The sequence below is a fragment of the Gallinula chloropus genome, assembly GCF_964237585.1.
Source record: "Gallinula chloropus genome assembly, chromosome: 27".
Taxonomy (NCBI): Eukaryota; Metazoa; Chordata; class Aves; order Gruiformes; family Rallidae; genus Gallinula; species Gallinula chloropus.
The window spans coordinates 692,702-830,503 of NC_140112.1; the positions used below are offsets into that span (position 1 = coordinate 692,702).

The following is a 137,802-nucleotide window of genomic DNA, read 5'->3' on the forward strand; positions in this document are numbered from 1 at the left end:
TGTAAAGTCAGAGTAAAGTGCTCTGTTTAGTTAAAATTACCTGCTAATAGTTTTCTTTTGCTTTCATTTTGCCTCCTGCAGTGCTTTCAAGGTGCATCTGCATGGGAAAATTCTTCCTTTAACTCAATTTCGTCCTTTAATTAATGGAATTAACTAATTCTTTGAGAGAGGGTGCTTTTTTCAATGAAGCTAGCTGATAAAAATAGAAGAGCTGAAAAGGGATGCTGCTGGTACCAGACAGGTCTGTACTGGATGCTGAGAGTGCTGATTTCTCATGAGATTCAACCCTTCTAGCTCATAAGGAGGTGAGTCCCATACAAAGCTCTCAGATTGTATCAGAAAGCACTACCCAGCCAAGTTAGAGAGCATAAGTTTGAAAGACTTTATCACATTTTACTGTAGGGCGAGGTCATATTTAACACCCATACAGTGCTAAAAAGTTCATGATTCATCATGATTTCCTTCATGCAGAGTTGTAGGATTTTTTTTTCCCAGCCATTAAAAGAGAATTTAAGCATAGGATGAAATGACTCTTCCCAAAAGGCAGGGGAAAAATTTAGCAAGCTGGCAGAAAGAGCTTCCCTCTGTGCCTTCCCCCAAATATTACCCTTTTCCTATTCAGAAATTTTCAACAAAATAGCTTTGGCTTTCCACAGTTCTGAATATTCATATTAATAAGCTGGGAGAAGATGAGAGAAAAATACTCCAGAGCTGGAAATGTAACCATCAATAAAGAGGAAAAAGTCTGAAAACACAGAAGACAGCAATGCTCATACACAGTCCTGGTACTCTGCATGACTCCCAGGAATCCTGCTTCTCCCTGCTATTCCCAGCATAGGCTGTATGGATATGTAGACATATATCACAGAATCACTGGGTTGGAAAAGACCTTTGAGATTGAGTCCAAGCACACCTGTCCTCTACTAACCCACACCCCTGAGCACCTCATCCACCTGCCTTTTAAATACATCCAGGGTAGGAGACTCCAGCTCTCCCTGGGCAGCCTGTGCCAGTGCATGATGACCCTTTAGGTGAAGAACTTTATCCTAGTGTCTAATCTGACCCTGGCCTGGGGCAGCTTGAGGCCATTTCCCTTTGTCACCTGTCCCTTGGGTGAAGAGACCAAACCCACCTCTCTACACCCTCCGGTCAGGTCACTGTAGTCATAGCTTACCACAGGAAAAGTCCCAAGGAATTTCCAGGAACACCACCCCACACTACAAAAACCCACTCTGGGAACAGATTGTCTCCATGTGGAACATCAGCCAGAGCAGCAGCCCAAGGCAGGCACAGCTCTCCCCAGGCTTTACTGGCAACATCACAGAGCTGCTCACATCCAACAGGGAAACCCAGACTGCACGGCTGACATCCCAAAGGCACCTTTGCGTGGCCAGGGTGACATAAACCAGCCTCGCTTCACATGGACACCCAGAGTCAGATCTTTGGTACCATGTACCTAGCCCAGGGCCACCTCCCCAATAACACCTCCACTGCTCACAGGAACCTGTTGTGATGCTGCCATGGGCACAACCACCTGTACCAGCTGTCAGCTCCAATCACCCTGTACCAGGAGACCAGTGCCCGTACCTCTGCATCCCGACACGGGCCAGGACAGGGCTCTCCAAACACACGGCCCCGCTGCGCTGACCTTGACGTTTCTCCCCAGCTGAGCCGCCCACAGTGAGCGGCCTGATCTCCATGGCAAGGGCAGGGAGAGCACAACGACCTCTCCAAGGCAATGGCTTGTGTGCACTGAGCTCAGCAAGGCCGGGGTGGGGAAGGACTTGGGGAAAGCAGCTGTTTGAGAGTCTGTGGAGAGGCACTTGTCAGACACATCTCGCCCTAGATGGGTGCAGGACACCCTCTTGGCTTCCCTCAAGTGACACCACCTCAGATGATGTGGGCAACAGGCAGCTCAGACCACAGAGGCCCCTGGATGCTGATGGACAGTTTCCCCTGCAGCAAGGGAGCCCAGTCCCTGTGTCCCACCAATGCCCCTTGCCCAAAAGCCCAAGCCCAGCTCCATCCGACCTCGCTGACTGCCCCAGCCAAGGAGACAAACCCCTTGTGACCCCCTTGGTGTGGCAGTGCCTACACCTCTGGGCACACACAATGACAGCACAAGGTGAACACTACGGCCACCTATCGCTGCCTGGCTGCCAGTGTTGACACCGGGTCTGCTGCTCTAGACATCATTTCTAGGAATAAAAGCCATCTAATCTTGTTCTTCACCTTCCCTGGCAGCACCTCACCTGGGCACAGCCTGATACCAGCGGTGTCCCCAGCTGGAGCGTTCAGGCCATTGTCCTGGTATCATTTCTGGGTGATACTGATCTTTACCCAGTTTCCCAGTGTTTGTCCCTCTCTGTTGATTCAAGCCTGGCAGGGCAGAGAGGAGAGTATAAAAGGGGGAGACGATCATCAGCAGATCAGCCCTGGTCAGAGATGGCCAAGCTCACTTTGCTCACCGGTATGTCCTGCGGCTCCTTTGCTGTTATACTGGGTACAGGAGATTTGGGGAGTTAGAAATCCTGCATGCTCTTTTGGTTCACAGATACAGCATTTTGCTTTCAGGATGCAGAGCTTTATTTTGGTACTGCTGGAGTGGATACATTAGGAATCCTCAATATCAATAGGCTTTTTAGAAAAAAAACCCTAAAAATCAAACTATTGCAGATACTCATTCCAGCCCTGCACAAACACTTTGTATTTCTAAATGAAACACTAAAAGCTTTGCACTATTATCTTTACAGGTCTGGCCCTCCTGCTGAATGCCCAGATAGGTATGTGCTTTCTACCCCAAAAGCAGCTCTGCCAAACCCTTTCTTTCACTGCCTGAAGTTACCAGCATCTCTCCAGCACAGCTCAGCTCTACCCATCTCCTCTGTTTCCCTGCAGGCACTGCCTATGTGCTGTCATGTTACTTCACCAACTGGGCCCAGTACAGGCCTGGCCTGGGGAAGTTCATGCCAGACAACATTGACCCTTGCCTGTGTGACCATCTGATCTATGCCTTTGCTGGGATGTCCAACAATGAGATCACCACTTACGAATGGAACGACGAGACCCTTTACAAGTCCTTCAACGGCCTGAAGAACCAGTACGTACCCAGAGCACAGGGCACCACTTGTTCTCCTGCTCAGGTCCTGCCTGAGCAGATGGTGATGGGGAGGGAAAGGGAGGGCAGGACATGTCAGGCTACCAGCACCGGTCCTCTGAGGATGGGGACAGTGTCAAGGCACACTCCAGGCTTGGTCTTTGGGTTTCATGCTGAGATAGCCCACATATGCAGATACACCAGGCACTTGCAGTAGAACTTTTTCCTGTTCCTCCCTTTACAGGAACAGAAACCTGAAGACCCTCCTGGCGATTGGAGGATGGAATTTCGGCACTGCCAAGTAAGTTCAAACCATCTGCTTACCATAACAGCAGTCTAAAAAGGGAAGGAGGGGCAGAAAGAGGCCCCAAACAAACCCCATCTCTGTCCTACCCTGCTTCCCTAGGTTCTCCACGATGGTTTCCACTCCTGAGAACCGCCAGACCTTCATCAAATCTGTCATCAAATTCCTGCGCCAGCATCAATTTGATGGGCTGGATTTTGACTGGGAATACCCTGGGTCCAGGGGCAGCCCAGCCCAGGACAAGGCTCTCTTTACTGTCCTGGTTAAGGTAGGCTGAAACTAAGGGGTTTGGTCGAGGCCTCTGCTCTTTGTGGCCCTGGCCAGAGCCCTGGGCATCTGCAGAGCCTGAGCCCAGAGAGCCCTCAGTGAGAGCTGCTTCTTGGCCTCCCTCAGGAAATGCTGGCGGCCTTTGAGCAGGAAGCCAAACAGGTCAACAAGCCCCGTCTCATGGTCACCGCGGCTGTCGCTGCAGGACTGTCCAACATCCAGGCTGGCTACGAGATTCCTGAGCTTGGCAAGTGAGTAGCAACCTTCAGGGATCCTTTCTGTGACCCAAGTGGCTTCCTTTATCTGGCAGATAATTCTTCCATTCTCTGGCAGAACCCAATGTCTCTGCAGGAGGGGTCCCTCCTCTCTTGCGTCAGGCAAGAACCCTCTCAGGGGGTGCTGCTTTGGTGTGCAGGGGACACTGTGGGAAGGGAACAGCAGCCTGACAACTGGCTGCTCCAAGTCATCAGGGAGCATCTCTCCCTTCCCAGAATAGCAGCACAATTCTTACTCTGCCCTGATCTCTGCCTCCTCCACTGGAAGAGAGAATTAGATCCAGCACTGGCAAGGCCAGCTCCAAAGATGTCTTGAGGCATCAGATTTGCAGAGAGTGGGGACGTGGCTGGGGTTGTGGTGGGGTGAATGGCCAGCACTAAAGGAACAGTCACATCTGGGGGCCTGGCCAGGCCGGGAGATCGGTGCTAGTGAAGTTCTCCACAGGTACTTGGACTACATCCACGTGATGACTTATGACTTCTACAGTTCTGGGGATGGACGCACTGGGGAGAACAGCCCTCTGTACAATGGTGGTAACAGCTATCTCAGTGTTGTAAGTGCATTTTGGGAGACTTTCTAGGAGAAACCTTCTCCCTGCCTACAGAACCTGGCACAGAATTTAACTACAATTTTTGTTATTTTTTACATAGGAATATGCTATGAACTATTGGAAAGACAACGGTGCCCCAGCTCAGAAGCTCCTTGTTGGTTTCCCAACCTATGGACATAACTTCAACCTCCAAAACCCATCTAACACTGCTATTGGGGCACCAACATCAGGACCTGGACCAGCTGGGCCTTACACACAGCAGGCTGGGTTCTTGGCTTACTATGAGGTACGTGTGTTCCCTCACACCTAGGCCACCAAGAACACAAAGACCCTTCCAACTTCCCAGCAAAGCCTTGTTAACCCATGGCCCCATGGAATATGTCAACTGCCCTTTTATGAAGGACACTTCCTAACCTCTCCCTCTCCTCCCTTTTTGCCTAGATCTGCACGTTCCTGGACTCTGGAGCCACCCAGGCTTGGGATGCCCCCCAGGACGTGCCCTACGCTTACAAAGGCAACGAATGGGTTGGCTATGACAACATCAAGAGCTTCAACCTCAAGGTACAGTGGCATGTGTGGCTCTGCTCATACTGCATCAGGAGGCCTTCTGCAGGAGCAGGTCCCCAGAGTAATGGGATTTCTCCCCTGGCACTGTACAGCTCGACTGGCTGAAGAAGAACAATTTTGGAGGTGCTATGGTTTGGACCATCGATCTGGATGACTTCACTGGCACTTTCTGCAAGCAGGGAAAATATCCCCTGATCTCCACCCTGAAGAAGGGCCTTGGCCTGCAAAGCAGCAGTGAGTAACATGAGCAACATGATGTTTGTTTCTATTACCTCAGCCCTAAAAAGCTGTTGTGCTCCTATCGCCATTGGATCAGGAAAGGTGGTTTGGGAGGACAGTCCATTGTAAATAGATAATCTCTCCCCAAATGAAAACATCTCTGTGCTTTCATTTCAGGCTGCAAGACTTATTAACATTCCAGTTCTCAAGTCCCTGTAGCTCTCATGTATGGAATTGCATTGTGAACACAAGCTGGAATAACAATTTAGGTGCCTGTGGTGGATGTGGTTTGTCTACTGGCAAAAACATCCATACTCAACTCTCAAGAGCAGTATTCTCCAAAGCTTGAACATCAAAACCTGTTCAGAATTGTATTAACAATCCTGTCTATACTAGCAGCTGCTCCTGCTGTAACTGGCCATGAAGGTCCCAATCCTATTATAGCAAAGAGATCCCTCTGATTTCATTGCACAGAATAATGATGATTAAATAAAGAGTTCTGAAAAAAACAACAGTCCTTGCATGTCATTCTTGATATACTGATGCTCTGAGATTGTCACATGGTATCTGGACTTACGCTCAGGGAAGAGACTGAACTCACAAGCTCTGTTAGAAACAGACATAATGGGCATTTCCCCCCCTTTCTTGCTGTGCCAGCAGGGCAGTCGTGGAGAGGAAAAGAGCAGGAGGGAGGTCAGGGCAGATCTGGCTGGGCCTGAGGGAGCACACAGGGAAGGGGCACAGTGCCACAACCAGGAGACTGGCTCCCCACAGAGCAAGGCCTGTGCATTGGGCCAGGAAAAAGCATTCACCTCCTGGGACAGTGACCTTCCAAAGGGTCAAAAGCCCTTCAAAGCCCCCCCAGCCCTGCTGCTCTGGCCGTGAGGCATCAACTGCTCCCTGCTGCAGGAGTGGTTCAGCTGAGCACAGACCAGCACTCGTGCAGTCTCCTGGTTAGTCTAAAGCCCCCCAAGTCCCCTCCATGCTCTGAGCAGCAAGGGATGCTCGTGTCCCCTTGCAGCAGCATAAGGCCAAATCTCAATCTTGTTCTTCCTCCTCTCCCACCTGAGGTTTGTTTGAAAAGCATCTGTGCAGAGAAGATACATGAGTGGGAGTGATCTCTGCTGCTCTTCAGGCTCTTCTGCCCCTCCCCTGATGCAAACGGTGTCTTAGAAATGTCAGGAAGAGGCTTCTGCTTATAAAGGAGAGGGAAGCAGCTGCTGGTACTCCCTGGAAAAGAAACCACTGTGCAAAAAGGGCTCTGTGACAGCAGCAAGAGCAGCCCGGTCTTTCTTTCCCAGACCCACAGGCAAGAAAAGCAAGTCTCAAAGCAGTGGAGACGATGCTTCGTAGGAATGTGTAGACTCTTCCCACCACGAATATGTGCTGGATGCAGTTTGCTGGTACACAGCACTCCAGCTCCACAGATCACTTTAGCCCCACCTTGAGGAGAACTGAAGTGGTGCAGAGGTCCCATGGGGACATGGCAAGGGCGAGTGTCAGCCTCCACGGCATTTCAGCACCCCTGGATTTCAGCACAGGTCCTGCCAACGTGAAGAATGGCAGAAAAGTCACTCAAGAGTCTTCCATTATCAGCTCCTCAAGGTATTTGCCCTCACTTTCATTGGGCATGGAGGGTTGTTTCAGAAGCAGGCTCAGTTTGAGAAGCAGAGAGACACAGGCAAGCCCAGACCGATCTCAGGGAGGAGGAGATCTGGCAGCACCACTCACAGACGTGTACGTAGACCTATCAGGGGTACAGCAGTGCTCATACTGGCTCCCATGGTAATGATATTACTCCAAGCAATCCTGCTTCTCCCTGCTATTCCTACAGAGGCTTTACACACACAGACACATCTGGAGTAGATTCCCCCAGGCCAAGTCCCAGGGAATTGCTCACAGGAACCTGTTGTGACGCTGCCATGGGCACAACCGCCTGTACCAGCTGTCAGCTCCAACCACCCTGTACCAGGAGCCCAGTGCCCGTACCTCTGCATCCCGACACGGGCCAGGACAGGGCTCTCCAAACACACGGCCCCGCTGCGCTGACCTTGACGTTTCTCCCCAGCTGAGCCGCCCACAGTGAGCGGCCTGATCTCCATGGCAAGGGCAGGGAGAGCACAACGACCTCTCCAAGGCAATGGCTTGTGTGCACTGAGCTCAGCAAGGCTGGGGTGGGGAAGGGCTTTGGGGAAAGCAGCTGTTTGAGAGAGTCTGTGGAGAGGCACTTGTCAGACACATCTCGCCCCAGATGGGTGCAAGAGCCATGCCAGAACCTCACAAATCTCTGTCAGTGGGACAGAGGAAATGTAACCTCTTGATGCTCCGTCCCTGGGCTCCGTCTCATAGAGATTGACCTCAAAGAAATAATGCTTCTGCCTGAAGACAATTATCTTTCAAGTGGAAGACATACCTGGTCTGAAACCTCCCCATGGAGCCCACAATCAGCCCCTCTGACCTTGGGGCTGAGGGATTCCTGCCAACATAAAGAATGTCAGAAAAGTCACCCAAGAGTCTTCAACCACCTTCACATTATCAGCTCCTCAAGCTATTCTCCTTCACCTTCATTGGGCATGAAGGATCGTTTCAGACGCAGGCTCAGTTTGAGAAGCAGAGAGAGCTGGAAAGCCAGTAGGCTTTTAGGTGCTCATAGCTGTAGCACACAGGCAAGCCCAGACCGATCTCAGGGAGGAGGGTAGTCCTACATCTCAATGCACTTAGCTGAGGAGCAGGTAAATCCTGCAGGTAATCCCAATCATTAATGACCATAGGAACTCTGGCAACATAGCCCATACATATATATGTAGATGTGGATATACTGGGGTGGATTCCCACAGGAAAAGTCCCAAGGAATTTCCAGGAACACCACCCCACACTACAAAAACCCACTCTGGGAACAGATTGTCTCCATGTGGAACATCAACCAGAGCAGCAGCCCAAAGCAGGCACAGCTCTCCCCAGGCTTTACTGGCAACATCACAGAGCTGCTCACATCCAACAGGGAAACCCAGACTGCACGGCTGACATCCCAAAGGCACCTTTGCGTGGCCAGGGTGACATAAACCAGCCTCGCTTCACATGGACACCCAGAGTCAGATCTTTGGTAGCCATGTACCTAGCCCAGGGCCACCTCCCCAATAACACCTGCACTGCTCACAGGAACCTGTTGTGACGCTGCCATGGGCACAACCGCCTGTACCAGCTGTCAGCTCCAATCACCCTGTACCAGGAGCCCAGTGCCCGTACCTCTGCATCCCGACACGGGCCAGGACAGGGCTCTCCAAACACACGGCCCCGCTGCGCTGACCTTGACGTTTCTCCCCAGCTGAGCCGCCCACAGTGAGCGGCCTGATCTCCATGGCAAGGGCAGGGAGAGCACAACGACCTCTCCAAGGCACTGGCTTGTGTGCACTGAGCTCAGCAAGGCCGGGGTGGGGAAGGGCTTTGGGGAAAGCAGCCGTTTGAGAGAGTCTGTGGAGAGGCACTTGTCAGACACATCTCGCCCCAGATGGGTGCAAGACACCCTCTTGGCTTCCCTCAAGTGACACCACCTCAGATGATGTGGGCAAGAGACAGCTCAGACCACAGAGGCCCCTGGATGCTGATGGACAGTTTCCCTACAGCAAGGGAGCCCAGTCCCTGTGTCCCACCAAAGCCCCTTGCCCAAAAGCCCAAGCCCAGCTCCATCCGACCTCGCTGACTGCCCCAGCCAAGGAGACAAACCCCTTGTGACCCCCTTGGTGTGGCAGTGCCTACACCTCTGGGCACACACAATGACAGCACAAGGTGAACACTACGGCCACCTACTGGCCTGGCTGCCAGTGTTGACACTGGGTCTGCTGCTCTAGACAACATTTCTAGGAATAAAAGCCATCTAATCTTGTTCTTCACCTTCCCTGGCAGCACCTCACCTGGGCACAGCCTGATACCAGCGTTCAGGCCATTGTCCTGGTATCATTTCTGGGTGATACTGATCTTTACCCAGTTTCCCAATGTTTGTCCCTCTCTGTTGATTCAAGCCTGGCAGGGCAGAGAGGAGAGTATAAAAGCTGGAGACCATCAGCAGCAGATCAGCCCTGGTCAGAGATGGCCAAGCTCACTTTGCTCACCGGTATGTCCTGCTCCTAAACTTGTTTCTCTGCCTTTCTACCAGCTCTCTGTGGCTCCTTCGCTGTTGTGCTGGGTGGCTGTACAGGGGATTTGGGGGAGTCAGAAATGCTGCATGTCCTTCTGCCAGAGGAAAGTGTCTGTACTTCTGTTACTTTCAGGATGACTCTATGTTGGACTAGTTTTGGAGTTGATTTCTTTCCTTTTGCTATGGAAATTTAATTGCTTTACTAAATAGAAAATATATCTTGGACCAAGACAATGACACTCTGAGGAGGAAAGCTGGTCATTCTGCTAGAAAGCCATTGCCTCTCTCCATCGTTTTCCAAAGGCTTCTGCTGTTTGAGCCATGTTAGCAGGCATCAAGATAGCTTGTGGCATAACTCTGCTGAAAGAAGCAGTAGAACATCAAGTAAATAATGACCAAGAGCTCCTCTGGGTGTCTCTTTTGATCAGAACTAGTTGTGATCTGGGTGACAGGTAATGGGGTGATCAGAAAGGTCCTCGAGAAGAGGAGCAAAACCAAAGCCACTGATTGAAGACATTTCATTGTCTGCATGTCAGAACATAACCCGGAGCTCCTGGGAGTCTGGGCATTACCATTTTTATAAGGTCTAAAACTAACCCCACTTTTCTCTGTTCACAGGTCTGGCCCTCCTGCTGAACGCCCAGATAGGTATGTGCTTTCACCCCAAAACCAGCTCTGCCAAACCCTTCTCTAGTTATGGCACAACTCCAACAGACATACTAGCTAATTCTTTCTCTTGCCATGGAGGAGCAAGGGGAGACAAGCAGGGACACAGCACTGGTGTCTCTGAAGACAGAAGCTTCACAAAGCTCCTCAAGCCAAACTGCAAACACGTTGCTTGCTTTCACAGAAGCTTCCTCTGAGCAGCCCCTTCCTGCTCAGCTTGAATGAAACATGAGCACAGGCACCAGCTTGGTCTTTGCAGAGGCTTTCACAGAGGTCAAACTGGTGGCACAGCAAACACCCAAAGAGCCCTGAACCCCCCAGGTGCTTCACCACAGGTCCCTTCTGCCTCTGTTCCTCCTCACTTGGCAGCAGAGGAGAGAGATGATGTTTGGGCAAGAGACCCAACCCCCCGAACCACCCTGAGTCAGGAGTTTAAGGGTGCCAGAGGCTCCTGGACAGACTGATGTTCTGACAGGCAATAGGAAGGGAAGAAATCTGCTGCTCTCCTTGGAGAGCCAGTTCTCAGAGGGATAAGCAGCCCTACTCCCCTTGGTCTGCACTCCTTACCCTGCCAGAAGACCTTTCTCCTCAGCTCCAGTTATGACACTGCCTGAAGTTACCAGCATCTCTCCAGCACAGCCCAGCTCTACCCACCTCCTCTCTTTCCCTGCAGGCACTGCCTATGTGCTGTCATGTTACTTCACCAACTGGGCCCAGTACAGGCCTGGCCTGGGGAAGTTCATGCCAGACAACATTGACCCTTGCCTGTGTGACCATCTGATCTATGCCTTTGCTGGGATGTCCAACAATGAGATCACCACTTACGAATGGAACGACGAGACCCTTTACAAGTCCTTCAACGGCCTGAAGAACCAGTACGTACCCAGAGCACAGGGCACCACTTCTTCTCCTGCTCAGGTCCTGCCTGAGCAGATGGTGATGGGGAGGGAAAGGGAGGGCAGGACATGACAGGCTGCCAGCACCGGTCTTCTGAGGATGGGGACAGTGACGTGGTGCAATCCAGGCTTGGTCTTTGGGTTTCATGCTGAGATCAGAGCCCACAGAGGCAGCTACAACAGACACTCGGAAGACAAGCAAGAGCACTGTGCTTTATGTTGGACTGCTAAGGAATGTTAGAAATCAGTAAGACAAAAACATTCCTTGAAGTGAAACCTGTTCTGTTCCTCCCTCTGCAGGAATGGAAAACTGAAGACCCTCCTGGCCATTGGAGGATGGAATTTCGGCACTGCCAAGTAAGTTCAAACCATCTGCTTACCATAACAGCAGTCTAAAAAGGGAAGGAGGGGCAGAAAGAGGCCCCAAACAAACCCCATCTCCGTCCTGCCCTGATTCACTAGGTTCACCACGATGGTTTCCACTCCTGAGAACCGCCAGACCTTCATCAAGTCTGTCATCAAATTCCTGCGCCAGTACCAGTTTGATGGGCTGGACCTTGACTGGGAATACCCTGGGTCCAGGGGCAGCCCAGCCCAGGACAAGGCTCTCTTTACTGTCCTGGTTAAGGTAGGCTGAAACTAAGGGGTTTGGTCGAGGCCTCTGCTCTTCGTGGCCCTGGCCAGAGCCCTGGGCACCTGCAGAGCCTGAGCCCAGAGAGCCCTCAGTGAGAGCTGTTTCTTGGCCTCCCTCAGGAAATGCTGGTGGCCTTTGAGCAGGAAGCCAAACAGGTCAACAAGCCCCGTCTCATGGTCACCGCGGCTGTCGCTGCAGGACTGTCCAACATCCAGGCTGGCTACGAGATTCCTGAGCTTGGCAAGTGAGTAGCAACCTTCAAGGATCCTTTCTGTGACACAAGTGGCTTCCTTTATCTGGCAGATAATTCTTCCATTCTCTGTCAGAACCCAACCTCTCTGCAGGAGGGGTCCCTCCTCTCTTGTGTCAGGCAAGAACCCTCTCAGGGGGTGCTGCTTTGGTGGGCAGGGGACACTGTGGGAAGGGAACAGCAGCCTGACAACTGGCTGCTCCAAGTCATCGGGGAGCATCTCTCCCTTCCCAGGCCGGGAGATAGGTGCTAGTGAAGTTCTCCACAGGTACTTGGACTACTTCCACGTGATGACTTATGACTTCCATGGCTCCTGGGATGGGCGCACTGGGGAGAACAGCCCTCTGTACGAAGGCCCAGCTGACACTGGTGACCTCGTCTACTTCAACGTCGTAAGTCTTTCTTCCAAAGCTGTGTCACTGCTGACAATCTCCAGTGGTGAGAAGTTGAAGACTTTCTCCTGCCTGGAGGAGACCCTGGCACAGACTTTAAGGGCGGTGTGTTTTTTACATAGGAATATGCTATGAACTATTGGAAGGACAATGGTGCCCCAGCTGAGAAGCTCCTTGTAGGATTCCCAACCTACGGACATAACTTCATCCTCCAAAACCCATCTAACACTGCTGTTGGTGCACCAGCAACAGGACCTGGACCAGCTGGGCCTTACACAAGGCAGGCTGGATTCTTGGCTTACTATGAGGTATGTAACTTCCCAGCAAGGCCTTGTTAACCCATGGCCCCATGGAATATGCCAACTGCCCTTTTATGAAGGACACTTCCTAAACTCTCCCTCTCCTCCCTTTTTGCCTAGATCTGCACGTTCCTGGACTCTGGAGCCACCCAGGCTTGGGATGCCCCCCAGGACGTGCCCTACGCTTACAAAGGCAACGAATGGGTTGGCTATGACAACATCAAGAGCTTCAACCTCAAGGTACAGTGGCATGTGTGGCTCTGCTCATACTGCAACAGGAGGCCTTCTGCAGGAGCAGGTCCCCAGAGTAATGGGATTTCTCCCCTGGCACTGTACAGCTCGACTGGCTGAAGAAGAACAATTTTGGAGGTGCTATGGTTTGGGCCCTTGATATGGATGACTTCACTGGCACTTTCTGCAAGGAAGGCAAATATCCCCTGATCTCCACCCTGAAGAAGGGCCTTGGCCTGGAGAACGGTGGTGAGTAGCTTGAGTAGTGTGTGCTTCTTGGAGGTGAGCTCCTAGCTCCCTGCTGACACGGGGCTTCAGAGTCCTGTGAACCTTCATCCCTGGAGCTTTGGTGGATAAAGGCCTTCTGTGGAGAGCCCAGGTAGGGGTTTCTCTGGAAAGATCCCTTCACTCTAGATCCCTGGGGATAAAACAGGGGGATTGTAACTTGGTCCTGGGTCCAGATGTTTCAGAGGCCTGGCGGGAGCCGGGCCAGACTCTGGGGGAACACACTGACCCCCCCCCTAAAGCAGGAGGGCTGAGAGTCTCTCAAGACAACACTAAGCCCTTTCCTGCTTCTCTTTCAGACTGTGTGCCTCCAGCTGAGCCCAACCCTCCAGTCACTGAAGCTCCCAGCCAAGGAGGTGGAAGTGGCAGCGGGGGCTCCGGGGGCAATCCCGGTGGCTCTGGTGGGAGCGGTTTCTGTGCTGGCAAAGCCAACGGCATCTATGCAGATCCAGCCAACAAGAGCAACTTCTACAACTGCGTCAACGGTGAAACCTTCGTGCAGAGCTGCCAGGCCGGGCTCGTCTTCGATACCAGCTGCTCCTGCTGCAACTGGCCATGAAGACACCAAGGCCACTGCAGCAGACAGACTCCTCTGGTCTAACTGCTCAGAATAGGAACGGGTCAATAAAGCCTCCAAAAGCAGCAGCCCTCACTGGTTCAACTCGTTTTGCTCTTCATACTCTCACACTCCCTGATTTGCTTGTGACGCTCACATTCGTGGGCAGGGAAGGGCCTGAATGCACAAGCTGGGCTCAGTTTCGGCCTGGCGTTTCCCTGGGGTGTCTCACTGCCCCATCTCAAACAGCCAGGTGCAGGGAGACAGACAGAGAGCAGCCAGGGGTGCAGATCAGGCTGTGCCACAAGAGACATCACAGAGCAGGGTCCTGGCAGCACAACCAGTAGGCTGCTTCCCCAGGGTCCTCTCACTTCTTGACTTAGAGGGTGCAAACAGCAGCTCCTTGGAGTGGGAGCCAGGAAGGAGCCCTCCACAGTGGTTCTGGCCAGGGCCAGAGTTACCCTCCCCAAGCAGCCAGCCCAGGTGAGCTGAGTCAGCCCAGGCTGTTTTCCACACCACCTGACAGCACTCCCCCATAAAAGGGGCTGGTTGGGGAGGGGTGTTCCTGGGTGCCTCCAGAGCAGGCTGAGTGTGGCTGGGGTGTTAGGTCAGTCCTTGTGTTGTGTGGTACTCTGCTATCGGTGAGTCAATAAGGCACTGTTACTACTGGGTGTAAGTGAAGTTTACCACAGGCTGTTGTTCTCCTTTCATGGTGATTTTTGTCAGTAAATTGTCCTTACCCCAACCCACAGTGGCTCTGCCTGTATCTCCTTTGGGAGTGAGCGAGCAAAGTCTCAGCTACCAGTTGGGGCTGAACTGCCAGTGGGGGCAATGGGTGAGAAGCTGTATTTGGTCAAGTTTAGTGCATTCCTTCTCCTAGAGCTGAAAGGAGAATGGAGGAGTCCTGGCTCCAGCACCTGCATGTTGTGATTTTGCCCCAGCTGGGACACCACCCAAAGTACCTAAATTTCCCTCCCCTCTGGGAACTTTTCTTCCCCTTTCTCCAGATCCCCAGATTGAGTTCATCAGACTTTTCATTGATTCATATCTTGCATGCCCAGCTTTGTTCACCTAAGACTCTCAAAGACTAACCAAGTTTGGGTTTATAACCAATTAATCACTATGTATTCCTTGAGTTACATCAAGTATTTCTTTTCAGGTATGGCTGGAGAGGCCTTTGTGAACTTCTCAACTTGAATCCTTTCCCAGGGGGCTTCAGCTCTTCCCCAGCTGCTCCAGTGTGAGTCACTGAGTCATCAATCACAGAATGTCTCTCAGTCCCTCAGGCCCAGAGTGCTCCAGCCTGGTCCCCCATAGGGTCACAAGCCCCCCCCTGCAATCCTGCTGCAGTGTGGGTCTCTCCCTCACTCATCTCTGTGTCTCTGTCTCTCTCCATGGGCTGCAAGTGCTGGCAGGGCCTTGCTCCAACACGGGTCACAGCATCTCCTGCCTGTCTCCCCCTGCTCCAGCGTGGGGCCTCTCCACGGGCTGCAGGTGGGGTCTGGGCCTTGTCCATGGGCTGTGGGGGGACACCCGCTCCACCATGGGTTTCTCCAGGGGCTCAGGGGCATCTTTCTCTCCCACACCTGGGGCGCCTCCTGCCCCCTTCCCTGCCCTTGGTGCCTGCACAGCTCCTCACATCTTCTCACTCCCTTCTCTGGGGGCACAAAGCGGCTGCTGGTGGGTTTTTGTCTTCTCACTGTGACTCCCAGAGGCGCTGTGACCATCGGCCCTGCCTGTACCAGGCTGTGAAGCCCCAGCCCGCTCACCCTGTGGGGTGACAAAGGGCAGATGTTCCTTCTCCATCTCACCGCTAGATGGGACCCGCATCCTTTTGCTATAGCTGGGACAGGTTCTCCCGCACGGGAAGCAGCAGCGACAGGGCTCCTGGCTTTCCCAGAATCCCAGAGTGATAGGGGTTGGCAGGGACCTCTGGAGATCACCCAGTCCAGCCCCCTGCCAGAGCAGAATCACCTACAGCAGGTTGCAGGGGACAGCACAGTATCTGAATGTCTCCAGAGATGGAGACTCCCCAGCCTCCCTGGACAGCCTCTTCCAGGGCTCTGCCACCCTCACAGGAAAGAAGTTCCTCCTCATGTTCAGCTGGAACTTTTATATTCAGTTAATTTAATTGGTCTTTAACTAGATCTTCCTCAAACAAGGGAACATCTTCCAGTCTTCTCCAGACTTTTTCTGTTGCCTGCAAAGTCTGGGGTTCCTGAGAGCTGGCCTAACCTGTAAAGACCACAAGAGCAACCCTTCCTGGTGCCTCAGTTTCCCCTGCTGTGAAGAGTTGCTGAGAACCTGCCTCTGTCCCTGTGTGCCTTCCAGCTCAGGAGTCACCATAACTGTTCATTAAGTTGGGCTTTCCCAAGTCCAGCTGGACTTGCCAGGATACAATCCAGCCTAGGCTTGTTGGGTTCCTGCATACCAGGCATCCTCCATACCCTGCAAGCAGGTCTGAGGAGATGAGGCTGAGCAAGCAGTTGTCTGAGTGACTGGTGCCAGCCAAGCATTCCTTCTGCTCTTCCAGAGGAGGAGGCCAGGGCAGGTTTTGGATTCACCATCATTCCCTGGAGCTCTGAGGTTGGAGTGAAAGTCCCTGTCAGATTGACCAGCCCCAGGATCACAGGGTTCAGGACTCAGCTGCACAGTTTGTATGAAATGAAGGTGAAATCTTGCAGAGAGAGGGGACTGATTGGTTTCTGGGGTAACCTTCTTTGGGAACCAGCCAGAGTTGGGTTCTCCATCTCACCTTGAATAATGTGATTCAGCAAATGGGGTTGCATGCATTGCTTCAGGCAGCCTGGATTCCAGCTGGATTCCTGTGTCCAGACCTGGGGCCCCATTACAAGAAAGATGTGGGGCTGGTGGAGAGGGGTCAGAGGAGCCACAGAGATGCTCAGAGGGCTGGAGCAGCTCCCCTATGGAGAGAGGCTGAGGGAGCTGGGCTGGGTCAGCCTGGAGAAGAGAAGGCTGTGGGGGGACCTCATTGCAGCCTCCCAGTCCCTGAAGGGAGCAGAGGAACAGGAGGGGAATGGGCTTGTTAAAGGGCAGAGACTGGCAGGACAAGGGGGATGGAGTGAAGCTGGAGGAGGGAAGGGTGAGATGAGAGATTAGGGGGAAGCTCTTTGCAGAGAGAGTGGTGAGGGGCTGGAAGGGGCTGCCCAGAGAGGGGGTGGGTGCCCCATCCCTGGGGGTGTTCAAGGCCAGGTTGGCTGGGGCCCTGGGCAACCTTGTGTAGCTCCAGGCCTGGAGGTTGGTGTCCCTGCCTGTGGCAGGGGGGTTGGAGCTGTGTGATCCATGCCATTCTATAATTCCCAGTTCAGACAAGGGAGACCAGGGAAGCTGGGGAAAGAACTGACCTGGGACAAAGGTGCTTTTGTTCCAGAGACACTGTGCCCAGTGCTGGCAGCCCCTTCCCACCCCCAGCCTGGGCCAGCGGCATGCGAAGCACTCGCTGCCTCCCAATGCCCCGGGTAAAGACACAACAGCTGCAGGGGCCCATTTGCTGCCTCAGGAGCTGTGACAGCACCCAGGAGCCAGGCTGGGATCTAAATTTAAACTCATGCTTTGTGTGTTTGCACACGCAAGTGCAGGCTCCAGCCCCCAGTCCCCACCACCTCCCCTGCTGCACTGAGGAGACAGACTCCACAAGAAGGAAGATCCAGAGGAGCACCAGCTGGCTGGGATCTGGGGAAGGGAGGGGGTGGGGGGGGGACTCGGTTAAGGGTGCAGGAGGGGGCTAGAGGAGAAACATCATGGAGCCTGCTTCCCCCCAGGATGATGTGAAGAAGAGGCAACAGAAGGAGAAATCCAAGAAACCAGTGCCACCAGCAGCCCCCCGGCCAGCCAGGGCTTTGTTCTGCTTAACCCTGCAAAACCCCCTGAGGAAAGCCTGCATCAGCATCGTGGAGTGGAAGTATCCTTCTGGCTGCATATGGGCTTGGGAGCACTTGTGTGTCTGTGGGAAGGGGTGCTGGGGAGCAGGACCCTGTGGGCTACAGGCAGGAGAGCTGTCAGCCCGCTTCAAACCTGTGCTGACTGTCTCATCAGGTCTGTAACAGGCAATGAGGTGCTTGGGGTGGGGGGGGCTCTGGTGGGGGTGTGTTAGCAAAGGGAATGGCTGTACAAACGGGGGGCATGAATGGGCTGGTGGGGGAAGCATGGGCAAGGCAGGCTTTTGGTAGGGTGCTATGGGGACAGGCACAGCCTGGGTGACAAGAGGCTTGTTGGTTGAACATGTTCTGTGATGGGGAGAAACAGGGCACAGCCCGCTGTGAGAGAAGGGTGTTTGGCATGTGAGGAGGGGGTACGGTGCCCCCATTCTGAAGTGAGTATGGGGTCAAGAAGAGGAGGAGGGGGAGGGCCAGATTGGGGCAGTAGGAGTGGAGAGTGGAGCTGGGGACAGCAGGTTGCACTGGGAGGAGATTTGGGGGTGTGTGGTGACACCATGGCGAGCTGCTTGGGGTGGCTGTTTGTGTGTGTCACAGCTGGCCTGACCCCACAGCTGCTCCCTGCCTGATGGTGGGGGTTGCTCAGCATCCCCTAAATCCCTGCCAACACTCTTGTACTCTCTGCCCCCCTTTCCCACCCCTCCCTGGCACTGTTGTCACAGGTGAGTGCTGCTGGTCAGAGGGACAGTCTCTCTCTCTGCCTCTGGTGTAATTTAGGGATGGGTTTAAGGAGGGGTTTAGGGAGGGGCTGCTCTTTGATTTGCTGTCTTTTCACTGGGCCATTAGAGCTGAGAAATCCCCAAATGTCATGTTTCTACCACCCACCCAGCAACTATTCTAGATACCACCTTGTTCACTTGTATTTTGGAGGATGGGAGACAAAACATTTCCCTTTGGCTTCAGCAAAACCTTTGGGCTCAAGAAAAAAAAACCTCTGGAATCTGGGGATGTTTCCAACAAATCCAGTTCTTCCACACACCAACAGTTCTCATTTCAGTTGCTGAACCTCTCTGCACGTTCCTAGCCTTGTTAAGATCATCCCAACCCTGGACAGGCTTTGCTGCTCTCAGAGGTGGCTGGGTCATACTAGGCTGGCTGTGTTTTGGTGGTGACACCAAACCCATGCCTTCCCACTGCCAGAGGTGACAGCTTGTTGAAAGCCCAGGGTGCCTGTTTGCAGAGAGTCAGGGGATGCTCACACCTCTGGTGGTACTGTGCTGGTCATGGATTTTGATCCCCTTCACTGAAAAGGGGCTCTCTGTCCTACAAGGGGAAGGAACAGAGCTAAAATTGGGGAATTCTCCTCTTTCTGCTTCTCTGGCATGAGGACTGGGTTGCTCTACAAGTACATGGAAGGGAACTGAGTCTGTGTTCTAAATAAGCACTGAGCATGGGAGAAACTTAACACACAGGGGAAGAGCTAGAAATAGGACTTACATCTTCCCCCATGCTCAAACACATTTGTTTGAGCCAATGGCCCTCCTGGGCCAGAGAGAGAGAGGGCGTAGCACAGTGGGTAGGGGGTCTTTCCCACATTGGTGCCCTGGAAGGGGAATGAGGAGGGGGGAAGTGGATGTCCCACCAGAAAGGTTGCAGGTGTGGATGGTTCTGACTTGTCCAGGACAAATGATCCAGGGCATCAGATTTCCCCCAATGCCTCTTTCAGGCCTGACTGTATTTATACCCATGGGCACCTGGCTGCTCTCATTCAGGGATCAGGGTTCTCAAGGCATGACAGGGTCGTTCCAGTTCCTGGGGGTTGTTGTGGGGCAAGGTGCCAAGGGGAGATTAGCTGTGACCGTTTTCTGTGGGCGTACCTGGCATCTCTGCTCAGTATAGCAGCACACTTCTGTTCTTTGGGCCCCATCTCTGCTGTCAGAGCACAAAGCAGAGCCCCAGGAGTGGGACAGAGTCTTTTCCAGGCAGTTGGGGAGTGGGGAGTATCACTACACCCAGCCTTGGTGGGTGAGAGTCAGGCTGGCTTGAGGCAGAGGGGGTTTCATGCTGAAATTTGCTCATATCTCAAAGTCCATGGTTGATAGCACAAGGAAATCTGGGTGCTCTGCAAGCTGCTGGGTACTGTGTGCCTGACTGTTGGCTCAGCAAGCTGCTGGGTGTTGGGATGTGTCTGACTTTGTGGTGTTGCTTCATTCTAAGTTATTTGGCAGCCAGGAGGACTTCAAGGCAGAAGATGATTAGGGGGTTGGAGCAGCTCCCCTATGGAGAGAGGCTGAGGGAGCTGGGCTGGTTCAGCCTGGAGAAGAGAAGGCTGTGGGGGGACCTCATTGCAGCCTTCCAGTCCCTGAAGGGAGCAGAGGAACAGGAGGGGAATCAGCTTGTTAAAGGGCAGAGACTGGCAGGACAAGGGGGATGGAGTGAAGCTGGAGGAGGGAAGGGGGAGATGAGAGATTAGGGGGAAGTTCTTTGCAGAGAGAGTGGTGAGGGGCTGGAACAGGCTGCCCAGAGAGGGGGTGGGTGCCCCATCCCTGGGGGTGTTCAAGGCCAGGTTGGCTGGGGCCCTGGGCAACCTTGTGTAGCTCCAGGCCTGGAGGTTGGTGTCCCTGCCTGTGGCAGGGGGTTGGAGCTCTGTGACCCTTGGGGTCCCTTCCAACCCAGACCATTCTATGAGTGAGGAGTGTGGGGGCCCTGGAGCACTGCAGAGCTGCAATCCACTAAGGGCCTGATTTCAGCTGCAGGGCAGAGGTTGGGACCCTTGGATGCTGGAGACTTTTAGGGAGAAACAAGTGAGATTGCAGAACAAGGAAGAGAAGAGGATGTTGAGGCTCTGGCTCAGTGACAAAAGGCACTGTGCCCAGTGACACTATATTCCTCCTTCTCAGTTCAATCTGTCTCACTGCATTTCTACCTAATAACAGTGCCAGACTCACTGACTCTCCAGCAACCAGCTGGTTCCAGCTCCAGTTACATGATAGGTCACCCTTCAAGGAGGACTGCCCACCTCCCCCTGTCAGAGCAGGCAGGGAAGCCTCTAACCCCTGAGCTCTGCCCCATCACCTGAAGTGGAGAACAGCAGCTTTTCCAGATTACTTTAATTTTTAAAGCATCATCGAGCTGGTGGGTAGATGGAAAAGGCAAAATAACCAGTGATGAGCATAGGGCACAACTGGCAGCACTCAGCAGAGGCCAGTATGTCCCTACTGGTGTCCCTTCCCCTGTGATGCTGGTGTCCCTTCCCCTGTGATGCTGGGTTGGATAATGGTATGGCCACCACAGCCCAAGGCAGATGTCAGCTGAGTATCTGGAAAGCTGAGCTATTTAGGTGATAAACCATGGTGGGGAGTGTCAGTATGGCTGCAGGGCCTCCCAGCTGGGGTACTGAGTTTTGGGGACTGTGCTCTGTAGTGGCAGCAGTCTCCAGGGCTGAGCTGTAGGTGTTCCCACAGAGCATGTTCCTGGGTGCTGTTCTCCTTTAGAAGTTCTACCCAAAGTGAGATGGGGATGCTGGGAAATCCTGTCTTGTGCTGGAACCTCCATACCCACTGGATGACATTTACCAGTTGGCCATGATGGCAGGTTGGTGGTTACAGTTGGGGGTGGGAATGAGGGGTTTCAGGACAGTTTGTGGGGGTAGATGCTGGCTGTGATCTCAAGTGTGCCTGTTGAGTTGTAGGACAATGGACTGGAGAAGAGGCTGGAGGGGGGGTTGTGTGTTTATCTCATTATTTCTTGGCTTACACTGTGGGTGGGTCTGGCCCCATGGAAAGCTGGACCAACATTTTAATTAATTCCATCTGCTTCTAATTTCAGTGGGTTCCAGGCAGGGCCAGGGCTCAGGGTCAGCTGAGATGTACTTGTCAAGAAACATTATTGGTGAGGAAAACCTAAGATTAGCACTGTGATAGAAGATGTTTCTCAGAGGTTTCTGCCTTATCCAGCTGTCCTCTGGCAGCATGAGGCCATTAGGTGAGTAGAAGAGACCCCTTTGCCTGTGGTTAGGCACAAGCCCTTCAGAGCTGCAGCAGAGCTTGTGTGTGACCAGCACAGGCATAGCAAAGGATGATGTCTGTCTTCTGGCCAGATGTCTGCTGCAGTCCCAGGGTACCACAGGGTGGCAGGTATGGACCAGGCTGGGAGGAACAGAGAGAGGGCTCCCTGGGATGAAAGTCTGGTGATTGACAAGGTCCTGGAGCCAGAGTTTGAGCTCTTTTGGGGCTTCAGGAACACAACTGAAGCTTAACCATGAGGTTCCAGTGGCCCAGAGGAGTAGTCACAGCAGCAGGATCTGGGGAATTACCAACTGCCTGTCCTAGGGCATTCAGGGGAAGTGGGAGGTCACCCCATTTGTTTGGAGATGTCATAGGGCCCAAACAGCACAGTTCCTCCTTCTAGGGACTGGGATATGGCTCAGGCTGACCATTCCACTTGCTCCCAGCCCTTGGCATGCCTGGAGACAGTAAGAGGAGCACTGCTTGTGCTGTAGGATGTAGGATACCTGAGGATGTTAGCAGCTGGATGTTCTCCTCAAGGAGACCTTGGCTGAGCTGTCTTGGCTCTAGAAAGCTTCTAGTCAGGGAGACATGTCCCACCTGACATCTGCTGCTCAGCAGCGTCTCTGCCATGGATGCTGAGTACAGAAGGAGCCAGGGCCAGCACACTCTGTAGGGTGATGCTTTGGTAAAGTGCCTATATTGTGCAAGAGGGTCCTGGAAGTCAGGAAGTTCACTAAAGGATGATGAGAGAGAAAATACCAGCTCCAATCCCCTCGTTATTCCTCCACTAGGGCCTGTTAATTTGTGCCCCTTTCCCATATGTCCTGTGGCAAATCTGCCCCCTCCATCAGGGGCTGTTCAGCCTGGAGAGAAGAGACTGAGAGGGGATCTGATGAATGGGTATGAAAAGCTGAAGGGTGGGACACAGGAGGACATGGGCAGCCCCTTTTCAGTGTCTGTGGGGACAGGACAAGGGGTGATGGCCTCAAGCTGGAGCACAGGGAGTTCCACAGCAACATGGGGAAGAACTTTTCCCCAGTGAGGGTGAGGGAGCCCTGGGACAGGCTGCCCAGGGGGTGTGGAGTCTCCATCTCTGGAGAGATTCCAGCCCCGTCTGGACACCGCCCTGTGTGACTTGTCCCAGGGACCCTGCTTTGGCAGGGGGGTTGGACCCCCTGGACTCTGGGGGTCCCTTCCAACCTCTACAGCTCTGTGACTCTGTGATCAGCCAAGTGCTGAGTATCACCCAGCCCCCTGCCTCCTTCCCATGGACTCAAGAAATGAACAGCAGGTGAGGATGTACAAAGGGTGAAGTCTGACTGCTGCCCCTGGTTTTCAGCCAGAGTTTGTTTCCCCACACAAGGACAGGGCAGTGTCAGGGCTGTATTTCATTCCTGTCTCCACTCCTTAACGCTTCCTCTCAGACCCTTTGAGATCATCATCCTCCTGACCATCTTTGCCAACTGTGTTGCTCTGGCGATCTACATGCCGATGCCAGAGGATGACACCAACGTTGCCAACTCCAGCCTGGTAAGGAACAGCCCTTCCTGCTGTCACACTGGACATCCAGGTGCTTGTCTTGGCTTTGTGGAGCTGGTTGCTCAGTGCAGAGTGGGTGCAAGATGGTAATACCTCTAGTAGAAGCTGCCCTGTGGAGTGCAGTCAGGCATCATCGGTCCAGCAAGAGATGCTGCAGAGTCAGAAGGAGGAAGAGTGGTGGCAAAACCACAGCAAAAAAATGGGTTTTCAGAAGGGCTGAACCTCCTTGAGATCACAGGCAACAAATCAGTCCTTGGAGTACACAGGAAGGAAGAACTGATGCCAAAAATAGAACTAATTCCCCCCATTTTTTATCATGACACTTCCAAAAGGAAACAGCCTGTTCCAGAAAGGCTCAAATGTTTCATTTCAACATCTTTGGAAGAAAAGTGTCTGACCTTTCATTTCAAAACTATATTTTAGGTTTTAGTCCATTTTAATTAAAGAGGGAAGAGAATCCTGTCTCTGTTCAGCAGAGAGGTTGCTCCTTTCCCATCAGTTATTCTTTAGGGTGTTTTTTTTTTCCACAGTCACTCCATTTTGCCTGGAATAAGATGTTTTGATGTGACAAATCAATAGCTCCAGCTATTTTTAGTTCACTACCCCTTTCCCTGTTTCAAATCCCCATTGTGGTTCAATCCACATCGATTTCCACTGAGACTCTCAGTTTGGTGGCTAAATCAAAGCATCTAAATACATAATCATCTCAATTATTCTTCAACAGAATGTTGTTCTGCTAATTTCAGGGCTCTGAAATTGTGTGTGCAGGTATTGAACCTGGAATATTGTATCCAGTTCTGGGCTGCCTGGGACAAAAGGGACAGGGATCTCCTGGAAAGAGTCCAGTGAAGGGCTATGAAGATGATTAAAGGAGTGGAGCATCTATCCTGTGGGGATGGGCTGAAAGAACTGGGGCTGTTCAACCTTGAGGAAAGAAGGTTAAGAGGGGATCTGATCAATGGTTATCAATATCTGAAGGGTGGGACACAGGGGACATGGGCAGCCCCTTCTCAGTGTCTGTGAGGACAGGATGAGGGGTGATGGCTGCAAGCTGGAGCACAGGGTGTTCTGCACTAATATGCAGAACTTCTTCCTGGTGAGGGAGCCCTGGGACAGGCTGCCCAGGGGGTGTGGAGTCTCCATCTCTGGAGAGATTTCAGCCCCATCTGGACACTGACCTGTGTGCCCTGTCCTAGGGAGCTGCTCTGGCAGGGGGTTGGACTCAGTGGGCTCTGGGGGTCCCTCCAACCCCTACAGCTCTGTGATTGCTGGTAACTTGTGATGTAGAAAAGCACCTCTTGTTGTATGCCTGTTCCTTAGGGACTCTGCAGGGAACAAGACAGAAGCAACAAAACCCAAAGTAGGATTTCACTTGTGTAACCTCTAGTTCCTTGAACTGCTTTTGTCTCTTTCCCTCTCAACAGGCTCTTAGTGGCACTGAAGGTAATTTGTTGCTCATTTCCCTGAAGAAAGAAGAAAAGGGGGGTCATTATTGGGTGTTATTATGCCTTTTAAAAAGAAAACCAAAATAGGCCCTCATGGGAGGGGGGTTAAAAATACCCACAGAGAGTGAATTCCTGGGGTATTCATTTTTCCTCCCAGTGTGCTGCCTGATCAGCTGCTTTAACACCAGCAGGTTTGGGGCAGAGCTAAGCTTGAGATGCTGGTTTTGGTTTCTCCCTTGGCCCAGGGGGGGTGTAACAGGGTTTGAAAGGTGCAGTTACCTCATCCAGGGGGTGAAACAAAACTGGGGCAGGGTGAGCACTGAAAGCAGGAAGTGGGAATAGGGAGGATGGGGACTTCCCACTGGGAGAAGGGTTGGGATTTTGGGAGACCAGGACACCTGCAAGGGCAGAGGTGCTGAAAGCCCATCAGTATGGAGCAGTGTGGTGCAATGGGGGACAAGAGCCTGGCAGCAAAATGCCTCATGGTGCTCAAAGCAGGGACTGGAGTTGTCCAAAGCCCAACAGCCTCACAGTGCTCGAAGCAGGGATGTTGCCCAAGGCCCAACAGCCTTTCCTCTTAATGGGAGACAGGAGGTGTGGACTGAGTAATGACATATAAAAATGAAATTTTATCTGTTTATATTTATTTTAGATTAGATTACTGATGCTATATCCCTATATCCTAATGGTGGGGGTGTGTTTTAGCCTGTTTCCATGCCAACAGCCCTCTGTATCAGGATCCTGACAGACTGAGGCTTCTGTTCTTCATCCCTGCTCTGCATGTCCCTTTGTCATCAAGTTCTGGTGGCTTTGAAGGATCAGTCCCAGCTGAGCACTGAGCCAGACCCCATCACCTCGGGTATCCTGCTGTGCTCTGCATGGGCCCTGCAGGCAGCACAACAAAGGCTTGTTGGGGGCATTTCATCCTGCAGCAGAGAGATGCAATGCACTTAATCTCTCCCTGTCACTGATTTAATTGGCTGTATTCATTTCACAATCCTCTCCAGAGAGGATTGAGTTTATCTAAAGACCCTGAAATTGTTGTGGAGGCAAAATGTGTGAGGGGAAACTGAGTCAGGGCAGTGAGGACATTTGTGGAGGCAGGATCAAGGCTCATTCTGACCAGAGCTCACTCCCAATGGATGTGCAAGAGCCTTTCCAGCCCAAATGTCCTTCAGAGACCTTCTGTTTAGGTAGAAGGGATGTTTAATTGTTTAATATAAAGGCACATGCTTCCAAAAATCCACCCTTTTGGGCTGCATTGAGCTGTATCTCAGCTACAGGGGCCAGGAGCTCCTGTGTTTTAAAGCCTGAACACAGCATCAGACACAACTCAGAGGAATATCTGATGCTGTTGCAGGTGTCCCATCTGCTGGTCTGGAGAGGTATGACTTGCTTTGGGTCCTGTCACACCAGAACTGTTTCATGTGGCCTGGAGCATCTCCAATAGCACTGAAACCAGCCACACTTGGGCAGCTGAGACATGTCTAGCAGACCTTGAGCAGAGATTGCTGCTCTTGGGTGTCTGACCCTTGAGACTGAGTCACTCACTGCAGGGAAATCTGTTGGCATGTGGCCTGGGGGGTCACCCTTGATCTCATTAACTGTTGTGTCTTCTTCCTCTCACATCTGAGGGCTTGGCTTATCTGCACTCAGATAGAGCTGCTCTGTTTTGCAAGTATGGTTGCTGCAAGCCCCTGGAGAACATTCTTAGGGGTGTTTTATGTTTAAAAAGCCCTTATGAAAGACTTCAGCAGCACAACTACCTGCCCAGCATGTCCTGGTGCAGGCAATCCACACAAGCATCCTGGTCAACCCATTGGGAGCTGAGGTTGCTGAGGAGGCTGGAGCTGTGTCCTGTCACATTGCATGGCATGGGTCACACTGTTATTCCTGCTCTGTGGCTCACTAAACAGCCACAGGTCAGGTTACTCTGTGGCCCCAAACATGGTTGAACCATGTGTGTGCAGCAGCCTGATGTGTTATAAAGACCTCATCTTTTTATAATGCCTTTTTGAAGGCTGGACTCCTCAAACACCCAATCCCAGCTCTGCCAGGCAGCCCTGCCACCCTTCCTAAACAGCTTTCCACTCAGCTCTGAATTGGGGAGGTGCTGGAGGGGGGATGGAGGATGTGTGGCAGTGGCACAGAATGTGTCCTGAGCTGCTAGAAACTGGTCAGGGCTTCAGTGAAGTCAGCAGAGCTGTGCCTGTGCACAGTGTGTGTCTGCCTGACACAGAGCATCTGCTGTGTCTTCTTCCTGGCACAGGCACAAGGTGGTCGTGGGGGTTGGAGGTGAGGTCTCCATGCTGGCTTGGAACAATTCTGCCCTCAGATCCAACAAGGAACTGGCACTTGTGTGTGTGACAGTCAGACAGGATCACCTGGGACATTGTCATTGAGCAAGCAATGCTTCTGCCTCAGCCTTGGCCCTGGTTTCTTAAATAGGTGGTGTTTTCCATTTGGCAAGGCAGAGGGACCCTGGGAGGAAGGTGTGCTCTCAACACTGCAGCCTTCTCCACTGGAGACCTGCTCCCAGCTTCATCTGAGAGAGAATTTTCTGCCTTTCTAGGTGCAATTCCCTGCAAAGCCTAAGCAGGGATGCTCCTTGCCCTTCATGTGGTGCAGCTGGAGGAGAGAAGCTGTGGAAAACAAGAAATATAAATACCTCTGTCCATCTGCCTGCTGCAGAGGGATCTTAATCCCAGTCTGGGAAGGGCCATCAGCAGCAAGGGCAATGATCATGGTGACAGGCAGAACCAGGTGGGCATAGGGAGCCTTTGGCCAGTCTCAGAGGAAAGAGGAGCTATTCTGGGCCCTGCAGCTGCAGGGTTGTGCTGAGCCAGGTCCTGCTGAGAGCGAACAGAATGCCTCTGCCCAGCAGAGCCCCCAGGCCAGTTTCTAGCAGCTCACTCTGCCAGGAAAACGTCTGGCATTGGGCAGGAAGTCTGGAGCCCAAGGCCAAACTTCCCTGGGAGCCCAGGATACAAAGGAAGCCATGGTGTGGCTGGCTGGTCCCACGCTGATTGTGTGGGGTCTCCAGGACAGACTCAGCAAGCCCTCAGCTAGAAAGGATGAGGAGGAGGCATCGGTGCTGCCTGTGGGAGAACAAGGGGGTGAAGCAGCAGGGAGGAGAATCAGAGATGCCCTGGGTTGGGCATCTTTGGTTGCTGGGTTGGGAAGTGGTGGCTTTGCTGGCATAGTGTGTAAGAACAGGTACCCATAGCCCTGGGACATGGTCCTGGCAGTGTGTCATTAAAGGGATGCAGGGGTTCATGCTGTAGGACAGAGTGTGGCATGTGGTGGCTCAGCATGTCACCGTGCTGCCTGGTGTGAGTGGGTGATGACAGATGGGTGGGCAGCAGGGGCTGACCCACAGACAACAGAGGGGGCAGCTGTGCACGGTGGTGATGCCAAGGGAGGTGCCAGTCTGCTCTAACGGAGCATCCTCTCCTGCTTGTCTTCCCCATCCCCAGGAGAAGATGGAATATGCCTTCCTGATCTTCTTTGCCATCGAGGCGATGCTGAAGATCATTGCCTACGGGTTTCTGTTCCACACGGACGCCTACCTCCGCAACGGCTGGAACGTGCTGGACTTCTCCATCGTGTCCCTGGGGTAATGCAGGCAGGGAGAGCTGCTGGGGCTCAGCTCGTGCCAGGCCTGGGCTAGCCCATCAGCTACATTGCTTGTTCTAGTGACTGCAGAGGGTTTGGGGACAACTCATAGACTCGGTTCGTGGCCTGTTCCCGTGCACCACTTTGTCATGACATTCCCTAAGTCCTGTTTGCCACCTTAACACCTCTTGGGTCTCCTTGCCTGAGAAAATGGGAGTGGTGTGGGGTCCGTCAGGGTTTGTCCACTGGGAACCAGGGGGTGGGAGGGCCCCTAACTGCTCGGCAAGTGAAGGTGGTACCCAGTGGAGGGGTGCCCAACCATAAGTGCACCCAAGGGTTTAATTTATCCCAGAGCTCTTCCCTGGGCCATGTTCCCTGAGCATGGCTGGCAGAGCTTGGCCATCACGTTCCTGCCTTCAGAGCTCAGAACCTTTAGCACTGATTTCTTGGTCTCCATCCTCACACTCTTCTCTTTCTCCCTGCTCTCTTTTCTGCTTCTCCCCTTCCTTCTGTGCCCTGGTTTCCTTCTCCCCTTCCTTCTGTGCCCCGGTTTCCTTCTCCCCTTCCTTCTGTGCTCTGGTTTCCTTCTCCCCTTCCTTCTGTGCCCTGGTCCTTTCAGGCTTATCACCATGACCCTGGAGCAGGTCAATGCGAAGCAAGGAGGGACTTCAGGGGGGAAAGGCGGCTTTGATGTGAAGGCCCTGCGAGCATTTCGTGTGCTGAGACCCCTGCGCCTGGTGTCTGGAGTGCCAAGTGGGTGCCGGGTGCCCTGCCAGCATGAAGGGCTGGTGGGGGGGATTAAACCCTTGACCAGGGTGGGGGGCCGTGGGGAAGGTTTCTTCTTGCTGCTGGACCAAGCCCAGCCACAAGGTGGGTGTGGAGGAGCCCTGTGGGTTCTTGCTCATCCATGAAGCCTGCAGTTGTCAACCCTGGGATCTGCAGGTCAGCACACACAGAGCTTCCTCCATGGCTCAGTGTCAGCACATTTGGGTGGCCAGTGTGAAAGGGGCCAGGACATCACTCTAGTTACTCAGGGCAGGGATCTCTTCCTATAACTTAGGTGAATATAAACAGAATGAGAGCAACAGGATGAATAGAGAGGCATGAAGCAGCCTCTAGACTTGCTTGCTGCCTGGCTTTGCTAGGATCTTCTGCATGCTTGTATGGTGGGTAGAGAAGGGATTTCTTGCTTCAGAGATTTCAGAGCCAACACCCCTTGGTACAGGGCGTTTCAGAGGCTGCTCATCAGGTGGGCTGGCAGGAATGCAAGGTGCACCCAAACCTGTTTAGGAAGTTGACCTCTTCTCCCTTCTTGGTGCAGGCCTTCAGGTCGTCCTGAACTCCATCATCAAGGCCATGGTGCCCTTGCTTCACATCGCCCTGCTGGTCCTCTTCATGATCATCATCTACGCCATCGTCGGGCAAGAGCTCTTCAAGGGCAAGATGCACAAGACCTGCTACTACCTTGGGACAGGTGGGGCAATAGGCAGAACTCTCTCTGTGGCTGCTGTGGGCACCACAGAGGTTCTGTGGGCAGCAGAAAATCTGGTCTTGCCAGTGTCAGTCCTGGGAGGGTGGCAGGACTGAAGGATGTACAGCACACAGCTCGGTGTGAGGATGGGATGAAAGAGGCCCCTTTTGGAAAGATTTTGCAGGAGGCTGGGAGGTGCTGGGACTTGCTCTTCTTGGTCTGATGTGCTGCTCACACCATGGATTTCCCCTTTCAGATGTGATTGCCACAGTAGCATCAGAGAAGCCAGCCCCATGCACCAGCTCTGGCCACGGGCGACACTGCACCATCAACGGCACCGAGTGCCGAAGCGGCTGGCCAGGCCCCAACAATGGCATCACTCACTTTGATAACTTTGGGTTTGCCATGCTGACTGTCTATCAGTGCATCACCATGGAGGGATGGACCGAAGTCCTCTACTGGGTAGGTTCCAGTGAGCTGACTGCTGGTGCTCCCTCAGAGTGGGGAATCCTCTCCGGGACACAGGACCCCGTGGCAGGTCTAGGGCTCTCTGCCAGTGAAAGACATCCTGCCCCCACCAAACTTCATAGTGTGATGCACATCCCATAGTGTGCACCAGGCATGTCTTCTGCATCCCTGCAAGCACTGCCCAAGCTGTCCTTTCTCTCCAGATAGACAGGAGGGTGCTCCAGTTCCCTCCTTTGTGAAGGTGTGCAGACCAAGCACAGCAGTGCCTGGGTGGTGGGTGCTCCTCTATCAACCCCCCCCCCCCCCATGTTTTGCAACCCTTGGGAGACTCTTTTTGATGCTAAGGCTTAGAGCTGGTGTTTAAATATGCACCCAAAATGCCTGGGTCTGGCTTAAAAACCAGGTGTAGAGTCACAAGGAGCCAGAGCTGAGAGTCGTGTTTATCGCTTTAGAGGGGGCAGAGCTCCCAGAGGCTGCTGAACAGGCCTTGAGGGGAGACAGACAGCAGGCTGTGTTCAGAATGCCTCTCTCCTTGCCAGGTAAATGATGCCATTGGGAATGAGTGGCCCTGGATTTACTTTGTCAGCCTTATCTTGCTTGGCTCCTTCTTTGTTCTCAACCTGGTGCTGGGGGTGCTCAGTGGGTAAGTGTCACCCTGTCCTTTCTCCTTTCTTTTCACCAGCAGGTCAGTGAGCATGACCAGAGCATGGACATTGGCTGGCTCTAACTAGACAAGAAGAAAGCCTGGAAAAGTTTCAGTTCCTTTTCTTCTCCCTTGTTTTGCATCCTTAGACACCCTGACCCTTGAGTTACTACTTCCATGCCTCTCTGAGGTTTTAGCTCAACATCCAACAGGGAATCTTTTCCCCTGTAGCACAAGCAGCTGTCAGTGAACACAGCCCTGGAGCACAGTGTGAGGTGTTTGTAGTGTGGTCTCCCAGCACTCCCAGCAAGAAGCTGAGCAGGGAGCTCAAAGCAGCAGGTCCTTACCCCACTGCTGTGGGTTGAGACACTCATTCTCACCGGTACCCAGAGTGCTGCCATCCTTTGGAAGCACACACCATTTCCTTATGGCTGTGCTAAAGAAAACACCTTTGATATGAATCAAAGGGGTCCAGAGGAATTATTGTTAGTGTATTTAGAGCTTCAACAGTCTCATCTGAATATACAACAATGAATTATCATTGGTCTGGGTACAGCTATCACAGTACCACTATGCTGGTTACCACAGTGGGACAGTAATGCTGCTATGCACTAAGTATCTCTGGTGTGATGCTCAACCTACTATGTGTTGCTGTGGTGAGGTGCCAGTATCCCAGTTTTGTTGTTGGGAAGTGTGTGTTGCTCTGGGGAGTGTGTGTGTGTGGGGCTTTTGTCCTCAGTTCTGTGCAGGGTCAGGGTCTTCCTTCTATGTTTCCATCCTGTGTGTGCAAGTGGATCGCATGATGAGTGTGGTGTAAGTACCACAGGGTTAGTTATACCCTAATTGCTTGGATTTGTTAGTTCTCTTCTGTGGCAAGAGCCACACAGCTGCACAGGGTTTCAAAAAAACTGGGTATTAATATATCTAAACCAAACTCAACACCACAAGACAGACCACAGGCACATGACCCTTCCATGAAGTTGGCCATAAGGGCAGGACAAGGGGGACAATAGTGATCCTGATCCTAGACCAGGCTGCAGACACAGCAGAAGTTCCTGAACTATTTTTGCAGTTATAGCTAAAATAGGCTTGAGAGCAGGAAAATCCAGGCATGGCCTGAGAAGTCCTGAGGTTTAGTATGTCTAATTATTGTTGTAATGTCTGAGACCTGTTGCACATGGCAACACCAGGCTGGCTGGGCAGTAGATCTGCAGTCCCAATACCAGGAGACACAAGAAACTAATGAAAAAAGAATGAGAAGAGTAGGACTTCCTGCATTGTCAGACCTGTTCTTTTCTATGTTACCATGAATAGAGTGTCCTGTTTAATTGCCATGTAATGAGCTCATTTTCCCCCCATGGAGAGCTTGGGGCAGCTTTCTGCCACCCAGGTAAGTCCCCACTTGCCCAAATCCTTAGCAGGGCTGGAGGACTCACACAGCCTGCAGTGTCTAGCATCATTTGCCCTGTGCAACCACAGCCAGCTTCCAAGGAGCAGCCAGTGGGGATGGAGAAACCACGATCCCAAATGATCCTGCACCAGGGAACAGGGCCAGGAAAGTCACTAGAGACAGCACCAGGCAGTAGGGTCTTTTAGGCTTTCCTCTTTCTGCAAGGACTGGCCTGGCAGAGGGTGGTGGTACCTGACCTCCACACTGTCCTCCCTCCTGACTCTCCCTCTGCTGCTTGCCTTGTCCCAGTGAATTCACCAAAGAGCGTGAGAAGGCCAAGTCACGGGGCACGTTTCAGAAGCTGAGGGAGAAGCAGCAGCTGGAGGAGGATCTGAAGGGCTACATGGACTGGATCACCCACGCTGAGGTCATGGACAGTGACCGGGCCAGGGGAGAAGGTACCATTTCTGCTTGGTCAAAGACCCCAGGGGTGAGGGTTGGGTTCTTAACACTGACCTTTGGAGAAGCCACAGAGGCTCGTTTTGCTTGGAAACCTATGAAACAAAATGCTTTGACTTCTGCAGTACAGGTTGGGGTTTATTTTTTTCTTCCCTGAATAATTTTATTATTACAACAAGCATCATCCCTAATGCTAAATCTCCACTTGAACCACTGTCTTTAATATTTGCAGGCTACTAGCAAGACCCAGGTCTCCTTTGGCATAATGCACTCAAAACAGCCCTGAGAAGCCATGGGGAGCACGTGCACTTTGTGTGCAGGGGCAGAGTGAGGTGTTACTCTGTCCCTAACAGACACATTAATTTCTTCCTCATTTGAAGGCATCAGAAGACAGGCATCCAGCCAAAGGCTCAGCAAGGCTTGGGGAGCTCTGCCTCTGAGCTGCTGTGTCTGCCTAATGAAAGGACTTTTTGATGCCTCAAGCTGAGCAATATATGTGTGTAGAGAGCCTTGGGAAACAGTGGGCAAGACAAAACACCTCCTCCACACCAGGTGTGGCTGTAAGAGCCTGTGGCTCTTACAAACCTCCTCTCAGTCAGTGTCTGCCCAGATCACCACTGACCCCAGTTTTCCCCATGCTGGGGGTGCATCACACTGAGGGACCTGACATGCACGCTGCTGTCTTCAGGCTGCCTCTCAGTGTTGCTCCTGCTCTTGCTGTAGATCTTCTTCATGCCTTTTACTTAGTTTGCATGTGAGACTCAAATCCTTCTGCCCAAACTCTTGCTGCTGTCTCCTTGGAACACCATTCCTCGATTTCACTTCTGATAGGGAAGTTCTTCCTGATGTGCTACCAGAAGAGGTTCCCTCCCATATTTTCTTCCCAAGGGCTCCAAGGAAAGCCTAGGATGTCATTCCCTCCTTAGGTATGATGCCATCGGATGAAGGAGGATCAGAGACAGAGAGCTTGTATGAAATTGAGGGCATGAACAAGTGGATTCTCTACTTGTAAGTATGCACATGTTGAACCATCTGCTGCTCTGCATGTGGCCTTACACAGTCTCTCACTTGTTGTCCTGGCTGGGCCAGGCTTTCTTGTCAGCCAACGTTTTCTGGGCAGTCCCAGGGGCTGTGTGCTCAGAAGGAGATGCAAACATTGCAGATAGCAAACCAGGAATTATGCTCTGGTACTGGCAAAAAAAGCCACTTACCAACCTCTTCAATTTGGAACCAGGCTCTGAGCATCCATGTAGCATGTCTTGTGAGTTAGGAGCTGGGCCTGTACCAGACTACTAGAGGTGACTGTAGGCCAAAAAGGAGCCTGGATGTGTTTGTGTGAATGAACTGCAATGACTGAGTGGATAGATCAAGTGCCAGGGACAGGCTTTATGTTCCTCAGTTCTTTTCAGGGAAGGCCCTGGAGAAAGGAGCAGGGGTGGCTTTGTTCTGAAGGCTACAGGCACAGCCCTGGGCTGGGGGGGGGGACCTGCTGGCCATCCCTGCTGACCCTTGGGCTGTCTTTGCAGCCGTCAGTGGAGGCGTTGGAACCGAATGTTTCGTAGGAAGTGCAGGGATGTGGTGAAGTCCAAGTTCTTCTACTGGCTGGTCATCCTGCTGGTGGCACTGAACACCCTCTCCATTGCCTCTGAGCACCACTTCCAGCCGGAATGGCTGACACGGGTGCAAGGTGAGCAAAGAGCCTGAGGGAGAGGGTGGGCCTGGGACACCCTGCTGAACTCACCCATCACCAACACACAGAGACACACCAGCTACCTGTACACACACACACACACACACACACACACATACAGAGCCCAGTACACACGCACGCAGGGCACTGACACACACACAGCACAGCCTCACACATACAAGCACACAGTTGCACATCACCTTCCTCCTCATGCTCCCTGAAAAGCAGCATTTGCTCAGTTTTTAGAGGGCTCAGTGGACAGAGAAGGGAGGTGAGCACTGCCCTCCTTCCCTTCCTGCTGCCCTATGCTGAGATGAAGTGGTCCATGTTGTTGTTGGCCTGGCACAGGCTGCCCAGGGAGGGGGTTGAGTCACCTTCCCTGGATGTGTTTAAATAAAGGGTAGATGAGGTACTGAGGGATCTGGTTTAGCTTAGGGAGGAATGGTTGGACTTCAAGGTCTTTTCCAACCTTGTGATTCTGTGTTCTAATGGACTGGATGTCCCACTCCAGACAATGCCAACCGGGTGCTGCTAGCACTCTTTGTGGCTGAGATGCTGCTGAAGATGTACGCGCTGGGCCTGCGCCAGTACTTCATGTCCCTCTTCAACCGCTTCGACTGCTTCGTGGTATGTGCAGGGATCTTGGAGACCATCCTGGTGGAGGTCGGCACCTTGTCACCCCTGGGCATCTCTGTGCTGCGTTGCATCCGACTCCTCCGCATCTTCAAGATCACCAGGTTGGGGAGGGAGTGGTGTGGGTGCTGGCTGCCCACAGCCCCCAGCCATCACTGGCTTTGTCCCTGGGGAGGGCTGCAGCCTGAGCTCCTGGATGGAGGAACAAGGCCAAGCTGGGGATTTCTGTCTCCAGGACGTGGTCTGGAAGTGGCGAGGAGGACAGAGCAGGGCTTGTTGGAAGCCCCCTGGGGCTCGCTCACTCTGGGTTCTGGGGTCTTGTAAATAGGGGTGCTGTGAGCCAGGATTCCTGGCATCTCTTTCTGTGTTCATCCCCATGCAGCCTGCTGGTGCTCTGTGTGAGCAGAAAGGTGTCTTGCCTCTCACACCACCCCTGGAGCTTTATTTCCACCTCCTGGGGCCTGTCTGGAGTAGTCCCAGCTCCTGAGTGCTGCTGATTCAAAGGACCCCTTGCTAGCTTGCCAGCACATCCCCCTGGGTCAAGCAACCTGTTCCCTACACCTACCCACCTAGTCCTCCTGGAAGGAGTTTTCCCAACTCCTTCACCTCCTGCACACCCCTGTCTCTCCTCTCCCCAGGTATTGGACATCCCTGAGCAACCTGGTGGCCTCCCTTCTCAACTCAGTCCGCTCCATTGCCTCCCTCCTACTCCTCCTCTTCCTCTTTATCATTGTCTTTGCACTGCTGGGCATGCAGCTCTTTGGGGGCAAGTTTGACTTCGAGGACATGGCAGTGCGGCGCAGCACGTTTGACAACTTCCCCCAGGCCCTCATCAGTGTCTTCCAGGTACAAGGCTGTGGGAAAGGCACTGGGGGGCTTGGGGACCAGGGGCTGGGAATCTCATCTGGGCTTTGAGTCTCCTGCCAAGAGCTGGGGCACAGAGCAGGGTGGGTTTGTGGGAGGTGATGTGGCTTTGAAGGAAGATCAGGGAAATGAGATTTGGTTGTGAGCAGTAGGGTGGGTTCAGGGTTGGAGTGGGGAGGTGGAGCTGTGAGGGTTCGTGGCTGGAGCCAGGAGGGCAAGATTGAGCTGTGGGGTTCTGCTGTGGTGGCTCTTGAGTCTCTATTTCCACTCTGCTCACAGATCCTGACTGGAGAGGACTGGAATTCAATCATGTATGATGGGATCATGGCCTATGGAGGCCCATCCTTTCCAGGCATGCTGGTCTGCATCTACTTCATCATCCTCTTTGTCTGTGGGAACTGTATCCTCTGCCTGTGAAGCCCAACCCAGAGCCTCTGTACCCAGCCCTGTAGCATCAGCTATGTAGGACTGTGAAGGTGAAGGGGGTGGGGACTCCTTCAGCTTTTCAGTGCATGCCTTTGGGTTTTCAGTTCTGAACAGGAGAAGAACAAATCATGGGCTGCAGAGTTTGCACTGATGGTGGCTGGGGGCTGGAGGAAAGCACACCCCAGGGCAGGTCTGGAGGACTGGCAGGCTTGGATTCAGCTGTCCCTCAATGCAGTAAGACTGAGCTGGACTGACTGAACCAAGGCAGAAAAAGGCCAGAGCTCAGTACTCACAAGGATGGGTGCAGAGTTAGGAATCACCAAGCAGGGCTATCTGAAGGACTCCTCTCCATGAAGGGTTCTCAGGGCGCTCTGGAAACCATAGCTACCTCTAACCACTTCCTCCAAACGGGAACCAAGTTGTTATGCTTAGCACTGTCCCTCCAGATATCCTCCTCAATGTCTTCCTGGCCATTGCAGTTGATAACCTGGCTGAGGCTGAGAGCCTGACCTTAGCCCAGAAGGCCAAAGCAGAGGAACGCAAGCGGCGGAAGATGTCCAGGTGAGAGCTGCAGTCCCAGGCAGTGGGAGCTCTCAAAGCACCTGATCTGAGGGGACAGAACAGCATCACCCAGGCCCCTGCCCAGAGTTCATTTCCTGCTCTCCCCTCCTTTCCACTCAGAGCTTACCCAGAGAAGTCTGAAGATGAGAAACAGATTCTGGCAAAGAAGCTTGAGCAGAAAGCAAAGGGAGAAGGGATTCCTACGACAGCCAAGGTTGGTGCTGGTGGGGCTGGGCCTTGGGCAGCTCCAGGTGAGGGATGTAGCTCCTCCTCCCACCAACCAGGACTGAGGGAGGCTTGGAGCCAGACTGGTTTTCAACTTTTCCAAGCCAAACTTCCTCTGACCTTACACCCTGTGGTGATGGGGCCTCTCTGAGCCCAGGCAGGACATGTGGCTGGTGAACCAGGTCCACTGCTGGGGATCCTTTTCTTCCAATTCACTCCTTGTCCACAGCCAGTCATTGAGATGGGCTGGTGCACACGTGTGTGAAGGGCAGCAGAGCAGCTCAGCACCATTCAAGACCTTTATGTCACACCAGCAGCCCCTGTATACAAAACCCTCTATTCAGCTGTGCCTCCTCCAAGCATCTGGCCAGCAGCTACTTCCCTACCCACTTTCCAGGGATGCCCTGTGGCATAGGTGCATGGCCCCAGTCCCTTTCTCTGCACACATATTCCTGTCCCAGTCTCTTGGTATTGCTCTTTGAATAGACCATCCCTAAGGTGTTTTCCCTCACCTTGCTCCATCCAGGACCTGAACTCCACATACTTGGTGGGGTACAGGGCAAATGTAGAGACACTGGCTTCCAAGGTGATGGGGTCTGGCCAACATGTAACGTTTGGCAGCAATACTGGGACACACAGCTGCATGTCCTCCTCTCTGTCTCTCCCTTGTTTCAGTTAAAAGTGGATGAATTTGAGTCCAATGTCAATGAGATCAAAGACCCCTACCCTTCTGCAGACTTCCCAGGTAAGACTTGTCCTGGGCAGGGCAGCAGGAAAGCTGGGGCAGCACTGCAGAGGGATGGTGCCATAATCCTAGCTGGAGTGAAGGACGTGGTGACCCCCTGACAGCCTTGGGATACTGAGGTCCTTCTGGCACAGTTTCCCAATCAGAATCTGAGGACTGTCCCTAATGTCGTGTCCCCTCTCCCTCTCTGTGTGATTCTTTCCTTTCCCCTGCAGGTGACGATGAGGAAGATGAGCCTGAAATCCCCCTGAGTCCTCGGCCACGTCCCCTCGCAGAGCTACAGCTGAAAGAGAAGGCTGTGCCCATGCCTGAAGCCAGCTCCTTCTTCATCTTCAGCCCAACTAACAAGTAAGCACTGACCCTTCTCCCTGCCTTGTGGAGCTAGGTCTGGCCTGGGGGTACTTCTGGCACCAATTCTTCCCACTGAGGTCCTATTTGTGCACAACACCCAGCTCTGAAGGGAGCCAGCTCATTGGGAAAAGGCTTCTCTGAGGAAGGACTAGCACAGACATCCCCTCACACCTGGGGCTATCCTATCCTTGAGATAATAATACTCTTCCAGGCTTCCACTGCCTTAACAGAGTCCCTGTGGTCCCTGGCAGCACCTTGTGCCATTTCTGTCCCTGGCAGGTTTCGAATGCTGTGCCACAGAATTGTCAATGCCACCTGGTTCACCAACTTCATCCTGCTCTTCATCCTGCTCAGCAGCATCTCACTGGCAGCTGAGGATCCCATCCGGGCTGAGTCCTTCCGTAATCAGGTGCCTGTGTGGCTGGAGAGGGTTGGAATAGTTGGGGGAGACCTCATGGAGAAACCCAGCTTCCCAGGAAGCAGAGACCTCCTTGCCAGGTGTCATGCCTGAGCAGGCAGCTATGGGTTCATCCCTACCTCTGGAAGGGCAGTAGACCCTGGGAGGAGAGGCTGGTTGTGTTTTCCACTTAGGGCACGACTGGGACAAATTTCTACTGTTCTTTGCCCCAGTTTACTTCTGGATGAAGAGTTCCACTTGGCAGGGTGTGCAAGATTACCTTGGTTCAAGGCTGTGCTGGCTTATTTGGGATAGGGACATCCTGTGAGGTGGCAAACTGGACCACTGGTGTGTATAGCACCCTAAAATGCTTCTGGGATAGCCACGTGTCTAACCACATGAGGCACACATGGGTCTGCATCTGTGTGTTGTCTGGCAGGGACTAGAGGGTCTCACATGGGACAGCTTGCTACACCATCCAGTGCTTTTGGGTATCAGATACTTTCAGGTCAATCAGGTCACACCTCCCTCAGTTGGAAACTGAGAGCTTGGGCTCAGGGTTCAGGCTGAATTGTGCACTGGGGAAGATCAGCAAAGCTGAGGGAAGTTCAGGACTCTTCTTGGCACTGGGGGTGCAGGTTCTGACCCAAATCTCATCCAGTTTTGGTGCTTCTGCCCCCAGATCCTTGGATACTTTGACATTGGTTTCACCTCTGTCTTCACAGTTGAAATTGTCTTGAAGGTGAGTCCCTCTGTCCTGTGGTCCTTGCCATGCTCATGACACAGCCCATGAGTTTAGCCTGGTTTGGTGTTAGGAACTCATGCATTTTGGGCACAAGCTCAAGGTCCCAGTGAGGAGAAGCCTGGCTGATCCTCACACCCCCAAAATCTGTGCAGTCTAGGTAGTGCATGACCTATCCCTGAGGCCATGTGTCCCTTCCAGTGAGATCAAACAGCCAACTCAGCTGTGCCCCAAGGACACCATGGCACCAAGGCCACGCCACCAACAGTTTAGTTCTGACATCCCCTTAAAAAACCTTGGGAAAAGAGAAAGCAGTGGAAATCTGTGGAGTAAAACAGTGACTCAAGCAACTCCTGCACGTTGCTCCCACTCCCAAGTCTCTTTAGTTTTCTCCCCTTTGATTTGCTGAATGACTGGGAAGTTATTTGACTCCAGCCAGAAGGGTGCAGAGGATTTCAAGCTGAAGTCATCTTCCTACCTGGCTGCAGAGGTGGAGCTCTGAGCTGGATAGAGTGCTCAGGCCATGGAGCTGTGAAAAGCACCTTGTTCCTTGTCCACACCATGGCTATGGAGGGACCATGCCCCTGAGCCCTGCCTGGCCTCTCTCCTAACTCCTTCTGCTCTCCAGATGACAGCCTATGGTGCCTTCCTGCACAAAGGCTCCTTCTGCAGGAACTCTTTCAATATCCTTGACTTGCTGGTGGTTGCTGTCTCCCTCATCTCCATGGGAATCGAGTAAGCACCTCTGTGGGGTGGGCACTGGTCTGTTTAGCCTCACAGGGCACCTGGGGGGGCTGCTGCTCTCTGTGCTGGATGGCAAAGGAGCAACCAGTCCAAGGGATGGGCATGTGTTAGTGTCCATCAAGTCATACTCAGGGCATGGACAACTGGGAGGCAGGGGGACAAACTCCTTGAGTGTCAAAGGTGAAGATGTGGGTAGGAAATCCATTTGGAGCTGGTTCCTTCAGCTGCCAGTGTCCCTTGGGTGGACAGCTTAGTGACATCTGCATGTGTCTGCCATGCCTTGCACTCCCCCACTCCCATCCCCAGCTGCTTGGGGAGCCTGTGCCAGGCCAACCTGGGCAGGGAAATTGCTTCATCTCAGCTCTGCCTTCCTCCTCAGGTCCAGTGCCATCTCAGTGGTGAAGATCCTCAGGGTGCTGAGGGTGCTGAGGCCGCTGCGAGCCATTAACAGGGCAAAGGGGCTGAAGGTAAGATGGAGGTTGGGGGTCTTTGGGCTATGGGGTCTTTGGGCTATGGGGTCTTCTTAAGAGGCTCTGTAGCAGGCATCATGTCCTGTGGGGTTTGTGGGGCCAGAACCCAATTCCCACTCCTTGTCTCTGGACGGGGTCTAACCCATCCAGCTGCTCTTGGCAGGCTCCCACTCTTCCTGGGGCCCATCCCTGCATTAAGAGGGTGTGGGATGTACAGCAGGGTCTTTCCCCAGCCATGCTCACATGTCCATTGTCCTCCACCTCCACAGCATGTGGTCCAGTGTGTGTTTGTGGCCATCAAGACGATTGGTAACATTGTGGTCGTCACCACATTGCTGCAGTTCATGTTTGCCTGCATTGGGGTCCAGCTCTTCAAGGTGAGACCTGTCTCAGGTGGACAGGAGAGACATTCTGCTCAGGCACATCCTGGATAGGTTCTTTTAGACACATAGCCCTTGGGGGGGGGGGTGGTGTCTCCCAGTGTTGAGGGCAGCACAAGCTGTGCGCTGTGGGAAGACCTGCCTGCAGTGTGAGGAGGGCAGGAAATATCCAGGATATCAAGGATACAGTCAAGTCCAATCCTCAACCCACTCAGTGCCTTAGTTTCCCCACTCTAAGGTGGCAGGTGCTTCTTTCAGTGCACTTTGGATATCAAGTGTTGCCTTTTCCTCAGCATCACTCTTGCTCTCTGAGCTTTGTCTGCTCCAAAGCTGATCTGGCTCTGGTTGAGCTTGGTTTTGTTCTCGTAACTGAGCTTAAATTCCCAGCCTCCCCTGCACACTGAGCAGGCCTGTCAGCATACCTTCACTTTTTGTTAATTCTATGGTTACTTCTTCCCTGTTTCCCCAGCAGTTGGCACCCAGGCAGGATGAGCTAGGTAGGCCTCAGCTCAAGAGCCTGGAAGATTTGTTCCCATCACTACGTAGTATTTACTGGTCTCAGTATTTACTGGTCTCAGTATTTACTGGTTCTCCTGAAACACCCTGTGAGCTGGGTTTGGTTGGCATTGAGAGTGGGGAAACCAGGGGTGGTGTGAGGCAGGGGCCAGAGCCAGCAGGGATGCAGCATGGGGACTGACTGTGGGCTGTGAAGAAGTCACAGCATCCCAGGGGCTTCTGGAGCCACAGCAAAGTCATGGCCTCTTGTGATCTCTGTGACGTGCAGGGCAAGTTCTACAGATGCACAGATCCATCCAAGATAACAGAGAAGGAGTGCAGGTAAGAGCTCTCTGCAGCTCAGCTCCAGCCCTGGCCAGGAACTGGATGTGGGTGGGATGTGGTGGGGGCCACACGTGTTTCTGCATGGGGATGCTGCATCCCAAAAGAGGGTCTGGGGTCATGTGCTGTTTTCCCTCACCCTGGGGTAAATCAGTCCCAAGCACAGGGCTGTCTTCCCCTCCCAGGGACCAAAGAGCCCTGGGCCAGCACTGCAGCAGGGAGAGGGGGTGGTGCTGGAGGAGGCCCTACCTGGTGAGTGCTGTGTTCCTCCTGCTGCAGGGGTGAGTTCATCAACTACGTGGACGGGGACCCCACGCAGATCGAGCTGCAGAAGCGTCTCTGGGTGCACAGCAGCTTCCACTTTGACAACGTCTTCTCAGCCATGATGTCACTCTTCACTGTCTCCACCTTTGAGGGCTGGCCAGAGTGAGTCTGGGGGCTGCTGAGGGCTGGCTCTGTGCTGGGGGCAGGTCACTGCTGCAGGTTAAAGAGGAGCTGCCCATGCTGAGGAGCTGGGATAGCCATCCTGGCAATGGCTTTGGAACTGACATGCTCAGCCCAGCAGCCCTGTCCCAATGCTGTTGGATTTGGGATGTTCCCAGAGCTCTCCCTAACCTTCAAGAGCTGAGGTGATGGTCTTTCCCACCTAATTAGGATTTCTGTTGCCTCACTTTCCCTCCTGTAGGTTGCTATACATGGCCATTGACACCAATGCTGAGGATGCAGGTCCCATCTACAACTACCGGGTGGAGATTGCCATGTTCTTCATCATCTACATCATCCTCATTGCCTTCTTCATGATGAACATCTTTGTGGGCTTTGTCATTGTGACCTTTCAGGAGCAGGGGGAGAGCGAGTACAAGAACTGTGAGCTGGACAAGAACCAGGTAATAGAGCTGCTGGGAGAAGGCAAGGTGGACCAGCCCTGGGGCTGGCACTGCTGGGGCTGGCTGGTTTGGATCAGCCTGTAGTGATGGCACAACCAGGGAGTGGGTCTCCTGGTGCAGGTGGGCTATGAACTGGAGCAGAAGGTTGTGACCAGTTCTGAGCTACCCAGTACAAAAGCAATGTGGACGTCCTGGAGTGAGTCCAGCAAAAGGCCACTGATATGATTGAGGGTCTGGAGCATCTGTAACGTAAGGAGAGGCTGAGAGCTGAGCCTGTTTGGTGTTGAGGAGAGAAGGCTCATAGGGATCTTACCTATGTGCATCAGTGCCTAATGGAATGATCTAAGGAAGATGGAACCAGGGTCTTTCCAGTGACAGGACAAAAGGCAATGGGTACCAACTGGAGAAAGCAAGAAATTTCATTTAAACATTAAAAAAAACCCTTTTTTTATGGTGAGGGTGGTCAGACATGGGAACAGGCTGCCCAGAGAGGTTGTGGAGTCTCCATATTTGGAGGTATTCAAAACCCAACTGGTTGCAGTCCTGGGCAACATGCTATAGGTAGCCCTACTTAGGGCAGGGAACAGACTAGACCATCTCCAGAGGCACCTTCTACTGTCAGCCCTTTGGTGATGCTGTGATTCTGGCTGGGGACATCAAGGCTGAAAGCAGAAGTGAGACCAGCATTGGCAGAGGATGTGGCACACACTGGGGAGGACAGCTAGACAGGGATGCTCCCTGGCCCAAAGGAAGGACCTGCTCCTTCATGTGCTGAGCAAGCCTGCAGATGCAGCACAGGCATCTTGAGCTGAGGGTGTCAGGGGTGATGGGAGTTGCACATGAACCCAGTAGAGATAACCCTAAACCTGCTGGGGAGGGAAGGTGTGGAGAGAAAACTCAGTGTCCCCTCCACCCCTGGTTCATATGACATCTTCAGGCTGCTCTTGACCAGCCTTGAGAGACCCTGGGAAAATGCCATGACAACCAGGCAGGCTGGGTTACTGGAGGGGTTGGCACAAGGGCAGCATGGAGATCTTTGGAGGCAAGCAGTGGCTTTGGAAACCTGCTGCCTTGTGGGTGATCTGGGGGTGTTTCAACTCTCTGCAGAGAGTCGAGACATCACTGTCCCCTGGTCCATGTTACCAGGCTGAGAGAGAAGGAGCTCTTACTTGTGGGATGTGCAGGGTTGCTGGTGGTGGTGGTGACTCTTCTCCTGTGCCCCTGGCACTGCCCTGGGCTCTGCTGTGGGGTGACACCTGCCTTGCCCTCCCCAGCGCCAGTGTGTGCAGTATGCACTGAAGGCTCGGCCCCTGCGGCGCTACATCCCCAAGAACCCCTACCAGTACCAGATATGGTACGTGGTCACCTCCTCCTACTTTGAGTACCTCATGTTCTTCCTCATCCTGCTGAACACCATCTGCCTGGGCATGCAGGTAAGGGGCAAGGTGCCCACCATGTGGCAGTAGATGGGTCAGCTCAGCCCTGCCCACCTCCAGGAGAGCTTCTGGGGAGGGGGGTCTTCCCTAAACAGCAAAGTTCATGGTGTGTCCTCAGCATCAGGGGGCAAAGTGGGACTGGTTGGACGTGGGGAGCCAGGAGAAGGTGCTGCAGGGGTGGGGGGAACATCCTTTTTGCTGACCACTGCTGAGCCATAGGTTTGGGTGGGGGGGTGCAGCCTGCATCTGGCACACACCTCTCAGCTCACACTGGAGGCTGGACCTGTCAGGAGCCAATGTGGCTCCTCCTGTTAACATGGCTCCTTCTCCCTCCTCCTCCTCCTCCTCAGCATTACAACCAGTCTGAGGAAATGAACCACATCTCAGACATCCTCAACGTGGCCTTCACCGTCCTCTTCACCTTGGAGATGATCCTAAAGCTTATGGCCTTTAAAGCAAAGGTAAGAGGAGGGAGGGCATGGTCCAGGGAGCAGGAAATGGGCTCAGGCCAGGCCAGAGGGGTCATCTCTCCAATACAAGCACCCCCAGGCCTACAGCTCCAGAGAACTGCTCCTTGTGACACCCCTGGGGCCCTGTGCAGGAACTGGGAGTTTCTGGAAGGATTAGTTTGCCAGGGCTGCCTTTGCTAGCCAAATCCAGCTCAGTGCAGTCAGTCACTGTTCCCATCTTCAGAGTCAGGTGTCACTGGTGGGGTCATAGCTCTCTAGCCACCTCAATTGACCCTCCTCATTTCACACCACTGCAAGACAGGGCCAAACACCTGACCAAAGCCTACAAGGCCTGACCATCATCCCTTCTTCTGGCTCCCCTTAAGGGGAGCCAGAGGTCACTGGTGATCCCTCCTCTGGGCTCCAGCATTTGTCCCCTCCTTGACTTAAACCTCAGATGTTCACTTCTCTTCTCTGGCTCTTCCCTGGCAGGGCTACTTTGGGGACCCCTGGAACGTCTTTGACTTCCTCATAGTGATTGGCAGCATCATTGATGTCATCCTCAGCGAGATTGATGTAAGTGTCAGGCTGCTTGGCACAAGGGTGGCCCCACAGAGCACCCACTGCTGGCTGGGGAGAGACAGGGATGTCCAGCTCTGCAGAGTGTTGGTGTCCTCTCCTTTCTGCTTGGTTCTGAGGAGGGACAAGCCAGGATCAGCCCATGGCTTGAGTGTGTGATCACAGTCTGTGGACCTTACAGCACTGTTTAAACATAGGGGACCATTCTTAGCTGGCTGACATGTTCCTCTGCTCCCTTCCCCTGCATCCATAGGCACTGGGATCCTATGGAAAACAGTCTACACCCCCAGGACTGGACCGTGAGCAGCATGACACATGCCAGCCCTTGCCCACTCACCCTGCCTTGTGTGCATGCCTGCACAGACAATCACCCATGTGTCCAGCTTCAGACCAGTGTGGGTGGGAAGCAAAAGGGTTCCCACAGCTCCCTGTACCCACAGGACACACTGTGCCCTGCCAGGGGAGCACCAGAGCCAGCAGATGTGAAGGCATTTGTTCTGCATGCATCCCTCCAAGCAGTGATCCATACAACACACAGCCAGAGGGGGGGTGTGTGCATGTGGATCAGCTACACAGTGTTTCAGAAGCTCCACACCATATAGACCACGTGGCTGGGGGGCTGCTGGCAGTGGTTATATGGTAGGTGCTCTGTGGTTAGATGGCAGTGTGCCACTGCCTCCCACAGCCCTGGGACATCCACAGCCCATGTCCCCCACTGAAAGTAGCCCCTTGCACTGGCAGGAAACCTGCTGCATTCAGCAGGTCTGATGGTAACTCCAGAAGCAGCTGGAGGATCAGGGGAGGGGTTGTGGATTAACCCTCTCTGGTGACTTTGCATGGCATCTCTTGGGAGCAGGACTTGCCAGCTTCAGGGCACTGCAGGGCTCTGCCTGGAAGAGCTGCTGCCACTGCCACCCCTGTGCAGGGACCTTCAGCTGTTTCCTGTGCTGGGGAGAAGAGGGTGTACAGGGGCTCTTGGTCACAGACACCTTTTTCTCTGGAGGATGCTTCAGGCCTCACAGAGCTGGAATGAGTAAAACCACCCACCTTCCTCCCCTGGGACAGCAACGTGCTCCTCTGTGCAGAGTCCTGCATGCCCATACTGCTCTTCTCTAGCCTCTGCTCAGCCTCTCAGGCTGCTCAGCCTCACCAAGCTCCCAGATTTCATGCCAGTGCTAGCAGCTTTCAGCTGTCACCAGGTCTTCCAGGACCCATCCTTTGCTACCCAGGTCTCTGCACAGGTGACCTTGTTTCCCACAGGGTACCATTTCCCAGTGCACTACCTCCTTCCCCACCTTGTCACTGGGAAATGGAGTTCAAAGGGTGCTCAAGGCCCTGCAGTAGGTGGGGATTTTCTGGTAAGTGTCCTCCCTGCTGAGAGGTGGGTCCTCTGGTCCACAGGAGCTATTCTGTAAGCACTGTACCCATCATACATGCCTTGCTGGCTTGGCAGACCATTGGGGGGGCTACAGTGCTTTCAGGAGAGTGGCCTTCCCAAAACAAGCCTGCACCACTGGTGGAGGGGTGTTGGGTGACACCTCAGAGCTGCTGAGCCATTCCTGGTGGCACCCAGACACACGACTCTGGTTTGCAAAGTCTGTCCTCTGTCTGTGTCTCTGCTCCTCCCTCATGTCTGTGTGTCTGTCAGGGTGAGCCCATGGGGGTCTCTTCTCCTCCCTCATGTCTCTGTGTGTCTGCCAGGGTGAGCCCATGGGGGTCTCTTCTCCTCCCTCATGTCTCTGTGTGTCTGCCAGGGTGAGCCCAAGGGGGTCTCTTCTCCTCCCTCATGTCTGTGTGTCTGCCAGGGTGAGCCCAAGGGGGTCTCTTCTCCTCCCTCATGTCTCTGTGTGTCTGTCAGGGTGAGCCCATGGGGGTCTCTTCTCCTCCCTCATGTCTGTGTGTCTGTCAGGGTGAGCCCATGGGGAAAGTGATGCTCTCAGGGGCCCCTCTGCAAAGCCACCACAGACAGGTCTTCATGGCTGTTCAGTCACTGAGTTCCTGCAGATCCCAGGGAGTATTGAGGGGTCTGGGGCAAGAAGGAAGTAGGGATGGGGGGTCCCTCTGGCAGTGCTACCCCAAGCTCTGAAGCACAGGGGGCTGTCAGTGCCCATGCTGCTGTGTCACTCCTGCTATGGCCAGCCCTGGAAGCTCAGCCCCCTCACAAGAGCTGACCCCAGCCCACCCAAAGCTCCCTGCAGCCACTGGCAGGACCTGGTCTGTGCAGGGCTTGGGCCACATCACCAAGAGTCAGGTGTTGGTGCCTGTGCTGGGAAGGGTCCCCCTGCCCCAGATGATCCTGGGCTCCTTGAGGAGAGGAGCGTGTGCCTCTGGGCAGCTTTGAGGAGCCTCACCAGGTTGTGTATGTGTGTGAGCTGTGTGTGCAGACCAGGGCAGTGAGAGAACAGTGCCAGGGCAGTGAGAGAACAGTGCCAGGCAGGGGTTTGCCCTCTCCCATGGGGCTACAAGTGTCAGTGAGTGAGTGTCAGTGCCTGCTCCCAGCAAACCTGCACCAGTTTCACCTGGGTGCTGAGACCAGCTTGTCACAGAGGAGCCATGGGTTGGCTGGAGCTGGTCAGCTTGCCTCCAGATCCCACCTGCCACAACTCTGGGGCTGGCCTGGGGATGTCCATGAGAGGTAACAAAATCACACAGCCCTGAGCCCAGCTGTCATTGCTCACACAGCCCTGCCCCACACACAGCTGTCACAGCAGGTGAGATGCAGATGTGGGTAAGTCCCTCATGATCACTATGTTTCCCTGGCCATCCATCCACTGCCTCTGCCCCTTAAAGGTCCTGTCACCCTGTCTGTGAGCCTCTGCCCCTTATCACCCTGTGAGCCCAAGTGCTGATGTGTCACCCTGTCCTTCCCCCTTGTTCCTTCTCTTTTCCCCAATTTCCATCTTACCCTTCCTTCTGTGTCTTCTGCAACCACCCACCCTTCCTCCCCTCCCTCCCTCTCATTCCTGCCTCACTTCTGCTGACTCTCTTGTTCTCTTGACAGACTGTTCTTGCATCCAGTGGTGGATTGTACTGCCTTGGCGGCGGCTGTGATGGCATTGTAAATATCAGCTGCATGTGCCTGCCGTGCTCCCCTCTCCCCTCTGCTGCCCCTGGCCATAGTGTGCAGTATGGCCAGGGTTTGCATGTGTGCTGCATGTCACTAGGACACACCAGACCCAGCTGCTCACCCTGAGGGGCAGCTTTCCCCTTGCTGAGAGGGATTTGGGGTGAGACACCCCGCCATAGACCGGCTTTCCCATGCTGGGCTGTGCTCCAGCTCTCCTGGGTTCATCTGCTGGCCCAGCCCTGCTCTCCACCATCCCACCAGTGGGATATCTGACCTGAGGGGAGCAGCTACAAAGCTGGCTCTGGAGAGCAAGACAGCTGTCCTTGGTTCCTCTACCCATCACCCTGTCCAAGACCTGTGTGACTGCAGCCTCTGACCCTGTTAGCTGGAGAAATTGTGAGAGGGGTCCCATGTCTGCCAGCCTGATGTGTTGGCAGGGCAGAGTGAGCACAGCCCTGCACTGGTGACTGAGACCCTCCCCCCCCAATAGGGGTGCAGCAGTGTGGGGGAGCCCTGGGTTGGCCCATAGGAACTCCTATAGGAGCTCTGAAAATGTGGAGGGGCTGGCTGGAGGGTCCCACGTGCTGGAACCTCTTCCCAGGGATCCCAGGACCCTGGTGCTGGGAATTGCAGAGGGCAAAGTGGCCTTCACTGGGGACTGCCCAGGTCCTGGCAGTGGGGACAAGGTGCACTGGAGCTGAGGAGATGTTCTTCACCATTGGGCTTGCTGGGCAGGTGCTGAGCACTGGGAGAGTGAAAAGCAAACTGAAGAGGGGTGGGGAGAGGAGCTGGTGTTTTCCAGTGCAGCCTTGGGAACTCAGAAATGCCATCCTAGGGGAGCTGGAGCTGAAGGGAGGGGTGTTTACAGATGGGTTGTTGCCCTGAAATAGCTGGGAGTGAGTGGGCTGGGGGGGGGGTGAGAATGAAGGGGATCTAGGGGCAGCAGCCAAAGCTCTGGGAGGCTGAGAGGGCAGTGGGAAAGGCATCCCAAGCAGTGATGGAGTCGGGATAAACAGTCCCTGTGGAGGCCAGGAGGGTTTGCTCCTGGTTTCTGGTGGCAGAGGCTGGGGCTGCAGCTGTGTTGTGCTGGAACAACCAAGGGAGCAGGTGATGGAGCCCACAGCATCTCCAGCTGCTGATGTCTCAGGTGCTGCCAGACAAAACTTGGCCCTTTGAGCCCAGGAACTGTGCCTGCTGGCTCCCCTCCTGTCTGCCTATTCTACCCTGAACCCAGGAGCCCACAGCCCTGGACATGGCTTTTTTTCCACTCCAAAGGTGGTCTGCAGCCACCCCAAGAGAGTAGGTATCCCTGAGGTGATGGATGACACCAGGAAGCACACCTCACCCAGAGCTACCCTGCCTTCAGGTCCTCCTTTGGTTCAAGAAAGCCCTGCTGGGACATTCTCAAACCAGCCTTTCTGGGTTTGAACAGCCATCATTAACCCTCCACGTGCCTGGTGCCTGACCTACAGCTCACCTTACAAACTGGCCCTGAGGTGGGAGCATCCCATGTGCTGTGGTGTGTGTGCTGGACAAGAGCCTGGAGGGACTTGAGTCTGTCCTTTGGTGGCTCTGTCTGGCACGCAGTGAACAGCACAGTTCTCCCAGCCTGTGTGACAGCATGCCTTGTCCTTGCAGTGTCCCATCCCCCTAGCTAACAGGGTTGCTCTCATGCCCATCACCAGCCATCCCCAAGCAGAGGAATGAGACAATGGGGCCGGGGAGGGGGATGAACCCCCTGGGAAGGAAAATGCCACCACATCTCCTTTGCAGTCTGGTCCTCCCTGCAGGCAAGGGCTGTGTGCACCATGAGTGGTGCCTGGGGAGTGGAATCTCCTTTCCCTTCCTTCCCAGGACATGGACCTTGCCTGCCTGGAGGCACCAGCTGCCCTCCCAGCGCTGTGCTCTGCCCGCAGGACTCCGATGACAACTCCCGCGTCTCCATCACTTTCTTCCGCCTCTTCCGGGTGATGCGGCTGGTGAAGCTGCTGAGCAGGGGGGAAGGTGTCAGGACCCTCCTCTGGACCTTCATCAAGTCCTTCCAGGTATGTTAGGAAGGGTGGTCCCCTCCTAAACAAGCATGTGCCCTGAGCTGCCATCAAGGCATCAAGCTCTGATCCTCAGGCTAGCTGGGCAAGCAGTCTGTCTTCACTGAGCAGAGAAAGTGAGCTGCTGGCCCCAGACTGGGTGAGGGTCTTGTGCTGTGTAAGCAGAACGTTGCCTGTAGGTGGGAAGATTGGGAGGGGAGGTCTCCCTGATTCACACCACCATGTGTCAGGGCTGGTCTGAGCAAGCTGGCAGGGTCCATCAGCCCTGGTCCCAGCACAGCTGGGCTCTGCACCAAGTGGAGGTAGCTCAAGAGCAACCTGCAGCATCTCAGCACACCTCCCCAGGCAGCTCCCTCAGCCCTGGGTTGTGCTCAACCTGCCTCCCAGCTGTAGAGATCCAGTGCTGCCTTGGGGGTGGGCACAAGCCTCCCATGCATGAGAATGGCAGAGTGAGACCGGTGGGAGGGTGATCAGAGGGACAGGCAGAAGGTTAGCTGTCCCCTTTAGACCTGTCCTCCTGTCCCTGGGTGGTTGTCATGCTGGGCTGGTGTCTCACACAAGCCATGGTCCTCTTGTCCCAGGCTCTGCCCTATGTAGCCCTGCTGATCGTGATGCTCTTTTTCATCTACGCTGTGATCGGGATGCAGGTGAGAGGCACAGGGGGGGTTTGGTCTTGAACAGATGACCTTAGCCTGATAGGATCAGGGCCAGAAAGGAACAAGATCCTCTGCCAGGCCCTCCCTGGGACTTCCCACACGATGGGACTGTTCTACCCTGGGATGCAGGCAGCTTTCAGCCCCAGCAGCTTCTTCGCATCCCCAGGCTGCAGCCAGGGCAAGGCAAGGCATGCAGCACCTTGAGAGTCAAGCTAGATACACAGTCACCAGTGCCTGTGCCTGGTTCCTAAGACCTTGTCTCCATGGTCCAGGGGAAGAGCAGGGTTAACAGGGGCCTTTTCAGCCCAGGCAGGACTGTCAAAAGATCTCATGACCCCAACAGCACCCACACCCTGGGTTCAGTCTCTTTTAGGGGACAACTAAAGTGGAGTTACACAAGAGGAGCTCAGGGACAGGGGTACTTTGGAGGGTGGTTGGTGCCTGAGAAAGGCTGCTGGGGACCTGACAATGTGATTTTCAGATGTTTGGGAAGATTGCCATGGTGGATGGGACCCAGATCAACCGAAACAACAATTTCCAAACCTTTCCACAAGCTGTACTGCTGCTCTTCAGGTCAGTCTTATCTTGTTGGCAGTTCCAGAAGGGAGCTGGGCTCAGAGTTGGCATGGGAACCCACCAGCTTGGCATGAAGGACACCAGCATTTCTGCAGCTGATTTCTTTTTTGCCCTACAGACAAATCTTTTGCAGCAGTGGCAGCATTTCAGGAGAGGCTGTTGGTTGGTCTGGTGGGTCTGAGCTGCATGAAAGGGGCACTTTTGGGGTTTCTATTCTGAATGTTTCCTTCCCAGGCTGGATTTTAATTTGTGGATTCTGAGGAAACTCAAGGAGAAGCAAGAGCTTAGCCCAAGCTGAGCTTCCCCAATGCTTCACTTTGGAGCTTCCAATAGCAGACTCTGTGCAGCACCAGCACAAGCCCAGGGTCCTGCTGGCTCCTTTCCCAGTGGTTGCCTGTTCTCCCATGTGCTGGGCTGGCTACAGCCCTCCCTGCATTCCCAGCTCCTCTGCAGGATGGGCAGGGACCAGCAGGCATCTCCTCTCCCCAGGTGTGCGACTGGTGAGGCCTGGCAGGAGATCCTGCTGGACTGCAGCTATGGCAAGCTGTGTGACCCTGAGTCAGACTTTGCAGAGGGAGAGGAGTACACCTGTGGCACAGGCTTTGCTTACTTCTACTTCATCAGCTTCTACATGCTCTGCGCCTTCCTGGTACGCTGCATCCCCCAGGGCTCCCTTTGGCACACCCAGCCCAGCCCCTGGCACCCAGTTAGCCTTGTGGGCTGGGCCCACAGCACCCCCCTGCCTAGGGGCATCATCCCCCAGCCCTACTGTGAGCCTGACACCCCACTCCTGGGGTGCCCAGGATGCTCTGTGAGTTCCTTCCCACAGCCCCCACGTGCTGCCAGCCACATATGTCCATGTTGACCCTTCCAAGGATGGAGGGGAAGAGATGCCCTGTGCCTGCTGCAGTCTCACCCATCTCTACCAAGGGTGACCCACAGCAACCTGGCTCCAGGGGAACCCAAGCTGCTCCTCCTCCCTTCCCAGGGCCCATGGGCAGTGCTGCCCTGCTCCTTGTTGCTGTCCCTCTGCCCAGGGACCTGCTGAGTACTTGGCCCTGCCCCAACTTGTGTCCTTCACCCCCACTCCTCTGTTGACAGATCATTAACCTCTTTGTTGCTGTCATCATGGACAATTTTGACTACCTGACCAGGGACTGGTCCATCCTGGGGCCCCATCACCTGGACGAGTTCAAACGGATCTGGGCTGAGTACGATCCTGAGGCCAAGTGAGTGGCAGGGGGTGAGTGGCACAGAGGGGATGGGCCAAGGGGAGTTTGGGGTGAGCTGCCCTGAGACATGGGAGCTGGAGGACTGCGTTAGATTCCAGCCTCTCAGAGGTGGATGTGAACCTGGCAGCGCATTCCAGGGTTGATACAAGCCAGCAGGATGCTTGAGGACATGAGACTTCCAGGCTCCTCATAGAATCATAGAATCATAGACTGGTCTGGGTTGGGAGGGACCCCAAGGGTCACAGAGCTCCAACCCCCTGCCACAGGCAGGGACACCAACCTCCAGCTACACAAGGTTGCCCAGGGCCCCAGCCAACCTGGCCTTGAACACCCCCAGGGATGGGGCACCCACCCCCTCTCTGGGCAGCCTGTTCCAGCCCCTCACCACTCTCTCTGCAAAGAACTTCCCCCTAATATCTAATCTAAACCTTCCCTCCTTTAGCTTTAGTCCATTCCCCCTTGTCCTCCCATTATCTGCTCTTTTAAAAAGTCGAATCCCCTCCTGCTTATAAGCTCCCTTCAGGGACTGGGAGGCTGCAATGAGGTCCCCCCACAGCCTTCTCTTCTCCAGGCTGAACCAGCCCAGCTCCCTCAGCCTCTCTTTGTAGGGCAGGTGCTCCAGCCCTCTGAGCATCCTTGTGGCTCCTCTGACCCCTGTCCAACAGTTCCACATCCTTCTTGTATTGGGGGCCCCAGCTCTGGACACAGGACTCCAGCTGGGGCCTCACAGGGCAGAGCAGAGAGGGACAATCCCCTCCCTGTCCCTGCTGCCACCCCTCTGCTGATGGAGCCCAGGATACCATTGGCCCTACGAGCTGCAAGACCACACTGCTGGCTCATGTCAAGCTTCTCATCCACCACAATCCCCAAGTCCTTCTCAGCAGGGCTACTGTCATCATCCACCCTGGTGATGCCTTTATCTGCTGGCCACTGCAGGGGGGAAACTGCTGCTCTCCCCAGTAGGAGCACAGGGAAATGTAGGGATTTTCCCACTGGGCAAGGACTGAACCAGTGTCCCCATGTCTGCCACTACACTGCTGATGCAGTTTGTTGCCTCTGCAGGGGCAGAATCAAACACTTGGATGTAGTGACTCTGCTGAGACGTATCCAGCCTCCCCTGGGCTTTGGGAAGTTCTGCCCACATCGTGTCGCTTGTAAGGTAAGAGCCAAGACCCAGGGGCTGCCAGGGGGGTGTAGGCACAGGGGCACCTTCCCCAGGCTGTCTCTGTGTCCTCTCCCCAAGGATGATGAGGGTGACAATCCAGCCAGCTTCCCAGTGGCAGGGTTCACATGCCTGCTCTGCCTTCTCACACTGAACAGAGGGGAGCGTGCTGGGGAGGAGGAGAGTCCTTAGCCTCCATGGAGCTGGTGTGTTCCAGGCTCCTGAAGATAAGGACTTGCCTTTATTCCCCCCACACCAAGGGAGATGACACCAGCAGGCTTATCCCTGCCTGACCTGGAGCCTTCAGTGCAGAGGGACTCCCAAGCCACACTGCAGTGCCCCACATCTGCATCTGGTGCAGGAGAGCAGTGCTGGGCCTGAGTAACCAGCCTCACCAACTGGGCTGTGGAATTTTCTTTCCAAGGCAGCTGAAAACACTGGCTCTGTGGGCATCCATATGCTTTTCCTGGCTTAGCTCATTCTGCACCAATATGGGGCCTGTGTGAGGCTTATGTGTAAACCACATGGGCAGAGGCTCAGGCCCTGCTGCAAACCCTCAGCTGGGCTTGTTCTTGGGCAAACTCATTAAGAGGTTTGATCTTCAGGTGCCTGGTGGCAGCCTGAGGTACTTTGTGGAGGGTGCAGTGCAATGCAGAATGACTCCCATCTCTCTGTTGGAGAAAAGGAGGCTCATTGGAGGCAGCATCACTCTCTACAACTACCTGAAAGGAGGTTGTGGTGTGGTGGTTGTCTGTCTTTTTCCAAGTAACAAGTGACAGGACAAGAGGAAACAGCCTCAGGTTGTGCCAGGGGAGGTTTAGATTGGATGTTAGGAAAAAATTCCTTCAGCTAAAGGACTGCCAAGCCCTGGGACAGGCTGCCCAGGGAAGTGGGTGGGTCACCATCCCTGGAGGGATTTCACATAGCTGTAGAGCTGGCACTTAGGAACATGGTTTATTGGTGGGCTTGGAGGTGTTGACTTAACCATTGGCCTTGATAATCTTAAAGGTCTTTTCCAACCTAAAGGATTCTGTGATTTTCTCCCCTGGGACTCATGCCCCATAGGCTGGGTGAGTTCCACACACCCAACCCACCTCTCCCTGCAGCTTGGTCTGGTTTCCCTGGCAGATTAGGATGGGTGATGTTGCCACCCCTGACCCACGTGGTGCAGAAAGTGGGTAGAGCTGGGAAAGCTCCTTGGCCACCAGCTCAGTGCCCCAAACAGAGCCTCTCCCCAGGCAGTGTGGCTGCTGGGTGGCCAGGCCAGGCTGTGTGTCTGCAGGAAGCTGTCAGCCTGCTCTGCTGCCTGGGGGGGTCACAGGTTTTGGGTTGCTCTGCAGCGTCTGGTGTGCATGAACATGCCCCTGAACAGCGATGGCACCGTCACCTTCAATGCCACCCTCTTTGCCCTGGTGAGGACAGCCCTGAAGATCAAGACAGAGGGTAAGTGATGCTCCTGCCTGACTCTGCAGCCTGATGGGGACACCCTCTCCTTGTGCTGCAGGATGCTGGTCACACACCACTCTCCCATTGCACCCAAGGACCTCAGGGCACTTGCCTGTGGGGCCAGACCCCATGGTGCAACCCTCAGTTCCATGCTATTAATTATCTGAGTGCATCAGAGACCATGGGCACATGCATGGGGCTGCTCAGGCTGTGATCCTGTTTAATATCTTCATTGACAACCTTGATGAGGGAACAGCACCCACCCTCAGCAAGTACCCAGTGATCCAGAGCTGGGAGGGGTGTCTGACACACAGGACACTGCGCTGCCATCCAGAGAGACCTGGACAGGCTGGAGAGCTGGGCAGGGAGAGACCAGATGGGGTTCAACTAAAGCAAGTGGAGAGTCTGGCACCTGGGAAGGAATAACTGCTGGGATCAGGACAGGCTGGGGGTGACCTGCTGGAGAGGAGCTCTGTGGAGAAGGACCTGGGGGTCCTGGTGGGTGACAGGGTGGCCATGAGCCAGCAGTGTGCCCTGGGGGCTGAGAGAGACAATGGGATCCTGGGGGCATCAGGAGGAGTGTGGGCAGCAGGTCACAGGAGGGGATCCTCCCCCTCTGCTCTGCCCTGCTCAGGCCCCACCTGCAGTGTTGTGTCCAGTTCTGGGCTCCCTGGGATCAAACAGACAGGGATCTCCTGGAGAGAGTCCAGAGGAGGGACAGAGATGCTGAAGGGCCTGGAGCATCTCCCCTGTGAGGAAAGGCTGAGGGAGCTGGGGCTGTTCAGCCTGGAGAGAAGAAGACTAAGGGGGGACCTGATTAATGGTTATAAATATCTTCAGTATGGGATGCAGGGGAAATGGGCAGCCCCTTTTCAGTGTCTGTGGGGACAGGACAAGGGGCAATGGGTGCAAGTTGGAGCACAGGGAGTTCCACACCAAGATGGGGAAGAACTTTTCCCCAGTGAGGGTGAGGGAGCCCTGGGACAGGCTGCCCAGGGGGTGTGGAGTCTCCTTCTCTGGAGAGATTCCAGCCCCGTCTGGACGCCGCCCTGTGCAATATGAGCTGGGGAGCTGCTTTGGCAGGGGGGTTGGACCCCAGGAGCTCTCCAGGTCCCTTCCAACCCCTGGGATTCTGTGATTCTGTGATTAGTTGCTGGCACGTGTGTTGCAGTGCTGAAGAGTGAACCAATGCCACCCCAGCTGCATAACTTCACTCGCTCAGGACTGGTTCTGACCCAGTTCCTATCCCTGCCACGATGCACAGCCACTGGCCTCCCTTCCCACACTGTTAAGTGTCTGATCTCCCACTTCCCCTGTGTAGCACCCTCTGCTCCAGTTTTGCACTTCCCCACGTGTTTAGGATCTCAGACTGGAAGGGAAGGGGATGGATCCTCTTTGAATTTAGCCCTGCTGGGAAGGCATTTCTTTCACCCTCTTCCTTGCCAGCAGCATGGTTTGCAAAGCCCTCCTTTGGGAAGAGGCCACACCAGCTTGTTTCTGTGCCTGTGGGTTAGGCAGTGTCACATCAGCAGCAATGTGGCTGGGGCAGCCAGCTGTAGCAGTAGGTGAAGCTGAGCAGTGCTGGGTCACTGGGGTTGGAGTCTTCCAGCAGCATGGCATGGGTGCTTCCCTCTAGCTGGGGTGGGGAACGTGGCATCAAGCACAGTACAGGTAGCCCTGTACCTCCTGTAGTACCTTCTGTAGCCCTGAGAGGACCACAGGAGATCTTGGAGCACACATGAGGACTGGGATTGCAGGTGAGTGGGAATGGGGAAGCCCATGAGAACACCAAACAGGAGGCTAAAATCTGTTGCTGAGCACCAGAACAGATAGAGTGGCACTAATGGGCCACCCCTTTGCTAGGTCTGACTCTAAAATTGCTAAAATCAAAGCCTCATCCTTACAAAGCTCGTTTTTGCTGGGTGGGGGTGGCTGGGGAGGAGCTGTCACACCTTAGAGGGCTCTGGCCAGGTTTTTACATCCTTTCTTTTCTGTCCTGCTCCCTTTCCTTGCAGGTAACTTTGAGCAGGCCAACGAGGAGCTCAGGACCATCATCAAAAAAATCTGGAAGCGAACCAGCATGAAGCTTTTGGACCAGGTCATCCCACCCATTGGGGGTAAGTCACCTGCTGGCCCTTCCCAGAGGAGCAGAGCATCCCCTGGCTGGCATCCCAGCTGCTCCCCCAACTCAGGGCCTTGTGATGGGCAGTTTTGTCAGGCTGGTTTCCTCCCCTCCAGATGATGAGGTGACAGTGGGCAAGTTCTATGCTACTTTCCTCATCCAAGAGCATTTCAGGAAGTTCATGAAGCGCCAGGAGGAGTATTATGGGTACCGACCCAAGAAGAACCCAGTGGAGATCCAGGTTGGTAGTGTGTGGGTGGTGTTGGGAGGGCTGAGCCTTCTTGGGGGCAGGAAGGATGTGGTGAGGAGTCCAGGGTGAGTTAGAGAGACAGATCTGCAATGACACGTAGAGACCTCAGTGCCTCAGGCTCTGGAAATGAGGTGGCCCCAAAGGAACCAGCACTGGACTGGCCATGAGCATTCCAACTGCTGAGGGTGAGCTTAGTCTCCAGGTGGCTCTGGAAACTCTCTTCCCCACTGACTTCAGCTGCAGAGGGGGCTCAGCAGGGCCTGATGCCTCACCAAGCAGTTTTGAGGCCTGGAAACCCCCACCACAGACCAGTGTCTGGACCAAAGGCTGCTCATCCTGGTCCTTACCCACACAGTCTTCTCCATTGCCAGGGCCTTCTCCCTTTCCTCACCCTAGAAGTGTTACAGGTGGTTCTGTGTGCCTGGTGCTCCTCGTAACATCTCTCACTGCCTGGTGCATCATCAGGCTGGTGTGGCTGATCTTGAGAAGCTTGGTCAGCAGCCCTGAAGGATGCTGTGAGGACAGGATGGGAGAGCATTTATGCACCTGCTCAGACCAGCTGGGATGTCCCCAGCCTCTCTTGATCTTAGAGGGAGGAAATCCCTTATAGGGCTAAAAGACCAAGCCCCAAAGGTGGAAGGCAAGTTAAAAGAGCTAGGCTCATGTCAAACCTCCAGATCAGGGACAGTGGCACAGCTACCCCTCGAGCATCTCCAGCCCAACCCTTTGTCAGGGAACCCTTAGCATGCCCCTCTGAGGGACAGTGTTAGCCCAGAGACTGTTTCACCAAGCACAGAGCCCAGTCAGCTGCAGGGCCACCCTGTCAGCTGACAGGACAGCATGGCTTACCAGGTGAGGACTCCTCATCATGTTTCCTTCTCCAAAGCCCAAAGCAAGAGGGGTGGTGCAGGGGCCAAGCCACATCCACCCATCCACCCATCCATCCATCCATCCACCCATCCATCCACCTATCCATCCATCCACCCATCCATCCATCCACCCATCCATCCATCCATCCACCCATCCATCCACCTATCCATCCATCCACCCATCCATCCATCCACCTATCCATCCATCCACCCATCCATCCATCCACCCATCCATCCATCCATCCATCCATCCATCCATCCATCCATCCATCCATCCACCCATCCACCCATCCATCCACCCACCCATCCATCCACCCACCCATCCATCCGTCCCTCCCTCCCTCCCTCCCTCCCTCCCTCCCTCCCTCCCTCCCTCCCTCCCTCCCTCCCTCCCTCCCTCCCTCCCTCCCTCCCTCCCTCCCTCCCTCCCTCCCTCCCTCCCTCCCTCCCTCTCTCCCTCCCTCCCTCCCTTCTTCTACCCACCAGGCTGGGCTGAGGAGCATTGAAGAAGAAGCTGCTCCTGAAATCCATCGGGCCATTTCTGGGGACCTGACTGCAGAGGAGGAGCTGGAAAGAGCCATGGTGGAGGCTGCCATGGAGGAAGGGATATACAGGGTGAGTGCAGCCCCCAGGTGGTCTCACCCAGCCCCCAGGTCCATGTTTTGGTGATGGGTCAGCACAGCTGTCAGCACTTGGAGGAGGGTCATGGAATCATAACATGGGTTGGAAAGGAACATAAAGCTCATCTAGTTCCAACCCCCCTGTAGGGACACCTTCCACTAGACAAGGGTGCTCAAAGCCTGGTCCATCCTGGTCACAGTGTGGACCAAAAGGATGGATCAGCACTTCTTTCCTCTCCCTGAGCACCAGTGCATCCTGATTGAGTCACCCTGAGCAACCAGCTCCCTGACTCAGTTTCCCCATCTGTAAAAGGACCATCCTGATACGCCCAGCAGGAGTGTGTTAAGTGTTTACCCACAGGTTTGGAGGGCCCCATTCACACCTCCTGCTGGGTTAAGGAGTCATCATCACCAGATGACAGGAAGAGATGAACTTCTCCCTCTCTGGGTGTCTGTGGGACAGCCTGGACAGCTGTTGCACCTCCTGCTGCATCCAGAAGTGGCACTCTAGCTCAGGCTGTCCCACAGAGGTGACAGGATCTGTCAGGCACAGGGCTGGCTCTCACCCCAGTGCTGCTGTGTGATCATCACCACTCAGTGCCTCAGTTTCCCCCAGCTGGTCAGTGAGGCTTTGGGAACTGTACAGAGGAATGAGCAGGGAGAACACTGGTCCTATGGGCACCCCCACGTGTCCCCCCCCACCACGGGAACACCCCCAGAGCAGCCCAGAGCTCCAGGCTTTCCCTGATGCCTTCCCTCTTGGTTGCAGAGGACAGGTGGCTTGTTTGGGCAGGTCGACAGCTTCCTGGAGCCCAGCAGCCCCTTGCAGCCCCAGATGGCCAACCAGAGGCCCCTGCAGTTCATGGAGGTGGGCAGTGAGGACCTCGACTCCCCTGTCTTCCTTGATGACCTCCCCCAGGAAGGCAACACCAACGTCAACAACGCCAATACCAGCAGCTGGCTGGAGGGGTAAGGGCTGGGCAGCCTCCAGGAGCAGGCAAGGTGGAGCTGAGCCATGCCCAGCAGCTCCCAGTGCAGCTCTGGCTCCATGTCAGCCTTGCCCAGGTGCTCTTATGGGTGGGAAAGGTCTGGAGAAATGGCTGAGCTGCAGCAGGAATTGGGTGCTGGGCACAGAAGTGGCTCCATGGAGATAGGAGCTTAGTGCACAAATTCAGCCCTTGAGCTGGAGGCAGGGGACAAGGAGACCAGAACACACCCCCCCTCCCTTTGCCACTCCCTGGGCCCCAGCCTGGCACTCCCAGAGGTGTCACCAGAACACCCAGGGCAGCTCCAGGACTGGTGTGTGGCTCTGCATGTCACCACATGTGACTCCCCATGCGCCCCTCTTGTCCTCCCCAACCTTCATTCAGCTCAGTGCAGCTCGAGGAGGACAGAAGGGTTCCAGGGATCACCCCTTCCCCACGAACCTCTGTGTCCCAAGGGCTGGGTAGGGGCCACCAGCTCCTGCCTGGGAACAGGGACAAGGGACAAGGGTTATCAGTGTAAGAGGATGTACCTGATCATACTTGCTGGGGTCTCCATCCTGCTCATCCATCCCTGGTGTGCCCCCCAGCTGTATCCCCAGGTAGGGAGGGCTTCACCCCTGGGTGGGGCTGGTCTCAGCACGTGGTCCCTGCTCAGTCTGACCCAGCTGCCTGCCCTTCCCAGGATGAAGTATGAAGACAAGGTGCTGAGGAAGACAGTGCCAGCAGCACCCAAGAATCCAGCGTGGGGTGAGTCTCAGCATCGTTCCTTGTCTGGGGGATCTGGACCAGCTCAAATGCCAGGGTAGGGGAAGGGCCTGATGTTGGCAGGCAGGCAGGGACCTGCAGACCCCAGCAACTTGGAGGTTAGCTCGAGCACTGTGGGACCTCTCTGGAGTCTGGAGAGCTCCAGGAGACACTCCTCCCACCTTCCCACCCTCCAGGGTGATGGAACATGGAACCAGGGCCTTGGAAAGGGGGGAGGACCAGCCACCCCTGGGCAGCAGGGCCACAAGACCATGCTTGTTTCCCCAGGCAGGGACTTCTTCCCAACTTTTAGGAGGCAGCACCAAGCAGTGGGCAAGTGCAGGACCAAATTCAGTTGGTCCTGAACCCCTAAACCCTTTGGTTTCCCCCAGTCAAGTTAACCCCTTTCCAGCTCTGGGTAGCAGTGGTGTTCTGGCTCTTGTGCCCATCTGATGTCCCCACCTTTCCCTCTCCCAGAACACAGACACCCTGTACCCATGGAGATGCTGCCACGGAGGCCGAATAGGAGGCGAGGGGCCCCCTCTGTCAGTCACCCAGCATCAGGGCAAGGGGTCACCCCTGGCCCATCATCAGGGCTGCACCTCCTCCCCCAGCAGGTAAAGGGGACAATGTGTGCCTGGAGCAGCAGTGCAGAGGACATTAATGGGTTAACCAACCTCCTTATCCCTGGGGGTCATGCTGGGGAGGAGCCTGTTTCTAGGACTCCCCCTGTGACCTCTGCTGTGCTGGGGCTTTCCTTTCTGATGAGCTTGGGGAAGGAGCTGGCTCCCAGCCCCACTGGGCTTGAAGCAGCATCTCTCTTGCTCCCCAGCTCCCCCTAAACCCTGGGCAGAAGGGTTTGCATCCTGTTGCCACACTCCACCTGGCTGCCCTTGGGTAGCCACAGTGCCTGGCAAATGCCAAGGCAGGAGATAAGGGCTGGTTCCCCATCACATCACATGTTCTTGATGGTCCCATTGAGGGTGGTTCCCTGGATCCAGGAGCTTCAGCAGGATGGGAGTGCATGTCCATCCTGGGCACAGTACCTGTACCCCCACATTAACACAGGGGAGGCTGCAGCTCTTTGCTCCTCTCATCCAGCTGCCCAGAGAGGATGGCACTGTGCCAGGAGAACCGTCCAACTCAGCGTACCAGTGGGGTGAAGGCACTGAGACAAGCACATCCTCCACCCCAGCCATCACCTTCCTCATTCAGGAGGTAAGGCAGGGGCACAGCCTGGCAGGGATCAAGGCAGAGCTGCCAGAAGTGCCATGCTCGTGCCAAGTTGGGAGGTTGGAGGGCAAAGCTTAACAGGTATGTGGCAGTGCAGAGGAGAGCAGGGAAGAGGAGGTGAGGGAGGACTGCCTGCAGCCAGGGACACTTCTCCAGCAGCCTGAGCACACACTGGGCTGTGACCCCCTCCTCTCCTGCAGGCTCTGATCGCTGGGGGCCTTGAGGCTCTGGCCCGTGACCCATCCTTTGTAGCACTGACCAGGGATGAGATGGCAGCCACCAGCCAGCTGGAGATGGATGACGTGGAGAAAGCAGCTGTGGAGCTTCTAAAGGGAAGAGCAACACCACAGGGCACCAAATCTCTCTCTGGCCACCAGGACAGCTCAGCCCTGTCATCAGCCACGGCCCCAGGGCTCAGCAGAGCCTCCTCCCAAAAGACTGTTCACCTGTGAGTCACCTGCTGATGCAGCCTAGTGAGCTCAGTCCCATCAGGAGCTTGAGAGGGGTTCCTGAAGCCATGCCACACTGCTCCCCATCTCTACCTGGGGTCCTGGGGAGCTCCATCCAGCTACAGGAGGATTTTGGGGGCCAGGTCTGCTGGATGCTGGTGTGTGACAGGACAATGCTGTGCTGGAAGGGTCTTGCAATAAATGAACAGGTCATTAGGGTGTTCCTGCTGTGTGACTCTCTGGGTGGCCCAGTCCCCTCCTTTCCTCTGCCAGCCTGCTGCACACAGCCTGTGCCCGTGGCTGCTTGTTGCCAAGCCCAGCCTGGGGAGGGGTCTCCAAATGGGAGACCACGTTTAACCAGAGCTGGCAGTGCTTCTGTAGCAGCTCCCCATGCTGAGGGAGGGTCTGTTCCTGCTCCTAAGTGCTTATGCTGTAACCAGCCAGCTTGAGGGTGTCGAGCTCTGGGTGCCCCTCCCAGCAGCTAGACCCAGCATCCTTCTGTTCCTGCTGGAGCCCAGTCCTCCTGCCTGCAGCAGCCTGGCCTGTGGGGAGCAGGACAAGTGGCTTGGGCAGCTCTGCCTTGGGCTGGGGCAGCAGACAGGCACAGGCTCTGTGCCACTGAGGCCTGGGGGCTTCTGGCTCACCCCCTGAGGGGGGTAAGAAATTGGAAAGGCCATGAGTGAAGAGTCTGTCCAGGTCAGTGCAGCAGCACTGGGTCTAACCAAGAGAAGAACTGGGCACTGCTGTGGGATTTCTGGTATTTCAGGTATCTCCAAGCACTGCTCTCAGGCTCAGGTACCCACTGGGTCTCATCCAGCCCACAGACATTCCCACTACTCTGCAGGGGACAAATCAGAGACACCACAGCCAGCAGAGCACAGGGACCACAGGGATGGTTGGATGCTCATACCAGTGCTGACCAGTGCTGCCAGTGCACTGCCAGCTCCTGCCTGGGATCGAGTAGAAGCTGAGGTTATTCCTCTTTGGGAAGGGGTCTGCCTGGGGATGTCCCTTTACAGACCTCAGTGCCCCAGGTGGGCTCTGGGTACTGAGCCCTGGAGCAGCCCCATCTCCCTGGGCTGTCTCTTTGCAGGGGTCTGGCTGCAGAGGGGCCTCAGCCCAGCCAAAGTGGGCAAGGCAGGGCCCTTCCTTGCCTAATAGATATTAAAATGCAGCCAGCTGATAGGTCCTGGGGGAGGTGCTGAATCGATAGGGCTCGCCTGCTCTCCAGCAGGGCATTTATTTGTTAAGTTAATAGAAGGGAAATGGCTGTTTCCAGCTCCAGCTGCAGCCTGGAGAGCCCAGTCTTGTGCAGAGGACACACAGACAGACAGCTTTCCCCTGAGGGGCTGCAGGCAAGCAGCAGGGATGGTTGTAGGGACAGCTGATGAAGCCCTTCCTCTTGCTTCCCTGCCCCTTGGAGCAGGATCTACACTCCCTCACACACAGGTACACACAGAAGCACATCCACCTGCTCCAAGGGGCATGGAGTGGCTGCCAGTGCCTCCTCTGCCAGGGGGATGTCAAGGATGTGCTCCATCAGTGAAGGATGATGATGATGATGGTTTCCTAGTCCCTTCAGACTGCATGTGCCACTTTGCAGGGCAGTTGGGTGCTCCCTGGGGACTCCAAACACAAAGGGTGCCACTGTGGTGGATGGGGCAGTGCTTCTGCACCCTCACCTGCAGTCTGGAGCTGTGTGGGGGATGATTGGCCCCCCCCAACCTGGCATCTGGGGGGGTCATTCTGGAGTTCATTTCCAGCTGGATTGGGCACAGGTCTATCTGGCTTCTGACCTGGCTGGCACAAGGGTGGGAGTGGGAACACAGAGCCAGCAACAGCACGGTGTGGTCACTGCCCTTCTCTGGCTGGAGCCTTAGTGGGGAAGGGTCCAGCCTCAGAAGAACTGGCAGCTCAGGGGTTGGGAAGGACACCCTGACCCAGGGGTCCTTTAAAACATGTTCCCCAGGGGCACAGGAAGAGAAATGCCAGCTCTTCACCTCCTTGTGGGACATCAGAGTAGCCATGTCCTGCTCATCCCCTTGATGATGCTCATCCACCAGCACCAGGTGGCCCTGGAACTTGCCCATCCCAGCAGATGCCAAGGCAGGGTGCACCCCCAGGGCGCAGAGCTCTGTGTGCACGTGGCCCTGGCACCTCAGGAGGAGCTCCTCACCACGATGCTCTCGTGTTCACCCACTAACAGGGAGCTGGGGGGCACCCAGGGGGTGCGTGCTACCCATGGCAGGGGTGGGCTGCCACAGGGATATCATGTCCCTTCTTGTGTCCCACTCATGGGCAGGAAAAGGGAGAACTCCCATGTCCCTCCACAGCAGCACCTGAGCTACTGGGGCTGGCTGGGAGCCTCTTCTGGGGGACAGAGGAGCTGGGTGACCCCGACTCAGGGACAGGATGGGGCAGGGCAGGCAGGAGGCCAGGGGGACAAGGTCCTGTGGGGATCTTCGTGCTCCCAGGGCTGGGAAGAGCATCGGGCCTGGACCAGAGCTGCTCCGTGTTGCACCGGGCAGCACCAAACTGCAGTGGGACGCAGTGGGACGCAGAGGGATGCAGTGAGACGCAGTGGGATGCAGTGGGACACAGAGGGATGCAGTGGGACACAGAGGGATGCAGTGGGATGCAGACGGATGCAGTGGGATGCAGAGGGATGCAGTGGGATGCAGAGGGACGCAGAGGGATGCAGTGGGATGCACAGGCCTAAGTTGGGCTAGGCGAGGCTGATCTAGGCTGCACTGGGCTGGCACTGGGCTCACTGGGCTGGCAGGTTGTTGACAGCCTCCCCGGGCTCTCCCAGCCCCCCAGGATCATTCCACACCGGGATGTGCCAGGGCTCCGCTCCTTCCCGGGGCAGAAGCACTCGCCCTGCGGGGCCTCGGGCTGCGCTCCTGCCCTCTCCGAGGGGGAACGTCTCATACGTTCATACTGGTGCAGCCCCAGTACAGCCCCGCACAGTCCCAGTACGGCCCAGAACAGCCCGATACAGCCCGGTGCAGCCCGGAACAGCCCGGAACAGCCCGATACAGCCCAGTACATCCAGGTACAGCCCAGAACAGCCTTATACAGCCCAGTGCAGCCTGGTACAGCCCAGAACAGCCCAATACAGCCCGGTGCATCCCGGTACAGCCCCGTACAGTCCCAATACAGCCTGGTACGGCCTGAAACAGATCCATACAGCCCAGTGCATCCTGGTACAGCCTGGTACAGCCCAGTACAGCACGGTGCAGCCCAGTACAGCCCAGGGCAGCCCGGTATAGCCCAGTACAGCCTGGAACAGCTCGGTACAGTCTGGTACATCCCGGTACAGCCCGGAACAGCCTGATACAGCCCAGTACATCCAGGTACAGCCCAGAACAGCCCTGTACAGTCCCAATACAGCCTGGTACGGCCCAAAACAGATCCATACAGCCCAGTGCATCCTGGTACAGCCTGGTACAGCCCAGTACAGCACGGTGCAGCCCGGAACAGCCCGGTACAGCCTGGAACAGCCCGGAACAGCCCAGTACAGCCCGGAACAGCCTGGAACAGCTCAGTACAGCCCGGAACAGCCCATTACAGCCTTGTACAGCCCGGAACAGCCCAGTACAGTCCGGTACATCCCGGTGCAGCCCGGAACATCTCGGTACAGCCCGGTACATCCCGGTGCAGCCCGGAACAGCCCGGTACAGCCCGGTGTAGCCCGGTGTAGCCCGGTACAGCCCGGAACAGCCCGGAACAGCCCGGCTCAGGCAGCAGCGGGGCCGCTGTCCCGGCAGGGGGCACCAGGGACCGACGGGTGAGGGGGCCGGGCTGGGGAGTGCTGGGGGGGGGGGGTTGTGTTTGGGGAGGATGTGAGGTGCGGGGGGGGGGCTGTGCGGGGTGTGTGAGGGTGCCCGAGGGGAGATGCCGGGGGGGTGGGAAGAGGAGGGGGGGTGGAGGGGGGCTGTATGGGATGTGCTGCGCGAGGGGCGCACATGACCCTTTGCGCGTGCCGGCAGTGGCGCTGCGGGGGGGGCGTGTCCCCGCCGCCCCGCCCCCACCTGGGGCCGCCCCCTCCCCCCCTCCCCCCCCTTCCCCCGCCGCCTCCCGCTGCCCGCGGATGCTGCTCCCTGGCAGCGGTGCCGCGGTGCCCGGGCGGTGGGGGTATGGCGGCCTCGGACAGCTCGGTCAAGGTGGCTGTGAGGTGAGTACCCGGGGTTGGGGAGGGGGGGGGGGCGGGGGGGGTCGCGGGGTTTAGCGCTTCCCCGGGGAGGGGGGGGGGGGCCCGATGCCACCGGCGAGTTGGGGGATGCAGCTGCGTGTGCGTGGCGGGGGGGGGGGTTTGAGAATAAGCAGCCCGGCTCGGCGCTGCCTGGACCCAGGGCAGTGAGTCTCCCCGGTATGGGGGTCTGTCCGCTCCCCCCACTCCCCCACCCCCCTTCCCTCCAGCCCCGCCGCCGCTATCCTCCCCACCCTTCGCTCCGCATCGTTTCGGGGGTGCCGCCCTTCTCACCCCACCGGCAGCCCCGCGATGCTCCCCCCTCCTCTCCCATCCTCTGCGGGCGGGGGGAGAGGGGGCGAGGCGGGGGACCCCCAAGCCCTTCACCTGGAGAACTGGCTTTACGCCCAAGCCTCTGCAGCTCGGCAGCTCCTGGCTACGTCTAGGGTGGGTTTGGCTCCTCGGTGATGTCAGGCAAGATGCTGGGGACTGTGGGGGTCCCTTCATAACCCCCCCCCCGCCCCCCCCACCCTTCCCGCACACACCGCCGCGGTCCACGGCAAAGAACGATGCGGCATCTCGGTGTCCTTTGTGCTGGGAACAACGCGCCTTCCTGACCGAGTACCTCAAGAAAGGAGCTGCCGGGGGGCATCTAATTCATGCGGGGGCTCGGGGGGGGGGGGGGGGCTGGAGGAGGAGGAGGAGGGGGTTCAGAGGGTGGGGTGCTGCGGGAGCTTGAGGTGCGCTGGGCTGGGCGGCAGCCGATGGGGCAGAGCGCGCATCGTCTGCAGAGCCCCACGGGGGTGGGTCGAACCGGGCTCTTTGTTAGCGCTGTGCCAGGCTGGGTGTATTCTGTGAACAGCCGCTGGGGTCCCGGAGACCGCAGTGGGTTTTAGCTTCTCTCTGCCCCATGAGGAAGGAGCACCCCCCCCCCACCTCCACCACCACCTCCCTGCCCCGGAGTCAGGAGGGACCCTGCCCGGCTGTCACTGCCGGTCCCCAGCTCGCCCCGGGGCCAACCCGCATCGTCCACACAAGGATGAGCCTGGTCCGGCCTTTGGCACCCCGAGCTCCCGTGCAGGGGGTGAGGGGAGGATGGGGTCCCTGTGGGGACACGGCCCAGCCCCAGACGCTGACACCCACCTCCCAGTCTGGCTTGTCCCCCACCGCGGGGCTGGGGGGGGTCACTCTACAGAGGGCAGGGCACGTGGTGCCCCCCTGCCCACAGCCTTAATGGCACAAGGGAGATTGGGGTGCTGGTGGCAGTCTGCAGGGGGGCTGGGAGTCCTCAGAAGAGGGTTTGCAGGGGGCACTGCCCTTAGCTGGTCCCTGCCTGCCTGGGCAGAGCCAGAGCACAAAAGATGCTGGGTGCAGCAGCCGTGGAAGGAGAGAGGGTGGGTGTGGGGCTGTGCACGCTGCTGCGGGTGTGCCTGTGTGTGTGTGTACACCAGCACTACCCTGTGGGGGTCTTCTGCCTTTCTCCCTTTGAGAGGATGAGGATTTGGGCCAGGCTCTGGAGGATGGGTGAGGTGACAGCATCTTCTGGGTGCTGCCGAGGTCCCTTCCCAGGAGCAGAGGTCCCTTCCCCTAGGCAGAGGTGTCCTTGCCAGGACACTGACCAGGGAACTGAGTGATGCTGGTGTTGGGGCTGGAGGTTTCCTGCCAAGACAGATTATTCCTACCCTGGGGATGAAGCCTTTTAACAAAGGCCTGGCTTATGGCTGGGGTTACTTTTCCCAGGGAGATGGAGTGGGTGCCACTGGGGATGGTGTTTTTGGAGCTGTGTCTGCCTGTGATGGGGCTGAGGAGTGTCCAGTGCACAGGGAGGTGACTTGAACGTGCAGCATTGCAGTGGGGCTGGGGTACCCTTGGCAAGGATGTGGGGTGGGGGGGGGGAGATCCAACTCCCTTCCAACCCCATTTTTGAGGGAACCAGCCAGCATCCCACTTGGCACAGCTGGTGGGTGCTGTGGCAGTGTGGTGGTGCTGAAGGTGAGGTGGCAAGACAAAGGAGGAGGCCTGGGGAGCAGGGAGGCTGTGAGACAAAGCAGGTTGCAGCGCCGTGAGGGAAGGTGGCTGCTGAGGGGAGGCTGAGACCTTCTCCCTGCAGAACACATGGTTTTTCTGCAGAAGTAGCCCTGGGTGGCTGGTGATGGGTCCCCCCCCTGCCCTGGAGCAGAGCAAGGTTTCCCTTTGTGAATGCTCACGGTGCCGTGTCGGTGGAGGGGCTGGGCTGGGCTGGGCTGGGGGGGACTCCCAGACCCCCCACCCTGAAGCAAACCTGCCCACAGAGCCCACCTCCCCTGGCTATCAGAGCATGGAGGAGGTTGAATGCAGCAGGACAGGGAGCAAGCAAAAGCTGAGCTTTTGTCCCTTTGTAATGACTGTGACGTTCCTCTGGGGTCTCTGTGCTGCTGGTGAGAACAAGGTAGGACCTTGGGGGAAGGGCTGGGGACACTGGAAAGTGATGGGGGCTTTGGGGGAAGGTGCCATGTGCTTTTGGGGTTAAATGGTGATAGTGATGGTCCAGCCAATGTCAATGTCCAGCAGGCACTGGGACCCATTTCTGGGGCCTCACAGAGCCCTCAGGGTAGGAAGAGCAGGTACAGAGGAGCAAGGTTGTGCTGTCCTTGGGGGGACCCCAGTTCTTGCTGCTTCTCCTGGCTGGGCAGGAGGAAGCAGAAGAGATGCTGTTGTGTTTCCCTGTCAACTTCCCAGGCTTCTGTCTTCCTTTAGGTGACAGTCAGACCATCTGCCTGCCCTGTTGGCACTGGGGGTCCAAAGGACCTGGGTGCAGAGCTGTTGATTGGGGCACAGGGGAGTTATTTAGGCTTCCTGTGTGCTAGGGGTGAAATGGCTGGTACCTGCTGCAGCACTGAGGGGAATGCAGGCCCAGGAGCTGCTCCTGGCCCAGGGACCTGCAGCCTCTACCTGCAACTGAGACCTGCACAGTCTGGAAGGGCAGGGCTGGATGTGGCCTGGCTCCTGCTCTCCCTGCAGCCAGGGTCTGCCTTCAAGTGCCCATCAGCATCCCCCACGTCTGAGTTTGCTGCTGCTTCCGGGTGCAACGGGGGAGGAAGTGATGGGGCTGAGCCGCCGGCAGCGGCGGGTTGGGTGCCCCTGGGTGATGGGCTCAGCTGGGGGGCTGCTGTGGGGTGGCTGGGAGCCCCTCACTCCATGTGTCCTGTGCTGGGGTGATGGGCTCAGCTGGGGAGCTGCTGTGGGGTGGCTGGGAGCCCTCACTCCATGTGTCCTGTGATGGGCTCAGCTGGGGGGCTGCTGTGGGGTGGCTGGGAGCCCCCCACTCCATGTGTCCTGTGATGGGCTCAGCTGGGGGGCTGCTGTGGGGTGGCTGGGAGCCCCTCACTCCATGTGTCCTGTGCTGGGGTGATGGGCTCAGCTGGGGAGCTGCTGTGATGGTGCAGAGCAGGGTGGCTGGGAGCCCCTCACTCCATGTGTCCTGTGCCAGGGTGATGGGGTCAGCTGGGGGGCTGCTGTGGGGTGGCTGGGAGCCCCTCAATCCATGTGTCCTGTGCTGGGGTAGCTCAGGCTGCTGTGATGGTGCTGAGTGGGGTGGCTGGGAGCCCCTCACTCCATGTGTCCTGTGCCAGGGTGATGGGCTCAGCTGAGGGGCTGCTGTGGGGTGGCTGGGAGCCCTCACTCCATGTGTCCTGTGCTGGGGTAGCTCAGGCTGCTGTGATGGTGCTGAGCAGGGTGGCTGGGAGCCCCTCACTCCTTGCTGTGGGAGGGGGTTACCTCAGGACCTGTGGGAGGCAACGACTGCTGTCTCCTTCTGTAGGTGAGCTTTGAATGGGTGGCTGCAGTGCAGCCAGCTGGGCTGCTCCCTGCTAGTGCCCTCCATCCAGGAGCACAGCCCATTGATTGGGAGAGCTTGTGCCTCCCCTTCTCCTCAGCATCACCCCTCCCAGCTCAGTCAGGTGCTGGTGGCTCCTGCAGCTGCACAGAGCTGCTGTGCAGCGGGGAGCTGGGGGTGCTGGTGGCAGGAGGTGGAGCCCAGCAGCACCATTAGGCTGAGGTTTTGCTGTGTCAGGAAGGGCTGATGCTGCCTCTTGACCCAGAGGCCATTAAACTCCTTGGCCAGGGGAGGTCAGAGAAGCCAAGGCTGCTCCAGAAATGCTCCCTGAGGGCACCCTCAGACTGCCCAGCTCCAGAGAAAGTGGCATCTCCCTGTGCCAGGGCTGCCCACAGCACCCAGGCGTCCTGTGCTGGCTCTGGAGGCTCCGGAAGCTGAGCTGGTGAAATTGGGGAAGGAAGTTGAGTCGGATTTCAAGTTGATTTAAACCCTGCAGGCTGCAGTGCTCTCAGAAACAGGCCTGCTCTGGTGCTCTGCACACCCTGCAGGCAGCCTGGGGTCGGCTCTCTCCTGCCTTGAGGGAGAGGGGGCTGCTCCCACCTTCTCCTCAGGAAGGTGGATGAGATGTGCTGCTTGGCACAGGACAGACTCATGTTCCTGTGGCTAAATGCCCTGGAGGGCTCAGCTCAGGGGGAGCATGATGGCAGAGGGGTCACCATAGGATCACCAGGGCTCCCAGCCCTGCCAGGGTCCTGGCATATTTGCTGCCATGTGGCCAAGGGCTCCTCTGCCTCCTGGGATAGTTTCTGCAAAGCTTTGGGATCAGCTGGGATCAGTCCCTGGGGAGGTGGAGCTGTTGTGGCCCTTCCAAAGCAGCTTGTCCCACAGCAGTTCTGGGATTCGATGGGAAGATGGTGTGAGCCCAAGTGCTGCCAGCATGGAGAGGGGTGGTACAGCCTGGTACCCTCTGCCCAACCATCACCAGGGTGCTGCTGCAGCTCTGAGCCTCTTTGATGTTGTCCCAGTGGAACACAGCTCCCTGACTGGTCTGGCTGGTGTCAGACTGGTTTTGCTCAGATGTCATAGGGCTGCACAGCGGAGAAGAGATGAGGGAAAGCCACTCTGCTGCATGGGATGTGCCCAGCTCCTGGGGGAGGTGTGGGGCAGGACATGGCAGCCTGTCTTGGTGTGGTGGCACAGCCCAGCCCTGAGGTGCCCCATCTCCCACCCATGAGGGCTGGGAGGCTCCCTGGGAGCAGCTGTCATTCCAGGAGGGAAATACCTGAGAAGGCTGCTATAGGCTGCAGGTGCTGGGCAGGCAGAGCACCAGTGGGGACACCCCATCCTTTGCCCTGGCAGAGGGACTCCCATGTCCTGTGGCTGTTTTGAACCTGTCTGGGCAAGCTGCTGCTTCTCAGTTTCACTTTGGGGTGCTGCAGGGGTGCTGATGTGCTCAGCTCCCAGTGAGCAAGGTTAAATTGGCCTCCCTGATCTGGAGAGAGATGCTGGGGGCTGTGGTAGGTGGGGGGGAACCCCCTGAGATCTCAGGGGAGAAGTGCTGAGCCCAGGTGTGTGGGTGCCAGGCTGGTTTTGGCACCCATTGGGCACATGCTCCCTGGTTTTTACAGTGGAAATGTTGGAAAGGGGATGGAAACAGAGCTGGAGGGGGGGATGGATGCACCATGCAGCCCCATGCAGACTGCATGCCTGCAGCATGGCTGGGGGCAAAGCAGCTGGAAGAAGCTTTTGGTGCCTGCACCCATCACTGAGGGATTTAAATAGGTCATGCCAGGGAGTCTCAGGAACTTGGGAGGCTGGATCAGCCTCTGAGTCAGAGGACAGAGCCAGCTGCAGCTTTCCTGCACCAGCAGGGAAACTGGGAGCAAGAGAAAGCTGTGGGAGATGAAGGCAAAGCTGTCAGGAACACGGCTCCAGGCCCCTGGAGAGGGAAGGTGATACCCCAACTGAGCCCAGTGCTAATTGAGAAGCCAGTCCCTGGCTGGGTGGCTGTTGAGCTGTGCTTGCTGGGATGGATGGGGCTCTGGCCCCCCTGGTCCCATGGGGCTGTTTCCTGCCAAAGGATGTCAAAACATTCTGTGTCAATGGTTAAACAGCCATCAGGTTTGGAGTGTGGTGGATTGTGAGGGCAGCTGCTGCCAGGCTGTGCTGCAGGAGATCAGCACCCCCCCCTGGGGGTGCCCATGCCTGCTGCTGATGGGTTTCTGCTTTGGCTTGGTGGGATGGAGAACAACCAGCCTCCTGCCACCCCAAACCCTCCAGCCAGACCAGGAGCTGGTCCAGTGCTGCCCCAGCACGTCCATGTCCCCACCCTGCACTGCTGTGAGGCCAGGGGCAGCTGGCAGCCTCATCCTGCTTGATGTCTGTCTGTCTGTCCTGCCCTGTGGACAGGATGTGGTTGTCATCTGTTTCCAAGGGAGGGTTGAGGACTGAGCTTGATGTCCCAGGGATCCCAGTGAAATCCCTTCCCTTCCACTGCAGCTCCCAAGGGGTCAGGACGTGGTGGGGAAGGTTTCTTGGCACAGGGGGCTGTAGCCAAGCCTGTCCCCAAGCTCCCCTGCCCCATGGGCCCCCCACCTTCTGTCACCCTGTGGGTGTATCAACCCCTCCCTGCTCATCCACCCATCACCAGCTGTTTTCCTCTGTGGGTGTCTCTGTGGTGTCTGAGGGGGTAGGGCATGGGGCGGGGGGCGTGACTCCCACCCCCCCAGCCTCCCAGTGTGCCCAGCACCACATCCAGGACAAGCACTGAGGGCAGAGCTCTGGAGACTGGGACCAGGGGAGCCCAAGGGGCATCCCTGCCCCAGTCTGAAGAGTTAATAAAGGTCCTTCTGCCCCCCTGCCCCTGGGCTTTGACATAGTTGGGGTCCCCTCCCCAAGACAGTGCTGTGGCCTGACAGCACCAGGCACAAAACCTCCTCTGACTTCTTCCCTGTGCTCTTTCTTCCTCCTCATCCCCAGCCTGGGGCATGTCTGAGCACTGGAACCCAAGCACCCAAGTACTCAGGGGAGAGGGATGGATGTGCTGGGGGCTCAGTGGGGTGCAGGGGGATGTGCTGGGTCTGTCTGGCATGCTCTTCCCCAGAAGTCATGAGGATCCCATGAGCTTCATGTGAGCTCCTGCCCTGCTGAGTATAACAACCCACATAACCCATGGCAGTGCCCCAGGGTGTGCTGGTGGGGTGGGGTGGGTTGTCTCCATCCCTGTGCTGGTCTGGGAGATGAGGAATGCTGGCACAGGGGGAAAGGCATCATGTTGGAGGAGAAAGGCTGGAATTGGGCTCCTGGTCCTTGCCTTTCTCCCTGCCTTCCAAGCAGGGAGCAAGGGCCCTTCCTTGGTTCAATCTTGCAGGGCTGTGAGGCACAACCTGACCCTTGCCTGCGTTAGGAGTTGGGTCTCTTGGGCTGTGGTCTCTCCTCACGTGTTATTTCATGCTGCACCTGCCTGAGGAGGACATTAGGAGTTACTGTGGGACCAGGTTTGCCCATGGGTGCTTCATAGCATCCCCCATCCTGCTGACCAAGAGCTTGGGAGTTTTTGATTAGCTGGTTTTGGTGGGGGTGAAGAGGCATCTCCTCCATGCCACTCACTCTCCTGCCCTGTGAGCATGTTGCTCCAGTTGTCCCCTGAGGGCTCTGGGGTTGCAGCATCTTCTGCCAAGGTCAGAGTGGTGATCAGACTGGGCTGGGGGCTGCAGGTGTGTCCACTTTTGGGGGGGTGGTATGTCAGGAAAGCCTTATCTCCAGTATGGGTGCACCAGTACTGGGGTGTGACTGGGACACAGGGACCTCACAGGGACACCTGCTAAAGGGAGAGACCCTGTGGCTGTGATTCACTGGCTTGGAGAGAAATGGGACCCTCAGTACAAGGGTGCAGAGCTGGGAGGGGGGGGAGGGTGTCTGTCCATCTCCATAGACCTTGTGGCACCTCTGTGCCCCCCCAGGGTCAGCCCAGAGCCTCCTGATGATCAATAGTTTCCCATCACTTCCCAGTGACTGCTGGTGCTGCAGAGCCAGTGGTCTCATGGGTGTTCCATGCAGCTGGGGGGGTCCTGCTGGGCTGTGTGTGTGTTTCCTTGTGCTGCCCACCCTGCCTGGGGTTTTGGGGTCCTGCACCCCTTTGCAGGTCTGTTGTTTGCAAACTTCCCATGGTGTTTCCCAGCCTCACCTCCTGGTCAGGTCCAGTGTGGAGCTGATGGCATTCCCAGTTGCTTATGGGGATGAAGAAGGAGTCCAGGGAGATCCCAAACACTGTTTGTGCTCCTCTCTAGGCTGGGTAAAGCAGCACCCTGTGCTTCCCCTGGAGCCTACTGGTCTCTTGGGATGGCTGTCCCTGGGTCCAGGCAGTGTGTCCCTCTTCCCCAAACCTGGGGGCAGAGCAGATGGTGTGGCTCAAGGCTGGTGTGCTCCTGCCAGAGCTAATGAGCAGCACATGGCAGCTGCCCAGGCCTGATTTAAAGGTTTCCCTAAGCCTAGGAAAACCTGGTGCAGGAGGATTAAGAGGTCCTGGGGTGTTCTGAGGTCTAAGGCAGTGGGGTTTGCCCCACAGGGAAGCAGGCTGGGCAGCTGGGGGCTGGACACAGCCATGCAGAGGATGTGTGTTAGGATGGTTTCCTTGGGCTGGGATGTGGGGTGAAGGCACATCCCTCTGCTTAGCTGTGTTCAGCACACCTCCATGCACACCCCAGCTCTGTGGGGACCTGCCTGTCTCAGGCTGCCCAGAGGTATGGGGGATGGAGCCAGGGAGCTCCATCTGGCCCTGGAGCTGGTCCAGCCATGGCACCCTCAGCCTGTACGGTGAGTTTGGCTGGAAGCACAGGCAAAGTGGGTCTCCAGGCAGCCTGAGCCCCGTGCTTTTCCATGTTGTGCTGGCTCCTGCTAGGAGGATGCTCCCTGTATCTCTTCCTTGGAGAGGCTGCTGACCAGACCTGGCAGTCCCTGGGGAGCCTGATTCAATTTTCTCTGATTGCTGAGCCGCTTCCCTGCCGTGGTAATTAAATGCTTAACTTTGTCTTGATTCGGATCCAAACCAACCTGGGGGGAAACAGCTCAGCCTTTAGCAGCCAGCCTGCTCCAGGGACCCTGTGCTCAGAGGGGAATAGGGCTGGGGGGAATCCCTTCCTTGCCTAAAGAGTAGATCTCCCCCCAACGACATCGAGCTGAGGCCTGAGGAGCCACTGTCTGCTGGTGAGGTTTTGCAGACTCATACTTGCTGTGCTGCCCTGGAAATAAGGGAAAACCTTGAGCACTCTGCTCTTAACTTCCCCTGGTGATGCTGGCAGCACCTGGCTGCCTGGGGAGCTGCTCAGCCAGGTTGAGTGCCCTGGACACCCCCATGCTGCACCTCATGTGCCATAGGCTTCCTTGCCAGTTGGGTTTTCAATACTTGGATTGTCTTTGACCCACAACACGTCCTAGAGGAGCGTGGGGTGATCATAGAATCCTAGACTGGTCTTGGTTGGGAGGGACCCCAAAGGTCACAGAGCTCCAACCCCCCTGCCACAGGCAGGGACACCAACCTCCAGGCCTGGAGCTACACAAGGGTGCCCAGGGCCCCATCCAACCTGGCCTTGGACACCCCCAGGGATGGGGCACCCAACCCCTCTCTGGGCAGCCTGTTCCAGCCCCTCACCACTCTTTCTGCAAAGAACTCCCTCCTAATATCTCATCTCACCCTTCCCTGCTTAATGATGTCAGAGCTGCTCTCCTCTTGGCTGGCCTGAGCTCTGGGTGGGATTGCAGGGGAGCAGCAGAGCCCCCAGGGCAGGTTTGGGTCAGAGGAAGGCAAAGCATAGGGGGAGTGGAGGGGGCAGACAGGCTGTGTGTGAGTTGGTGCTGTCTGGGAAATGCTCCTGCAACTGGGGATGCTGGAGGGAGCACAAGCAGGGCTGGGGCTGGGGCAGTGAGGGGTGGGAGCAGAGCCAATGTGGGCGCTGCGGGGGTGGGAGTGGGGTGAACACAGCAATGCAGGGGTGGGACTGGGTAGGTCATGTAGGAAGGGGAAACGGGGCAAATGATGCAGGGAGTGGGGCTGGGAGCAGGATGGATGTGGATAATGTGGGGAGTGGAGCCAGGCTCTGCCTGGCTTTGCCCAGCCTGCCTGTCTTGGCAAGCACATCCCCAGCAGACAGGGGTCTACCAGCTCCAACTTGCACAGGGGGCAGTGCTCCAGCCCCTCACCTGATCCAGCATCACAGGGAGAAAAGCCTTGTCCCTCTGAAGATGGGGTGGACAAGAGCAAGTGGCTCTAAGCCTCTGGGAGCTTGGCACAGAGGGAGGAAATGCCAGGCTCTTCCAGCCGCTCCCCAGCGCTCTGGGCTCAGCTCCCTGGGAAACCAGCCTGGCCTGGCTGGGCAGCCTCCTTGGCCCCAGCCTCAGGAGCAGCTCCTTGCAGGGGCTCTGCAGGCAGCCATCCTCCCTTCCAGAATGGTCTCAGAGGGATGGGAGCTCCCTGCTGCAGCTGGGGTGGGCTCTGCCCATCCACACTTGCCAGGTTATAAAAGGCTGGGGGGGAGGAGGATGAGGGAGGGGGTGCCTGTACCCTCAATTTGGAGCGGCTGCCCTGCAGCCCCCTGCCAGCCCTGAGAAGTGTTTGTGAGTGGGTGTGTGTTTGACCTCCCTGGGGAGCTGGGCCAGCCCCCATTTGAAGCAGTGACAGGTCTGGGGGAGACTGAATCCCCTCTGCCCATCCTCTCTGGCTTGGTTGGGATGACCACACTGCCCCAGGGGTGGCCTGGGGGGAGCTCAGCATGAGCCTGGATGTGGGGACAGGCAGTTTGGTGGAGGGAGGGAGTGAGTGTCGTGGCTCTCACCATGGAGAGGAGCACTATGGATGTGTCCTTCCATAGCTTTGACAAAGCTCTGGGTGCTCTGGAGACCCTTGGAATTGGCATTTGTAGGTTGGACCCAATGATCTCTTGAGGTGCCTTCCAACCCCTCCAGTTCTGTGATAAAGGTGGGCTGGGAAGGGGGAAACTGAGGCAATTGGGTGAGGAGGCTGGGGGACACAAGGACATGAACCCAAGGTCAGTGCCATGCAAGAAAACAGCCTCCCTCAGTGCACCAGGGAGGTTTGCTGGGGGGGACAGTCCTGACACAGGGGTACTGGCAATGCCCAGCGTGGTGACCTCTGCCCACTCCAGTGGCTGTGGAGCTTGGGATATTAGGATGGGCAGGTATCTCCCTAGGGGAGCTGCTCCTGCTGGGTAAGACAGACCCCTGAGCTGCCCCTGTGAGGGCTGCTGTGGGAGCTGCCTGCCCTGTGGTGCCCATCCAGCTCTTGGCTCCCAGCCTGGCTTGGTTCCACCTCCCCCAGCCAAATGCTGGCATAGGGCAGCAGCACTGAACAACTCAGCCTTTGTGCTGCCCAGCACACCCCTGTGTGTGCTGAAGCTCCCTGCCCCTCAGGGTGCAGGACCCACTCCTGCCTTCCTCCCAGATGCTCGGTCGCCCTGGCAGCCCAGCCATGGAGACAGAGCTTTCAGAGCCTGCCAGCCCAGCGGGGAAGGGAGGGAGAGCCATGGAGAGGGTCCCAGCCAAGGTCCCCTTTGTGTCCCCGTGCAGCTGCGGGCTCTCCCTGGCATCCACACTGCTTGTGCTGCTGGGTTTGGATGCTGATGCTGGAGCAGGCAGTCTCCTGCTGCTTGTCATTGCCCAGGGAAGGCTGACAGTTCAGGAAGGAGAGGACTCTTCCCTTCTCTGTCCTGCTGTCTCTGTGTGGCCAGTTCTTCCCAACTCTGTGTATTGAGTGCCCCAGGGCTGGGAAGTGGCCAGGTTTGCTTGGCAGGAGCACTCAGCTGGGACCATGCAGCTCTGTCCTGGCTGCTTGGTCCCTCCTCACCATTCTTTTGCAGTGATCTGAGCACAGGGAGGGACCAGAGGTGGTGGCCAGGCACATGGTGCTGCCGTGCTCCTGCTGGCTCTCTTCTCCCTGGGTTTGTTGCCTGTGCCAAGGTTGATTTATCAGCATGGTCAGAGGGGAGATGGGGCTGGCACTGAGGATCTTTCTGGCCCCAGGACAGCCTTTATCCTCCAGATGCCAGGTTTGAGCAGGAGAAGCAGTTACCTGTGCCAGCAAGCCTGCCAGGTGCAGGCTTGGCAGTGGAGCTGGGGCTCTGGTCTGCTCCTGCCTGAGCTGGGGGTGATGAGGCTGCACCCCACTGTTTGAGGGCTGGTTTATTTTGGTTGCTGCTTAGGAGATATATCTCTATTTGCCACATAACTGCCTGGTCCACGAGCCCCCAGGGGATCAGGTGGGCTCACAGTGGGTGTCCTAGCCCTTTAGGACAGGGCACCCTGGCATGTTTGGCTTTGCAATGGATCCCACAGTTGGGCACAACTTCCTTCTGACTGGTGGCCTGTGACCAGGAGCAGATTAGCTGAGGTAGCAGCTCCCTTGTCCTGCAGATTGGGCCCTGACAGCATCACACACAGTTCTTGCTGACCCTTGGACAGACAGGATGTGGCCAGCATCTTTCTTTGATAGAGGTAGGGACAAGGAGCACAGATCACACTCAGATGGGGACTTCATGACTATTAAAGTGGCTGAACCCTGTTACAGAGCAGGGAAACTGAGGCAGGGCATGGCAAGTGCTGCCACCTCCCCCAGTATCACTTGGTGGGGTTGAGATCACTGCCAAGGTGAGAGCCTGTGTTGTTTCTGCAGATGTTTGTGTCATGTTTGGAGGTGGTATCATGGTGCCTTGTCATGACTTGAGCTACACATGAACACCTATCTGGCATGACCAGGGTCTCACGCTGCCCAGTGCCTGGCATGGTGATGTTCCTCTTGAGAGGGCAGGGATGGAACTCCCTGGTGTGGGAGAACTGGGACAGTCAGACACTGGGGAACAGGAAAAGCAGCTGTGCTTGGCCTCGAGGAGCCCTCTGTGATGTCTCTTGGTAGCCATGTAAATCTCCTGTGGTGCTGGGTGGCATCTCTGTGTCATGGCTGCTGGTGCCCATCCCTGCTGTCCTGCCCTGCTCTTGTAGCAGGGCTCTATAGTATTCACACACCAGCTGGCATCAACTCCCAAGGACATCCTTGGGTGATGCTTGGCTGCTTGCCTGGAGAGCAGGACAATCTGTGGGGGTTCCTGCATCTCCAGTCACCCTGGGGAACTGGGACAGCAGAGGGGGAGCACATTGAGGACGGGCACCTGGGTTCCCTCCAGCCCCCACAGGTTTCCTGAGAGCCAACATGAACAATGGGATCCTTTGGGTGCTTGGAGATGGTTGGGCAGCAAGGGTTGGGCTGTGGGAGTGTGTGGACAGCTCCAGCTGGGTCCCCAGTTTGTTGCTCTGCCTGTTTCCTGGGGACCCTGCCTGTCCTTGTGTGTGTCTGGAGCAGTGAGGGCGGCAGCTCATCGTGCTGGTCAAACAGTAATTAAAAGCTGGAGTTAATTTCCCTGGAGGAGGATGGGCGGGATCCTGGGAAGGCGACAGGAACAAGAAGAAGGCTGAGCACATCAGAAGCTGCTTTCTGTTGTGGCTGCTGAGCTAAATATACCCACGGACGCTGTTCCCACCCGTCTGCTGCACAGGCTCTCCATGGGTGCTCCCGCCTTGCCTGGGACACCCTGTCTCCCCAGACACCCAGGGGTTTGGCCCCTCTAGGGCCAGGCTGGTGGGGAGCAGTTGTTCAGACCCCCCAACCCTCCAAGCCTCTGCTGTGGTGGCTGTGCTGCCCTGCCAGCGGTGCAGCTTTGGAGGAATTAATAGCTGTGTTTACGTAGCGCCCAGGGAGAGGAGATGTACAGTCATTAGCTCTAATGAGAGCTGTTTGCCATGGTGCTTGGCTCACTCCCTCTTTCTCCATGAGTCCCCTGGGACCAGCCGGCTTCCCGCAGCCAGCCCAGCCACCAAAAGGCAGCCCTGCCACCGCCTGAGCATGGCTGCACCAAGGCAGGGCCCTGGCTGAGCAGGTCTGGCTGTTCTGTACCTGGATTTCTCGGGGGATGGGAGTTGAATGGGGATGCAGAGGATCAGTCATGCCCAAACAGCCTCACCTGTCTCCTTCATAGAATCACAGAATCCCAGACTGGTCTGGGTTGGAAGGAACCCCAAGGGTCACAGAGCTCCAACCCCCTGCCACAGGCAGGGACACCAACCTCCAGGCCTGGAGCTACACAAGGTTGCCCAGGGCCCCATCCAACCTGGCCTTGAACACCCCCAGGGATGGGGCACCCACCCCCTCTCTGGGCAGCCCCTCACCACTCTCTCTGGAAAGAACTTCCCCCTAATCTCTCATCTCCCCCTTCCCTCCTCCAGCTTCACTCCATCCCCCTTGTCCTGCCAGTCTCTGCCCTTTAACAAGCTGATTCCCCTCCTGTTCCTCTGCTCCCTTCAGGGACTGGGAGGCTGCAATGAGGTCCCCCCACAGCCTTCTCTTCTCCAGGCTGAACCAGCCCAGCTCCCTCAGCCTCTCTCCACAGGGGAGCTGCTCCAGCCCTCTAATCATCTTTGTGGCTCCTCTGACCCCTCTCCAATACTTCTACATCTTCCCATCAGCTGAGTCCTCAGCTGGTGACCACCATCGAGCTGGCTGGTGGCCTTAGGTGGCCATGCTGGCGCTGGGGCCTCCTCAACGTGGTTTTGCACTTTGCATTTCAAGGCCCTGTGCCTGCAGTTTGATCTTGCCGCTTCCCAGGCGAGCTTGGGTGGCTGCAGGGTGTCCCAGCTGCCTGCCCACACCCTGGCAGCCCCTGTCAGGGTGTGTTGATGGGTGTCTACATGCAGGCCGGAGCTCGCTTCCTGGTTGTGGCGGTGAATGAGGCCGCGCAGGCCTGGGGAGGCTGACAGGCCTCGGACGGGCTGTGCAGGGCCAGATCCAGCTGTTGGTGCACAGCAGCCTGTCATTGCCAGGTCTGCCTGTCACTGTGGTTGTGGCAGTGGCTGGTGTCACAGCTGAGATGCAGCGTCCTCTTTTCTCAGCCACAAATGGATCAAGGTTGTCACTGGGTGAAGCATCCCTGTGCTGTGAGCTCCGCGCTGCAGACACAAGTGCTGCAGGTCCCTGTGGTGCCTGCACGTGGTTCCCACATGCCTCAGGACCAGCCTTGTGTCCCCCCAGGACTGGGGGTGAGCCCCAAGGCTGCCCTCAGCCCACTTCTCTTCCTGCAGGATCCGTCCCCAGCTGGCCAAAGAGAAGATAGAAGGATGTCACATCTGCACTTCAGTAACGCCGGGTGAGCCCCAGGTCCTGCTGGGGAAGGACAAGGCCTTCACCTACGACTTTGTCTTTGACCTGGACACGTGGCAGGAGCAGATCTACACCACGTGTGTGGGGAAGCTGATTGAAGGCTGCTTTGATGGCTACAATGCCACCGTGCTGGCATATGGTCAGGTACATGCTCTGCCCACTCCTTGTGCTCTGGTGTGGGCATTGGGCTCTCCCACAGCACTGGGTGCTAGGAGGGCATCTGCAGAGGTTGGGGAAGGTGGGGAGGAGGTGTATAAGCTCCTGAATGTGGAGGGGACAAAGAATTGTCCCTGGGCTGAGTGAGACCTGGGGTGGCCTTAGGTGGGAGGAGAGGGAGACAGGCGTGGAGTGGAAGGATGGGAACCAGTGTGGTTGGTGGTGGGGCTCAGAGGGGCTTGGCAGAGGTATTTGGGGCAGAGGGAGGTGTGGTAGAGCTGAGCCTTGGAGAGTGCTGCTAGCTCCCCCCTCACTGCCTTGTCACAGACTGGTGCAGGGAAGACATACACCATGGGCACCGGCTTTGACATGAACATCTCTGAGGACGAGCAGGGCATCATCCCCCGGGCCATCGGCCACCTCTTCAGCGGCATCGAGGAGCGCAAGCGGGCGGCTCAGAGCCAGGGCGTGCCAGCACCCGAGTTCAAAGTCAGCGCCCAGTTCCTGGAGGTGGGTGGCAGCAGATCTGGGTGATACTGTGGCCCTGCCCTTTCCTTTGTTCAGCACACCCATGTCCTGGGCTCCTCTATGTTGTGGCTGCTCCCCCAGCTGAGCTCGACCCCACAGCAGGCATGTGGCTGGAGATGCATCCCAGGGTGGAGGAGACTCTAAAGCCCCTGTTGATGTGGTGATGGCCACAAACTGAGGTGGCCAAGGGGATACCCCACTCTCCCTCTTTCCCTCCCAAGAAGGGGCTTATGCCTGGGTCCCCTGAAGATTCAGAGGGATGAATCACTCTTATTTGAGGTCAAGGGTGACATACCTGCTCTCTGAGGTCTGGACCAGCGTTCCCAGGGAAACAAGGAGAGGAAAAAGTGCCACACATGGGGGGGGGATTTGAGGAAGGGCTGTGTTATTTCCCATGTCCTCTGCTGCACTTTTGACCCTAGAATGTGTCACTGCATCCTCTCCCGCCTCCGCTTTTGCCTCTCCATTTCCAAAGCCTCTTCTTTTAACTATTTTTTTTCCCCTCAAGAAGTTGGTCCCAGAAAGCCTGTGGAGCTTGTGTGTCTGCAGCATTTTCCCAAGGGACCAGTCCTGGGGTGAAAGTGCAGAGAAATCCAAGATAGGAAGTGGTTTAAGGGCCTGGTGAGAAAACATAGTGTGGTGTTGAGCAAAGCTGAGCTCCTGAACAAACTCTGTCTGGTTGGTGTCTCTATCTGGGTTACAGAGCAGAGGAGACAGGAAGGCAGAGAGAGAGGCTTTGGTGGCCATCACATCTGTTCCTCCAGGTGTCAGTGGCCTGGAGAGGGGAAGTAGTGCCCAAAGTCACCTCCTAGCCTGGAGAAATCTTTGCCCATCAGTTTTCTCTCTGGAGAGTCCTTGTTAGGTCCCACAGTACTATTGTGATCCAGCCACATCGTTCCCTCCCCATTGTTTGACCTCTCCAAGTTTCTGGCTACCTTCCCACGCATCCTTGGCCTTGTGGGCTCTGCTCTGGGGAGTCTGTGGGCTGGGATGGACATTGGGGTGATTTCTTTTCTGTTCTAAAGTCCTTCTGGGGGATGAACAATGTGGGACTTCCTCCCTGATGAAGAGTCCCCAAGCCCTGATGGGGCTGGGACACAGTCCTGCCCTCCCTGGGTTATAGTATCAGATTCTGTCCCCTCACCCTATACAACACACATTCCCTCTAAGCCCCCTGTGTCTGCCCTCTAGCAGATCCTGTGCTGTCCAGCTACAGTTTCCCTTGCCTCAGTTTCTCCCACTCAGTTTGGGACAGCCTGACACTGGCCCATGGAGGTGGGTGACCTGTTAGCTAGGGTTGGGTCACATGAAGGAGCGACACTGGAGAGGGGATGCCTGTGGTGCCTCTGGCCCAGGCCATCCCAGGAAGCATCTCTGCAGATCAAGAGGTCCAGTGAACTCCAGAGGCACCAGTGGCCCTGAACTTGGGTCACATCAGCTGCTGTGGAGATTTCCTGTAACCTTTCTCTTCACCACCTCTGCCTCTGGTGGTTTTGGCTCTCTGCAATGTTTGGTTCATGGCTGTGGCAGAGGGTGGGAAGAAGGCTTCCTCTGCTGTGTTTCAAAGCCACTTATGGTCATGATCCTCAAGCCAGCCGTGCCCAGCTCCAGGGTGAGGGGGCCATCTGCCAGCAGGGTGGGGGTTGAAGGCTTTTCAAGGGCCCTGCTATGTGTGGGGAGCGTAAAAACCCATTTCCTGATGGCCCAGTGATCAAGGCCATTGGACCCTCTCAAGGGCTTTGCTCATTGGTACCCTGCAGGCATGGACATCTAACCAGGAGTACAAAGACCTGCCCTACAGCCAGCCTCACCCAGGCAGTAATGGCTCTCCTGTGCCAGCATGGGCATGTGGCTGCATCAGATGCTGTCCCAGGAAGGATTTGGCCTCCCTGATCCCTGTCCCATGACTGCTCCTGGGAGCAGGCTGTTGGAGAGGGGTTTAAAACCCTGGAAAGCCTGTTTTCCCCTGGGGCAGCCAGGCACAGATTAGCCTGATCTGCTCTGCTGGTCAGGAGCCTGTGGTCCTTGGGTGACCCTGTGCTCCACACTGGGGTGTGGGCACAAGAGGGGGATGTATGGCATTGAGTGGTGGTGGGACAGACAAGCAGGGGTGTCCCTCCAGGGTGAGAGAGGATGCCACAGGGTCAAGATACGGATGGGGGTATCCTCTGTCACCTCAGGGTTCTCAGGGTTTTCCCTGCTTGTTCAGCACTCCTTGGTTCCCCTTGTTCCCTTTTCTATGTAGCAGAGATGACCTCAGGGAGGGGAGAGGCTGGTTTGTGATGCCAGGGGCTCCCTTGGTGAGCTGGGAAGGAAGGTGTAGCTCCTGGGTGTCTGCTCAGGCTCTGAGGAAAGGGCTCTGAAAGTGTCCTGTGTCCCCCCTACTTGTGTGGGCCAGGAACAGACCAGGGTCAGGCACCTGGAACCAACCCTGACTGCAGCTCAGAGCTCTGCAGGGCATACAGGCACATGGTGCACACCCCATTCCTCCTGGGCACGGTGTCCTAGGTGGATACCCACGTGTGCAGGTCAGAGCTTGCCTGTGCTTCACCTCCTCTCCACTTGCACACACCCCCTCTCTCCTAAGCACACAGACCCCCCCCAGCAGCCTGCCCTGTCTCTCAGGGATGGCAGGATGGCAGAGGGCAGCTTGTGTCCATCCTGCTGGGCTTTATCACCCTCCTGCTCACTACTAGTCACCCCACAATCGTGTCTATCCCCTTGCTCAGCTCTACAATGAGGAGATCCTGGACCTGTTTGACAGCGCCCGCGACCCCGACACGCGCCAACGCAAATCTAACATCAAAATCCACGAGGACGCCAGCGGGAGCATCTACACCACGGGGGTCACATCGCGCCTCATTAGCTCACAGGATGAGGTGGGTGCAAGGATGGGGCAGATATGGAGGAGGGATGGCTGGCTGGGTGCTCACTCACCATCACCTGGACAGGCTGGAGAGCTGGGCAGGGAGAGACCAGATGGGGTTCAACAAAAGCAAGTGGAGAGTCTGGCACCTGGGGAGGAATAACTGCTGGGATCAGGACAGGCTGGGGGTGACCTGCTGGAGAGGAGCTCTGTGGAGAAGGACCTGGGGGTCCTGGTGGGTGACAGGGTGGCCATGAGCCAGCAGTGTGCCCTGGGGCTGAGAGAGACAATGGGATCCTGGGGGCATCAGGAGGAGTGTGGGCAGCAGGTCACAGGAGGGGATCCTCCCCCTCTGCTCTGCCCTGCTCAGGCCCCACCTGGAGTGTTGTGTCCAGTTCTGGGCTCCCTGGGATCAAACAGACAGGGATCTCCTGGAGAGAGTCCAGAGGAGGGACAGAGATGCTGAAGGGCCTGGAGCATCTCCCCTGGGAGGAAAGGCTGAGGGAGCTGGGGCTGTTCAGCCTGGAGAGAAGAAGACTAAGGGGGGACCTTATTCATGTTTATCAATATCTTCAGTATGGGATGCAGGGGGAATGGGCAGCCCCTTTTCAGTGTCTGTGGGGACAGGACAAGGGGCAATGGCTGCAAGTTGGAGCACAGGGAGTTCCACACCAAGCTGGGGAAGAACTTTTCCCCAGTGAGGGTGAGGGAGCCCTGGGACAGGCTGCCCAGGGGGTGTGGAGTCTCCATCTCTGGAGAGATTCCAGCCCCGTCTGGACGCCGCCCTGTGCAATATGAGCTGGGGAGCTGCTTTGGCAGGGGGGTTGGACCCCAGGAGCTCTCCAGGTCCCTTCCAACCCCTCTGATTCTGTGATTCTGTGATGTGGTATGTGGGGACAGCCAGGCAAGGAGGGGATCTCACCTGGGATAGAACAGAGCGGCCCTGGGGTGATGCAGGGAGGGGTCAGTGTGCCCACTGGGCACAGGATGTTGTCCTGACTCCTTTGAGGGGTTCTTCAAGGTTTTGTTCTTCCTGCCCTGTCGTTGTAGCTCATCCAGTGCCTAAAACAGGGGGCTCTTTCCCGCACCACTGCCAGCACCCAGATGAACGTGCAGAGCTCCCGGTCCCATGCCATCTTCACCATTCACCTGTGCCAGATGAGAGTGTGCACCCGCCCAGAGCTGGTGAGATGAGCTCCTGCTTTGTGTCTGGGCTCTTGCTGGACCTGATATCCAGGGAATGTGTGTGGGTCCGTTGGAAAGGGGACAGGGCTTGAAGTCTTGCAGAGAGACAGGGATTTGTCTGTCGTCTTTGCTGTCATAGCCTGTGCTATGGGAACTGGGGTCTGCCTGGAGCATCCTCATCCAAGGCAGGGATGGCCTGACCCAAGGGATGGCCCAGACCAAGCTGCTGTGGGGATCCTCTCCCCCATCTCTGAGGGGCTGGATGTGGAGAGTGAACGCTCAGGCTTTTGCTGATGTCTGAGTGCAGCCAAGGGAACTCCTGCCCACTCTGGGTCGGTGGTGATGAGCCCTTTCCATGTGTGCCTGAACACAGGTGAATGGAGAGGTGACCAGCCTCTTGGATGGAACCCAGCCCACCACTGAGTACGAGACACTCACCGCCAAGTTTCACTTCGTAGACCTTGCAGGCTCAGAGAGGCTGAAGAGAACAGGAGCTACTGGGGAGAGAGCAAAGGAAGGCATCTCCATCAACTGTGGGCTGGTATGGCCCTGGATACTGGGGTGCAAGGGGAGGAGGGAGGCAGAACCTTTGGGTCCTCAGCAGGGCTATGGGGAGGGGTACATCTGGCCACAAGGTTTCAAGCCCCCCCAAAAGGTCATGGTCTGCTAACCTGAGCTTGAGAAAACCCTCCAGGGCTTGATGCTGCTCCTCAGTGCATGTGGGAGGGAGAAGCATCAAGCCCAGGGCAGGAGAGGTGAATGCTGAGCCTGGCAAGAGAAGCCCCATGTCTCCACCTCTTGCACCCCAAACCTGTGCTGCAGCACATGCCCCAGGCCTGATGTGCTGGCTGTGGGACAGCTGTATTCCCAGGAGAGGATGAATTTGGGGGCTGGTGTTTCTTTTGTGTTGGTAGCTGGCCTTGGGGAATGTCATTAGTGCCCTTGGAGACCAGAGCAAGAAAGTTGTGCACGTGCCCTACCGGGACTCCAAGCTCACCCGCCTGCTGCAGGATTCCCTGGGGGGAAACAGGTAAGGGGGGTGTCTCAGGCCAGGGCTGAGCCCTGGGAGAGGAATGGAGAGGCTGTTCCCCTACAAATAGAGCTGAGGGTCTATGGAGCCATGTAGGAGTTACTTCAGGCCTCGTTGGTTGCCTGGTGAGGAGGGGATGCCTCCTGGTAGGCAGTGCATGGCTTTGCAGGTGTAAAGACCTTGGGTCCAGACACAAGTTCAGCTTTGGCAGATTTAGCTGGTGCAAAACAAACACTCTGGAGGCCCTGCAGATCTGGGACTTGGCAGGTGGTGTTGCTCAGCATGGGATGGATTGAATTCCCTGCCTGCTTTGGGGGTACTTCTCCAAAGAGCCCATCCTTTCCCAGCAGTCCTTGCACACGTGGATTGGCTGGTGGTGCTGTGGGATTTGTTGCTTGTGGGGTCTTGCTGGTTGCTCTGGCTCTGGGAGGGACTGAACTCTGTTTCTAGCTTGGTTGTAAAACACAGAAGGGCCTGGGATGGGTGTCCAGGGGCACATGGCCTGGGATGGGTCCCAAGTTTCCAAGTACTGAGCTTGCAAAGGGTGAGGGAATCTGTCCTTTCACCCTGACCCTCACCTCCCCAAGCCAAACCATCATGATTGCCTGTGTGAGCCCATCTGACCGGGACTTCATGGAGACCCTGAACACTCTCAAGTACGCCAACCGGGCTCGCAACATCAAGAACAAGGTGGTGGTGAACCAGGACAAGACGAGTCAGCAGATCAGTGCCCTGCGGGCTGAGATCGCCCGGCTGCAGATGGAGCTGATGGAGTACAAGGCGGTGAGTGGCCACGCAAGTCTGCAGAGGTGGGATGGAGACAGGAGCAGAAAGCCTCCTCCTTGCTTTGGATGGATGTGGTTTTCTGGGAAAGATCCTTCTGACATGTACAGCCCCTGTTGATGAGGGTAATTGCTAGGAGAGGTAAGGGGGCTTAAGAGGGAGGGGCTGAGCTGGCCTTGGCAGGACCTTGGGCAAGTCTCTTGGGGGTGCCAAGGCAGGGAGAAGTCTTGAAGCATCTCTCACCCTCAGCCTTAGCCCTTCCTAGTTCTTAGATTTGTCCCTGTCTTGGGCTGCCTCCATGGATGGACCCCCATGTTCCAGTGCAGCCTGCACTTGGGGACTCCTCTCCTTGTCCCCACAGGGCAAGCGGGTCATTGGAGAGGACGGCTCAGAGGGCTACAGTGACCTGTTCCGGGAGAATGCCATGCTGCAGAAGGAGAACAGCGCCCTGCGCATGCGGGTGAAGGCCATGCAGGAGGCCATCGATGCCATCAACAGCAGGGTCACCCACCTCATGAGCCAGGAGGCCAACCTGATGTTGGCCAAGGCAGGTGAGGCTGGGGTAGCACGTGGTGGGTCAGCCTAACCACACTGGGATGGGTGCTGCAGTACAGCCTTGATCCGCCTGCCCCTCTGCTCTTCCAGGTGATGGCAATGAAGCCATTGGTGCCCTCATCCAGAACTACATCCGGGAGATAGAAGAGCTGAGGTGAGCTGGGTATGGGGCTGGTGAGTCATGGGGTGTGCCTCCAGTGGCACCAGGCTGAGTTGTAAGTCCTGCTGGAGCAGCAGCTGACTGCACTGCTGCTACACCAGGGCTGTAGGAATTGCAGCCTGGTGCTGGGCAGTGTGTTGGCCATTGTTGGCCTTTGTGTGGCCATTGATGGAGGGGGGACATGGTGGTGGGAGCGTCTGCTGTCTCCCAGGAACTGCTGGCTCACCCCAAACTGGGTCTATCCCAGTCTCTTGTGCAATCCTGGGATCGCTGCCTTGCAGCATCATGACCTTCTGACCCAACATGAATGGGGAATGTCTTTGTGATGAGTCTGTCCCTGGCTCACACCATCCTAAACCCAGGCAAGATCCCCTCCTCCAGGCGCAGTGGGATGTCCCTTCTTTGACCACACACCATCTCTGCTCCCTAGGACAAAGCTCCTGGAGAGTGAGTCCATGAACGAGTCTCTGCGTCGCAGCCTCTCGCGTGTCTCTGCCCGGCCCCCCTACTCCGTGGGCTCATCCCCAGCGCCTGGCTTGGCTGGCCTGTGCAGCCCCGCTGCCCCAGTAGAGACAGAGGCCTCTGATGTCCTCCGAAGGGCCAAGCAGGACCTGGAGCGCCTGAAAAAGAAGGAGAGGAGACAGCAGAGGAAAAGGTGAAGGCAACATCAGGAAGGAGGAGGCTGCATGTCAGTCCCTCTTTGTTTTTGTAGGGTCAGGTATCCTGCTTCTCCCCCATCCCTGCTAAACCTAGAGCACTGAGACCAGCTGCCTGGGTTCCCCTCCTAGTGCTGCCTTGTCTTTGGTCTCCTTTTTACCCACCACACAATCCCAGAGAGATTCCCTCAGAGGGGCTGAGAGCAGGAGGTAAGGCCCTGGCCAGGACCAGTCTCCAGGACTCACCATCACCCCTCTGCTCTCCCCAGCCCAGAGAAGGAAGCATTTAAGAAGCGGCAGAAACTGCAGCAGGACAACGGGGAGGAGACAGATGAGAATGAGGTGGAAGAGGTGAGTGGGCTTTGTGCTCAGAGATGTTCCTTGGGTCACTGCTGTCTCCTCATGTGGGAGAGGGACCAAGCCCAGCCTGGCCTTACAACCAGCTGGAGGGGTGATGGAGCCAAAGACTCCACTCTGGAGTAGAGGGGAACTCAGTGCTCCACAGCCAGCCCTATTATGGAGCAAGGAGCCCACATCCTTTTGGGCTTGGTTTCAATAACTGTAGATGAAGGGGAGTTGGGTGATGCTGTGCTACTCAGCTGGGAGGGGATAGATTTGGAACAGAGCTGCTCCTCTCAACGATGTATTCTGGGGGTCCAGAAATGCTGCTGCTGCCTCTGGATGTCCTGTGTGGGAGCTGAGTCCCATTGTGGAGGTTGCAGCCCATCCCTGGGGTGAGCTCAGGTTTGGAGGAGGGAGGAGCTGCAGAGAGAAAGGCAAGGCCATGCTGCCAGCTGAGGTTGGGCACTTATCCCTTAGGAGGAGGAGGAGCAGGATGAGAGTGGCTGTGAGGAAGAGGATGGACATGAGGATGAAGATGAGGATTCAGGCAGTGAAGAGAGCCTGGTGGATTCAGACTCAGATGCAGAGGAGAAAGGTAAAGCACAGAGCCACACATGCAGCCCAGGGTTTGGGGGTGCATTTGCTGGTGTCTCCTGGCACTGAGCTCTGGTCCTGGGAAGGGAGAGTCCTCTGGGACATCCTGGCCATGTCTCCTCTGAGGGGGGCTTGGAAAAGTCTCAATAGTCTTTAGGGTGCTGCTGCTCTCCAGTGATGTGGGTTCCTATCATCTCCCTCTGCCCTTTCCTGATGTTGGGGCTCAGTGGGACCATGGGAGTGCTGCTCCCTCTTCCCTCCCAGCCTGACTGTTTCCCACTGGTCTCCAGCTGTGAATTTCCAGGCTGACCTGGCAGATCTGACCTGTGAGATAGAGATCAAGCAGAAGCTGATTGATGAGCTGGAGAACAGCCAGCGGCGCCTGCAGACCCTCAAGCACCAGTATGAGGAGAAGCTGATCCTGCTGCAGAACAAGATTCGGGACACGCAGCTGGAGCGGGACCGGGTGCTGCAGAACCTCAGTGAGAACTGCCTTGTCCATGGGATCCCATCCCCACAGCATCAGGCCTCAGTCCCCTCTCCTGCCTACCTGAATCAGAGCTAAAGTATCCATCCCTTGCACACCATGCTGGCTCTGGTAGAGTTTTGCAACCCCCCTGCCTCTGCTTAAGCCCTGGGGACCTCCAAGACCCTGCTTGTCTTGCCATGGGAGTGGGACTGGTCAGCTGAGAGACTCCTGACCCCACTGGTACTGGAGTGGTGGCTGAAAAGGATGGCAAGGCAAAGCCTCTTGTAGCCTTCAACACTGCTTCATGAGATGTGAGAACACATGGGGAAACTGAGGTTCTGAGGGGTACAAGAAGACCCCGGAGACCCAGTGGTGTGGCTGATCTCTAGGTTCACCAAGGCAGGATCACCCATGCATACAGTTGTAGGTCTAGGTCTGTAGATCCTTTCAGTGCAGGGACTGCTGTAACTCCCTGTCCCACCCTGCACTCAGCCCTCACCCATGGCTTCCCGTGGGTGCGCCCAAACAAACCACACTCTGTCATGCTGCCAGAGCAGAGGGGTGAGAGAGGACTCTGGCAGGATAGAGAGGGAGCAGTGCCCAGCACAAGTTGTCCAGGCTGTGTGGGCACTGCAAGCTCTCTCCTCACTCCCCCAGGCACCATGGAGTGCTACACAGAGGAGAAGGCCAACAAGATCAAAGCAGACTACGAGAAGCGGCTGAAGGAGATGAACCGGGACCTCCAGAAGCTCCAGGCAGCCCAGAAGGAGCACGCTCGCCTGCTGAAGAACCAGTCCCGCTACGAGCGGGAGCTGAGGAAGCTGCAGGCAGAGGTGGCAGAGATGAAGAAGGCAAAGGTACCCGGACACCCCAGGGCAGGGAGGGCATCCCTTGGTCAGGGCTGTTTCCTTGCTCAGAAGTTTTGTTTTCCACTCTTGGTGGCAAGTGCAGGACATCTGTCTGCTGGGTGGGTGCCCTGGGACAGGCAGATGCCTGGAGCGACACGTGGCATCTTCCCATCCCAGGTCGCGCTGATGAAGCAGATGCGGGAGGAGCAGCAGCGGAGGCGGCTGGCGGAGACCAAGAGGAACCGGGAGATCGCGCAGCTCAAGAAGGAGCAGCGCCGGCAGGAGGTGAGGGCAGCTGGGCATTCCCAGGCTGGAGGGCAACTGGACTGGCTGGGGGATGATGGGTGGATGCTTGGTCTGCTCTGACACTCTGAGGTCCTCATAAAGCAGTGGTCAGTGAAGCTCGGGGCCCTGCTGCACCCATGGCCTTGCCAAGGGCCACGCAGCACCAGCACTCCTGGCTGAATGGCTCCCAAGGGTTCCCACAGCTCCCAGTGTGGTGGTGGGAGATGCTGTGAACTCCCTGCCATGCTCCAGGGATAACGTGCCATCAGGTCCATCCTCAAGTCTGGAAACCTGCTTACTGTTCAAATCAGAAGTGAGAGTTTTCATGGCAAAGTAACTGTTCCAAACTTCAGTGGTGGGAGCCCCAGGACTGCAACCATCACTGGGACGTCTGGGCAAGACCCCAAGGGGTCTCTCTCTTTGTGCAGTTTCAGATCCGGGCTCTGGAGTCTCAGAAGCGGCAGCAGGAAATAGTGCTACGGAGGAAAACCCAGGAGGTGAGGGATTGGGGGGTGGAGGGGTGTACTTCTGTGTAGCCCCCAGGAGATCCTGGCCCCAGCACTTGGCTCAGAGAAACCCCATTCTCCAGACGGTTGCCAGCTCAGGGAGCTTGTTTCCCAAAAGGCTGGGAGGGCTTTTACGGCTCAGCAGCCAGGTGGGAGATGAACTGCCCATCTCCTGGGGCAGCCGAGCCTGGCAACAGGGAAGGAGCTATGAGGGAGAAGGGGGAAACCCTCAGGCCCAGGACTTTGGGTCTCCAGAACTGCATTCTTGGTTGAGACCTGAGGATGAGGTGACAAGTTCGGACTGGAGTTGGCTGTTTGACACCCTTTCCTCTGCCCCTCCTCTGGGCAGGTCTCAGCGCTGCGCCGTCTTGCCAAGCCCATGTCAGACCGGGTTGCAGGAAGGATGAGCCAGAAGCCAGCCATGATGGACTCAGGTGCAGAGGTCTCAGCCAGCACCACCTCCTCCGAGCCTGAGTCCGGCGCTCGCTCCGTCTCCAGCATCGTGCGCCAGTGGAACAGGAAAATCAACAACTTCCTGGGAGACCCCTCATCCTCTGTGAATGGGGCTCGGCCTGTCAGGTCAGGGCAAGGGCTGTGTGGGTGGGTGATGAAGCACCCCAGGACTCTCCTCTCATGTCTGGCTTTTGGCTGGTGGTGGAGGTGGAATGTGAGGTTCTTTTTGTGCATTTGGCCTGTGTTAAACCACTGACCCAGTTCCAGGCTGTGCTGGCAGTGAGGGGCTGACTGTCACCTGGGCTTGAGCCCAGTGCTGGCAGTCCACAGGCATTAAACCCCCCAGCACAAACCCTGCTGGCCTCATCTCTTGTCCCTTTCTTTGCTAAGGGACAATGGAACGTTGAGCAATCCAGAAAGGACGCAGATGCCTCTTCTCCTGGCCAGCTAGAGCCCAGGCATCATTTTGGGCTAAGCCCAGCTTTCTAGGCTGCTTGTCCATGTGCTTCTCCTCCCTCCCCCCACTGGCTGTAGGAAGAAGTTCCCCAAGAAGGGTGGGAGCCAAATGTCCAGCAAGGCTGCCCGCCTCAAGTGGCAGTCCCTGGAGCGGCGCATCTTTGACATCGTCATGCAGAGGATGACCATCATCAACCTGGAGGCCGACATGGAGCGGCTCATCAAGGTGATGGTGGTGCTGGGGATGGAGTGTGCATGGCAGGGGGGACAGCCATGATGACAGTGCTAATCCCCCCCTTCCCTTTCCCCCCAGAAACGTGAGGAGCTGGCACTGCTGCAGGAAGCCTTGCTGGGCAAGAGGGTGAAGCTGCAGGCAGAGAGCCCCAAGGAGCAGAAGGGGCTGCAGGAGCTGAACGATGAGATCGAAGTGCTGGGGGCCAATATTGACTACATCAACGACAGCATTTCTGACTGCCAGGCCACCATCATGCAGATCGAGGAGACCAAGGTGGGCAGCTGGGCCAGGCCCAGGTGGTGGGGAGAGAGCAGGAGTGTCCCCAGGATGCCCCTGGGCATGGCCAGGCTGCGCCTGCCAGTGGCCCCCTCAGATCCACGTCCTCACACCCCAATCCCGGGGCTGTAGGGAAGCTGCAGCCCCCCACCCTGTACGTGGGGCTGGAGATCACTTGTTCCCATGGGACTGTCATCAGCTGGAAACATCCCAGGAAGGATTGTGGGGTTTTTCCCAGCGGGTTTAGGCAGGGGCCATGTCACAGGCTCTGTCTGGCTCCCGGCTCCCCTCTAGCGGCCGCAGCCCGGGCTGGAGCCTGTGCCTGGCCCCCAGCTCTCCCTTAGGCTGGCAGGGAGGAAGGGGACCCCTTTGGGATGGGGTCTGGCCTGCTGCGGATCCGGGAAGGGGGATGGTGCTTGTGGGTTGGGCTCTAACTGCTGGCACCGAGATTCCTGTAACAATGCAGAAGCCCCTCGGTTCTGCCTGTCCCAAAGCCATCCCTCCCACCTTGCAGGAGGAGCTGGACTCCACAGACACCTCGGTGGTGATCAGCTCCTGCTCGCTAGCTGAAGCCAGGCTCCTGCTGGACAACTTCCTAAAAGCCTCCATCGACAAGGTGAGAATCAGAGAATGATCTGGGTTGGAAGGGACCCCGAGGATCACAGAGCTCCAACCCCCTGCCACAGGCAGGGACACCAACCTCCAGGCCTGGAGCTACACAAGGTTGCCCAGGGCCCCATCCAACCTGGCCTTGAACACCTCCAGGGATGGGGCACCCACCCCATCTCTGGGCAGCCTGTTCCAGCCCCTCACCACTCTTTCTGTAAAAAACTTCCCCCTAATATCTAATCTAAACCTTCCCTCCTTTAGCTTTAGTCCATTCCCCCTTGTCCTGCCACTATCTGCTCTTTTAAAAAGTTGAATCCCCTCCTGCTTATAAGCTCCCTTCAGGGACTGGGAGGCTGCAATGAGGTCCCCCCACAGCCTTCTCTTCTCCAGGCTGAACCAGCCCAGCTCCCTCAGCCTCTCTCCATACGGGAGCTGCTCCAGCCCTCTGAGCATCCTTGTGGCTCCTCTGAACCCTCTCCAACAGTTCCACATCCTTCTTGTATTGGGGGCCCCAGCTCTGGACACCGGCACCCTGCTGCATGATGGCATTTCCCACAGCTGGGGAGGGGAGCAGGGTGCCACTGTGGGGACCTGAGACCCTCACCCAAGGCCTGGCCTGGCCATCCTTCCTCAGGGGCTGCAGGTGGCACAGAAGGAGGCCCAGATACGCCTGCTGGAGGGGCGCCTGCGGCAGACAGACGTGACTGGCACTGCACAGAACCATGCCATCCTGGATGCCCTGAGGGAAAAGGCTGAATCACACCCTGAACTCCAGGCCCTCATCCACAATGTCCAGCAAGGTGGGATCCAGAGCTGGTGCATCCTTGGGATGGGCGTGCTGCATGGTGGGCAAGGTGCCCACCCATCCTGGCCCCTCAAGAAGCACCTGGAGGTGACATCGCTGCCACCAGTGTGCCCAGAGCTGCCCCAAGGGGGTGGGGATGTGTGCTCCAGCCACCACACAACAGGGACAATGGCCAGATGCCTCCCCCCAGCTGCCCCCTCTGCTGCCCTGTTCAGACAGGGCTCAGCACAAGAGGAACCCCCTCTGCACTGCTGATGAGCTGTTTCCCTCTTGCACAGAGAATGGCTACACCAGCACAGATGAGGAAGTCTCAGAGTTCAGCCTGGCTTCAGATGGGAGGTGAGTGCCTAGCCCTGCCTGAACTGGCAGTGACTGGGGAGGCCAGGGATGGGGTGGGTTTTCTGGTGTCACCCATGGAACCTCACAGATGGACATCGACAAACAAAGCCCAAAGTAAGGTTTCCTGTGGTGTACAGCCCTTTTTGGAGAGCAGAGAGCACCATGAGGGACTGAAGACTAGATCATCCCTTGGAGAAAGGGTGCTGGGGAGCCAGGGTGACCCAAGGAGTCTGGTGGACCAGTGGCAACCAGCTCTTTGAAAGTGGTTTAGCATTGACAACCTATCTTTGCTCCCTTCTCCTTGCAGCATCTCCCAGTCTTTCACCATGAAGGGCTCAGCAAGCCAGGATGACTTCAAGTTCAAGGTTAGTTGACCTTTCTGTGTGGTCCCATCGTAGGGAATGGGAGGAGGGATAGAAGGACATGTTGTTCAGTGATGCTACAGGTCTGCTTTGTAGTCTGACCCTTGGAGAGCCACACTTGGCATAAGGCAATATGGCATGTCTCTGAGTGGGGTCAGCTCTAGGTAAGGAGGAAACCAAACCTCCTGGTCCTGTGGCCTTGTGAAGCACCAGGAAGCATCCAGCATACCAGCCAATACCCTTGAGATTTGAGTGGGTGCCAAGGAGGTCCCTGTGCAGTGCTGCATCTATTGTGGGCAAAAAGTGGAGGAAAACCACTGTTCTGCATGGGCTGTCACCATGGAGTGGGCACCTCAGCATGATGTGGGGGGAACTCAATCTCCTGTGGACAGAGAGCACGAGCTGCTCCACCCCACAGCTCTCTGGCTGCTGCTGCTGTCCTCCCCCCATGCTACCTGTGCCTGAACCCTCTGCCCTGCTCTAGGGAGAACCCAGGCTCTCAGGGCAGATGAAGGCTGTGTCAGCTGAGTGCCTGGGACCCACGCTGGATGTCTCCACCAAGAATATCACCAAGTCCTTGGCATCCCTCATGGAGATCAAAGAAGATGGGATCAGCTTCTCCATCCGAGACCCCTACTACAAGGAGAAGGTGTCACGCACCATCAGCCTGCCCACACGAGGAAGCACCTTGTGAGCATGGGGATGCTGGGGTTTGGGGCATGGGGAGACTTGGGGAGGGTGGGAAGCTGTGTCCTGACTGCAGAGCTTCAGAGCAGTGAGGGTGAGACCAGTTCTGCACCTATCTGGGCTTGTCTGCAGCAAGGCAGTGGTGGATTTCTCCAGCAGGCCTTGGAGAGACTCCAGGAGTATGTTGGTGTTCTCTGCAGATGGTGAGATAGGTACTCCAGGAGGAGGAAGAGAGGACTTGGGGAGGTGTGGCAGGATCTCTGGCTTTCTGTCCTGGGTTATCAGCCTTCTTGGAGGCTTCTTGTTAGCTAAAAGCCTCCTGCACTCACATTACTTGAGGTGTGGGATAACTTGAGGTGTCCTCTGACCTTGTGACTCTGGGCCCAGGGCAGCTTAACTTCTCTTTTGCTCTGTTGGGGAAGGAGGTGGCTGTTGGGTCTGAAGGGATCCCAGGAGGGAAAGCAGGCACCCACTGTGCTCCCTCTCACTTGCTTTAGTCCCAGGCAGTCGCGTGGCTCTGACACTTCACCCCTGACAAGGAGGAAGTCCTATGACCGTGGGCAACCTGCCAGGTGAGTGTGGAAGCTGGAGAAATGGCAACCTGGGCAGGAAGAGGGCTGGGGTCATCCAGACAAGCAGGGGAGAGATGCTGGCTGCTGGGCCAGGTCTTGCTGGGTCCTGGTGTGCCAGGCAGCTGCCAGGTGAGCAGTTCCCAAGTCATGTGTCCCTCTGATCCTTCCTGGCCCAGGCCTCCAGATGTTGGCTTCACGCCCCCCTCATCCCCACCCACCCGTCCGCGCAACGACCGCAATGTCTTCTCTCGTCTTACGAGCAACCAGAGCCAAGGGTCTGCCTTGGATAAGTAAGTCCTGCTGGGGTGGGAGAGTCTGAGGGAGAGGGACCAGTATCATAACCACACATTGCATGTGCTGAGCCCCAGGGTGGGCTGTAGGAGCACCAGACCTGGGTTGGCTCCATCCAGCCTCCTGCCACGTTTTCGCTCCCTGCTCCTCTCCGTGAGGGAGCAGCCCCTGCCCTGTCCCCCCTGTTGTGTGTCCTCTCTGAGCTGGCTGCTTGCAGGAGCACGCAGTCCTGGCCTCTAGCTAAGCCCTTGCTTGGAGATATGATGGTACCAGACTTGGCTACGTAGCAGGATGGGCTGAGGTGGGCTGGGGGCTTGCAGGAAGCTCAAGGACTGACACCAACCCACAAATGCTGCTCCAGCATTCCAGCTTTCCCCTGCAGCAGGTCAGGGAGCTGCCCTCATCTTGGAGCACTGCTAGCAGCATTGTTGGAGACCTGCTGTCTGATCCTCACGTGCCCTCCTGCTCCTCTCCCCTGGTTCTCCATGTGTGCTTCTCTTTCTCCCCATCTCCCCTCCTCCTCCTCCTTCTCCTCCTTTCCATCCTACACTGGCTTGGATGCAATAACAATCCTCCACCTCTGACTCCTCTGCTGCCTCTACTAGGACGGGTTTTTTCTCCCATAATCCTGCTAATTTTCTGCCCCTAGGTCTGATGACAGCGATTCCTCTGTCTCGGAGGTGCTGAGGTATAGACAACTTTCTATTTATTACCCCTTCCTCCTCTCCTCTGCCTTATCTCTGTCTCAGGAGTTTGCTCTCCCTTGTCCCTGCATGCTCTGCCTGCTCCTTGCTGCTCTCCCCTCTCCCCACCTCCCAGTCTGTGTGTGCTGTCCCCTCCTGGCATGCCACCTCCAGTTTCTGACACTGTCCCCTTGATTGTGAGTTTGAACTGTTCCTGCTTTGAGCAGCCCTTGGGAAGGTGGTTCCAGGCTCCCCTATGGGCACTGGCTGGTTTGGGGTGCCAGCATGTTCCCCTCCATCTCTGATGGGTTCTTGTCACCATGATGCCACCATCCTGTCCCCCAGCTCTCCCACAGGACAATGTGATGCTGGGGAAGGGGGTGAGTGACTCTGGGGGCACTCCCACTGTGTCCTTCTTCAAGCATCTTCCAGGCAAATACCTCCAGGTGCTCCCCACCCTTGGCTGTGCTTCCCTGGTGCTGAGTTGTGGGTGGGTAGGTCTCTTCCCCAGAGAAACCAAGTCAAACTATGGTGCTGAGCTTGGTCTTGGGGTTAAAGTAGTCCTGGGCTTGTCCCACTTGCACCCTTCTGCCTGCAGAGGTTTCCCAACATGAGGAGCACCTCTCACCTGTCCTTTGGGAACATCACTCTTCCAGCACCCAGCTGTCCCCTCCCACTGCCCACGCTCTGAGTTCCCACGATCACTGGGGAGGTCACACCAGTTGTGTCCCTGCTATGTCACCTCTGGCAACAGGCAGCAAAGTCCCTCAGTAACACCTCACCCCAGGGAGCTGGGATTCCCAGTATAATCTCCAGACTGGGAGAAGCAGCCTGGGTCAGGGAGGGCTGTTTCCTTTGACTTTGTAAGTGCAGCAGCTGACTGAGACAGACAGACACGTGCAGGTGATTGCCAAGACCATGTGAGCCTCTGTATGTCCTCATGACTAATGCAGACTTCACCTGGCCTTAGGCTTGCCCTTCCCTAGCCCTGTGCCTCAGTTTCCCTGCCTCTGAAAGGAGACCAGCACAGCCCAGGGCCCCATGGCTGCCAGGAGGCCGTGCTTTGGGACACAAGCTGAGAAGATCTGTTGGTGGTCATGGAAATTAGGGTCTGGAAGGGTGAAGCTGTTGGTCCTCAGCATTGCTAAAGTGGAGGGGATTGGTGTAGGCCATGTCCAGAGGGACAGGCAGCAGGTATCCCTTGGAGAAAGGTTCCACAGGGACAGATCCTCTCCTGCCCAGAGCCAGTAGAGTCTCCAGTCATTGCAGCAGGGACACTGGGTGCAAATGCCAGTGCTGTCCTTTGTCAAGGAGTAGAGCCCTGGCCCCAAATGTTGCCAGCCACAATTTAACAGCCTCCAAGGAACTGGGGTGCTGGATATCACAGAATCCCAGAATGATAGGGGTTGGCAGGGACCTCTGGTGATCTAGTCCCTCTAGTCCTCTGGCTCATCTAGTCCAACCCCCTGCTAGAGCAGGATCTCCTTGAGCACAGGACAGCATCTAGGTGGGTTTTGAATGTCTCCAGAGATGTCCCACAATCTCCCTGGACAGCCTGTTCCAGGGCTCTGCCACCCTCACAGGAAAGAAGTTCCTTCTCATGTTCAGCTGGAACTTCCTATATTCAGGATTGTGCCCATGGCCTCTGGTCCTGTCCCTGGGCACCACTGAACACAGACTGACCCATCCTCCTGACCCCCACTCCTCAAATATTTATCAGCATTGATAAGATCCCTCCTCAGGCTTCTCTTCTCCAGGCTAAACAGTCCCAAGCCCCTCAGCAGTACCCTGAACCACCCATCCCAGCAGAACTTCAGGCTGGAGAAGGTGCAGTTTGTTGCAAACTGACCTGAGGAACCATGAGCTGAGTGTTGTGGCTCTTTGGGTCTGTAGTGGCCAGGTGCTAGAGGCTCAGCAGGAGACAAGGGGCCACTGTGCAGCCCCCCTTTTCCCAGTCTGTGCTGCTGGGATGGCAATACAGGCTCTACCTGCCTTCACATTCAACCATGCTAAACATCCAGCAATAGCTCCCAAACCAAAGGAGCCAGGACTGAAAGGCATAGCTCTCCTTGGAGCCCACAAGCAGCCCCTCTGACCCTGGAGCTCAGGGCTTTCCTTGTCTAGGGAACCCTCCTAATGTTCCTAATAGTTCTCCCTGGGCTTTAATAGGCTCTACCTGCCTTCACACTCACCCATGCTACACGTGGCATGAGGCTGCTTCAGGGGAGATCCCTGAGATCTCCATGAAGAGCTCAGCTCAGGCACGCTGGGTTCAGAGCGATGGGCTCACCATGCTGCCAGGCGGTGGAACAGGCACAGGTCTTGCTCTCCTGTGCCCCTGGGACTAAGTAACCCAGAGGTTTTTTTCCCACACACCCCCCAACATGCTTCTTCCTTTCTCTCCCACTCAAGGGGCATCATCAACCCGGTGGGTGGCACCAAGAACGCCCGCACGGCCCCGCTCCAGTGCGTCTCCGTGGCAGAAGGACACACCAAGCCCGTGCTCTGCCTGGATGCCACTGATGAGCTGCTCTTCACTGGGTCCAAAGGTGAGAGAGGAACAAGGAGGACATGGGGATTGCTTGAGGGGTTTTCTTGGGGAGTGGTGTCAGGTGGAGAACAGCTGGAGGGGAGGGTAACTCTGGCCTGGCCAGACCAGGACACCTGCAGAGGGTGTGGGATGCTTCATTCTTGGCTCCTCCTGGGCCTCTTTCCTGTCCTCAGTGTTGACCCCTGAGCTGCCCTGGTGCTGGAGATGTCTGTCTCCTTTCTCCTGGTCCCTGTGCATGGGGGGAGGTGGTGGTCAGAAGTGTTGACCTTCAGCCACCATGCCTCCAGAGGGATTTCCTCCCCAGCCTGACACTCCTGAGCATCTTGTTCCTCCTCCTCCTCCTGCAGACCGAAGCTGCAAAATGTGGAACCTGGTGACTGGCCAAGAAATTGCTTCCCTCAAGGGTCACCCAAACAACGTGGTGTCCATCAAGTACTGCAGCCACACAGGGCTGGTGTTCACCGTGTCCACGTCGTACATCAAAGTCTGGGACATCCGGGACTCCGCTCGCTGCATCCGCACCCTCACGTATGTGGCTGGGGGGAGCAGCTGGGGGGCAGCCTGACCACTGTGGTTGTCTCTGCCTTTTGTAGAAGCCAGTCCCAGGACCTACTGGACCAAGTACTGGCTTCTTTTAGTTCACCTTAGGGAACAGGGAGGTTGGGAGAGAGTTTGGAGTGAAGGGACCCATGAGGGCTCCTGGAGTGAAGTCTCAGGTTAAAGAGCTGTGAAGAGATGTGCAGCTGCTTCTGGGGTTTGCCCAAAGAACCAGCAGCAAGGGAGGAGGCACCAGCCCCTAACAGCATCATGGGTCAGTCAGTCACAACCAGCAGCAGTGAAGGAGGCACAGCCCCTAACAGCATCATGGGTCAGTCAATCACAGAACCAGCAGCAGGGGAGGAGGTACCAGCCCCTAACAGCACCATGGGTTAGTCAATCACAGAACCAGCAGCAGTGGAGGAGGCACCAGTCCCTAACAGCACCATGGGTCAGTCAATCACAGGCTGTCCTGTGGGAAACTCAGATCTTTATTTGGAGTTTGGGGACCAGTGAGGAGCATGGGACAGGCTGTAGCTGTTGTCTGACACTCTGGAGCAGGGCTCCAATGTTAGGAGAGCATGGTAGGCCAGCTCACTCCAGCATAGAGCTCCCTTCTCCATCCAACCTCACCTCATCTACCTTGGTCTGAAAGTGCTTCTTCCCTAGTGCTGAGGACAACTCTCTCTGACTCCCTGTGCTGACTGCCAGCACTAGCCAGATCTTCCTGCAGGGAGCAAAGAGGAATGGGAGAAGAACAGCCCTCTAATGAAAACCAGGGCAGGATGCTCCATGTCAGACACATCCCCAACATCTTCGGCTCACTCTTCAAGCAGGGATCTTCACGGATCTTCACGATCCCATGGTAGCCAGAGAGACAGTGATACCTCCTGTAGGACCCATGTGTGCCAGGCTGGAGCTAGCAGCCCTGTGTGGCTCTTCAGTGGGGCCTCTGTGGTGATGATGTTTTGCTCCTCCTCCCCCTTGACTTCTCTCTCCCTCAGGTCTTCTGGACAGGTGATCTCTGGGGACGCGTGTGCTGGGACTTCCACCCGCACTGTCACCAGCGTGCAGGGCGAGCACCAGATCAACCAGATTGCTCTCAACCCCACTGGCACCATGCTCTATGCTGCCACTGGGAACTCTGTCCGCATCTGGGAGCTGAGCAGGTGAGGAGGGTGGTGCTGGGGTGGGCAGGGCAGCTTGTGGGTGCTGGGTGGACACTGTGTGCTCAGGGAGGGGCCTGAAATCACTCCCTTCAGGGAAAGTGAAAGCCTTTTTAGTGATGGAAGCTGCCTGGAATGAGGACTTTTTGACTCCTTCCTATGGGACTTAAGGGGTGATGAGTGACTTGGGGTGGGGGGGTTGTCTGTGAGCTGGGCAGAAGCCCCAAGGCTGCCTTCCTCCCCTGGCATCACTGGGAAGAGGGGTGCCTCTGCTCACAGTCCCCCAAAGGGAACAGCCCCTCCTGGTGGGGGGCTGTGGGGATATCTGTCTGGGAGAGCCCCTTGGAGGAGCTTCAGCACCCAGGAAGGGCTTGTTTGACCCATGTTCTTGAACTCAGGTTGCAGCCCATCGGGAAGCTGAGTGGCCACATCGGGCCTGTGATGTGTCTCACAGTAAACCAGACAGCCAGCAACCACGACCTGGTGGTCACAGGCTCCAAAGATCACTATGTCAAGGTACTCTGCTCCTTGGGTCACCCATAGAAAAGCCCAGATGTTGGCAGCCCCCTGAGGTCTTGCCTCCTGAAGTCTGTGTCCAGCTTGCTGCTTTCACCTCTGCACGTGAGGTTTGCATGTGTCTCCTCACCTGGAATCTGGCCTTTTGCATGGTCCACAATACCTTTGGAGGTGGATTTGCATCTCTCTCTCATCCCTTGGGTTCTGTGGCTGGTGTTTTCATGTTGTGGCTGGCAGAGCTCACCCTGTTCTGCTTGATTCTCCTCCCTGATGCAGATGCTCTGCACTTGCTCCCTCACAGCTCCAGCACAGCAGGGGCTTGCCCTGAATTGGAGTTGGCACCAGGGAAGGGAAGAGGGATGGTGAGGTGATGAAGGAGGCAGGACTACACTGTTCTATCAGCTGCAAGCTGTTAGTTTGTCTCATGGAAGCATGTGAAAGCCCACCATGAGTAAAATGCAGCAGAGTGAGGGTTGTCTTTGGTGGTGCATCTCCCCTGATGGTAGCAGGACCCCAGAAAGACCTCAGCCCCCAAAAAAGCCTCCACTAGCCCACACCCCTCTACTTTCCCAGCATCACTTGGGGTGCCCTGAGCCAAGTTCTCCAAGAGAGAGAGAGTCTGTTTCTAGTCCCATCTGGGGTTTCTCACCCTCTGTGTGTCCCCCAGGTGTTTGAGATAGCTGAAGGCACAGTGGGGAACATCTGCCCTACTCACAACTTTGAGCCTCCTCACTACGACGGCATCGAGTGCTTGGCCATCCAGGGAGATGTTCTCTTCAGTGGCTCCAGGGACAATGGCATAAAGAAGTGGGATCTGGAGCAGCAGGAACTTACCCAGGTCTGGATGGTTCTTGGGGTAACATGGGACAGAATTGCTGCTGGGAGGCTGGGGGGACTTTTGTTCAGGGACTTGGTGCTGGTGTCCTACACTGAGGTGACCAGTGAGGACACTCCTGTTTGTTCCTGGGAATCTGGCAGTGCACTGGGGGGGGTGGGGGCTCACTGTAGCCCCCTAAGATTGTGCTGTAGGGCACTCAGGATTGACAGGGCACCCTGGCACACAGGGCTGCAGCCATGCCTCTCTGATGACAGCACTTTTGTCCTCTGCCCAGGGGGCAAACCCAGCCCTGATTATGAATCCACCTCCTTGGTCCCCTATCTGCAGCACTAACCCCACGATCCAGCTCAGCCCAAGGGTGCTGGTGGTGCTGCAGATGAGGCTGGTGATGATCTCTGCCCTCTGCTTATACCTACAGCAAATTCCCAATGCCCACAAGGACTGGGTCTGTGCCCTGGCCTTCATCCCTGGGCGCCCCATGGTGCTGAGTGCCTGCAGAGGAGGCGTGATCAAGGTCTGGAATGTGGACACCTTCACCCCAGTTGGGGAGATAAAAGGGCATGACAGCCCCATCAATGCCATCTGCACCAACTCAAAGCACATCTTCACTGCCTCCAGGTGAGTCCTGGCCTTTCTGCTCCCCAGAACCCCCGGGAGGGGGGAGACCCCTGGGTTGAACTGGCATCACTGGGCCTGGGTGGGTTTGTATTGGGTGGACAAGGGAGCAGGGAGGGAGGGAAGCAGGGAGTCTTGCAGCTTTCTAGTCTCTCCACTCCACCTTAGCCTGCCCCATGACAGAGCCTGCCCACTGCAGTGCCAAGAGCTGTTCCCTCAGCCAATCCCACGCTCTGGTGATGTCCTGGGTTATCCCCCATGTAGGGACCCCACTTCCCTGGGGCTGGGCATCCTCTGCTGCTCTTGGGGGAGCACTTTGGCAGCAAGACTGATATCTTCTTTTCCACCATGTCCCTTTTCTCCCTTCCTTTTTCTCTGCCTCTCTCTCTGTCTCTCCTCCTCCCCTCCTCCCATCTGTGCCACAGTGACTGCCGGGTAAAGTTATGGAATTACGTGCCTGGGCTCACCCCTTGCCTTCCACGACGCGTCCTTGCCATAAAGGGCCGTGCTACTAGTCTGCCTTGACCCTCCTGCTCTTTCTCTCTTGCTCATGCACTCTCCTTCTGTCTTTCCCTTCCTCTTTCTCTCCATCTCCTTCTCCCTCTGTCTCCCCATCTCCTCCTCCCTCTGTCTCTCTCCCCCATCTCCTCCTCCCACTGTCTCTCTCCCCATCTCCTCCTCCCTCTGTCTCTCTCCCCATCTCCTCCTCCCTCTGTCTCTCTCCCCATCTCCTCCTCCCTCTGTCTCTCTCCCCATCTCCTCCCTCTGCCTTTCTCTCTGTTGCTTTTGCTCCTCTCCCTCTCTCTTGTTTCTCTCTTTCTCTCTGGTCTGAGCTGCTTCTTCACGGTATGAATCTCTTTTGCGTTATTCCCCACCTTGATAAGCCTTTGCTAAGCAGTGACGTGTCCCCCTGGCCCAGCCACACCCCCACATTGGGTTTGGTTTGTTTGGTTTGGGGTGGTTTTTTTGTTTCTCCCCCTTCCCAAGTGCCCACATCTACTCTGGAAGCTCTGTGGAAGCCATGGCTTGCCTGGATGGTGGGAAGGGAGTCAGCAGCCACCCCCAAAGCAGCCCACACCCTGGAGAGCCCAAGCAGAGCAGCTCCCTGCAGTGTCACTGCTTTGACCTCTTTCAAGGGGTGCAGGAGTCCTGTTGTTGGGGTCAAGACCTGGAGGTCACCATTTCCCTTTGTCCCCAATTCCTGCAAGTGAGATGAGCTGGAGGATGATCCCCAGTGGGTCTGCCTGCTCCCCAGAACGGACTGGGCAACCTCTTCCCATGAGAAAAGAGCCTGAAAGCCTTGTGGGCTGCATGCTGGCATGGGCTGGGGGTGGGGATGGTTGCTCCTTGCAGTGCCTCTCTGCAGCATGTCTGCAGGGCTTCCCTGGGTCACACTGTCCCTCTCACCTTTGTTTCTCAGTGACTTGACAGTGAAGCTTTGGAGCGGGAGGAGGTTACCCATGGGGTCGAACTAGGAGCTGCAGAAAGCCTGGAAGACATGACAGGAGGGTGAAGACTGGGGCACCTCTCCCTTGCTATCAAGACCCTGTCACCTCCAGGAACTCAGCCCAGGGACAGGGATTTCTTTGTGACTGACCCAATGGGGTGGACGTTGTCTCAACTGGTACTTTAAGCACTGCCAGCTCCTGTGAGGAGGCAGCTCTGTGGGGCACCATCAGCTCCACCTTCTCTCCTCCTGAGCTTTCTTGATGGTTTTCCAGTGACTAGGAAGTGTTTTTATCTCTCTTCTCCCCCATCCTGCTGCGATGCCTGCTGGGAATGCTGGTGGTCAGAGCTCCTTGGCTCCTTCTCAAGAGACAACCAATTCCCTCCTGCCAACGTGGCTCCCACCCTGATGCACTCCCTCTGTCACTGCTGGCTCCAGGGCTGGTTCCTGCAGGAGTCTTTCTCCATTCCATGGCCCTGAGGACAATTGGTGTCTGCTGGCCCAGCATAGAGAGGCTCCTCCTTTGGAGATGTTGCTTGTGAGACAACCTCTCTGCTCTGGGGGTCTGCAGAAGGATTTTCAGGTAGTCCCATCGTTCCCCATCCTCCATCTACCTGTCCCCAGCAACTGGAGGTGTGCACCTCTGAGCTCCTTTGCCAAGGCACAGCAAGCTTGGGAAGATCTCTTGTCAGGCAACCTCCAGACAAACCCTCTGCAGTTCCCTTTGATGTTCTCCAAATCCCAGCTAGAAACTCAGCTGACCCATGGCTCTTGGGCTCTTCCCATGGGCCCACCCTGCTCTGTAGTGGGAAGGGGCTCCTTAGCCCTTCTCTCAACACCTTGGTCCCTCAGCAGGGCTCTTCTGGTGGGTTCCAGCAGCCTGGTAACCCCCCTGAGATGGAGAAACAAAGCAAGAATGGAGGTTACAGGGCTAAGAAGCCCCCATTCCTGTGGCTCATCTTATTTTACCATCACTGGGAGCTTGAAGCTGTAATTCAAACCCCCCCCAACAGGCACATCCTTCTGCCAGAGAGGGGGTGAGCTCAGATTTGGCCCCTACCCCATGGATCAGGTAGCTGGAGGAAGCCCCAGCAAGTCACTGAGCAACTGGATTGGGTCAGGATGGCCACGGCTGTGCCAGGAGCAGGGTGAGGAAGGGGCTGCACACACAGGGCTTGCACAAGCCCCCTGATTCACCCCATGCTTGAAAGACAATCCTGAAGTGGATGATCTTGCACAATCTAACCTCCATGAAGGAATATATCCCTGAGGACAGCTTCTCCAGCTCCCTCCTCCCTCTCTGCTGTGCAGGGGGCTGGTCTCACACTGGAGCTTTCCTTCCTCCTTCCCATGGCTCACTGGACCATCCTCTGCTCCATCCTGCCCTGGGTGAGGCTGGGTTTGTTGTGGGGTGGCTGAGGAGGCCCCAGGAGTGGTGCTCTTGTTTCAGATGTTCCCTCATCCCCTCTGTCACAGAAGAAGTAGTGTTTGAACTCAAATTTAAGGAGTTTTCCACATGACACCCCCCACCAGCACTGAACTGGGATCTGAGAGGCCAGGAGCTCCAGTATCTACCCTGGAAAGCACAGATTGTTTCCCTTCTGCTGTGTCCAACCGTGATGCTTTGTGGACCAGCTCCAGGTCCTTTCCCACCAGCCCTGGTTAACATCATTCCAGGTGGAACTTGAGAATTCCTCTGCATCCTGAAGGCAGGAGCATCTCTGGTGGTTTGATGGGGACTTTTTGCCTTTTGGGGGGGAAGGGGTGTGTGGGGGGAAATACCCATCCCACTGGCTTGCTCAGGGTGTGACCCTGAGCAGGACAATCACTGGTCCCTCATGGTTGTGGCTGAGCCCTGCACAGCCTGGGAGTGGTGGCTCTGGCTCCTGGAGAAGCAGTGTCAGTGCTGGCAGCTCTGGGCTGTGCACCTGGGCTGGGGGGCAGACAAAAATGCCCTGGGGTACCATGGCTGACAAAGCAAAGCCCAGATGTGGGGGGGGCTGAAGGGGGTGTTCCCCTTGAAGCCTGTCTTGGAGAGGGTTTCCCTGCTCATCCCTCAGCCAGTTTAACCTGTGCTTGGCTGGAGGGTGGGGTAGGGGGGTAGGTTTGGGTGTGTGAAGCCAGGTCTACCAGATTTGGGGGTGTGTGGCTGCCTGAAGCCAGGTGCACCAGTGTCTGCACCAGTATCTACCAGTGCCTGACCTGACAGGTCTCAGTGCTCTCTCATGGAGCCAGGACACCCCTGCTTTTGGGGAGCTGGGGGTCAGACCTCCCTTGCCTTTCACCACTGTCCTGTGTGTAGGCTGCCAAGTGCCTGCTTCATTTCCCAGGGCTGAGTGGCCAACCCTGGAGGATGCTGAGCTACACCCAGCAGCACATTGAGGGGGCTTGAGGGCTTTTGCAGGTGGAGGGAGCTGGGTGCTGCAGCACACAGTGGGGGGGGCAGGGATGTCCCTGAAACGAGGGGTGACTGTGATCCCATAGCTTTGGTGTGTCTGTGTGTGTGTGTGTGTGTGCATAGTATCTGTGTAGGTTGGTACTTCCCATGTGGTGGGAGAGCATCTCTTGGGTGTTGATGTGGTTGAGCTACCTCAGGGTGCAAGCTGGGTGCTGTTCTCACTTGGCTTTGCTTTGGGGGTGGGGTGGGGAGTTCATGACTTGAGGTTTTTTTTTCTCTTCTCTTAGCTATTGTTATGTTATTGACCTATGAATTTGTCCTGGGGACACATGGTCTCCCTCACACCTCACTGCATGTCTGAGCCACCCCTCGTGTTCCCCTCCCTGCCTCCTCCTGGGCAGGGCTACAGGACCAGCATCCTGCTCTCCTCTTGTGCTGCCAGCTCTCTCACCTTTGCAGTGGGATCCCCCAGGCTGAGTTGTAACACTGAGATTTTGCTCCTACTGTGGATTGTCCAAGCTTGTGGGATGCTTGGACTAAAGCTTGGCATCGTTGCCATTAGTTATTGGGTTGATCTGCAGCCTGGAAGTGGTTCCTCTTGTCCCTTGGAAGGATGGAAAGGGACCTCTGAAAGGCTCAGCTCAGCCTGTATTCCAGCCTCTGCCCTCACAGCTGTTTGCTGTGGATGCAGTGAAGCCTTTCTGGTCTGGGAAATGTCACCCAAAGCACGTTGCTCAAATGGGCTGGTCCTAGTCCCCATTTTCCAGAGCCTGCTGTGCTTTGGTGGCAGCCTGGAGCAGCAGGGAGCTGGTGCTGTACAAGCCAGGGTGGGATCTGGCAGAGAAGCTAATTCCTCTCTAGGATGCTTGATTTTTTTTCACCCCCCCAAAACACAGTTGAATCTAGATCCTGCCCCAGACACTGGCCATAAACCAGGGTAATCCCAGAGACCCCAGATTACCTGTAGGGAGCTGGGGAGCTGAGCCAGAGCTGTACCCTGCTCCCCTGCACAATGGGGTGTGGGAAGGGGCTCTGAGCCACACTGTTAGTTTGGGGAGGGGGGGACAGGTTCCCCCAAACACTAAAGCACAAGACCCCAGCATGCAGGTGGTCTCACAAGGGTGGCCCCTTGGACTCTGGTCCTTCAGAGCTCAGCCTGGGGCCAGCTCAGCTTGGACAACCAAGGTGGAGGTGGGGCTGGCAGGGGCAGTGAGGGCTGTTTGCCAGCTGGAGGGAGCAAGTGAGCTGGTTCCTCCTTGTGCACCGTGCTGGGGTTCAGGACTTGCACTGATGGACAGTTTAAGTCCTTTCTTGTGGTCTCTGAGCCCTTCTGCCAGCCCCCCTCCATCCCAGGGACAGTTTGGAGCTGCCTTCACACCATGCACCTCACTCTGCTTTGCCCTTGGGTGCCTTGGTTTGTGCCAAGGGTGTGATGATACCTGCTTGGTCCTTCCCTTTCTCTCTGGGGGATGCTCCTGACCCCAGGCCCTGACTCTTGCTCTGTGGTTCTCCTCCCTCCAGCACACAGGAGCCAGCTCCAGCCTCTGCCAAGGGCGTTGTGCTGAGCTGAGCTTTGCACACAAGGGGTGGAGGTGACTCAGAAGCACAAAAGCACTGGGCCCCCAAACCACTGTGAGCCCACCCAGGGAGCCTGGGACCTGCCCCCTCCCTGTCACCCACAGCTCTTATGGCACAAAAGGATGGGCAAGCACTACATGTCCCAGTCTGGCCAGCTCTGAGGGGCTGGAGCACCAGGGTCCTGTACCTCCCCAGCACCTCTGAGCACAGCTGCTTTGGGGTGGTTTTGGATGCTGCCTCCTGGCTCAGTGCTGCCTGTTCCCCAGGATGCTCTCCCAGTGCCCCTCTCCCAGTGCTTCCCCTGCCCTGTGCCAGTGGGTTCAGGTACAATCCCTGCAGAGCAGAGCTCCTGCTTGCTTTTCAGCCAGCTCCCTGGAGCTGCACCCCCTTCCCAAGCCCCTTTCACTATCCTGGGAAAGGAAGGGGACCCCCAACCCCTCTACACGGTGCTCCAGCCCTAACTGGGAGGAAGCCCAGCACAACCCTGAACCCCCAGGCCCTCTCCTTGCCTCCCAGGCTTTGTCCCCAGAGAAACACAGGCCTGCACCTTTCCTCCTGCCCTAGGGGGGCTTGTCACCCCCCAATCCTAACAGCTCTGCCTCTGGCATCTACCAGCTGTTCCACATCCCCTCTGCCCTGGGACCATCCGGTCCAGCCCTGCAGCAGGTACCTGGGCAGCTGCAGCATCACGTCACCTGCTCTGTCACCCCTTCCCCGCTGCACGAGTGTCACAAACAGCAGGTGCCTTTTCTAGCTCAGAGCTGTTTTCTAGAGGCCAACTCTTGTGAAGGCTTTTCCTTCTCTGCTGGGTCACGTAGCCCAGCCCAGCTGGGTTTGTCAGAGGACAAGGTGTGTACATATATTTTATACCTCGCTGTGTTCCTGTAAATAGTATAAGTTATTTTGGTCTCTTGATGTACATGGTTGTTTTTTTTTTCCAATGGATGGTGTTTGTTCCTTGTCTTTTTGTCTTCACAAATAAAATGTACTGAAATGAAGTGGTGGATGGAGGAGAGGTGGCTTGGAAGAGGGAAGGAGCAAAGCTGGGAACAGCCTGTTCATCCTGGTACACCTGAAAAAGGTGCTGGGGGAAAGGTGGGGTGAAGTGGTGCTGCTACAGCACTTCTGCCTCTTCCTTGGGTGGTGCAAGAAGATCACAGAATCCCAGGGGTTGGAAGGGACCTGGAGAGCTCCTGGGGTCCAACCCCCCTGCCAAAGCAGCTCCCCAGCTCATATTGCACAGGGCGGCGTCCAGACGGGGCTGGAATCTCTCCAGAGATGGAGACTCCACACCCCCTGGGCAGCCTGTCCCAGGGCTCCCTCACCCTCACTGGGGAAAAGTTCTGCCCCATGTTGGTGTGGAACTCCCTGTGCTCCAACTTGCAGCCATTGCCCCTTGTCCTGTCCCCACAGACACTGAAAAGGGGCTGCCCATTCCCCCTCCATCCCATACTGAAGATATTGATAAACATTAATAAGGTGCCCCCTTAGTCTTCTTCTCTCCAGGCTGAACAGCCCCAGCTCCCTCAGCCTTTCCTCCCAGGGGAGATGCTCCAGGCCCTTCAGCATCTCTGTCCCTCCTCTGGACTCTCTCCAGGAGATCCCTGTCTGTTTGATCCCAGGGAGCCCAGAACTGGACACAACACTGCAGGTGGGGCCTGAGCAGGGCAGAGCAGAGGGGGAGGATCCCCTCCTGTGACCTGCTGCCCACACTCCTCCTGATGCCCCCAGGATCCCATTGTCTCTCTCAGCCCCAGGGCACACTGCTGGCTCATGGCCACCCTGTCACCCACCAGGACTGGGCAGCACTGGGGGAAATGTAGGTGATTGAGGTGGAGGGAAGCACAGACCCTGCAGCCCCTCACCACCTCCTTCAGGGGTCCCCAGGTCCCGGAGCTGCGACTGGGAAGAGAGAGAGAGGGGCAGAGCCTCGGGTGCCCCCCGCCCGGCCGCCCGGCCCCCCGGGGGCTGGGGTGATGCGGGACGCGGGGTGCCCAGGGCCACCCGTGCGCCCCCCGCATCCCGCGCTGGGGAGCGGCGGCCCCGGGGGCAGCCGGCAGGTGGCGGCCCCGCACCGCGCTGCCCGCGCCTGTCAGCGCTGCCGGGGCTGGGGCCGCAGGGTTCCCCCCCTTCCCCAGGCTGCCAGCTGGGGTGCGGGGCTGGGGGATGCAGGGGAAAGGGAGGAGGTGACCCCCCCGGTACCGGCATGTGGAGCCCGCCGAGTGCCCGGAGGTGGCGGGTGCTGCCACCAGCCTGTGCCCGTCCCCAGGACATCGGGCAGCCAACCTGTCCCAGCCCCAGGTGCTGCAGAGGGGGAGAGGGGACAGCGAGCTGTACCTCTACCTCTGGAGGGCAGGACCTCAGCCCCAGCAACCTCCACTTTCACTCTCCCAGTCAGCCGGCACTAGCTAAACTGGTCGGGCAGAGCAGCTGGGCAGTGGGAAGCCATGGGCTGTGCCTGCACCCACCAGCCCAGCTGCAGCTCCTGCAGCACAGACACCGCTCCCTGAGTGGGGAACCCCACAGCTCCTGCAAGATGAGAGCTGGGGAGCCCTGGCCCTGGGCTGGAAACACACCCTGAAGTGGTCATTCCAAGAGCCTGGCCCTGGTAGTGCCTCTGGCAGTGCCCACAGCTCCATCAGCTCCCAGCACCATGCCCTGTGTGACCCTCAGCCTGTGTCACACCGTGGAGCTGCCAGCTGTAAGGCAGCCAGTATGGGGGGTATGATGGGCCCAATTATCCCTGGCAGGGCAGGTGACATCTCCTGCCCGGTGTCCCAGTCACTCACTGCACCACAGACACCTCTTCTTGCTGGTCCTTCTGTCACCAACTCCCTTCCAACTCATGACCACCTGTTTCTCACTGCAGCCAGGTGCCAAGATGGGGCTGGCAGCACCCTGGGCCATGATCCCCACATGCCTGAAGGTGCCATGGAGCTCAGAGCAGCAGCAAAGGGGACAGCTGGGACACAGCCTTGGGAGCCACCAGCTCAGGTGATGAGATTGTGACAGCCCCCTGCCACCCATCTCCAAGTTCAAGGGGGAGTTGCCCTGAGCCCATGAGTGCTGCAGCTGCCTCTCAGCAGTAGAGGGTCCTGTGGGCACCATCCAGCAGTTTGCTGCTGCCCTGTGACTCTGGGAGAGGCTTATGCTGGCCCACACTCCTGGCACAGCATCTCAACACCTGCAGGGAGTGCCCAACACTGTGACCTTCTCCCCATGGCCCTTTATAGGGCCTGGGTCGTGGCACCCAGGTGGGTGGGTGGGCAGGAAGGCAGGTGGGCAGGAAGGTCATCTCCTCAGTAAAGCTAGAGGGTGCTTGCAGTGTGTTGGGGGGGGGATTGCTCAGGTCTGCTGGCCTCCTGGCTTCCAAACATGAGGGAAAAGAAGGGAGCAGGATGGACTGTAAGAGGACCCAGAGGGCTCCTGGCATGTCAGGCACATATAAGGGGCTGGGGGAGGGTGTTACCCACTGGGGACACCTCTCTAATTGGTGGCACAGTCATAGACTGATCACAGAGCTTCCCCAGGGTATGCTGTGGGTCTGCAAAGAAGGCAGCCCTGGGAAAGGGGCCACTCCACGTAGTCCATGCCACAGAGCCCCATCAGGCATCTGGTCAGATCCTCTGGGGTGGGGGAGAGCCCTCTGGGTGGGCTAGGACAGGAGGCTCCTAAATGTTACATGACCTCCCCATCTTCCCTTGGCCTGTGGCCCAGGGCATCACACAGAGCTGTCATGTCCCACTCCAGAGACACCTGCATTTCAGCTGTGGGTGGAAAAAGCTTCCCCAGGGGCAGGTTTCTAACCACAAGGAAGGGAAGTCCAGGTCCCTGGACACAGTGGAGCCCTGGGCTCAGCTCCCAGCTGAACTTGGGCTTGTGGCTCTGTGTCTGCACAGCACCAGTGCTTTCCCTGGGGGTCTTGGCAGCAATAGCAGGGGCTTCTCCTGGGCATGGGGATGACCTTGTGCACTGTGAGATGCTGAACTGAGGAAACAAAAGGGCCTAGAAGCACTCAGAACTCGTGACTGTGCTGCAGAGGAATGAAGCTGGGGCAAGTGATCAGCTAGTGTGACCTGGTGCCTCCTGGCTGGCATGCTGGCCTTGTCTATCCCAGGGCAAGAGCATGGCATGGCAGGCCAGGGTGACGTGAGAAGGGGATGGGGCACACAGCCACCCTGCCCTTGCTGGCCTAGGTAGAGCATCCGTGCTTGAGACAGTCTGTCACCACCTTGTTACATAAGAAGGTCGGCTGCCAGGCGCCAGTTTGAAGTGACAAGGACCTAGCAGTGGCTGTGTGATGCCAAGGGCTGCCTTGCACAGTGCACTGGGTCTGCACCAGGCACATCTGAGGCTGGCTCAGCAAACTACCAGTACCAGGCAAATGGGTGCCAAGGCTTGGCCTGACCTGGGGTCCCTCTGCCAGCACAGAGCTACAGGCAGCAGGAACATAGCCAGACATAGGCCCAAGTACCCCTGCACAAGAGCTGGAGGGTCAAGAGCCACCAGGGGACATCCCAAATGCATCTGACAACCCTGACAGCCCCTTGGTGTGTGTCCCCAGCAAGTGTATGCTTGTGAGACAGGAGGGAAGGGGCTGTCAAGAGCTCTGCAGCCTGTCCTAGGCCTCTTCCCCAGACAAAAATTGGCCCATTCTAACAGAGAACATCAATACTTGGGCACCTTGGAGGGGGTTGGACCCGATGCTCTCTTGAGGTCCCTTCCAACCCTTGTGATTCTGTGACCTGCCAGGACTCCGCTCCATCCCCATGCAGACCACCTGTCCCCACCTGTCCCCTGCACCCTGGCACCCGCCAAGCTTGGTCACCAAAGCCTCCCCCCTCTTTGGCAGAGGCCGTGCCTGTGCCAGACCAGGCAGTGACCGAGCCGAGTGTGGCTCAAGCACCCGTAAGCGCAGGCTCAGCGTGACGCTAGGCCGCCCGCCCGAGCAGGACTAGGCCTCACGGGCTAGTGGGCACCCAGGGCACCATTCCCAGCCCCTTTTAGCCACGGGCAGAGCCCCAGGGAAGGATGCACAGCCCCTTAAGCCTAGCTCCAGCCCTTTCGCTGGGTGTGTTTGCTTGGCAGCAGGAGCTGAGTGAACCTGCTGCTGTGAGCAAACAAACACGAGCCGGGCAAACAGCAGGGAAGAAAACACCCGCGGAGAAGCCGGTGTGGGTGAAACTCTGGGCACTGGCAGGGCAAGGGCTCTGACAATGATTAAACTGGCCAACCCAGATTTCCCGGCAAGGCATCGCTGGGCTGGGACCCGGTGGTTCATATTATGCAAATCACCTGGATCTGGGAGCATGAACGTTTCAGGCTGGAATTCCCCTCGGGCCGCCAGATCGAGTTACGCAGCCCTGGCTATAAAAGAGGAGAGGCGGGCAGGGCTTGCCCATCGGCACAGCCTCCTCGGGCCCATGAGCAGTGGCTAGCGGCCAGCGGCGGGGCAGGGTGTGCTCTGTCTCCCCTCGCTGCTCTCTGGATTTAGCTGCCCTTCCCAGGATTGCCATCAGCACAGAAGGTACCAAAGCGGGGTTGTGTTATTTTCCTGGCTGGGGCCTGTTGTGGTGGTCCCCCAGCCCTGTATGGCTGCTTTGCTCCCCTCCCTGGGCAGCTTTGCTCTCACTGGTGGGATGCGCTTGGTCTTCTCTCGCTGCAGCTGCCAGTCCTTAAAGGGGGGGACAGTGAGGCAGAGGTTTTGGAGGGTCATCCTCCCCTCTTTCACCCAGGGTTTGTCCAGCGAACAGCAAGATTTTCTCCAAGGGCCAGGCAGGGACTCAATCCCCTCCTGGGTGCACTTACTGGGATGTGCTTCTGGTGACTGGTTGGGAAGGACCAGAGCTGCTGGTACTGGCAGAGGGGCCGTCGCTGTGCTGGCCCCAGCGCTGCTGTGCAATGGGGTGAGAGGAGCACTTGACAGCTGAGTGCCCTGCAGCACCCATCCCCGTGGAGGGGCTGTGTGATGCTGCTCTCTGGGAGCCACCTGCCTGCTGCCTCTTTGTGCCGGCTGCTGTCAGGGCTAGTGAGGCTGGGCTGCTGGGGCAGGACTCCCCAGCAAGCTCGGTGAGGCCGTGTCCCCGGGTTTCTGCCAGCTCAACCTCCCCTGCTCCCAGCCCCGGGGTGGTGGTGAGTCAGGCCCCAGCCCCGGGTGGAGGGTGCTGGGCGGGTGTTTCTCCAGAAGTGACCTGAGAAGCGGCCTTTGGTGGAGGGAGGCAGAGCACAGCCTCACTCAGCCGGGTCTCATGGGTACTGGGAGTGCTGTGGGCTCAGGTCCCCCCACCTCCAAAGCGCCGGGGCTCACTGTTATCTCCTTGGCACAGAACTTGATGGCGGGATCTTGTGAGATCAGCAACATATTCTCTAACTACATCAGCGCCATGTATCAGCCAGACGAGGTGCAGCCAACCCTGGACATGCTGGGACACCTTGGGGATGACAACAGCCTGGGGCTGAGTCCCCCGAACAGCCAGCCCCTGGCACAGAGCACAGGTAGGACCACAGGGACAAGGGAGCCAGCATGCAAGGCAGCAGCAAGACCATGCAGTTGGCTTGGAAGAGCATTGCAAGGTCCTTGTCCCACTGGGGAAGGTCAACAGCTTGCGCTGTGCCTCAGTTTCCCAGGGGGGTGTTGGCTAAAAGGTTGCTGAAGGAGAGCCTGGGTGGGACAAGGTGTGGCTGCCTGGAGTGCATCAGATGCGTATGGGGGGTGAGGGGCTCATTACCTTTCTTCTCCAGCACATCCCAGGGGCCAGGGCTCGCCAGGACAGCAGTTTGGAAGCACAGTCCTGGTGCCAGGGGTCCCATTCCCCTGGTGGGCCCATCATGGGAAGACCCTGGGGGAGGCACAGGGAATACACCAGCAGAGCAGGGTGGATCCAAGCACAGACAGGACAAACGGCACTGAAACCAGTGGTGTGGGGGTGTCAGGTCCTTGCTGTCCCCCAGGACAAGGAGCAGGGCAGAGCAGGGCTAAATTAACTTGGGAGCAGATGCTAAATTAATCCCATAACTCCAAGCATGGAATCACCACAGGACCAGGTCCTGTGCTGAAGTGCAGATGGCAGCCCACAAGTGGCATGTGGCACTGGCGTGGCTGCCCTGTCCCTGAGCCCCGCTGTCCGTCCCTTGCAGACAAGCCAGAGTGGTTCAGTGAGCTCCCATACTTCTGGACCAAGGTGCAAGTGCTGGAGTGGATCAGCTACCATGTGGAGAAGAACAAATACGATGCCAGTTCCATCGACTTCTCTTGCTGCAACATGGACGGGCACGCGCTCTGCCACTGCACCAGGGACCAGATGCGCCTCATCTTTGGGCCCCTGGGGGATGAGCTCTACGACCGCCTGCATGAGATCAGTGAGTGTCCCACTGCCCCCTTCATCCCCAGTCCTGGAAGCTCAAAGCATCAGGCTGAGATTCCCCCACCAGCCCAGGACCCCACACGTCCTGGAGAGGGGACTGGACAAGGGGGAGGTGGGGGCACAGACCAGAGTCCGGGCAGGGGTGGTGCACACCACTCCCCTCCACACTGAATAAGCATCATTAACCCGAGTCCCCTCACCCCTGCAGCCTCTGATGAGCTGAACTGGATTATTGATTTGCTGGAGAAAGAGAATGCAACTTCCCAAGAGACTTTCCTGGACTCCAGCCACCTGGGTAAGAAGGAGCCCCATCCAACATCCAAGCCTTTTCCCCAAGGATCATATGCTGGTGCAGGCAGGGCTAATCCCTTCTTCCCTTCTCTGCCCCTTCCAGAGCTGGGAAATCCCTGTGCCAAGGACTCCCTGGAGGACATGAAGCCCACAAACCCCTTCCTATCCACGGAGTTCACCTGCTTGCCTGGTGCCATGTCCCCAGGCAGCTCTGATATTTCAGGTGAGGGTTTTGCCCTGTGAAAAGCTCCCTTTGCTTCTGCTGGTCTAGAACATCAGTGGGGAGCTGCCCCATCACTGAGGGCAGGTCCGGGTTTTACACCAGGCTGCCCCCAGGCACCGGGGGGAACTCAGGGAGAAGCATCTCCAGATGCCAGCAGCTGGTGGTCTGAGCCCTGTCCCTTTGCCTCCCAGGGCCTGTGATGTCCCACAGCCCCAACTCCCAGGACTCCGGTGGAAGTGACCTTGACCTCGACCCCACGGAAGCAAAGCTCTTCCCTGATGGTAAGTTGTTGGCTTCCCCACAGGACCTGGGAGAGGGAGACTTGTTCCAGGGCATTCCAAAAGCTGCAGAGCTGGCAGTGATTTAGGGACACCACCTAAACATCCATCCCCACACTGGGAAAGAAGGAGGGGACTGGTTATTGGTGGGTCTGTTGCTCTCCATCCAGAGCAGTGATGGAAGCAGTGGTCAGTATTGATCCCAGCTGGTGATGATACTGGGAACACTGGGGATGCAAGGAAGCAGCAAGGTTTTGGGAATGAACAGCATGGTGCCTGAAGGGTGGAGGGAAACAGGGTGACCTTGCTCTCAGGAAGATGCTTCCCTGGTACCTGAGAAGAAGTTGTAACCCCTGATCTCTTCCCTTAGCACAACCAGCTCTCCCCAGGGCTTCTGTTCCTGAGGAGGACACCTCTGTGCCAGGGGAGCAGGGAGCTGGAACCCAGCAGGCTCTACACAGCATAACGTGTCCCCTTGTCTGTGTGCACAGGTGGCTTTGAAGGGAGCAAGAAAGGGGACAACAAACACGGCAAGAGGAAACGGGGACGGCCCCGAAAGCTCAGCAAGGAGAGCAGAGACTGCCTGGAGAGCCGCAAGAGCAAGCACTGTACGTGGACCCTGCAGCCTGGGAGGGGGAGCTGCCTACCCCAGCTCTGCTCCCTGGGGAAGAGATGGGAGGAAGGGCCATGTCTGCCCATTGGCAGGGGGATTTAGGGAGAGCCAGAGCGCAGGGACCTGCAGGATCTTCCAGTCTCCACAGCTTTTTCTCCTCTTCCAGCCCCGAGAGGTACCCACCTGTGGGAGTTCATCAGGGACATCCTAATCCACCCCGAGCTGAACGAGGGGCTGATGAAGTGGGAGGACCGGCGGGAGGGCGTCTTCAAGTTCCTGCGCTCGGAGGCGGTGGCTCAGCTCTGGGGCCAGAAGAAGAAGAACAGCAGCATGACCTACGAGAAGCTGAGCCGAGCCATGAGGTGAGTGCCCTCCCCTCTCCCCAGGGACATCTACCCCAAAAGGGCTGGGCCAGACCCACCAGGGCTCAGCCTTGAGCCCCCCCCACAGCAGCTCCCCAGCACATGGGGCTGCATCCAGAGCCCTGATCCCTCCACCTCCATCTCCTCCAGATATTACTACAAACGAGAGATCCTGGAGAGAGTCGATGGGCGGCGGCTGGTGTACAAGTTTGGGAAGAACTCCAGTGGCTGGAAGGAGGAGGAGGTGCTCAACAGGAACAAGGAGCTGTAGGAGTCCTGGATGAGCCAGGGTCTGACAAGCCCCTCGGGGACAGCCCCAAGCTGAGCTCCTTGACAGGAAACTTTGCCTGCAGCTGTATCCCGAAGCTGCTGCCCTGTGCAGCGTGTGAAACTCCATCCCTCGCACGGGCACGCTCGTGTGTGCTGGTGACTGTCAGCACAGAGGTGTTTAAAGACAATATTTTGTCTCCAGTAGGTTGTTTAAACCGTTAATTTCCCTTGCTGGATTTGTACCTCTGCCTGGAGTCGCAGTGACTTTGGCTGTTCCAAAGCCTGGACAAACACAGAGAGGAAGAGACGTTGGAGGAGCAGCTGGCCCTATGGTGGGAGCCCAGCAGGTCTCCTGCTGTCACTCATCTCCTGCCTGGGCAGAGGGGTAGCACCACTATCCCCCCCTGTGATCGGACAGACCTGGTCCCAGCTATGGGGTTCCTCCCTCGTCGCTGCTCACGCCGTGCTGAAGGTGCCCACTGTCCTGTTTGCTGTGTGTGGGATGGGTGAGGCCACCCCTGTGCAGCAGCTTCTCAGTGCTGAGAGAAGATGTAGAGCTTCACCTGACCCTGGAAAACCCTCAGCAGCGAGAGAACTTGGGACATTGGGGCCACTTTACATCTCCAGCCTGGCTGCCTGTATCTAGAAACAGGCTTTTTTTTTTTTTTTCCTCAAAAGTAGCTTCTAACTTATGTAAGATCCAAACAAAACACAGAATGAATGTACAGATATATTTTTTCATGACTCAGATGTTCTCATGTGAGCGTGTGCATTGTGGGGAGGTGGTGATGCTCAGCTGGACTGAAGCAATGTCACGGGGCACAGGCAGGCTCTGTGTCAGCCACAGGAGGGGATGCCAGCCCAGCCAGGCACCCAGCAGGTGCACGTGGCTTCCTCCTTTTCAGATGGGAACATAAGAAGAATAAATTGTTGTTTGGTTGGGGTTTTCTTTTGTACCTCCTGTCATTTTGTTTGTTTTTCTTAAAGACTCATGTTAACTGGGATGTCCCACTGCATCCATCCCTCCATCCATCCATCCATCCATCCATCCATCCATCCATCCATCCATCCATCCATCCATCCATCCATCCTTCCCTCCCTCCTTCCCTCCTTCCCTCCCTCCCTCCAGCCTGCTGTGGCCTGGATGTGCCTCGTTATCCCAGCAGAGGGTCACAGGGACTTCTTTAGGGTGAGGTGGGCTGCTTGTCCCTAGGCTGGTGGGAGTGAGATCTGGAGGCCTTGTTTCAAAGCCAGCCATGCAGAGACACCTTGAACTTTCTCCCAGATCTGGGGGCTTCTGAGGACCCTCCTTTGCAGTAGGGCTTTCCTGGAGCACGAGCTCCATGCCAGAGTTTGCCAACTTCAGGCTGTGGGGGAAGAAAATTCCTGGGCAATCTGTTGGGAAGAGGGGGTTCTCTCAGTTTCCTCCATAATTATGTCCCTAGATGGGATGGGGACCACAGACTCCAGCCCCTCTCAGGACAGTGCTCTCTTCTGAGATGTGAAGGGATACCAAAAAGCACAGGCACTGCAATATGCTTAAGACTTGCTCATCAACCAATGTGGCCATAAGGGAACTTCTCATAGACCTGGGTGGTTCTCAAGGACCACATCTTTAGGAAGGGGAACCCCTGGATAAGCCCAAACTCATCATCAGCTCCTTGTTGCTCAATAGCAGCACCAGCCTTCCCCAGCTTTCCCAGCAGTGAGGAGGCAGGGAGAGTGCCCCAGGGCTGCTGGGAGGATCTGTCTGACCCACAGGGTATGTCTGTGGGGCAGCAGAAAGGAATTCATGGACCTGAAGGCCAAGCAGGCTCTCAGATACGTTTCTACCCTGAGCTTGGCAAACAGTGGTCCATGCATTGCTCCCAGCTGGCATGCAGTGCCTGCATTTCATGATGAGTCAGTCTGAATACTGCTGGGAGCCAGAGGGTCCTGTTGCCACTCTTACTGGTGTCCAGGACCCAGCTGGATGTGGTCATGCAGGGGATAGCACTGCTCAGCTCCTGTTCACCCAGGGGAAAGGCTCTAAGACTCCTCCTCCTGAGCTTGGAGCTTGACCAGGTCTGGGATGTCCAGGCATAAGCAATGCCACATCCTTCTGAATGGTTTCAGCCAGCTGGTGCCTGGAGTGACTATGGAGAAAAGCCAGCCCACCAGCAGGGAGGGGTGTGTGGGCTGTGTGCATGGGGTGAGAGGAGGTTTTGGGATGTCCCTAGGCAGTAGGGGTGCCTTGCAAAGTCTGAGGTGCCTTTTTGGCAGGAGGACCTAGCTGGTTTTCCCTGACTGCCCTTCATTACTGCCAGACACCTCTAAAATATGCAGTTAAATAAAAAAACAGTTAAAAATTACCCAAGACTCTGACCCAATGCAGAGAGAGAAGTCGTCCAAAGCAAGGGCTCACTTGGAGCATCTGTGCCCACTCCCCTTGGGCTGTCCTGGCTGCAGCAGCTGGGGCTGCTCTCATTCTGCCTGGTCTCACCTTGAGAGTGAAAGTGTTTGGTCAGATCAGCCCCATTTCCAGGCTGCCTGGGGAAGCCCAGGTCCCTCCTTCTCTGGGATGTGAATAACAAAGGAAGGGTCCAGGTGCTGGGGACCCTCCTGGACCCTCCATAGACCCTCCTGCAAGTCTCCTGTTTCACTTCCAAACTCCTTGTGGCCACTGCCCTGGGTTCCTTATGACTCTGCTGGTAGCCCCCAGGCCCTGGGCTCACTGAAGGACCTCCAAGAGATGTTGCAGAGGCATTAAGGGGCATGACCCAACTGCTCTGCCAGGGGCAGGAGGTGTCCATGGGCCAGTTCTCTTGTGGATGAGTTCAGGTGCTGTTCACATGAGGAGCTGCCTTGCTAGTCCATGCCTTGTCTCCCATGGCTGTGCCAAGCCCACCCTTGCAGCTCAGCCCACCACAGGAGGGGGTCTGCAGTCATGCACAGCTCTGGGGGTGACAAAATCATCTGGAAGGTCTCTTGTCTCTCACCTTCTAGTGTGCTGGACTGAAGGGCTGCTGTTCCACATGCTGAGAGGAGGCCTTCAGGGTTGCCCTGTGGTGCAAGAAGAGGTTCCAGTCCCTGGGTGTGAAGCAGGAGCCCGTCCCCTGGCCTGGGCTGCAGCCAGACCTCCATCACGTTCCTTGCGTAACCTTCCCCAGGGAACAGGTTTTCCCAGCTGGTGTCTGCTGGCACCAGCGAGTGGAGGGTGCTCCAAACCCATCCCTGACCCCCTGGATCAACCCCAGAGAGCAGGCCCGATGGGGTGGCCAGGAGGGCTAATGCCAGACACTCAGCATGCCCACACCAGGGGCATGTTTGGGAGGGGGCTAGGAAGGCGTTTGGGCACAAGCAGCGTGGAGGGGCCACGGTTGAGCAGGGCAAAGCCAGGCCTAGGCCTTGGTCTCACAAGGACTGTCTGTGCTCCTCCTGGCTGCTGTCCCTTCTCAGTTTGGGATTGTGGGTGAGGTGTTTATTCTCCGTCAATAGATAACCCTGGCAGGTTGGCAGGGAGAGGGGAGCACTTTGTCACGCAGCCGGGTGCCCTGCCAAGCGCACCTTGTTTGCTCAAGCAGTTTCATTTCTTTCCCGCTGTGGTTTGTTACCTAACTGGCCAGGGACAATGTTTAACCAGCTCCAGCAGCAGCAGGGAACCTGTCTGTCTTGCCTCCCGTGCCCCTGGTGTTCTCACCACCCCACCGCTGCCATCGCTAAGCAAAGGACGTGCCAGCCAGGAGGCCTGAGGCACAGGCAGAAGGTGTGGAGACCCCTCAGGTCTATGGGTTCCCTCCTTCAAGAGGAGGAGGAAGAAGTGGAGAAGAGGAGGCTGAGGGGAGACCTTCTCACCACCTACAACTACCTGAAGGGAGGTTGTAGAGAGGTGGGCGATGGTCTTTTCAGCCAGGGGACAGGAGATGGGACAAGGAGCAATGACATGAAGCTGGGCCAGGGCAGGGTTAGATTGGATATTAGAAGCAAATTTTTTACTGGAAGAGTTGTCAGGGCCTGGCACAGGCTGCCCAGGGAGGGGGTTGAGTCACCTTCCCTGGATGTGTTCAAAAAAAGGGTAGATGAGGTACTGAGGGATCTGGTTTAGCTTAGGATGGGAATGGTTGGACTCCATGATCTTCAAAGGTCTCTTCCAACCTTGTGATTCTTGTGTGGGCACGGGATGAGGGGCCAGATCCTGAAGCCTCCAATGGAGTCTGCATGGTGCAAAGAGCCGGGGAGGACTGGAGGAAAGCAAGCAAGACCAGACACAGACATACACACATGCACACCCCAACACACGTGCACACACTTGGGGTACCCCCTACAGTGACCCATGTTGATTCAACCCAGCAAAACCTCACAGTTTTGGAGAAAAAAAACCTCACAGCATGAGAAAGACACCATCTACCTCTCCTTGGAGGTGCCTGTATTTTACAGCTGTGACAAGCCATGGCAGAAATGGAGATAAACCAGGACTTTCCTCCAAAACAACCTCCCCTCACACACTGACACTAGGGTCTGCTGGGAGATGTTTCCCACCAGGTGGTCCCAGGTTTCTGGCACAGCTTGCATGGAACTATCTTGGTCACCCTTCGAATTTGAGCGTTACAGTGGGTTTTCTCTCCCCCAAGGCACCCTAAAGGGACACAAGGGCCATTGCTAATCCGTGGTCCTAGTTAGGGAAGAGGAGGTCAGTCCTCCCCAGCCAGCATTCATCTGGGACACGTGGATCCAAGGCTGGCTGCCATAGCTGAAATGTGGCCATTGGGAACAGAGAAACGGGGTGATGGGAGAGGTTTTAGCTGGTCAGCAAGGTGGTGTACAACATCCTACATGTCAGACCATGAGCTTCCCCTGAGCACACCACCATGACCTGGTTTTTGAGCCAAGCCAGACCATGGCTGTCCTTGAGGTGGATCAGGGTAGATGGGAATGTGGTGGGGAGCAGCCTGTGGGACCCAGGGATCGTCTCTGTGGTTCCTCCTGCTCTCCCTCCTGTTCCCACTGCTTGCCACAGTCCCTACTCACTTTCATCCTTTCTTACCCTCCTGCCTCTGGCATGACCCAGGAGCAGGACTGAACCCCATACTGGGAGTGACTGGGGTGTGGAGTCCCAGCCACCTTCCCATTGCCATGTCCAAGGGAGCTCCCAGCTGCTAAAGGATGGAGACCTGACACAGCTCCACAGCCAGGGCAGACAGAGACCTGGGTCTGGGGGCAGGACAGCACCTGATGAAAAGGAAGGTTGGCTCAAAATACCCAGGGTCTTCTTTCCTTAGGGGAACCGCTCCTCTGGGGCATGTCTTGGGTGTGTTTCTGCCTGGAGTACCTGGGCCAGGTGGGAATGGGCACTTCAGACTCTGCAAGAGCAGAAAGAGAGAAAGAGGGAAAGAGAGAGACAGAGGGAGAGAAAGAGAGAGGGGAGAGGGAGAGAGGGAGAGAGGGGGAGAGAGGAAGGAGGGAAGGAAGGGAAAGGAAGGAAGGGAGGAAGAAAAGGAGGAGAGAAGAGGAGAGGAGAGGAGAGGAGAGGAGAGGAGAGGAGAGGAGAGGAGAGGAGAGGAGAGGAGAGGAGAGGAGAGGAGAGGAGAGGAGAGGAGAGGAGAGGAGAGGAGAGGAGAGGAGAGGAGAGGAGAGGAGAGGAGAGGAGAGGAGAGGAGAGGAGAGGAGAGGAGAGGAGAGGAGAGGAGAGGAGAGGAGAGGAGAGGAGAGGAGAGGAGAGGAGAGGAGAGGAAAAAAAGAAAAGAAAAAAAGAAAAGAAAAAAAGAAAAGAAAAAAGAAAAGAAAAAGAAAAGGAAAAGAAAAGAAAAGAAAAGAAAAAAGAAAAGAAAAGAAAAGAAAAGAAAAGAAAAGAAAAGAAAAGAAAAGAAAAGAAAAGAAAAGAAAAGAAAAGAAAAGAAAAGAAAAGAAAAGAAAAGAAAAGAAAAGAAAAGAAAAGAAAAGAAAAGAAAAGAAAAGAAAGAGTAAATTGTGGGGTCTGGTCCTCCTAAAAGGACAAGAGCCTCAGGAGCCCAAGGTGAACATTTATTGCATCTGGGACACAGAAACCTCTCCCTGCTGCATTTCCCCTGTCACTACCCTGACCTGCCCCAGGCTTGCTGCGTGCCACCCAGGCTGATATCTCCTGGGTATCAGGGCCAGCTATTCCTGCAGGAGGTGTGCAGGATTTGGCAGGGACAGAACAGGCTCCAGAGTCCCCAGACTCTGCCATGGCCATCCTTCAGAGAGCAAAAGTGTCCCAGGGACCAAGGGCATCGCGTGGGACGGGGTCTCTGCCCTGTGCAGAGGGTGATGCCTGTGGGGCAGGTTGCACAGCTACCAGCTGCCAGTCCTGGGAGAGGATGGAGCATTTTGGGGCTGTGCTGGGGGCAGGAAGGAGAATGCTGCTGGGGGGGGGACACCTGCTGCAAGGCTGGGGGGCTGTGAGGTATGCCAGGGAGGGCAGCGATATTCCCCAGGGGGTGTATGTTTCATGGGACCTGGGAAGGATGGTGCTGCCAGGGGGTTGTTTCAGGGTGCTGCCACAGCAAGCTCAAACCCAGCCCGGTTTCAGGGCTGGGCTGGCATGCCTGGGGCTGGGCAGGTTCCCCCCCCCCCCCTTCCCCCTGCGGCTGCGTCCCTCTTCCCCAGAGTAACAGCAGTTACCTGGGCTCCCAGAGAATGCTCCCTCCTGCCTCCCAGCCCAACAGTTGCTTTGCTAACCGCCTCCAGCAGTAGCTGCCCTGGGGGTGCTGGCTCATCCATGAGGAGCTACCTGCTGACCGTTAACTCATCTGTTCAAACCCTGGGCTGTTTGGTTGTTAAACAAGAGGGAGGCTGTTCCTGCTGTAGGAATGGGGAAGCCGCTGCAGGGGCTTGCTGGAACCAGAGGCAGCAGGTTGCCAGGGCTGGGCAGAGTGAGGAGCACCCCCAGGGTACAGGGGTACCACCCTGGGGCATGCCACATACCTCTGCCTGCTCACTGTCCCCCTTTTGCTGTGGTCAGTGCTGCTTTCATAGAATCATAGAATCCCAGAATCCCAGACTGGTCTGGGTTGGAAGGGACCCCAAGGGTCACAGAGCTCCAACCCCCTGCCACAGGCAGGAACACCAACCTCCAGGCCTGGAGCTACACAAGGTTGCCCAGGGCCCCAGCCAACCTGGCCTTGAACACCCCCAGGGATGGGGCACCCACCCCCTCTCTGGGCAGCCTGTTCCAGTCCCTCACCACTCTTTCTGTAAAAAACTTCCCCCTAATATCTCATCTCACCCTTCCCTCCTTTAGCTTCACTCCAATCCCCCTTGTCCTGCCATTATCTGCTCTTTGAAAAAGTTGAATCCCCTCCTGGGGATTCAAGCTTCTGCATCCCTGTGCCTCCAGCCAGAGCTCCAGGGAGTCTGTACTGACAGGTCTTCTGCCTACACCCCTGGCATCCCAGCACATCCAGGGTGCCTCTGGAGTGCCCAGGCTCCCCAAGCAGTTGGCTTCTGGCTGCTGCCATGGGGCATCTCCCCTGCAGCCTGGAAGCAAAGGAGAAGCTCCCCTGTCACCCGTGGGGAGGGGTTGCCCCAGCTCCTTCTGTCCTGTGCTGTGTTTGCTGCTTCTCTGGGACCAGAGCTCTGTACCTTGGCCATGCTGTACATGTGTGGCTCCTGCTGGCCCCATCAGAAACATACTTGGGGACCTGCTCCCAGCCCAAAGCTTTACTCCTGCCCAGGTCTGACCTAGCTGCATCTTTGCATGCCCCCCAGCTCATGTTTCCTGTGCAGCTTCCCCTCCTGGGAGGGCTGCTCCTGTCAGGATCGATATTCAGCCCTTGGTCATCCTCAGATGGGTCTTTTTGGGTGGATGTCTCCCAGCTTCTTCCCTTCCCCTCCCTCCACCACTGCCACCAAAAATCCCAGTCCTGTTTCATTGTGAAACAAAAAGAAATGTCCGTTGCATTCTTGTTCCCTGGCCAGCTCTACCCTTTGTTATCCAGCAAACATGGCACGGAGCCTGGCACTGCCCCAGCTTGTAAACACAGCAGAGAGCACGAGCTGGAAAGTCCAGGAATGAGAAAGCATGAGCTGAAGGTCCTGACCAAGCTCCCAGCAGCAGCTTCAGGTCACCAGATGCTGAAGTGACTGCCCAGGGTTACTGCAGCACAACTCCCATCACACTTGTGTTTCACTTCAGTGGACTGATGCCTCCTGAGCTCTCCTACCTTCTCATGGGTGATCAGCACCTCAAGCTCTTCTCTGTCTCCTGCTGAGCAGACAGTGCAGGAAACAAACCCAGATGCCCTCTGTCAAACATCTTTGCATCCTCCCCAGCTCGTGTTTCCTGTGCAGATGCTTCCCCTCCTGCAGAAAAGATCCTGGACTGCCCAGGTCCCTGTGTCCTGGAAAGGCTTCCTCCAGGTTTCCTGATGAGAGCACATGGGGGTGGGGACAGTTCCAGACACTGCAACAGTGGGATGTGGAGGACAGAGCTATGTTAACTCATGGTCTGCAGCTCCCAGGTGAAATGTTCCTTCCTCCAGCCTGTGCCTAATCATAGAATCCCAGACTGGTCTGGGTTGGAAGGGACCCCAAGGGTCACAGAGCTCCAACCCCCCTGCCACAGGCAGGGACACCAACCTCCAGGCCTGGAGCTACACAAGGTTGCCCAGGGCCCCATCCAACCTGGCCTTGAACACCCCCAGGGATGTGGCCCCCACCCCCTCTCTGGGCAGCCTGTTCCAGCCCCTCACCACTCTCTCTGCAAAGAACTTCCCCCTAATATCTCATCTCACCCTTCCCTCCTCCAGCTTCACTCCATCCCCCTTGTCCTGCCAGTCTCTGCCCTTTAACAAGCTGATTCCCCTCCTGTTCCTCTGCTCCCTTCAGGGACTGGGAGGCTGCAATGAGGTCCCCCCACAGCCTTCTCTTCTCCAGGCTGACCCAGCCCAGCTCCCTCAGCCTTTCTCCATAGGGGAGCTGCTCCAGCCCTCTGATCACCTTTGTGGCTCCTCTGACCCCTCTCCCCCAGCCCCACATCTTTCTTGTCCTGGGGCCCCAGCTCTGGACACAAGACTCCAGCTGGGGAGGGCAGAGCAGAGAGGGACAATCCCCTCCCTGTCCCTGCTGCCACCCCTCTGCTGATGGAGCCCAGGATCCCATCGCCCTTCCCAGCTGCCAGAGCCACTGCTGCTCATGGGAAGTTTCTCATCCCCCATGGTCCCCAGGTCCTTCTCAGCAGGGCTGCTCTCCAGGAGCTCTTCTCCCAGCCTGTATCTATGTCTGGGATTCCTCCAGCCCCAGTGCAACACCTGACACTTTTAAGTGCTGAACCTCATTAGGTTCACCCCAGACCCACCTTTCCAGCCTGTCAGGATCCCTCTGGATGGGTTCCTTTCCTTCCATTGCATCAACCACACCACTCAGCTTGGTGTCCTCCACAATCTTGCTGAGGGTGCACTCAATTCCATCATCAGTGTCACTGATAAAGAAGTTAAAGAGCACTGGTCCCAAGACAGACACTGGTCCCCAGCCCCTGGGGACACCACTTGCCACCAACCCCCACCTGGACAAGGACCCATTGACATTAATTTCACAGTCAGGTCTCCAGTGGCCCTGACCTCCTCCATTCATTGCAGCCCACCCAGCCTTGGCCACAAGCTCACCTTTAAGTTTTCAGCTGAGAATCCAGGTGGTGTATTAAGGTGTTTGAGCTCACCAAACCATTTGGGGTACCTTCTGGCCCCAGTTCAGCAGGGCACTGCTCATTGTACCAGTCCTCTGTGGCTCTTTGAAAGCCCCAGTTTTGAAAGCCAGTGTGGCCAGGAGACTCCTCCTGGCCTGACCTGCATTCCTGCAGCATGGAAGTGTATGAGGAAAGCTCTCCCAGCTTCCTACCTTCCCCTGCTGAAGCACCCCAGCACCCATGACAGGGCAGTTTGAGAGGAAGAGGGGAAAGAGGTGGTAGAGGGAATGAGGATGAGGAGCACCTGAGAGAAGATGTCAGGGAGTGATGGGAGCTGGAAGACAGAAGCTGACCACCCCCCACTACAATGTCACGTTCTTGGGTGCCTAAAGAAGCCTAATTCATGGGGAAGGATTAGCTGGGCTTGGTGTGCCCGTGCAGCAGAGATGGGGATGGCAGTGCCCTGCTGAACCACGGGCACACCCGCCGAGCACGAGACCGCTCTTGCGTCAGCTGTGCTCTCCAGAGCCCCGGGGCAAAGGTCTGCTGGGGTGGAGGTGGCAGAGCTCAGTCTCCAAAGGAGAGGATGAGCCAGGGAGATGAAGCTCTTGGCTTAGATGGACAGAGGATCTAGTCATGATCACCTCAATACAAAGCCTTTGGGGACGTCCCTTCACATTGATCAAGGGGGAAGCAGACCCCTTGACTTGGATTTCTTCAATGAGACAGACTGCTGGGGTGGCAGGGTCTTTGCTTCACACCCCAGACTATGGTGACCTCAAGACAACTGACTGCTGGGGTGGCAGAGTCTTTGCTTCACAACACACCCCAGACTAAGGTGACTCCCCCATCTGCTGGTGATCTCCAGTGGCCACAGCATCCAGGCCACAGGCACCAGTCTCAGCTGACCAAGGTGCTGTTGTCATCCTGGAGTAAGGGGGTGGCAGCTCCTGTGGGATCTTCAGGCTCTCCAGGGAGCTGGCACTCCACTAGTTTTTGCCTTCAGGAGTGCAGGTGAGCAAGTCCAGGCCTGAGCATTACTTTCAGGCAAAGGGTGGGTCCTACAAGAGGATCTCATTGCTCCAGGCCTTTCTAAAATGAGATGAGTTTTAGAGCATGTTTTGTGGGAGCCACCTCCACCACCACCATTACATAAGACAGGTTTTAGGTGGCCAACGGGCTGAACTGATAAGAAGCCCAGTCCCTGAGCCATGGGGAGGTGTTGCTGAGCTTGAGGAGGGGACAGGGACTTTGGGGCCATAGGAGCTCTGTCCCAGTGAGCTCTGCATACCCCATCAGGACAATCTCTGCACCTGCACTAAGGATGGCCTTTGCATCTTCTGGTGGTTGAGCAGCATCTGATACAGTGGCCTCAGGTTATCTACACAGGCTTCCAGATGTGGAGGTGCCAGATCTGCTGGCTGTCCCAGTTTTCTTCCCTGTACATTCACTGTGTACATAGCAGAGTACAGCAAGACCTGGCTCTGTCCAGCTGGTGCCTTTCTGGGGTGCTGACCCTGTAAGAAGCCAGGATCAGTGAGGGCAGCAGGTCCACCAGGATGGACAGAAAGTATCTGACCCCATGTCAGCTTCTCCTGCCAGTGGACAGGATGGTCTGGGCAGGATCTGTACAGGCAGATGGGCACTAAGTTCCCCAGGGCATGCAGGGGAAGCCCTCCACCTTCCCCATCCCAACAGAGTGGTGGGACTCAAGTGCAGGAGACCCTCCTCCAGCCATGGGACTGGGAGGGAGGGTGGCCCAGGATGTGTCTCAAATGTTCCTTGAGCATACAGCAGGGCTGAGTGTCTGTGGTCTGCACAACCCTCTCCTTGGCCATACTCCAGCCCTGAGCCTTCACAGGGTCCCTGGTGCTGGGAGCCCTTCCCAATCCATCCCGGGGAGCATGGCCCAAGGGTAACTCTAGCTGCAGGCAGGTCCTCAGCCTTTGTGTGAGACCCATCCCTCCTGCATCCTCCCTTCCCAGAAGTGACGGTGGCAGGCGGTGGCAGGTGGCCAGCCCCACCTGTCTGACAGGTAGAGCAAGGGTGGGGGAAGCTGCTGGCACCCGCTGCCTCCACTCCTGCCCCAACCTGCCTGGTCCCTGGTGCAGCAGGGAGGAGGAGCAGTGCCCCTGGCCAGCAGTGCCACCAGGCAGGGGGGACACAGGCACAGCTCTGCCCTGGGCTGCAGAGGGGAAACTGGGAGGCAACAGGCTGCTGGGTGAGGGTGAGGACATCCTGCACCACCACAGACACATTCAGCTGCTCACATACAGCTGCACAGTGACAGCCACACTTGCAGACAGCATGATGGGTGCATCCAGTGGGTGTGACACACACAGGCACACAGCAGAGGCAGGGTGCAGCCTGGGGGCTGTGGGCAACACTCCAGTCGTTGCACACACACAGGTGCCCACACACAGACACACACACATGGAGTTACACACTGCCTTACTCAGGCAGGTAGGCTGCTACACACATGGTTACTCACACGTGGTTGCTCACACAACTCCCCACCCCTGGGCACACACCCCCTCAGGCTGCATCCAGGATGGTGGGAGCCAAAGGTGCACTCACATCCCATTGCCACCACACACAGAAGATGCCCAGGTACCCCCCCCCCTCCCCCGGCCCCCCCAGCCCTGCTGTGGCCACTCAGCCCCCAGCCTGTCTTCTTGATTCCAGCTCCCTGGGTTGGGAAGAGCTTTGGGATGAGCTGAAATCCCTGTGGGGTGACGATGGGGCCAGTGAATCACGGTGGTGTGTCATGCCCTGCTCCAGCTCCAGGCCAGCTGGGAGCAGCAGACAAGGGCACATGAGGATACAGGGTGAGTGCTCCCTGTTTTGGGGCAGCAGGAACCAACCCCCAGCCCTGCCTGGTGAAGGTGCAAGCAGACCATGGGTGGACTCTCACAACCCCTGGTGTTTTGGGAAGAGGCAGCAATTCCAGTCCTGTACCTGTGGGAGTGCTGGCCAGTACCTCTGGCACCCATCCACCCAGCATGTGCCCTCAGGGACACAGGACCACGAGAGCCAGCCCAGGGCATGGCTGGGCAGTGTCCAAGAGCTGTGTGATCACACACTGTTTATTTTCCTTTTGTCAGTCCCCAGGGAGCTATTGGTGACCTGAGCTCAGAGCTGCAGGGGCAGACTTGCCTCAGGTCAGAGACCTCCAGCACTCACATTTCAGGGTCACAAAACGCCTCCAGGATCTGGCTGGGCCACTCCAGCCCCAGGCAACGAGCCTCAGCATCTTGCAAACAAGCCAAACAGCTCCCAGGCTGGTTGCAGACATCTCAACCTGCTCACAAACAAAGCACAAGTGTGGGTTATGCCTCTCTCCTCTCTCAAGGGTCCCACATCCTCTTGCTGCCCCTGCCTGTGAGATACCACCCAAAGATCCCACAGGGTCCCTGTTTGACACACCAACACTGCACCCCCCTGCCTATTGGGTGCTGCCAAATATGTTGCCTGGGTACAGGCTGGGGTGAGTGTGATGCACCTGCCTAGAGAGGTAACTGGGCACCCCTCTGTACCAGCAAGCCAGCCACAGTGGGTCACTGGAGTTGTGGTGGTCTGGTGAAGTTCCCACTGACTGGAAAAGGGGAAACAGAACCCCCCCCTTTTTAAAAAAGGAAATAGAGGTTGGTCAGTTTTACCTCTGTGCCTGGCAGGATCATGGACCAGATCCTCCTGGAGAGTGTTCTCAGACACAAGGGAATCGTGGAGGTGATTTGTGACAGCCAACATGCCATCACAAAGGGTGATGAACCACCAGGGCTTACAGCACTGGTGGGTAAAGGAAGAGTGACAGGTGTCACCTACCTGGACTTGTGCAAGGTGTCTGACACTGTCCTACATGATATCCTTGTCTCTAAATGGGAGACACGTGGATTTGAGTGATGGACCACTTGCTGGGTAAGGAATTGGCACTCAAAGAGTTGTAGTCAACAACTCAATGTCCACAGTAAGAGCAGTGAGGAGTGGTGTTCCTCAGGGCTACTGGGACCAGCTCTGCTTAACATCTTTGGCAGACACATGGACAGTGGGATGGAGGGAAGCCTCAGCAAGGTGGGTGATGACACCAGGCTGTGTTGTGGGTCAAGAAGCTGGAGGGAAGGGATGGCATCCAGAGGGACCTGGACAGGCTGGAGAGATGGGCCCATGCGAACCTCATGAAGTTCTACAAGGCCAAGTGGAAGGTCCTGCACATCCCAAGCACATCTACAAGCTGGGTGGGTAATGTATGGAAAGTAACCCTGAGGAGAAGGGCTTGGGGGTGATGGTTGATGTAAAGCTCAACATGACCCAGCAATGTGCATCTGCAGTCCAGAAAGCCAACTGTGTCCTGGGCTTCATCCCCAGCAGCATGACCAGGAGAGGAGGGGGGGATTCTGCCCCTCTGCGCTGCTCTGGGGAGACCCCTTGTGATGCTGTGTGCAACTCGGGGGTCCCCAGGACAAGAAGGTCATGGAGCTGTTGGAGCAAGTCCAAGGGAGGCCACAGAGATGATCAGAGGATGGAGCACCTCTCCTACAAAGACAGGCTGAGAGAGATGGGGTGGTTCAGCCTGTAGAAGAGAAGGCTTTGGGGACACCTTAGAGCACCTTCCAGTCCCAGGTTTCCCAGAGAAGCTGGGGCTGTCTGTCCCTGGATCCCTGGCAGGGTTCAAGGCCAGGCTGGATGGAGCTTTGGGCACCCTGGTCTACAGGGGGGGGATGGAGCTAGATGTTCTTAGAGGTCACTTCCAACCCACCCCATTCTGTGCTTCCATGCTTCACACAGCACTGGTATCTATCTCTGCTTGCCCAAGGAAAGGCCACCAAGCATCCCTGGGGCTGAGGGGTGATCAGAACACGTGGGTCCCAGAAAGCCAGGGCAGGCTGACAGAGCTCACAGGATGACAGCAGAAAGCAGGGATACTCTGAGGCAGCTGGCTTGGGTTCAAAGCTGTGGCTGGGAGGCTGGGAAGGCTGAGGGTGCAGCCTGGCACTGTGCAGGCACACAGGACTACACTGCTAGTGCACAGAGTGGTGGGGAGACCAGATGTTCCCCCTGCACCTACAGCAGCGCTTGGGGAATCTGGATGCAGAGTCTCCCAACAGTCTTTAGCTTGATGTCCCCACCCTGTATCCCAAAGAGTGAGAGCAAATCCCATTTATACCTTGGAAACAGGCCCCCAGCCCAGGGTGTGCTGCAGAGAGAGCTGCATGGGGAAGGGGCCCTTCTTGGCTGCAGCTCCCATGACCCTGTGATTGCCCCACACTGTCCCTGGGGGTGGCAATGAGCTCACTGTGCTGTGGTTACTCTCCTTGCTGCATGCCAGGTGCTTTGTCATGAGGCAAGAGGAGGAGTGGGAACAGGTTTTTCAAGGTCTCCAAGGCCCAGGGCAAGCACAGGTGAGCACGGGAGCTGGGGGTGCAAGAGCAGGGCAGTCAGGCAGAGTGCAGCCCCCTCCTCTTCCCATGGGAGACCCCCCCCCCTCCCCAAGGAGGTGGGGGCTTGGGGAGCCCCCCTGGGCACTGTGGTATAACCAGGGGGCAGGGGTGGGGGGAGCTGTAGACTTTGCCCCTGCCTACAAGGTGTGGCAGGGAGGCTGGATAGTCTGCAGGGCATAATTACCACCCAGGCCGGAAAAGGTGGGTAGGGGTCAGGTCAGGTCAGATTTGGGTCCTGACCTGACCTGGGTGGCATCAACAGAAACCCCCTGTGGTGGGTTGTGCAGCAGGGAAGCATCTCTCTGCTGCGTGGGACATCAGCTTGGTAGCTGCTCTGCCCCTCACTGTCATCTTCCCAGCTCAGAACCAGGGGTTAAGTGTCCCCAGGTCCTTTTCCACAGAGGAACTCTCTCCTGCCCTCCCCATCCTCCCCTTTGCCACCAGATCACCAGCTGGGCAAATTGCTTTCTGGGGGGAGACAACCTCACAGGGACCAGGCACAGCATCCCTTCTGGTCCCCCATCCAAAGGCAGCACACCCCCCCTGGGCACCTTGGAGACCTGGTGATACTTCAGGGGAAGCTGTTCCTCCTCTTCCTCTCCAAGGGTCCTTTCCAACCAAGGCAATTGTGTGATTCCATGATTCTTGTTGCTTTTCCTGCTGGGATGTGCCATGGCCACAGCCCCTACAGACCCCATGCCCATTCCACATGCCACTGAGGAGGTTGCAGTGCAGCCCCCCCCTCCTCCTCTGCACCATACATCCCCCTCTGCCCACACAGACCCCTCGCTCACCCCAACCCTGCAGATCAACACTCCCCATCCTTGCAGCCATCTCTCCAGGGTGCACACCCTTGGCAGCCCCTGGGACTTTGTGTTTCTTCTCCCCTCTTCGTTTTTGGGATCACATAAACACAGTGAACCCATCAGGGTGCAAACCAGCGTGGGTGGTGGGATCCAGCCTCAGGCAGGGGAGCTGAAAGCACATGTCTGCAGGTTTCAGCAAGCCTGAGACTCTTCTCTGGAAACAAAATCTAAGGGAAAAGGAAAGAAGGAGCATTCCAGGTACCACAGTGCTCCTCCATACACATCTCTCCCTGCTCTACCTCTTGAGCTGGTTGTTCAGGTGTTGGAGGTGGTCCCCATGTAGGAGTCAGGACTAGAAACCTGGTACCACATGTGGTCTGTACAGAAAAGATTTGGCATCAAAGGTCTCCCAAAAGCTGAGGAGGGCTTGGGGAAGCACTTGTGAAGGCTGAGGATGCTCACGGGCAACACTGACCCCATGCTTCCCCAGGCCTGCCCCATGGCTCCAGAGCTAGCCCTGCCACCAGAGAAAGGCTGCCCCTGCCCCAGCCCAAGGCAGGGGACCTCTGGGTGCTGAGGAACCCCACAGGTCCCCCTTCTTAGGGACAGGTCAAGCATTGGTTGGCCTGGACGATACCTGGTCCTTGCTCCAGCTGCTTCCCTGGGAAATGATTGCAGTTCTTCTGTGCCTTGGTAACAGTTGGGAATTACATTCCTTTTCCAGCTGAAATATGACCACAGACACTGTTCTTCCTTCACCTCTTTCTGTGCAACCTTTGTCCACATCCCCCCACCCCCATGAGCCTGTGGGAGTCCATCAGACAAGGCTGCACCCAGACCCTAAGATCTGGGGTACAGGGAAGAGCAGAGCCTTGGGGCACCTATCTCCTGGTTAGGGGCAGGGGGATGCCCTGGGCAGAGGTGACCCCCATGCAGAGAGCTCCCAGGACACCAGCCCAGTGAGGTGGGCATGTCAGCAGTGCAAAGGGGAGAGGGTTTGGCAGAGCAGCAAAGGACAGGGGACAACCAGGCACCGTGATGCTCTGTGGAGCCAGCGTGGGCTCCCTGGGGTCCTCCCTATCCAACCTGGTGAGTGGAGGGACCCACCTCCAGCCTCACACCACCAGGCTGCTGCAGGGAAGGTGTAGCCCAGGCAGTGTTTGTGTTGTGGGAGGTGTGCATGTGTGTGTGCCTTCACGTGTGAGTGTGGGCAGGGCCCCCGAGCCTGGAGCTGAGCGGGGACGTCATGTCAGCCAGGGCTGCGGCACCGCCCAGACATTCATTTTGCAAACAGAGCCGGGGTCATGAACTACAGAAAGGGCAGATGTGGGTTCTGCCAGCACCCAGCCTGAGCCCCACCTCCCTCATCCAGGTCAACCCAGGAGAGCAGAGCGGCAGCAGGGCACAGAGGGTGGATGGGAGGACCCAGCCAACCTCTTTGCCCTGGGACAAATGAAGCACACCACCCATTCATGTGAAACTGAAACATTTTGGGACTCAGGAGTGTTGTTTTTTTTTTTTTCCCCCCTAGCCAAGTGCCTGGCAGGTTTGGAACAGTTGGGAGTGAGGTCCTGCTTGCCTCCCCCAGCAATGGGCATGTGGACCTGGGTTCATCACCTTCTGGCTGCACTCCTGGAGTCCGTGGGGGAAGCCAGGAGGTTCCCTGCACCATCCCTGTTCTTCAGGGCAGCTGGAGATCTTCCAGGTGACAGATTCAAAGAATCACAGGGGTTGGAAGGGACCCCCAGAGCCCATCGAGTCCAACCCCCTGCCAGAGCAGGGTCCCTAGGACAGGTCACACAGCTCAGTGTCCAGATGGAGCTGGAATCTCTCCAGAGATGGAGACTCCACACCCCCTGGGCAGCCTGTCCCAGGGCTCCCTCCCCCTCACTGGGGAAAAGTTCTTCCCCATGTTGGTGTGGAACTCCCTGTGCTCCAACTTGCAGCCACTGCCCCTTGTCCTGTCCCCACAGACAGAATCCAGCTGTGTCTCCCAGGGCTGCTGTGGGTGGCTGGGTTTTAGCCCAGTTTGATCATAGTGTCCCCCAGCGCCACTTATTTGTTCCTTAGAGCAGTAGCAAAAGCCAGGGGCTGGAAGTCCTGACTTCAGGGGCACAGATCCCTCCCTGCCCTCACTGCAGCCTGGCTGCAGGGGCTGGGAATCCACCCTGTGCTATTCTTCTTTCCTATCCCAGCTGTCCTGCATCAGGGGACACTGGGCACCAGCACAGGAAGACCCCAGGGCCACCAGATCAGCCTGAGCAGGTGGCTTCCCAGGACGGGAAGGCATGGTCCAGCCTCCCACCAGGCAGGGATGTGTCATCATCCTCTGGCAGCTCTGTGAGGTCTCTTAGCTGCAGAGGGTGTTTAGGGTGCAAAGGTGATTCTGTGCCTGGCTGCAGCCCCAGGGACAGGACGCTGCGGAGCTGAGGCAGCTCCAGGACAGTCAGAGAGCTCAGGGACAGGCTCTGGGGAGCTCTGATTCTTTTCAGACCTGG

General features: G+C 56.5%; 4 protein-coding genes across 6 annotated transcripts; all 4 read left to right on the top strand.

Moving 5' to 3' along the window:
- Positions 1-2,445: 2,445 nt before the first annotated feature.
- On the top strand, positions 2,446-13,684 carry LOC311201415 (acidic mammalian chitinase-like; the record flags this gene model as incomplete). The annotated part of the gene is made up of 22 exons (XM_084275804.1): positions 2,446-2,470; positions 2,754-2,783; positions 2,899-3,100; positions 3,342-3,398; positions 3,504-3,669; positions 3,795-3,919; positions 4,389-4,497; positions 4,595-4,780; positions 4,936-5,055; positions 5,154-5,295; positions 6,822-6,885; positions 9,300-9,391; positions 10,034-10,063; positions 10,755-10,956; positions 11,278-11,334; positions 11,440-11,605; positions 11,731-11,855; positions 12,130-12,253; positions 12,376-12,561; positions 12,673-12,792; positions 12,891-13,032; positions 13,368-13,684. 22 exons carry the CDS (start codon positions 2,446-2,448, stop codon positions 13,625-13,627), a joined length of 2,730 nt encoding a protein of 909 aa, XP_084131930.1. The 3' UTR covers positions 13,628-13,684.
- Positions 13,685-17,367: 3,683 nt separating this feature from the next.
- Positions 17,368-62,671, top strand: CACNA1S (calcium voltage-gated channel subunit alpha1 S). Of its 3 annotated transcripts, none has more exons than XM_084276078.1 (44): positions 17,368-17,546; positions 22,955-23,060; positions 27,991-28,130; positions 28,749-28,882; positions 29,451-29,603; positions 29,857-30,062; positions 30,608-30,711; positions 32,411-32,559; positions 33,487-33,568; positions 34,087-34,247; positions 34,762-34,987; positions 35,522-35,729; positions 36,027-36,147; positions 36,620-36,734; positions 36,855-36,948; positions 37,635-37,704; positions 37,920-38,052; positions 38,335-38,464; positions 39,135-39,194; positions 39,823-39,929; positions 40,318-40,405; positions 40,678-40,785; positions 41,573-41,625; positions 41,905-42,051; positions 42,311-42,512; positions 43,787-43,945; positions 44,299-44,409; positions 44,890-44,973; positions 47,978-48,034; positions 49,960-50,088; positions 50,673-50,738; positions 51,229-51,320; positions 51,813-51,972; positions 52,425-52,552; positions 53,618-53,714; positions 55,058-55,160; positions 57,179-57,280; positions 57,402-57,526; positions 58,891-59,019; positions 59,794-59,993; positions 60,693-60,757; positions 61,232-61,371; positions 61,823-61,972; positions 62,188-62,671. In XM_084276078.1, the coding sequence occupies exons 1-44, from the start codon at positions 17,386-17,388 to the stop codon at positions 62,437-62,439; spliced, it is 5,607 nt and encodes a 1,868-aa protein (XP_084132204.1). In that variant the 5' UTR covers positions 17,368-17,385; the 3' UTR covers positions 62,440-62,671. The 3 variants fall into 3 exon arrangements, with proteins under 3 accessions (XP_084132204.1, XP_084132205.1, XP_084132206.1); XM_084276079.1 differs by having other exon boundaries at positions 61,856-61,972; XM_084276080.1 differs by lacking the exon at positions 61,823-61,972.
- A 3,904-nt stretch (positions 62,672-66,575) lies between these two features.
- KIF21B (kinesin family member 21B) lies at positions 66,576-106,089 on the top strand (the record flags this gene model as incomplete). The annotated part of the gene is made up of 35 exons (XM_084275894.1): positions 66,576-66,613; positions 81,582-81,804; positions 82,144-82,326; positions 85,074-85,223; positions 86,261-86,395; positions 86,769-86,936; positions 87,310-87,425; positions 88,013-88,208; positions 88,570-88,759; positions 88,854-88,917; positions 89,354-89,578; positions 89,849-89,930; positions 90,399-90,516; positions 90,806-90,997; positions 91,642-91,841; positions 92,010-92,117; positions 92,546-92,614; positions 92,973-93,202; positions 93,611-93,758; positions 93,846-94,040; positions 94,558-94,659; positions 95,287-95,452; positions 95,736-95,796; positions 96,104-96,161; positions 96,643-96,848; positions 97,343-97,417; positions 97,594-97,707; positions 98,358-98,396; positions 100,804-100,940; positions 101,290-101,470; positions 102,484-102,648; positions 103,044-103,161; positions 103,829-103,999; positions 104,418-104,617; positions 106,035-106,089. 35 exons carry the CDS (start codon positions 66,576-66,578, stop codon positions 106,087-106,089), a joined length of 4,878 nt encoding a protein of 1,625 aa, XP_084132020.1.
- A 9,370-nt stretch (positions 106,090-115,459) lies between these two features.
- ELF3 (E74 like ETS transcription factor 3) lies at positions 115,460-120,376 on the top strand. Its single transcript, XM_084275859.1, has 9 exons — positions 115,460-115,564; positions 116,364-116,532; positions 117,175-117,396; positions 117,610-117,696; positions 117,796-117,915; positions 118,107-118,196; positions 118,685-118,801; positions 118,973-119,168; positions 119,319-120,376. Exons 2-9 carry the CDS (start codon positions 116,370-116,372, stop codon positions 119,437-119,439), a joined length of 1,116 nt encoding a protein of 371 aa, XP_084131985.1. The 5' UTR covers positions 115,460-115,564; positions 116,364-116,369; the 3' UTR covers positions 119,440-120,376.
- The last annotated feature ends 17,426 nt before the right edge of the window (positions 120,377-137,802 follow it).

Coding starts and splice junctions, on each gene's coding strand:
- CACNA1S (XM_084276078.1), top strand. CDS start 17,386: ATGGAGCCTGCTTCCCCCCAGGATGATGTGAAGAAGAGGCAACAGAAG. Junction 40,406..40,677: donor ACAGGGCAAAGGGGCTGAAG/GTAAGATGGAGG, acceptor CCACCTCCACAG/CATGTGGTCCAGTGTGTGTT. Junction 59,994..60,692: donor ACCAGCAGCTGGCTGGAGGG/GTAAGGGCTGGG, acceptor TGCCCTTCCCAG/GATGAAGTATGAAGACAAGG.
- ELF3 (XM_084275859.1), top strand. CDS start 116,370: ATGGCGGGATCTTGTGAGATCAGCAACATATTCTCTAACTACATCAGC. Junction 117,397..117,609: donor CGACCGCCTGCATGAGATCA/GTGAGTGTCCCA, acceptor TCACCCCTGCAG/CCTCTGATGAGCTGAACTGG. Junction 118,197..118,684: donor AGCAAAGCTCTTCCCTGATG/GTAAGTTGTTGG, acceptor CTGTGTGCACAG/GTGGCTTTGAAGGGAGCAAG.